The sequence below is a fragment of the Mercenaria mercenaria genome, chromosome 18, assembly GCF_021730395.1.
Source record: "Mercenaria mercenaria strain notata chromosome 18, MADL_Memer_1, whole genome shotgun sequence".
In the NCBI taxonomy this organism is placed as follows: domain Eukaryota; kingdom Metazoa; phylum Mollusca; class Bivalvia; order Venerida; family Veneridae; genus Mercenaria; species Mercenaria mercenaria.
Window position 1 is genome coordinate 13,465,241 of NC_069378.1, and position 144,179 is coordinate 13,609,419.

The 144,179-nt window shown below is 33.8% G+C and overlaps 2 protein-coding genes and 1 long non-coding RNA gene across 7 annotated transcripts in view; 1 reads left to right on the forward strand and 2 right to left on the reverse strand.

The window, feature by feature from the left end:
* Positions 1-3,890: 3,890 nt before the first annotated feature.
* On the reverse strand, positions 3,891-40,715 carry LOC123537969 (fibropellin-1-like). Of its 4 annotated transcripts, none has more exons than XM_053530588.1 (15): positions 40,639-40,714; positions 36,812-36,888; positions 32,796-32,834; positions 32,299-32,403; positions 31,849-31,980; positions 30,976-31,089; positions 28,265-28,381; positions 25,096-25,209; positions 24,526-24,642; positions 23,993-24,106; positions 21,852-21,965; positions 20,736-20,852; positions 20,281-20,450; positions 11,532-11,663; positions 3,891-4,059 (listed from the first exon to the last, which is right to left on the reverse strand). In XM_053530588.1, the coding sequence occupies exons 2-15, from the start codon at positions 36,882-36,884 to the stop codon at positions 3,955-3,957; spliced, it is 1,563 nt and encodes a 520-aa protein (XP_053386563.1). In that variant the 5' UTR covers positions 36,885-36,888; positions 40,639-40,714; the 3' UTR covers positions 3,891-3,954. The 4 variants fall into 4 exon arrangements, with proteins under 4 accessions (XP_053386563.1, XP_053386562.1, XP_053386565.1 ...); XM_053530587.1 differs by having other exon boundaries at positions 21,852-21,968; XM_053530590.1 differs by lacking the exon at positions 20,736-20,852 and having other exon boundaries at positions 40,639-40,715.
* Positions 40,716-45,648: 4,933 nt separating this feature from the next.
* LOC123539471 (delta-like protein C) lies at positions 45,649-65,285 on the reverse strand. Of its 2 annotated transcripts, none has more exons than XM_045324112.2 (12): positions 65,229-65,285; positions 64,032-64,112; positions 58,913-59,008; positions 56,616-56,660; positions 56,081-56,224; positions 55,029-55,154; positions 53,712-53,831; positions 53,122-53,238; positions 49,456-49,566; positions 47,288-47,401; positions 46,886-47,041; positions 45,649-45,848 (listed from the first exon to the last, which is right to left on the reverse strand). In XM_045324112.2, exons 2-12 carry the CDS (start codon positions 64,099-64,101, stop codon positions 45,835-45,837), a joined length of 1,113 nt encoding a protein of 370 aa, XP_045180047.1. In that variant the 5' UTR covers positions 64,102-64,112; positions 65,229-65,285; the 3' UTR covers positions 45,649-45,834. The 2 variants fall into 2 exon arrangements, with proteins under 2 accessions (XP_045180047.1, XP_045180046.1); XM_045324111.2 differs by having other exon boundaries at positions 53,712-53,834.
* Positions 65,286-141,218: 75,933 nt separating this feature from the next.
* LOC128550806 (uncharacterized) overlaps positions 141,219-144,179 on the forward strand; it is a 4,559-nt gene continuing 1,598 nt past the window's right edge. Inside the window, exons 1-3 of the long non-coding RNA XR_008368472.1 lie at positions 141,219-141,399; positions 142,756-142,788; positions 144,124-144,179. The exon at positions 144,124-144,179 is cut by the window's right edge and continues 1,598 nt beyond it. This is a non-coding gene — a long non-coding RNA (uncharacterized LOC128550806). The remainder of the gene's footprint in view (positions 141,400-142,755; positions 142,789-144,123) is intronic.

A 144,179-nucleotide genomic window follows, 5' to 3' on the forward strand; every position in this document is an offset into this window, starting at 1 on the left:
AAATTAGTGTTTATTATGCAGAATCTCGACTACATTCTATAGTAAATCTAAGGTCAGACAAGATAATGTTTACCCTTTATTTCACCAGCGCCCTCTGTGGAGATAACCAGAGGTAACTCTGTTCTTATTATCCCCATTCTATTTACTTTAAACGCTTCTTACTACTGTTTCAAGATCAAATTGCCCCTTCAACATTTTTTAAATCGATAGAGTTGCACGTTTACGTCACAAAAATGGTAAAGCTGAAGCTATTTTCCGAGTAATCCTGACGAGTTAATCCCGCCTCATCCGCAATAAATTATGTGAAACCTTTTTCTTTATCTTGACGTCACACATAGCGCGCACTCTGACACTATCTTTGAAGTATCGCCATACTTGCATACATTGTCGAGTGCAATAATATGATAATGTATATGTTGTTTTCAAAGTAGAATATAGAATATTTCAACTATGTTCAAATGAAAACAGCATTTATGTTTGTTATGACAATTATTATCTACGAAATTTTCAGCCACGCAAGATATACAAGGTTTAATAGAAAGGTATTATTGAACCTTCTAGCTACGCAACACTTGCAGATCTTATTGTCATATTCATAAATTAAAACTGATTCATTTGATATTCAAACTTCTTCAGAGTCCTCCATAGCTTTACTATCTACTATTTAGTTGAAGTCGTTTAAACACTATTTCAGTTGTTTACATACAGGCAGTCCATTAGCCTTTTCTTCGTTCACGGAAAGAACCAGTTATAAACTCCCATAAGTCAAAATAATTCGACAGGCGGTTTATTTTATATTTGTGAAGGACCAAAATAATTGAGAATAAATCACAGTAAACCGCCATATTATTGGTTTTATCGCTTGCACATATGTGTAATGTTAATCGTGTTAAGAGGCATTATGATAATTTTTACATACGTTCATGAGGAATTGAATTCCCCTTTTGATTAGCCTAAATAATGAGACCATGGATAACTGAATTTACCTTTTTATATTTTACCCTTAGAGGGGATATCGATCAGTCAAAGAATATAACGATATTCAACTCTTTGAGTTTAATTATTAGGACTAACTTTTGTTACAGGTAAGTTTTATTTACCACAATATCAGCATTTTATCCCAAACCTAGCAATGACAATTTCTTCCGAGTGGAGAAAATAACTTGTAACTGTTTTCTAGGATCGCAACAAGAAATTGCCGACATTTTTTCAATAAAAGTGGCATGGTCGCTTCCCTTCAATTAATGATGAGCGGATCCAATAACTCGACCACGGGTCAGTCGCGTTTTGTAATTATTGTGAAAACTCAACACGAGATACATTATTTAAAAGAGAAGTCTGCAGCAAAAGTTACTGAAATTTAGGGCAGAAAAAGGCCTGTAATATATAAAAGGATGTCCTTTTTCACATCTACGCTACCTAAATGCAGTGTTCATTGTGGCAAAATTCATTTACATTTTAAATGAAGAGTAGATCTAGTACATCAGTTACATTCCGGTTAAACGCCCATTCCAACAGTATTTAAATCAGCTTTTCTCGGTCATGCAGCCAATGTAAACAAGTTCACTCAGTGTATTTTTTACTCTTATCGGAGAGCAACCTGTATAGACGAGATGCAAAAATAGCTTCAGCATCGATGCTTTTCTGGCGTAAAGGTAAAAGTCTATCAATTAAAAAAATGCGAAAGGGCAATTTGATCTTTAAACAGTAGTATTTTGTATATGTGTTTACCGACAGTGTACGTCATGCAGAAAAAAGCTGTTATATATATAGAGAATGTATGCATATTTAAGATAATATATTAACAGGAAAACATTTTACAATCTATTTCAATGTGTCAATATTGCATGACACATGTAACCACGTTACGATAATATCTTTAACATTTTATCTTTTGACACTAAGATAACGAAGAATTTTGTTCTTTTCGTTTTTGAAGCGTATTTGAAGATCATCGAGAATGCACTTTGATACATATTGCATTTGCTTTTCAATTAAGAAGACACCAGACGTAAAGCCACACTGACTGCAAAGGCAGAATCAAGTGCTGCCAGCAGGCTAAAAGTTAAAGGCCGTCGAAATAGAATGCGCACTCTTTTGAACATGTTTAATTTATAAAATATGAAACGAAAATGAAAGACTAGATCATTACATCTTAATTTTCATGAAGCATTTTCGTTTACATACGGTATGTGCGCATGTTTATACAAAAAGTTATGACTTTCGTTTTGAATATATTATCTTAATATAAACGACGACTTTTTTCTACAAAAGATAAGATATTTCACAGTAAAAAACCGACATGATCAAAACATTAGGATTTACTTACGATACTTTTAACCATTCAAGTATATTGTCATTGTCTTCATATTTATCAAAGGTATTTGGAAAATCATGTCCGTTTAATGTGTTCGTATTCCAGAGAGTTCTTTCAGCTGAATGGTCATTCAAGTTAGGACCTACTTTCATATATGCCCCAGTATTCATTGGGATTCGATTAGTGTAATGCATAGAATGTTTACGTATCATGGAACAAATCCGACAATAGATACAATTTGAAAATTCCTCAGTTCGTAATTAGACACTGAAAAACATACCAAAATCTTCAGGAACGGCCATTAATGTCCTACCATTTTGATGAAATTGTCTTATTTACAGATAAAAATATAGAACAAAATGTTACACGATTTGAATTTAATTGGTCAAATTATAAACGAGTTCTTAAATGGACAATAGAATTTGAATTCTAAATACTAAAAGGGCACGGGCATCACTTAGTGAAAGCTTGTTTCATAAGATAACAGGTAAGGGTAGATTTCTCGGAAGCACTGAGCACCAAAAACACAGACCCAGAGCCACCCATTTGCCAACAACAAAAAGAAGCTGTAATGGAAAAATATTTTATACGGGTTGCTTCAAACATCCAACAAGTACATATTAATTCATGCTAAATATTGATGGAGGAGAAGGAAACAGTAAAGGGTGAAATTGGGTCGGGGGTGTAAGGAACCCGAAGGGGAAAGTTGAACAAGGACGAATATACAAGGGAATGCCATGTTCTTTAGAAACAGTCGCACTACAACGTAAACCGCAATAGCGCAGACACTCATGTACTAAAGATAAAAATACAACTACGATCAACTGAATAATATAGAAAAACGAACAAGCAACACATAAGAACAGTAGGGCACCGTTATAGACTCACAAGCATACAAACGCACCCACACAAGTAGGAAAAAACAATCAAGTAACGTCTTAGGATTCGGCTGCCAAAACAAAGGGGAGCCACGAAAACATACTAAAAGTAAAGGAGGAGTGGATGCAAAGTGTAGCGTAAATAGGGGGAGGAAAAACGATTACAACAAACAAGAAAACATACGCAACAGTTTACCCTTTTTTTCAACAAGTTAAACAGCACAATGTAGATAAAATCCCCACTGAGAAAGGCTGTAACATTAGTGCAAAAATAACATAGTGACTTTCCAGCTTAGATGGTGGAATAAGAGGCTAGGTGCCCCTGCGGGCAACATTTCATCATCGTCGGGCACTTGCTCCGTAAGAGTCTCAATCAATCTATGAGGGACCTGTGATTCAAAGTCAGCGACTTGAACAACATGGCCAAGGAGAACCCACTTGTTTACGGCAGGACTAATGCATTAAATGATATGGTATCTCGGATAGCGTCGTATTTGACAAAAACAAAACGCATACATTTTATGACAAATGATAACAGAAAAGGTGGAACACCACAGATTTGCCAACACGACATAAGTGAAACTGTTGCAGGCTCGGTAAGATCTAGCTTTTTTACATAAGCAGTAGTGGAAATGAAAGCTATTTCCACGCCCTCCAGCCCCGGGCTGAGCTAAATACAACAAATTTAATAGAAATTGTAAGTTTTATTGCTATGATATTTTATTGCTGTAAGAACACGTGTAGCAGAGTGAATTCGCACTACAGTATTACATGGTAATTGTCTGGATTGCTTTGTGTAAGACCTGTATTTGTTCCATTCACATGGAACATTTGCGGTGCGGACGAACAAGCTTGTCGGATGATCTGGAAAAAAATACTACAGATACTATTTTTTTTCTGAAATAATACAATGCAAAAAACTTTTAAATCAGTAGTTTGCTTTATATATACGAGAATGAATATTTGACGATATCAGAAGTTCTGACACAAACAATTAAATGATTAGTTAAACTACACATTTTTACGACGCTTTATACCTAACAAAAGGTTTGCACAAATGGTTTTCTCTATCCCTTAACACTTTACTGATAAACTCCTAATTCAGTTAATATCTTGGCAGCAATATGAAATCTAAACATTAAAAGGATCTGCTGAATTGCAGTGTGCAAAACCATTTAAAGGTCCACTACTTACACCCGAACGAATATCATATGAAAACCAGAGTTTGTAGCTGAAACTTCCTTTTTACTGAATATATGACCCACTGCATCGGATCTGACCGAGTAGCCATGAATATGATCAAGAATAACAGACAAATAAACAAAAAATGCCAATTTCAAACCTAAAGTATATTTTCCAACTGCTTACGAACCCGTCGCGCATCTTCGGATTTTTTTGGAAGAATTCTCCGGAACGAGAGTATAATTTATAAATACATGGAGCATATATCATATGCAAAAACGATAACGTAATTTTTACAAATTTAGCATAGAGAATTTAACATTTCTGTAACTCACAAAATCTTCATGAAAATCATTCTTATGATACAGGTAATATATAACTATACTACAAGCTTTCGGGAGGACAATTTAAGCCCTTCCCGAATAAAATAGTTTCAACCCTTCGTCTGCAGACTTTTACAGTTAATATCTTTTCAGCATAGTTTTAAGAATACAAATGAATAATTATCTTACACTGTAGAAATAAAATGTGACTGAAATCTACCTTAATACACTGATTACATATGGCTACATTAATTCAATAAAATGTTAGGCATTAGACATAGTCTTGGCCTAATACATATGTCATTGTCAATTTGAAACTAAAAATCTGTACATCTCATATTTTTCATGCAATTCGTGTATAACTACCATTATGGAAATACAGTTATTTTGTCGCTCGTCTTTAAACGAATATTCGTTTGAATTAATTCCAAAATCACGTGATCCCGAAGAATTTTCGACCGATTACGGAAAAGCGATAAAAACGAAAGTAGGACAAAATGACCACTCATGTCGATATCACTCCGGGAGAACTATGTTCCAGCGTAAGTCATGTCTCTACGATATCATGTGACATATCTCAACGATGTCTGGTTACGGTATCGCTCAATATCACGCGGTTTATACACTTTTCATATTTAATAATTACTTTGATTATATTTTCTTGTGTCTTGGCGTGAACATGTACTCACGTTTTAAAAGTAGTTGATTAAAACATTTAGATTTTAAAAACAGTCTTCTGTTACTTGAAAAATAGAAGTACTTTGCTATTTTCCAGAATAAAAGATATACTACACGTTTTCAAAAACAATATTTACAGACAGTCAATGATCGATAGAAGGCAATGTCAGTTTTAACCTTAAAAATATATTTTCTGCAACAGCTTTATCATAAACAGGCAATATTTATCTAATATCCTGTTCCTCACTCTAACCGATGATGTTACTAACTCTAAATGCGACATAGACATGCGTTACTGACACTCATCGAAGTCTTGTGGCTAAACACATTACTTATATTTGAGTAAAATATACCAGCAAGTCTAAATGTGACTGAAAGTCAGATTTTGTTCAAAGTGTGTAGTATTTTTTGTCCGGTTTTCCATTTATTTAGGAAGAATGAATGCACATTTCCCGATGCAAATCTAATAATCTTTTTATAATTGCTACACGTGTATTATTCATTATATCAACGATATAAATTTTGTTCTTTAGCTCGAGTTGAACTGAAAATGTCGTGGTTAAAGAACTTAAAAACAGGACGACATTCATGAATCTATGGAAGTGACGTCACAATTGACGACACGCACCCGATATGAAACTGGAACGTCAATATGGAAAAATATTTCTTGCACACAGGATTGGCGTTTCTGTTGATTTTACCCATGTCGGCAAAACCCGTGCCAGATGGCTCTCGTTCTGTTAATGACAACTAGCGCTTTATGTATTGATTATATATGGTATTGTTTATGTGAACTAAGAAATATCAGGTACATTGAGAGCTTTTCTCCGTCCCTTTTACATGAAGTATATTTCTCGATCCAAAAACTTTATTTTACGAAAAGAACATACCGTTACGCTAGAAACGATCAAACTAAAGTGGAACTTTGTTATTGTGCTTCACTGAAACGTCATGACGTCACTTCAGCTTATCATTATGGACGTAAATTTCGCGCGCTGTGCGTACATATCCTACTATAAGAAAGAGTGCTGCAAATAAAGTCTTTATGTTTGCTTTTTTTTCTTCTATCATTTGTAAAAAAGTAATCTGTCAGAATAAAACGCTTATTTGTATATGATATGCAAAAAAAAGTCAGTCATGTGTTTACGAATCGGGTAGAAATATCCGTCCTGGGGGCACCTGCGCCTTTGGCGGTTACGAGTTATGACGTCTCAGGTTCCTAATACATTCGCACGTACATTGTAATAATAATTATTATGTGCGGACAAAATAAGTGACACGCCTGCACAATGTCATGATGACGAAAACATTTGTTACAAAATAGCTAATTTCTGTACAAAGCCCTGGAAGTAATGCTTCACGATCCGGATAATTTATACAGTATTGATCAACGGCGTACACATGTATCAGTTATTACGTGAACACGGACTATTTAATAAGTGTGAACGTATAAGCTATTTTGAACCGATTTAGTAACATTAATGAAGCGTTTTACGTCACTCTGATAAAAGATACTAAGGTTTGTGGTGATGGAAGGCCCTAGGTGCACAACTGAACATTATTTCATATACGGACGGATGTCTTTGTAGAGCAAACGACCTACCTCAAGCGTACTGGATAGCTTTCTTACATGAAAATCCCACACCCAAAGCTTAATTTCAAACACATAGTTGAGAGGGCAAGTGATTCGAAGTCAGCGACCACTGGCCTCGGATGTCTTTCACGTTATAACTTACTATGGACGCACAGAATATACAATGCCAATTTAAATGATTTTTGTAAAATTCAAACACAATCCTATTATAGATCTTGCGGATCATACATTAACTCTATAAGAAGACCTTTTTTAAAGGAATCTTTTGCAACAAAACAAAGTCTTTTCACAAGAAATAGGGTGGGGGTATGTAAAACTATACGGGAATTTAGTAAAATCAAAATATCTCATTAATTGTGAATTTTAAAAAAACAACAGACCTAGTAAAATAGCGAAATGATCACGAATTAATACTTGAGTCACTGCGAACATGGATTGGAGGGAAGAAATAAATAATGATTTAATGAGATTGTTGAAAAGCAAGTTTATTTCGTTTTTTTTTTTTGTTTTTTGTTTTTTTTTTTAGAAAGGGACGCAGTAAAATGCAAATTCAAAGAAAGGAAAAGGCCGATTCAGTAAAACGACAAAGTAAAAGAGATTCGAGTAACTGCACGACTTTTATGAATTTAATCTGAAAAAGAAAATTAAAAAGGTAATGCAATAAACTGCATAAGTATGGCGTTTCGTAGTAAAACACAAGTTTCGTGAATTTAATAGATAAATTAGGAAAAAAATTCAAGAAATGCGCGTGTTCAAAAGGACGAGAAAGAAAGAAATGCAGTAATGTATAAAATAACAAAATTGTAATGTTCTTCCAAGTATTAAAACCTTGCATGTTCTCTACCCACTTTTAACGTAAAATGTAAACATTGAAATGCATAACATGTATACACTTTTTTAAAACTGAGTGTATGAGTAATGTTTCAGCTGAACACCACTATTGCGTAGGAGTCACCGACAATGCTTACAACATTCCATGGTATTTAAATTAAGTGGAAGTATTTCTATAGCGAACACCTGAAGATTCTGTTTCTATTGTAGAGCATTAACTTTACGCTTTAATTTTCATGCTGAAATTGTATATAATTATATGCATCCATTTCAAATACTTTAACACCAGCCTGCGTAAGACTATAATGTGTAAAATGATAACGACAACTGAGCCGCACAACGAGAAAACCAACATAGTAGGTTTGCGACAAGCATGGATCCAGACAGTCTGGGTCAGGATCCATGTTGTTCGCTAACAATTTCTCTAATTGCAGTAGGCTTCGACAGCGAACAGCATCGATCCTGACCAGACTGCACGGATGCGCAGACTGGTCTGAATCCATGCTGGTCGCAAACGCACTTTGTTGGTTTTCTCATTGCGCTGCTCAAATACATTTTTCATACTGATTGAATTGTTGTACCTTACTCACACGTCATCCAGTCATTTATGAAAGTGTCTAAGAAATGTTCTCAACGAAAAGATAAAATGTACATAGGAATTTTTACAAGTTCAGATATTAATTATGATGTTAAGACTTTGCAACACTGTATGTGAGACGTTGTCGCGTATTGTCCGTTATCGTTGCGGCCTTGCAACATTTATGTAGCTTACATAAGTTTATTTGTAGCTAGTTCGTTTTATCTTCCAAAATTCTGCAAATAGATAATAATAAATTTCGAGGGCTAAGCGCGAAACTATTGTATCTTGTTCTTTATTTATATACAGTTACAATAGTTTCGCGCTCAGCCCACGTAATATCGCTTACACACAATAAACTCATCTTTTCAGTTATGAAAACGTAGAATGAATGCTTTATTGCACATAATAAATGAATCAACAAGGTCATACGGAGCGACACCGTAACATTGTCGTTGAGATATGTCACATGTTATCGATAAGACTTGACTTATGTTGGAACGTAGTTCTCCTGGAGTGGATATAAAATAATACAGAAACAATCATTCTCTATGCATGTGTTGATTTCAATGGAATATTGCACGGTTATCGTAATGTTTGGTAGTATATTTCAAAATGTGTAGTCTTGTTTCAAGATTTATGTCTATTCATTTGTCTTTATTTTGAACCTATAAATATAAATATATTTTCTTTTTAAACATTTAACTAACCAGGTTTCTGTTTGATATAAATTTCCATAACAAGGCTTTATTGACTTTTTAGTATCAGACACTCGCAATTGTATTACATAAAGTGGTCAATTGTAGTAATAGAAAGGTTTAAAAATTTCATACTATCTCAATTAACTGTGAAAATAAAGTGTCAAAAGCGGCTAAGATAGAGTATTGATTATAAAAAATTGCTGTCATGCTACTTGAACAAGTTAGAATATATGGCATATTCGATTGTGTTTAGGAACATTCAGAATCTTGCAAACAATATACGTGTTACGATGTCAGGAATTGTATGGAAATAACCGAACATGTTATTTGTTTTGACATGAAAAGTGCTGTTTTCCTAATAACTTGAACTGACTCAAAACACCGTTAACTTTGATTTTTTTTCCGGAGTCCAGAAGGATGTCTTGTTTAATATATATCTAGATTCAGCAAAACAACCCTTAATTAACCAGTAAGTATTTAAAGTTGTGATGACCTTGTTCAGATTTGGACTTTTAAAGAAATTTTTACCGTTAATTTAAATGAACCCAATTAAATGTAACAATTTTCATCAAACATTTTAAATAAAATGAGGCGTATCTTTCTTAAACAAACGCAGCTGTTGATAAATAGGTACTCTTTTTAGCTCACCTGAGCAATGCTCAGGTGAGTTTTTCTGATCGCTCGATGTCCGGCGTCCGTCGTCCGTCGTCTGTCGTCTGTCGTCTGTCAACATTTAGCTTGTGTATGCGATAGAGGCTGTATTTTTCATTTAATCTTCATGAATATTGGTAAGAATGATAACTTTGATAAAATCTAGGCCGAGTTCGAAAATGGGTCATCTCGGGTCAAAAACTAGGTCACTAGGTCAAATCAAAGAAAAACCTTGTGTATGCGATAGAGGCGGTATTTTTCAATTAATCTTCATGAATATTGGTCAGAATGATAACCTTGATGATATCTAGGCCGAGTTCGAAAATGGGTCATTTTGGGTCAAAAACTAGGTCACTAGGTCAAATCAAATAAAAACCTTGTGTATGCGATAGAGGCGGTATTTTTCAATTCTTCTTCATGAATATTGGTCAGAATGATAACCTTGATGAAATCTAGGTCGAGTTCGAAAATGGGTCATCTCGGGTCAAAAACTAGGTCACTAGGTCAAATCAAAGAAAAACCTTGTGTATGCGATAGAGGCTGTATTTTTCAATTGATCTTCATGAATTTTGGTCAGAATGATTGCCTTGATGAAATCTAGGCCGAGTTCGAAAATGGGTCATCTCGGGTCAAAAACTAGGTCACTTGGTCAAATCAAAGAAAAATCTTGTGTATGCGATAGAGGCGGTATTTTTCAATTGATCTTCATGAGTTTTGGTCAGAATGATTGACTTGATGATATCTAGGCCGAGTTTGAAAATGAGTCATCTGGGGTCAAAAACTAGGTCACTAGGTCATATCAGGTAAAAACCTTGTGTATGCTATAGAGGCTGTATTTTTCAATTGATCTTCATGAATTTTGGTCAGAATGATTACCTTGATGAAATTTAGACCAAGTTTGAAAATGGGTCATCTGGGGTCAAAAACTAGGTCACTAGGTCAAATCAAAGAAAAAACCTTGTTTATGCAATAGAGGCGGTATTTTTCAACTGATCTTCATGAAATTTAGCCAGAATGATTACCTTGATGAAATCTAGGCCGAATTCGAAAATGGGTCATCTGGGATCAAAAACTAGGTCACTAGGTCAAATCGAAGAAAAACATTGTGTATGCAGTAGAGGATGTATTTTTCAATTGATCTTCATGAAATTTGGTCAGAGTGATTGCCTTGATAAAATCTAAGTCGATTTTGAATATGGGTAATCTGAGGTCAAAAACTAGGTCACTAGGTCAAATTAAAGAAACATCTTGTGTATGCGATAGAAACTGTTTTTTTCAATTGATTTTTATGAAATTTAGTCAGGTTAATTGCCTTAATAAAATCTTGGTCGAATTTGAATATGGGCCATCTGAGGTCAAAAACTAGGTCACTAGTAAGAAAAAACTTCTGTATGTGATAGAGGCTGTATCAGTTGATCTTCATGAATTTTGGTCAGAATGTTTGCCTTGATAAAATCTAGGTCGAGTTTGAACATGGGTCATCTAGGGTTAAAAACTAGGTCATATCTAAGAAAATGCTTGTTTTATCGCATGAGACCAATTTTTTTGTCCAATCCTAATGAAAATTGGTCAGAATATTTGTTTCCATGAAATCACTAGGTCAAACATGTTTTACACTGTTATGGAGTGTTTCTTAGGTGAGCGACCTAGGGCCATCTTGGCCCTCTTGTTTAGAAATAACATAGCCGAGGTAAAAGTGTCACTGTATGTCACTGTTTCTCTATTAGCTTACTTAAGTGTTGTTTAAAAAACTCTAATCACAAGAACAAAGATCTATTGGGAAGTAAGTAAACAAATACCACGAATCCTACGCCACCACTGAGGCATGCTGTAAGCACACCCGCTGTGTCTTCTTCAAGTGTGCCATCATTCTTATAAGCAGCGACGGGTGTGTAAGGCGTCATCGTACCACTTTGACATTGTGACATGACCTTTAATGAACATTGAAATGCTTATAATCGCATTTTAGATTAAGTACGGTTCTTTCATAAAAGCGGATAAACCAGTAGCAGTTTGCTTAGATGCCGACCATTTGAAATCATGTGTGTGTTGAAGGCGGGGTCGTGGCTGGTTAGGACTTTTTTTTAAATCCTGTCTTTTATTTTGCTTGAAAAATGTATTCTGGCATCAACATATTGAAAAATAAATATCTGACTGATATTTTCTGTCGATATAAAGTAACGCCTCGTAGAAAGTTGGCCTTATTTTCGTTACATAAATTAGGATTTTTGGGCAATGTTAGAACAAACCCAGCCAACCAAAACTCGTAGGATTTTATCCAGTTAGTAGTTGAATGGATGCACCTGTTCTTGATTTCGTCGCGCAGCCCTAGTGTGTCAGTCATATTATGTAGGCTTTGTTGAGTGAAATGTAGACAGTTACATGGGTTGGTCGACATACGACCATACTTACAGACAATCAATCAGGTTTTGATAATGCTGAGGCTAAATTTCGACGAGAGTTAAGTTTTGACCATTCTCGAACATAGAAGAACACAAAACAAGTCGTTAGATGCTTTAACGACTCTCGACTCTCGGCAATACTGCCTCTCTTTCAAAGTGTAAGAGACACCGGAACATCTCATTTGGGTAGACAGCGTGTAATGTCAGTACGGCAAAACAATTACACTCACGGCAAAATAAAACTCACGTGGATTTCTGTAGGCCGATATACATTGAAAAAAGCTTAGAGAATTGGAAACAATCTGCCACAGGCTCTATTTGTCTTGTTTGTACGCTACGTTACCGTCTACAGTATCTGATTATAGCCCACGTCCGTCGCAGTAAGCGTTGACTGAACGTTGTGTTTATGATTAGACGTTTCAACTTGCAAAACTCCGAGGGACGTATCCGTTTCTACCGATGACTTCGTAAACTCTGTACTTAAAATAACGTTCTCGACACAGGTATGGGCGGTTTAATGGTCTGGGCAGTCATCAGCTATAGGTTCAAGTCCGAACTCGTCCTGTGCGGAGGTTCTCTCACATCAAGTCGTGACATCAACCAGATATTACGCCTTTTTATTGTCTCTATAGTCCGTAAACGTCACAGCTTTATTGCCTTGGCCGGTGTGCTCATTTGACTGCAAGGAGACACGCCTAGGAATACCATGGACGGCGGGTACGTCAATGTCAACGACAGCCTTCCAATGTCCAGGAACTGATAGCAGCGCTCCACCAGGAGTGGGCTAGAATCCCATTGTAACTGTTGTACTATGTAACTGTTGCGTGCCCATGAAGCGACGTCATGCTTCTGTGGTTGCCAGTTGGCCAGTCCTCACGCGTAACAGATTGTGTCAGTCCAATTCCTCGGACCAATCTACGGAAATCCATTATTTGAAGCATAATGCAACCATAAAGTGCTATCGAATTAACAACCAGTTCTTTTAAATCACCAGATCATCGAATGTAATTGTTATTTTCTTATTTTATTTGAATCACGGTTAATAATTTACTGTACAATAAGTTTGAATCAAGCGTTTCTTTTCCTTGTAAATCATGACATAACACTTCTTCTTCATTATTAAAGTAGTAAATCCCACTTGAGCAACATTTTATAACATTTTCAGTTCTCATTATTCTATTAGAAAATTTAAGGAAATAAAAGACTATTTGAAATGTATATTTTATCACATTTTTGAAAAAATAAATTCTAGAATCTCCATTTAATGCAATTTATATCCAAAATGGTCTATTTCTTTTGAATTGTAGTTTAACCTTTTAACATTTGTTTTAAAAGGTATTGTAATATTTTAAATATCTGAAACAAGGCAAATTGTAACAGCGTGTAGCTTCGAAATTCATTTATTTGCGAAACCGAGATACACATATACATAATTATGGATGTTAAATGTCATACATAATTATCTTGATGAATAAATAAGTTTAAACCGAAGATGCTTATTCAACGCAATGATTCGAAAATCAAATTTGAAAAATGCTTCCAGTGATTATCTGATGTTTATTTAGAACTGAGTTGACACAAATAAGTGTAAATGATCAGTTTGTTAAGTTTTAAACAGATTCATTAGGTGGCCAAAACCTGATTAATCACATTAAGACAACATTTCCATCAAGATATTGATTATTGACGAAGATGAGTACCCGAATGATATTTGAAAGTATTAAAGTTGTGTAGTATATTTCAAAAAATAAGATGACTAATTAATTGAGAAAAACTCTCAATTATATAGACCAAAATACTTTTGAATATTAACTTTTCAGGTCTTTAGCTAGTTATACTTTTTGGAGAAGTCACTTCTCATTCAAAATGATCTAGGGAGAAGGAGAAGTGGGTGACTTCAGGGGGAAGTGGGAAAACTTCATCGAGTTTTTATTTCTACCCAATTGAAAGGGGGCTATAATTTTCTTGTAAATAGATAACAAAATAATTTTTTTTCGACCATTCATTTTCTTATTTACATCATTTCCCATGCAGTGATAATCGTTTTATTGAAACAATTCTGAAAAAAAGTTGTTTTCACAAATTCATGCCGATGCTGTAAATGTTACATGAGTAACCCGCCGATATTAAGTGTTATTATAGCTTGTATGAATACAGGATGAATCATATAGCGAGTTAGATATAGAACAAAAAATGGCAAGGATGTTCCCGTTTGTGAAGAAAACACCAAATTTTGCATGAAATTACTTTAAGGTATCTCAGATCCTACAAGAGGAGACACGCTATATCTGCCGTGGAACCTGCTTTTAAATTAATTTTAAAAAAGGGAGGTAAAATGACTTGAAAGAAATTATTTTTCCTTTAAATTGAAATTTATCTATAAAGTAATGTTTCATATGATCTAAACATGGATAACATATCACTAGCATAGACAAACAACCATTTGGTATTGACAAATATACGAAGTTTACTCTAAAATACTCTTATTTCTCAAGATACATACTAAAAAGGGAGGTAATCAGAATTTACTGTAATGTTTAATTTCAAAACTGCGTGTGAAAAGATGTTTCTTATGAAGAAAGCATGAAAGTTTGTGTTCAAATATTATAAGGAATACTGGATCAGAAATGGACTACATATACGATTTGTTTGCTTGAATAGACCAAAACATGAAGCCCCAAAGGGGAACTACCTTTTATTTACTTCAATTAAATATATCTAGAACAATTTCAAAAATGTTAATTCATTATCTTAACCAATTGTAATCCTTGACACAAAATTTATTCAATTACAATTATTTATACACATTCAATATACATGACTCAGGAAAAATAATATGAGGCCCTTAAAGGGGAAATTGTTAAAACTCACTTTTTAAGAGCAAGTTAATTTATTTCAATCGTTAACATATCATATTACTGAACTAAACATAAGAAAAGAAACAAAGTTCATGGATCTTATGTAGAAAATGTATATAAAAAAATAAAACAAATATTCACATGTTTAGGTCCATGAGATTAGCTATATATCTGTATTCATCAGGACAATAGATTTATATAAATAAAGGCCCTTCAGTGGATCATTTTTGTATGTTACATAACATTATATGACATAATCATGTTTTCAAATCAAATGACTCATCCAAAGACCCATAAAATAAAAGAAACTGATATTTGCACACTTTCAGTACATATCCAAGAATTGTAATAGGTTTCCCAGTACTTCTCTAATACATTTAGGCCAAATTTTGTAACCTAAGACAGAAAATACACTATTTCTTTATTTGTCAAAGGCTTAATACGCAAGATAACTGTAGCTCAGTATATTTTAAGGAGACATTGTTTATAAACTAGTCGATTTATCTTTACCTTCAAAAATTTACATCTAATTCTATTTGGCATGACTTTCTCTATTTCTGTATAATATTTTCTTCTTAAACAATTTTTTATAATTATGTAACTATTTTCGTTCTTGGGGTGTCTGCAGTAAATCACAGCACTTTAGCAATGTTTATAGTTATAAGTTCTGTTGAGGAGTTCAGTGAGAGCGACCGTCTAGTGGTAAAGGTGTTGTCAGATCAATAGGTAGGTCGTTGGTTCAAACCGTTAAAAGATTAATCTATCATACAATACCAGTGCTGTTTTCAAGAAAGCGGAATTTAGACTAATTCTGAATCTTGAAATCTTGAAATCTTAATCAAATTCAAATAAATTAGTATCAATGAATATAATACAAATTAGCAGTAACAAATACAATAATACATTTAGTTCACATTCCATCTTTTTGTTGTTGTAAAGAAAGCATTAGGATGATCTTATGCTTTAGCTTCTTGAAAAACATAAGTTATGTCTTTTATAATACGTTTTACATGAATTTAAATTAGATATTGAATTACAAGAAAAACACAAAATAACCCCTTCTTTAGCTGCTCTTTTCAATTAGTAATAATATTTATAGAAAATTTGAACTATCGGTACGCCATATACAGTATAAGTATTGTAAACCGATTATATGAATTACAGTATGTACGTTTATGTGAACTTATTTTTATAAAATACCCTTAATGAACCTCAAAAGGTAAAGAATGTTTAAATATTAATTTGATATAATTAAATACTAAAGTTAGTTTTGTTTACCTGAGTGGTATAATTTTCACACTTAAAAATAATGTCATCATGTAAATGAAATTTTTAAACAATTTTCCCCCTTTTAGGGCCTCACCTATGTCATTTGTCAGTGTCCTATATATTAAAGGTATATAAAATGTAACTAAATAAATATCATGTCTATAATATTTAGGTTATAAATTAAGCTTTTGGACATTGCTTCCAAAAATAAATGATTAAAATAAATAAAATATAGGTCCCTTTGTGGGGCCTCATTTTAAGCTAACTGAGGTTAGCAAACTGCGTGTCTCCTCCTTTTTTGTTGGATTCAGCATACTTCAAAACAATTACCTACGTAGTTTGGTGCTTTCTTCACAAAAAGAAACGTCTTTGTCCTATAAACTACTCACTCACTAAAGTGAATGAAGTATTGCCATGCAAATACAAAGTCCTCTACTGGAAGGCATCTAATTATCTCTACTGCAGTATAACATAATGAACTGATATCTGTCAATGATGTATAAACAAATGTATAAAATATAACAGAGCACTTGGATTAATATTTGCATATATAAAAACGTACACTTGTTTTCATTTGGAGTTTTTTGGCCGGTTATACAAAAGTTGTCATAAAATTTATTTATAGTAACAACAAAGGGACGTAATTCTAAAAAGCGTGTGCCTCATGGTGGAGAACATTTGTGCCAAGTAAGATCAAAATCCTCCCATGCATAAAGAAGAAATGCTCCGGACAAAGTCATTCTTGAATTTGACATTTGACCTCTATGTATGACCTTGACCTTAGACCCAGGGACCTGGTTCTGGCGCATGACAATTTGTCTCATGGCGGTGAACATTTGTGCCAAGTAACATTAAATCCCTCCATGCAGTATGACCTTGACCTTAGACCTAGGGCCGGGGCTTTGCGCACAACTTGTTGTCTCATCAAGGGGAATGTTTGTACCGACTGATATTTAAATTCTGTTTTGCATGACAAAGTTATAGACCGGACAGGAAAAAATCCTATTGACCTTTGATGTCAAAGTATGACCTTGATCTTAAATCTAGGGTTCTGAGTGTTGCGCTTGACACATCGTCTCATCATGGGGAACATTTAGGCCAAGCAATATTGTAATCCCTTCTGGACCGGACATGAAAAAAACCCTATTGACCTTTGGTCTCCAATTGTGAACTTGACCTTTCAGCTAGGGTCCTGGGTTTTGTGCATGACATGTTGTCTCATCATTGGGAACATTTGTGCCAAGTAATATCAAAATCCCTTCATGGATGGCGGAGTTATGGACCGGACAGGAAAAAAGCCTTATTGACATTTGACCCATAATGGTGACCTTGACCTTTAAACAAGGGCTCCGGGATTTGCGCATGACACGTTTTCTTATCATGGGGAACATCTGTGCCAAGTAATATTTAAATACCTTAATGAATGACAGAGTTCTGGACCGGACAAGAAACAGATCCTGTTTATGTCATGTTAACATTTGACTGCTAAGTGTGACCTTGACCTTTGAGCTAGGGGTCTGAAAGTTGTGCATGACACATCGTCTTATTATGAGGTACAATTGTTCCAGTTGATATTAAAATCCCTTCATGAATAGGAGAGTTATGGACCGGACAGGAAAAAAGTCTGTTAATCTTGGACCTCAATTGTGACCTTGACCTTTAAGCTAGGGATGCGGGCTTTACGCACGACAAGTTGTCTTATCATAGAAAACATTTGCGCTAAGTAATATTAAAATCCCTTCATAGTTGAAAGGAAAGAGTTATGAACCGGACACGAAACAGACCCTGTTCATGCCATGTAAACATGTGACCTTGACCTTTGAGCTAGGGTTCTGAAAGTTGTGCATGACACATTGTCTTATTATGAGGTACAATTGTGCCAAGTGATATTAAAATCCTTCCATGGATGGGAGCGTTATGGATCGGACTAGAAAAAAGCCCTGTTGACATTTGACCTCAAGTTGTGACATTGTGTCCGGGTTTTGCGCATGACACGTCGTCTCATCATGGGGAACATTATTGCCAAGTAATATTAAAATCCCTTCATGGATAAAAGAGGTATGGACCGGTCACAAAATTGCGGAGGGACGGAATGACAGAATGACGGAAAAGCGCCTTCTTATAGTCCCCGAAACTGGTTTTCAGCCAGTAGGGGACTAATATTTTATTATTAACACAGTGTCACCACTTTAGTAAAAAGTATGCCACTCGAATAAAACTGAAACTAACTCAATCTTTGTAATCAAAATTTCATTCTATAATATAGAATTTGTTGTTCAGTAAAGCACTAATCCTGTGAAACCTAAGCTCATTATTCTTTCTTACACTCAACAGAAAGCAGGCTTAAGTGTTTAAAATACCAATATTGCAGGATTGTGTTCTTCCTCGAGTAGTCTCCCACACCCTCTTACATCACAGGTATTGGATGCATGATCTGGTCCAAAAACATCCCCCTTATACCTACTCTTTATTTGTTTAGTATTAATTGATAGATATCATCCAAATTATCATGCTACAACATTGTCACAACTTTTCGATTTATTTCTAGTGACGTATATAATCATCTACATTTCAAAAAGTGGGGATCGTATATGTATATTATACATCGAAATGCATCAGACATGTTCTGCAATTCATTATCTTCAGTGCGAGACTGTACCACGAACGCAATTTATATATCCCAGTCAAGATGAAGTTTTGACTGGCTTTGCCCCTAGGTGCTCATTAATCTTTTATGTTTCATTTATGTAATGTTTGTTTACGAACATTGAATGTCATAATTGTTTTTTTTCCTACAATATTTACTATATTTTGCTTAGAGAAGTTTGTTAAATGAGAACCTCTGATTTAGGACAAAGTGCTTCTTACCAAAGTGCCTCCAGATTTGGCTAAAAACTAATCTTTCTTTTAAATTGTAGTTTTGATCATATTATGAACATTAGAATACGATTTTTTGTTTCTAAAATATTTTAAAAAATCCAAATCAAGAAGAAAAGTTGAACATGCAGGGAATCAAACTCCGGACCGCCGCGGCACTAAAAACATTTTCCCATCGTCGTAACCAATAGCGTTATAGCTGAAGTAGTGAATAATGACTTCAAAATATAGAAATTTGTAATCGAGACAGTTTACCTGGAGTAAAAGCGTGACAAACTAAGTAGTAAAAACAGCAAATTCTCATGTGTTTACGTAATATAATGTTTGTAGGTAATTGTAATTAACTTTTAAGCCTTCTTAAGAAATATAGCATTTATTTCAAGATCTCCCAAAATAACAAATTTTGTCGAACGATCTGGAGGCATGCCGCTTTAAGAAACTTGCATTTAGTTATTTCATGTGGAATTAGGCAACTTTCTCGACAGAATATATGTCGTATTGCTCTTATTAGTTTTAAATAACATAAGTATAACAAAAATATTTTGAGAGAGAAAAAAGAAATTATCTTTGGTTTACTCTGAAAAAAATATCAACAAGTATTCTGTTTTCAAGTTCCGAAACAATATTTTGACTTTCATAAAAGTTCAATCACTTGCCCCTCATCGATGCGGGTTCGAGCTTCACTCGGGGCTTTGAATTCTTCATCTGAGGAAGCCATCCAGCTGGCTTACTAAAGGTCGGTGGTTCTACCCAGGTGCCTGTTCATGATAAAATAATGCACGGAGGGGCACCTGGTGTCTTCCTCCACCAATTAAAAAAAATTGAAAGTTGCCATATGACCTATAATTGTGTCGGTGCGACGTTAAATCCGACAAAATAAATAAATAAATCCATAGAGGTCTATGGTCAGCCTCTTGCGTCTCAATGTGTAAGTATACTTACTTTGTCTGTTTACAATCTGTTCACCATTGCAAAATTCGCCAATGCAAAATGTATTAAGAAGTTGCGATGGAACTAATACCGGCAAATGCTAACAGTACATCAAAAGTAAAGAAAAAAATGCAAAGATACAAAAATTTATGCAAATATTAAGTTAGAAAGAATTAAAGCATTTCATTAAAAATAATCTACACAGCTTATACCTTAGAACCTTTGATCCAATGACTTGATTCATCAACATCGCAACACTGCATGAGTAGGGCTTCGTTAGAAGCAAAGGATGTACTACAAGCGGCAGCTTTTGCATTGTTAACAGATGAAGCTTTTACAACAGACTCCAGAGAACAAAGGTGACCGCACTGTTTCGGTATACCTTTCGAGTATAATTATAACAGACCTAAATTACCATTTTGGAAATAAATTTGAACAAATCAGTTTAATAATAATGTAAGTAAAGTTAACGCTTTCCCTCACTGAACCTTTCATAGATATGTCAATTTTCTGTAACGCAGCAGATTTCAATGTAAAAACAATGCAATTGACAATTTAGTAGTAAATTTATAAAAATACGATTACGGCTAAATTACTCTGTATTGCGTTCCTCATTCGTTCGAACTAAGGTAAACAGTTCGACAAAAAAAACCTGGTAATTTATTACCTATTTCGCAATGTAGACCCGACCATCCCGACAAACAGTTGCATGTGTACTGGCCATTTTGGACATTTGTACACATCGCGCCATTTTGACATGGGTTTCTTGTTGCACAAACATCCTCTGTGACGAAAATAGAATTAACTGTTTTGCAATGAAATACTTCACTTTTAACCTTTGCACAAATATCATTTTGACACATTCTCTGAAGAACTGAAATTTGCCACTTGATTTACATATATGTATATAGTTTGACATCTCTTATTATGATTATATATTATAAACAGCAGTGCAGTATATTAAAACGATACAAAAAAGAGATTGTTTAGATAGTACTTAAACACATATAAAAAAATCTAAGAGTAAAATTGGAAACATGAAAAAAATGTTTAGAACACTCGTTTTGAGTAACGAACAGTAACGGAAAGTGAAAGCCGGTCTACGCTAACAAGGGGTTCAATCGAACGAACGAAATTACAAATTCAAAGTAGAGAGGTGTAGACGATAAACTTATCATTGAGTAGTTTGTACAGCAGAACACAATATTACATTATGAATAGTAAGCGCATGGTTTGTTTTTAGACCAGTAGAGGTAATTTACCTCTGGTTTGTAGTTGAATATAATGAACAAAACGACAATTTGGATATATTATAAACAGCAACAACTAGTGCACTTCCCGGTAATGTTGTATCAAGTCGGCCAATACTGTATTAAAATCGCCGAGAAAATAGACAGAGTGAAAGGTCCAGAAAAGTGAAAGTTGAAATATGAAAATACAGCTAGCATTGAAAAAAAGGAAAAATCACAATTGGATATTTGTATACTTGGTCCGTTCATTATATAAACACATTATTTCTTGTATGCAGTCCCTGTTTAGGAAGTTGCTCCGACTCTCTGAGTGTGGGAAGTCCATAGTAGGCAGAACAATGAACACTCATTAATTTTGTACAACTTCATGTTTAAGTGAGCCAATTATATCAGTTATGAAATAATATTAAAATAAATTGATTACATTTATGAAAACCGTTCACTTGTCAATGAATAAAAAAAGATGTTTGAACTAAAAGTGCATGTATGCTTATCCACAAAGTTCAACCAGATATAAAAAAACAACAATTTACCTGTATCGCAGTGATGACCTGACCATCCCAACAAACAGTTGCATGTGTACTGGCCATTTTGATCAGTGGTACACGCTGCGCCATTTTGGCATGGGTTTTTGGTTCCACAAACATCTGCTGCGAAATAAAGCAAACTCGAATAGAACAAAGAAATGTTATTTAGCATCCGTTATGACCGCCAGTATAAGGTAAGAATTAAACTGGCCCGATTATCCCGAAGAACCAGAACAAAGTAACATTACTACGTCAAAGTTTGATTTCTGGTACAACCTGAAACTTCATGATTCCAATTTTTAAGATTTGAGAAATATGGATTATTTTCCACGGAGGGTACAAACCCATAACTTGAGCAATAAAATTACTCTGAGGTGCCTATTTCTAAGGCCAGCAAACACACTAGGTTGAAATATCTTTTGTCAAAAAAAGCAACAGAGATTGAAAAACGTTCTACAAACTTTATATAATCATCCTTACTCTGGCAACCCTGTTGAAATAATACTATATTTGAATGGTTTTCCAAGTAATCTATACTAAAGGTTAAACAGTATATTTTTGTTAGCATTTTAGCCTTCCAATACGCTTTGTAGCTGAATAATACGGATAATGAAAAGGTGAAATTTGAAAGAATACTTTAAATCCAATGATTTCTCCGAAATAGCATTATTTTCTTTAAAAAGAAGACCACGAAACAGTGTCAGATTGTAGAGCTCTGTAAATGGTACAGAAACAGAATATATTTGGTCTATATTGACACTCTATCCTTTGAAAAATAATCGCCGCAAAAAACCGTTTTGTATTATGTAAAGGTGACAAAATACTGCAAGGTTTTGCATATTTAATCGGCGGGTCTTTCCGATGACAGGACCAATAATTATATGACGTTATTCGAACAAAAATTCAAGATGGAAGCTCTGCGCGCAATAACAAAGAACTCCGAGCATTTCAATATAAATGGCTTGTCAAAAGAATACGAGAATAGATCCAAGCACAAAATTTTCCAAAAGAGCTGGAACACTGACGATATATCAGTGTTTATAATAAAAATACTCAGTCTAAAAGTCAACTGCCATGGTGGCTTAGAGAGCTAAGGCGCTGGTTCAGAAATATCTTTTTGTCAGACCATCGAGTTCGCTTCCTACTAAGGACGATCATTTTTCTTTTTTGTTTCTTTGAATGATATTTTATTTGTTCTTGAGATTATATCGTGGAAAGAATATGAAAATAATGTAAAATTAAAAATAAATAAGTTGAAAACAATGTCTACAACTGAGAGCAAATTCGCAGCCCTGATAAAAACAGAGTTTTCTAAACCAGCGCCTAAGCTCTTTAGACCACTGCCGCAGTTGACTTCTAGAATGGGTATTTTTATCATAACCACTAAATGATATCGTCTGTATACTTGTTTACAAGATTGGAACGAGCACAAAATATTTGCTCTGTCCGGTAAATCAAACGCTTATGCGGCATGTTGTTAACTTTCATGATGCAAGAATAGTAAATAGGCATTGAACAGTAATAACATCTTTAATACGATTAGTTGTTTCGTGAAAACACACCAAATTCGCAATAAACTTACTGAAAAAAATTTCCTTAGTTTACTAGTGTTTACTACGTCATCAATATTTGGTACGCACTTCTCATCTGCATTGATTAACGTTTCAATCGATTCATACTTATCGGATTAATTGCGAAATGAACTACAGAACTTGACCGACAAAATTACAAATTGCGCAAGTGATTTATTGTTGATATGCCAACCATATTCCGTTCTTGTAAATGAAATCAAGTAATCAAATTTTTAATGTTTATGATATATTTCTATTGTACATTTTACGTGTTTCCTGTATGTGGTATAACATCTGCCTGTCGGTCACTCCGTTTTCTCCTTCAGTACACGAGGCGTCTTCAACACTGCGGCATGTTATCACCAAACAATGTTAACATTGACTTTTTCACAGTTTTCGGCTCACAACAAAATCATATTCAACGTTTTATGGAGACTCTAAAAATTGTTGTCATAATTGTATCGGTTTAATAAGGATATCATCTGCAATAACTCAGAGACTACATAGTACAGTGTACCGGCCGCTCTATAGGCAATAATTTTGACCACATAGGAAATGCTTTAAAATCAATCTTACGTTTATCACAAACTGCTCCGGTGTACCCAGGTGTACAGTGACACGTGTACATGGTTTGATTGCCGTAACATGATGCCCCATTTTTGCATGGATAACTATCACACTGATTCATTACTGCAAAATAAATATTAATGCTTAAATATACTATCATAATAATTTCATATTTTTTTAATCATTCAACATGTGATAAAAACCAAAGGATATGTCCTTGACTTAGATGTAATATCCACACATATTCCAAAGTAAACGGCAAAAATACCAGTGGAGAGTGTAAATTGCACTGTTACCCAAACATGACCTTAAGTTGCATGACTACGTAAATAAAATCCCTGCCAGTTGAATCCCCAACACAAGCATTGACAACAGAAGGCATATTAGGTAAAATTTTAAGATGCTCTTGTAAATTTATGTTAAAAACCAAAGCCGCATGAAGATAAGCCTACGATGGAACACTCTTAAGGGCCCAGCAAAATAGGCCAGGATTTTAGAAAGCCCTTCACTTATTCGCTAAATTCCGGTAATAATATTATTACCTTGTCCACATTGTGTACCGGTCCATCCAGCCGGACATGTACAGTTGAAAAAACCAGGAAAATTTGTACATGTTGCCCCGTTTTGACAAAAGTGATATAACGCACATTCATCGATATCTGAATAAGATCAAAATTTGGATATGTATGCAATGTATGAAATTTATTTTCAATTTTGAAAACACAAACAAGAAAGGTGTTATGTATTTAATTTAAGTAACATGGTTTTATTTTAGCCAGGGACATTGAGTATTTTTCAAAGCAAACTAAAGACTTATCGAGTAAACATCGCTCTATAAATGGCGTGATATATCTGGTATAATGAACCGTCGAAATCTGCCAACATGATTGGATAAACAGTATGTTTAGAGTGATTCCTCTTTCTCTCATAATTCCATACTGAATTGTAACTTACATAGGAAAAATGTGAAACTTAGTCATATCAAGGGATATCCCGGTTGTATCATTTCTCACAAATCTGAAACACGAAATACTGTCAAAAGTGACTGATAACCTGTATAAATCAAATAAGGAATGCTTGTGAATAACAAATAATTAGATAACGATTCTAACCTATATCACACATGGATCCAGACCAACCAGATAAGCAGCTACAAGTGAACGATCCTGGGGTATTTGTACAGTGGGAACTATGTTTGCACGGGTTGTTAATGCATTCGTTAATATCTACAAATATATGATCAAAGGTATAATTACTCTACCGGTTTCGTTGCTTTTGCAGATCTTCAGGAGTGATAATAAGGTAATTATATATACTATTGAATTCGATCTCTCAAACCCGCTTTCCGGCCATCTCGAATGAGTTTCCAAGTCTCGTCTCGGAGGCACGTTCATGAAATATCAGTTTATGTAAAACTAAGGTTATCTTGAAGTTAAACGCTCGGAACGTGTTTGGACAGTATTTTGCATGAGACAATAGTGTTCTCTCTTCACAAAATCGCTTTTAATAGATCAATTATTTTGTAGTGGACAAATAAAATCTGAGAAGATTTAGATTAAAGGGATAACTTAGAGGTTAGAAACATGTCAACTTCAACATTCAGATGCATGTAGTAATCGGCAGATCTCGTTGTGTTTCAATATCTAATATAACAGCTTCTTTTATATAAGAGAATATAACTACAGATAGCGACTTTATTAATAATGTCTTTCGGATTTTTTATTAATAATTCAAATATATGTAATTGTATATTGTATATAAATTCTAGAGCAATATTTGTCATATTAGATGTCAGTCAATTTGACTTATAAAATGTCTAAATGTTCTGTTTTAGTTAAGAAATAAATCACACCAGTGCAAAATATAGGTCATTAAAAGCTTCTGTTCTAATTTTGTGGTAGTGGAAGACCTGTAGTGTTGTACTTCTGAGTATCATTTTAGGCCCCAAAAGGCACTTGGTTAGAACCATCGACTTTCCGTAAGTCATCTGGTTGACTTATTTACATGTAACATTACCAGCAGTACTTTTATCGAAGTCAATGGCCTTACCAATTTTGTGTGTTTTCCACTAGTTTCGGTATTACAATGAAACGGGTTTACATTGGCATGTACTTTAATTATTCAAATAATACATCTCGATAAAGAGGCCTCCGTGACCGAGTGGAGAAGGTCGCCCGTTTCAAATCACTTGCTTTTCACCGATGTGGGTTCGAGCCTCACTTGGGCGTAGAATTCTTCATGTGAGGAAACAATCCAGCTGGCTTACGGAAGGTCGGTTGTTACTATTATACCAGATTTATATAGCACCCTTTTCATGATAAACACATTGAAAGGCGCTTTACATATAGCAAACGCCGCCACACAGGGCGCGAAATTCACAGAGCACGGAGTACAGACACATAGCAATCTGACCAGAGGGACAGACTGCGATAAAGCCCCAAGAGCAGACAGAGAACAGAGAGAGATACGGGCTTGTGCGGCTAACTTCGCCTAGCTCTTTGCGAATAAACAGTCTGGTTCTTTAACGTCCCGGTTTATAGCACTGATACACGCAAAGCCTTTATTCCTTGGAAGAACCAGTACAGGCCACTAGTTAGGTGGGAGATGCTGAAGAGCATCTCAGAAATTTCCAGTGCCTGGACCGGGATTCGAACCCCTGACCTCTGGATTGACAGTCAAGCGTGTTACCACTAGACCACCGGCACACTTGTTATACCCAGGTGCCCGCCCGTAATCAAATACTGCATTGGGGCACATGGGGTCTTCTTTCACCATTAAAAGCTAGAAAGTTGCAATATGACCTTTAATTGTGTCGGTGCTACAAACCAAACAAGAACAAATAAACACAAATTTAATAGTACTTTTCTGACATCACATACCGTGAAAATTTGTTTATAACTTTGAACTTGAGAAAACATTTTCTTTTTCAAGTTTAAGTACGTTTCTGATAAATAAGGTAAATTTACAGGTTCGTTGCCACATTAAACCGCATTAAACCCAAGCAGGACATTTCTTATCATTTAAGTTAATGCAAAGACGGTTTAATCTAAGACAGGTTATATTCAAAGCAGAGCCATCAATACAAACTCTAATTCTACAATTTCCTTTGGAAGCATACAATGCAAGAAAGTAAAAATAAACTGCAGACTTTCTTTGAATAAGTTTATTGATAAGAGGTTAATAAATGAACAATAAGTTACGTCTCATAGCACCAGCTTAATACTTTATCATTATACAATTCCGTTACTTGACAAAAAAGGACAGAGATTATTTTTTGAATTTCCCGTTTTCGATAATTAGTTTTTCTTTCTATAAACAAGACTCTTTTGGATTTTAGTTGCACAATGACAGAGGTAATGGCAATAAATGTGATTTAACCTTGTGGTTCCCTGGTCATGCTCTTGACGATTAGGCTATAAAAAGTGAATGTTAAATTATAATCAGTCGTGGATAAGACTTCAAGGTAATATTTTAATTCAGTAATAGTGATTAAACCTTGCACTAGGGTATTTTATGTCTAGATGATTTATTCTGCTTCTATTCAATCAGAATAATTGATCTTAAGTATATATCAGCCTAAGTCGCAATTGGGTCCTGTCCAACCAGAGGAGCTATTGCAGATGTATGTTCCAGGAGTATTAGTACAATATGACACATGTTCGCATTGATTATTTACACACTCGTCAACATCTTTAAAGGAAGACCAGGGCGATCAAGAAGGTTTTTAGAGTAAACAGACATTGCTTCATGAAAATGTTCGATAGAGTTCCAGTTTTGCATATTTGTGGCTTTCAATAAATGTTAAATGCTACTCGCCACCGGTTTTGGTGATTTTAAAACATTTTAATTCCCATCAAGTTTGGCGTACGTTTTTATGTAGAATGTATTAATGATACTAAAATGGGTGAAACTAAACAAGTGCGATATTGATACAATTGCAAGAAAAATGTAAATTTTATTACCCTCTGCGAAACCCGTTTGATTATTATAAAATATTTACAAAATCCCATGTTAATAAATTTGTATAACTAATCAGTTTCAGATTACTTACTTTATGGATTTTTGAGCGAATTGTTTCCACCAAAATATGAGGGCTAGTCCCTTTGATATCTATTGTCTTCCAAATATTTATATATTAACGCGTGTTTACGTACTCAGTAATGATGATAATGATTGTATACGTTGCGTTTTATCTTGTAGTTTAACTAAATCTAAATGAGTTCATGCGAAGTCAGGTTTCATATAAACAAAAGCAATTGATTTCTTTTTTGAGAATGTTACCTAAATCACACTGGGGTCCCGTCCATCCAGATAAGCATTTACAAGAGTACGAACCTACAGTGTTTGTACAAGAGGACGCGTGTTTACATATCGAGCCCATTGTGCATTCGTCTATGTCTAGAATATACAAAAATTGTTTCACAGATAAAAGTCTGTGAATAACAATAAAGATAAAACACCAACATATTTTGTAATTGTTGTAAGTGAAAACATATGGTTTACCTGATAAAACTAATATATTTGGATATTTGGTGAGGTGCAGTATTTACTTCGTATATAGAATGATTATAAATGATTCACTCAAATATTCAACGTGTTTCATCGATCTGCTCAACAGTCAAGTTTCTTTCAATGATTAGTACATAAATAGCACAATTCGACTAGAACCAACTCGACTTTGGCAATCGACATATATACATCTATACAAAGCTATTGGTCATGAAAATATGAAACAAACGTGAAATATGTCCAGACAATATGAGCATATCAATACATTTTACAAGTCTAGCATTACCTCAAATAGCATGTAATACACTACACATATCTAGTTACATAAGAAACACGAGCATAGTCATAAGGATAAATAATATTTTCTTCAGAAAAATACAGCTCACATATGTTAAAGATTTTTTTCTTATGTTTTATGCCGCTCTTATGTACTTTGCATCTTTGTATTGCAAAACTCTATTTTATTTTGAACTTACAAAACAGTCAAACCTGTCTATAAAGACAACCCTTGGGAGAGACAATAATTGGTCTTTACTGGGAAGTGATCCTTATTTACAGGTTACAGTACACTGCAAATGTTTAAGTGAGAAACAAAACATGTGGTCTTTAGAGCCAGGTGGTCTCTGTTCAGAGGGGGTTTTTATCACAGGTTTGACCGTACGATTAAATATGCCAATATTAGGCCAAATATTAACAAGAAATATCTTTAAAAATGATAGTCTGCGAATTGTAATAAGGAAAGAAGTTTATGAATTTTTCATCTAACATCCATCTTTCATCTAACATTTTTCAAATTGCAAAACTAAACACCGCACTTTAACAATTTAAATGGTTCTCTTTTAATTTTTTCGCAAAGGTTTCGTAGGGTTGCAATTTTGTTTCGTTTATCCTTAGACGAATAATTACAACAGTAGTTTGTTGAAGATTCATGAAGCGGTTCATGAGAAGAGGTCATTAAACGTATTTATATTTTTAGCTAAATTGGTCCCTATCCTCATTTGTAACAAAATAGCAGGAGACCTTACAATATTGTTACACATCGAGTTTGATAAAAATCCATTACATTTTAGTGGTTAATGCGAAGAAAGGCATATCTACTTTTAGCTATAGTGGTCCCTAGTAGGGCCCAAGTTCCTATATAAATAAATTTGGAAGAGGACCTTATAATGATGCTCCAGACCAAGTATGACAAAGATCCACCAAGCTGTTTATGAGACGCTGTATAAAAGCATTTCTAGTTTTAGCTCTAGCAGCCCCTAAAAGGGGTGAAATGTCCCAGCTGAACAAAGTTGGCTGCGGGCCTAATAAAGATGCTACAAATCAAGTTTGATTAGAATACATGAGAATTGCGAACGACAAGAAGAAAGAATACATGAGAAAAAATCGATTAAAGGATTTTTTTATTTATTATTTTTATTTATTTCTAAAATAGGTTAACTGACCCCGCTTTAACAAATAGCATATTCGCTATTCATGCATCTTTGGACAATGACGTCACACCTATAAAAAAGTGAAGGTCAAGCAAAACATACAAGTAAAGTTTGACCGTAGTCATATCACATAGATAAACTGTATGCAGCGTACCTTCGTATCAGTGTGATGAGATTCAGTCATTATATAGCATATATATAATAAAACAGATTTCAACTGAGTTCAGTATTTGCATACCATACTAAAGAAAAATATTCATGTATAATAAATCAGTTAAATAATATATAACAAATATATCAAAGCAAACAAGTACTCATTTTAATATGCAATCTGAATAAGTCACAAAAGCAAGAAACATTTTCATATACAGACGACAATTGTAACAAGGAAAATCTTTAAATGTGCACTTCTCTACATAAAATACTCTTATCACACCCTTATTCATGTGATACGCAGACCGTACTCAGCTCTTTCTTTAATTTGATATATGTTGGTATTTAAACAGGTTTTTATCATATTTATTAAACTAACTTATCATTTTGAGATATATCAATATTCTTGCTAAATATACTGAGCCAAAGTTAGCTTTAAAACTGTGAACAGCGTCGTTTACGATAAACGCTTTGTCTACATTTCACTCAGCGTAGCACATTCAACCGAGTGAAAGAAATTGACACTCTCGTCCAATCAGGCAGAGTGTTACATAAATCTTCCACTTTGATAAATTATCTATAATGCGTTATCAAGTAGTTTGATTCGCAAACTGAAGTCACGTGGCATAGGTAACGAAAACGAATTTAGACGGCGTCGCCACAAAAAAACTTTTATTCGTATAATGCATGTAATCTGGAGCAGATACAAATGATAATCAGTCTCAACATGTCCATTATAAAAAAAATTGCAAATTCTATTATTCCTGTCAATACCATTAAACCGCACTGTAACAACGGCTACGTTATCCCCTGGAATACAGAATCTAGTACGCTATATCAAACATAACTAATTCATAACAAATTTGAAAACAAAAACAAAATCTGAATAAAGACATTGACCTGTCTCGCAGTTTGGTCCAGTCCATCCAGAGGAGCAGTTGTAGGTGAATGATCCGGGAGAATTGATACAAGAGGATAAATGTTGCCACGAGTTGCTAGCACATTCGTCAACATCTGCAAAATGACGTTTCAATCGAGAGGATTTAAGATCTTAATGTATATTGACAATTTTTCTCAATTAATGTTGAAATTCTATAAACTTAGATTAAAACAAATTGCTGATTTATATTGGAAAAGTAATTGGTTGGAGGAATATAGAGGTATAAGGTACCAAAATGTATATAAAGCTGTCGATTATAAGTTATAATTAATTATAATTTAGGTCATGGAGAGGTTTATATACACATATATTATGTATATAATTTTCCTTTTTCATGGACCTTTACATTATTATGGAAACAGATATATAATATGATCAATCGCACGAGTAAAAAGTCAGCAGAAGAAGTGCAATTACGTCTGGCATAGACAAAAAGAAGAAAAAAAGAGGTTATAGCTACATTTAATAAATACGGGTATGTTGTTTAACCGTTATCACACTGTGATCCAGTCCAACAACTTTTACACCGACAATCAAAACTTCCAACAGTGTTAATGCATGTCGCTCTGTTTTTACATTTTTACACATACAAGTTTGCACATCAGCACGAGACAAGAAAATGCTTTATTTAGTAAATAGCAATTTTTCGTTAGTGCCTGTATCAAAAATTTACTGAAATTCTGCATATTTCATTACCACTTTAGGCTCTATGCACTTCTTTCGAGTTCTATTTTGATATTCACCAAATATCTTTGTTGTCCATGCTTATTGAATTCATCTTTGTGTTGTTTTTTTTTTAAGTAAACATGTAAGCAATATGAAAACACATGTACCTGTGTCACAATTTGTTCCTGTCCATCCCGCTGGACATTCGCACGTATATCCACTATCGTAAAAAATGCTGTGATGGTTGTTTGTACACACCGCATTATGGTGACATGGATTACTTGCACAGTGATCAGCCACTGGTATAGTACAAACTCAAGGTAATGTATGTAATAGTTTTCACAAAGTACGTATACAGCATATATGTACATGAACTAAATCTAAATATAAAAATCGTCATCTCGTCATCGCAGTCGACAAGGAAACACAAAAGCAGCATTTTAAAATAAATTGTAGACAGGCAAGACATGAATGCCTTACACCTGACAGTAACTAAGGCGTGTTAAATGTGTCATTCAGTGTGTGTTCGCCATACACCTGGTGAATAGATAAAAATATGCAATTTTCAATAGAAAGGTTATATATGTTACATTATTAATAAGCTTTAACTTAGTTACCTTCACAGAACCTTCCTTTCCATTCACGAGGGCACGAACATGTGAAAAAAGGATAAGTTATTTCACAAGTTCCGCCATTTCTGCATGGATGGTGTGAACAGATGTCTGTAATATCAGTAATCCAGTTTAAGGTACAGTTTTCTGAAGTTTGATGACTGCAGTTATTGCTTACTGTGCGATTTAGTTGCGCACAATATATTGTGAGGAAATCCTTTAATTGGAAAACTTAAAGGCAATGATATACGGTAATAATATTTTTACTTTTATTTGTTTCATATTAATAATCGTACTTGTTTTTAGCGTCCTTTTAGTGACTCTTTATGTATCAATGTTGTTTGGTAAGACTTCGAAATAATTGCTTATGAGCTGATATGAGTCTTACTAATTTCAGTGCTAATGCATGATAACAAACTAGCAACAAAAAGTACAAAAAAAGGAAGGAAACCATTCAACATTTCATAAACGTTTAATATGCACCCAATAACCATAGGATTTACCTGGATAATGTTGTTGTATCAAGTACCGACTGAACTTACCTAAAATAATTTGAAACATTTATACATATTAAGAAATGCAGGAACAACTCTATGTTCATGTTTGCAACAGTACAACAAAAAGAAAAAAAATCATAACTGAACCATTTTTTGCTCGATTTAGAGAGAAATAAGTCAGTCCTACATTCAACTGCCCAGTATTCAGTTAAATATCTTCATAGAAAAACCAGACTTTGTAGAATTTAGAAAAGAAACTGAATTAAGTTTAGTTTATTTATAATTTATTTTAGGTCGATTGTGAAGGAGGTTCTGCAGTTATACCAATCACTCTTGACACCTCATTCCTGATGGGGTACATCGCCATTAGGGTATAAGAGAAGAGGCCAGTTTCCTTTTTAACGCTGAGCGCCAAGCAAGGGAGCTACTGGTACCATTTTTCACGTCTTTGGTACGACGCGGCCGGGGATCGAACCCGCGACGCTCTACCACTAGGCCATCGAGACGAATAACTGAATTTCGTTCGGCATGAACCGAAAATAATTTAAAATTTACATTTTGTATTATATATTCCTTATTATCACATCTAAATGGTTTACTATTTACTAAAATTCCAATAATACTCTTTTTAGGAGAAACATATACACACGTTCTTATATCTTAAGTGAACACCTAAATAGTTTATGGAAACAAATATAACTAAAAAATACACAACGCTTTGAAAGACTCGAGTATTAGAAGTATATAGAGTTTTGATTAAAGATTTAATTGCTGCATGCCAATACAATGTAATTATTCACTATTCTAATATGACTAACAATGCTTTAATCATCACAACGATATTATATTGACGTCACGTCAACGTGATATTTAGCGCCATGTACGCATCAAGAAATAATGCTTTCAATTTTTTAAAAATATTTTACATAATAACGTGTTTTAAACAAAACGTCACATTGCACAGTGCACAAATGTGTTGATTAATTTACACACATACTGAGTTAGTTATTCGTTTTGCTGAATAATTCGCAATAATTTTCACCCAAACTGAACTGTGCCGCAAGACGTATTACCATTTTCGGCCCAGGCGTGTATAAACAAAGACCTACCATTGGCGCCATGCTTGCGCGAAGAAACAGTTCCATCTTATATGATATAAATTTTACAATAAAGAACACATTAGAATCGAAATAATTTATTGCAAAACAGTGCTTTATCACAATTTATACACTCGGGCGGTTATACGCCGTCTAAAATGATTTCACTCGGGCTGCGCCCTCATGAAATTATTACGCCCGACGTATAACTACCCTTCGTGTATAAATAGTGATAAAGCACTGTTTTGCTATAGATTATTTCTTAATTAAATTGTGCCGTTTTGAGCAAAACAAATATTTCAACAATATATAATTTTGCATTTATGTATGCATGTTGATATGATTACTTTCTTGTAATATAAAACAATACTTATTTTGAAATGCAGCTGTTTATTTTACGGAGTTAACGTTTTCTCATTCTAAAGTTGTTATCATATATGCTTATAAAATCTTGGTAGAACATACACCTAAATGCTCTGTTGTGTACAGTAATGATAAATGATAAAAAATACCATCCTGAAACGTGGATTGATTATCACCTGAAAACGTTTCTGTACCCACACGCACAACACAAACATTATATAGTTCTATGTAATTCATTTCTGTAAATGCTCATGGTGTCACCTATAGCATATTTACACCATCGGAACTTAACGTTCCATAATCAGGACATTTTGATTTTACATATAACTTTATTTGTATTTACAAATCCATAAGTTGCTAATCAGTTTAGATTGAGAGAGGCGCACAGAAGTATCCATAAATTTTCATATTAATCGATCTATTTATATTTGAGAGCAAGTATTTAAATCTTAAATCTCTTTCATCTCTTACTGTCAATTCTTCAGTTTTAAGCTTATGCATATTTTCCCAACATTATTGCATTTTACTACTTCCAAAGGTTGAACAGTACAGGATTCTATATAAATAAAAAGTAATACATTAAAAGAACATACTTTCTAAGAAATTTGGCAATGTCAGAAACAAAGCCACGCTGTCCTTTATCTGGGCTGTAAACTTGTTAATATGACAACGGAGATTTTTAAACAATTTCAAATTAAATGAATTTTGCATAACTTCAAAAATTTACCTAATATTCTGAACTCTATTTCCGATATAATACATTCATGGCATAGCATAGCATTTCACTACAGTATATTTACATAACTTTGTAGGCTAATCATTGATGTCTAGTCTGATTTAAGTATTATAATAAAAAGTCATTAAAATTTTCCAAGTTTCACAACAAAACAAAAACAGGTATGTTTAAGATGAGCGAATATTATTGGATTATACTGATTTAACCGGACTTACCTTGAGGGACAGGTGCTTTAAGCTATTCCTTTCCTCATACATGATCTACAGTTTGATATATCATAAGCTCCCTACATGTTTAATTTAGCTCTGCCCACTTTTTCAGTGCGACTGTTCCAATCGGTACTTGAACATGTGTCACCTTTCTTTTACTACTAACAACTATTCTATGAGTTTATAGTGTGTTTCTACACATATTATACCGATGCGTCTTACTTAAGATTACATTATTAGCCGAGGGCTTCAAGAACTATCCGGAGACACTGCTAGCAAGAGCATTCGTCCAAAGGCCGGTATTTCTAATTCGTATTCTTAATCATCAATAAAAATTCTTTATTATATACCTATATAAATTCTGTAAAAAATACAGCTTGTTTTTCACGAGGAAATACGAACAGGCTGAAAACAAATCCCGGATTGTACCTCAAAACGCCGGATTATACCCCTCCGTATTGCATGTTGCCGGACTATTTTCATTAATATGCATAACCTGATCCAGATCTATAATTAGCGCACAAAAAAAACCCCACTCGGTTCTATTTTCAGATCGATAACAACGAATAACCTTGAAGAAAAACTGTTTCATCCATTTATGTTATTGTGCTGTTAAACAATTATTATGTGTAAGTTTGCCTTTTCTGTCATTTTTTTCATCAAAATAGCTGAAAAACGATAATGATTTCCAAAAGGTGGCAATCAATACTTTCACGACTTTAAACGAGTGACAATCAATGATTGCAATGTATAGTATATTCCTGCGCGAGCTGAACAAATAGTTATTTTTGCCGATGGGTATTTAGTCATCTTTTGAATAAAATAACAACAAGTAAAATGTAGGAGGTATATAATCTCGTTGATTTTGTTGGCGATCCGCCCACAAAATCAACTCGAGCCGAATACAACATCCCAGATCGCGCTACTGTTATAATAACCCTATTATATAACTAAATAGAACTTAAATTGCCCCTTCGCATTTCCTAGACCAGAAACAATCTGATTGCAGATCATTTGCATTTACGCAAATGGGCATTTGTTTAAAATATTGATATTCAGCGGTTTAACATTTTATAAATGTGTTTTTGGAGATAAGCCTTCGTCATTGGTAGAGCATAAGACAATACAGGATTTTAGGCAGCTTAATGTAAAACTTGATATATGGAAGAGTGTGGCAACAACACTGCAAATACAATGTACAACAAAATTTAAATGTTCTTTGGATACTATGCACCCTATATAGTAACAAATGTAACGGTATATACAACACTTGTTTTCACTAGTATATAAAAAATCTCGCAACCATACACTTGTGCGATCAATGCCTTAGTAGAATGCAGAACTCCGATAACATCCGATTGCACTAATAGATTTTATATGTTTTAATACGTTTATGGAGACATTGATGTTATTTTTTTTAAATATGCCTTTGTTCGTGTAACAAATAATTGTTACATCTATTAATGATAGATTGTTGGTATGTGAAAGTGCGTCAAGAGTTTTCAACAAGGCACTTTGACATATTCTAGTGAACTGCTGAATTAACTGCTTCTTACAATAGCGGTAATCAGAGCCCGGTTGTTTCTTGACATACATTGAATATGTAATCTGCCTTACCTCTAGAATCACCGATTGCTGTTGTAACACTTGCCACAGCTAAAGTGGCAAATAACAAGTATATATATCCCATTTCCCTGTAAAAGAATATATCAATTAAAAATATTGCTTTGTAAAGAAAGAATATATATACAAGATAAATACGTTACGTGAGTGTGCGAAAGTATTATCTAAGATAGTCACACCTTACATTGTAAGTTTTCCATCTGTCTGTAACCTAAATGTAACACGAGTAAGATAGCCTTTGCCTACCAAGACGTAACAGCGTTACAAATATGAAAAACTTGACAATGCATTATCAACCCTATAGATAGTAGGCAGCTCGATGTTTTTATAAAGCTATATATCATCATAATATAAGTCTATGAAAAATAATACATTTTCAAGTAATTATTTTATTAATAATTAAAATCACAACAGAAGATTACAGTGCCGCGTTGTGGCCCCGTACCTGAACCCTGAGTTAGATTTCCTTATACTTTTTGCACGATGGAGTCTATTAAGTTTTACTAAAAAAATAGAATTTCCTTTCAGCCGTCGCGTGGGAACGAGAGGAGAGATATACATTTCATTAACTATATGAACAAACTCAATCAAAGCGAGTCTATTATTTTTTGTTTGGTTGCGTAAAAGGAACCATTTTAGATTTAATTGCCAAAGTATCACGTATTGCTTTTTATTTCTGCATGCTATCTTTTTACCAAAAAAATAAAATAAAGAAAAATGAAAAGAAAAACATATATATATTTCAGAAAAGGTTTTACAACTTTATTATATGTAGACTTAAGAAACTTTAATTTTTGAAAGCGCTTTAAAAAGTAACAAAAACATTAGTTATCTAAAAGATGTAGGGTACATTTTTTCATATATTTAGTTTATCTTATTTGTTTAAGTTCGATTGTGATGAAAGCCTTAAGCTTATTTGAACATCTCTCAAGTCCGTTTCCTGGAAAACCCAGTACTAGTGTTATATGAGTAGTCACTTGCGTGACCCAAGTGGGGATCGGCCCTACGACCCCTGGATTGAGCGGCCGACACCTTGTCGACTAGATCAAAGATTCTCTCCCTTCATACATTTGTATATTGCAGTTCTAACTATCGAGTGTGTTCACAATTCTTTCATAGTGATTTTGGAGACGACACAATAAACAAAATATTCATTTTACCTAGGGTTTACATTCTGTGCAGTCAAACACTATTCTAGTTGCTTGTACATTTCAGTGCACTGCTTGCAGTATAAAGCCAGCATTCTTAATTTTTTGGATAACGGGAGCGCCGACCCTATTTTTTTTGACAAACCAAAGTTACTGTAATATTAAGTCATTTTCAGTAATTTTATTTTCATCTTACCCGCTGACCGTCCATAACTGCTGCTGCCAAAACTAAAAGTTTATCCGTAAGGTAGAGGTTTTGATCAAGATCAGCAAAAGCATGAAAAATGGCGGCCTACATGAATGTGTGAAATCAAATAGGAAATGTATACAAGTTAACAGGCAATAATTTTTGGAATACGTTGGCAGAGATAGCAAGTATTGTAAACAAATCGTATCTGAGTAGAAATTACAGCACCTAAAGCTCAACATTAGGAATACTAACGTTCGAAAATTGACCTTCACTATCAACGCTGTCCACATATTGAAAAATCTGGCGTACCACATGCACGAGATTTTTGTCTGTATATTATAATTGGACAACGATCAAAGAGAAAAATCAGAGAAAAATATCACAATTGATGAAAAGCAAAGAAACCAAAGAAATGGCAAAACGGAAGAGCAAAAGTGAGTATCAACTTGCTAAAAACATTTTCTTGTAACTTTGAAGTATTTCGGGTTAGAGAAGAAAAAATAACTAATACCATAATTTTCAGTAGTTCTGTTCAAAACAAAGTGCAATGTCAATGTAATATGACATATGTCCCTGCAAATGATTGACAATGATACATGTTATAAAAAAATTCAAACTAGTCAAAATAATTAGACAGAGTAATCATGGTAATCATGCTTAATATTGTTACGGCCAATCTAATCCGAGTGGAAACATTTGCCTACATGAAAAGATTATCTCAATATTTCCTAAGATCGCGTCAAATTAGTTTGACTAAAGTTCTAGGAAGGTACTGTAACTCGAAAGATAATCAAACATGAAACTTCCAGCAATATTCTCATTTTCGCTTGAAGTATACCGATAAAATCTGTAAGAAGACCCCTTGAAAGTATGTTTGGGACAGACATTCAGACATTATAATTATGCCACTTAGGAACACATAATGACAAATCCGGTAATAATTTTTTTTTCGGACTCATAACTTACTAAGTCCAAGTCCCATCCCATTGAGAGTCTTATAAATCTCCGATAGATATTGTTGTTTGAACATCAGCTGATAAGGTTGTTATTTTGTTCACAGTTTAGCTGAACAAAAATTCAGATTGTTTCGGCTTGTCGTACAATATCGGTGGCACTGACAGTCAGCAAAATATATAACAATATTCAAGTCACTGAAACTTAACCAAAGCCATTTAGTTTTAAAGCCAATGTGTATAATATTTATCAATTCGTAATGTTTTGTTTCTAATATGACAATGTCTCTCTTTTAAGACTTTGCATCGCTTGCCAACTAATATGCATGTATGCAGCATGCAGACCTAAAGTAGTCATTGCATATCCCCATTCTAATAGCAGTTTTTATTCATTTTTATGTAATAAACATCATGCAATGTTCTTATAATATGCCAACAGTTACTGTTGTATCTGTATATTTTATTATAAAAACTGATTCCACAAGTCTATTTTTACTACAAAATAGATACATACAAAAACATACAAAAACACAAATAATACGTATACGTGGTGACTTTGAAAATGGCATTGTTCATACAAGCTACACATAAAGTAAACAACAGTATACTGAGATGATGAGATATAAACCAGTTCAGAATTGTTTATTTGTGAGTGTGTATGCACTTTAAGCTTGCAAGCTTGTGTTTTCTGTGGTGTACAAAAAAAATGTATCCTTTGGGAGGTTTTGTTTGTACTTATTTGGTCGACTGCTCAAAATTGGGATTTTTATTTTCATTGGCTCCCCCCACATGCCCCCTCCCCCGCACTCCCCCGACCAATTTTTTTGACAAATCTTCCGTAAACAAGAAAAAAATGCTGGCTTTAGTTTAAAAAAAAACATTGTTTTAATGTATTATTTTAAACCTATAAGGGATATTAACAGTTGCAGAATATAATATTATTCAACTGTCATAGTAGCAGTAAAAATCTCTGGTTGTCCTGCATATGTTTATTTTGATTTTAATAGCGACCTTGACAAATCAAGATGTTCTCGCATGTACATTGTATCTAAAACCTTATCCAACGATATAGTATAGAATATAATGTGAAATAAGACAAAACCGAAATCGGGAATCGTTACAGCCAATCAACTTGCCAAAAATATGCCTTTTATATTCTATAAAGGCAGTTGTTTTTTTTAAAAATAAAAATCCTACTATCCATATTTGTACTGATGTGTAAGACGTTGCGGTTCAGACAAGTTATGTGGACGCTTGTTACGCACAAGGAAAAGGCGTATTCTTCCCAATAATCCAAAGTCATTAGACGCTCTATGCACGTGTCGGAAAACCACATTTTTTTAATTCGATAGTATATCTCATTTGGTATAATATCATATCGTATTTTACCGTGGAGGGAGTAATCCCAAGTTTTTGACGAAAAATAGGTTGGATGAGTTCTCCATAAAAGAAGCAAATGAAGACTATGAACGTCATTTATAATAAATTCTGCAGCTAAAATTTAGATTAAATATGAAACATAAAGCAAACCTCTTCAATGAATTGTCGGTGAATTAATTTTGGTTGTCTTATCAAATCTTTGATAAAAGGTTGTTCTACTGCCTTTTACTACAGGTCAAAACCGTGCTTTTCGAAACTAAAAATGATATTAATAATAGTCTAACTTCACATCTGACAAAAAAAAATCGCTTTCATCTATCAAAGTAAATGCATTTCTTTTCTACAGATACATTTTTTGCATCGCTTGTAAATATGTTGACATATATTTGAGTTTAAATGAAAACATTCTACGTAATGAAACTGCGCGCTTAATACTTAACTAATTCTACGTTATGAAACTGGACGCTTAATACATAACCAATTCTACGTAATGAAACTGGACGCTTAATACATAACCAATTCTACGTTATGAGACTGGACGCTTAATACATAACCAATTCTACGTAATGAGACTGGACGCTTAATACATAACCAATTCTACCTTATGGAACTGGACGCTTAGTACTAGGGATGGCAACGAATATTCGAATATTACACGAATATTCGAATACTGTTTCACTATTCGAATATTTTGATTAAATGTAAGACCATGAAAGTAAAAAAGAGCCAAATGTAAGAACAAAAGTGTTCGTTTATCTAATTTGCTTAAACCCGCTTTCATTATAAATTCGCGCGAAAATGGCTTCTGTCATTGTCAGACGTATCATTCCGTACATTAGCGTGCCGAGAGGCAAAGTTTTTATCAAAAGCCAAACGCGACCCACCTGGACCGTCATCGTAACATTCTAAAAGAACCTTCCTCAACTCAGTTAGAACAACAAGTTGACGAATAAGTTGAAAACCAGGGAGTACCGTTTTAGCCTTGACCGAGAAGAATTTATACAAAACATCATAGTCTAGAATGTAGTTGTCAGAGTCTGCAACCAATTGTGTCGCTTTAATTTGATTTGCAGGAACAATTCAATCTCGCACATACTCGATAATAGGACGCAAATCTGCCGACTGCCATTGGTAATATGAAATAACGTTGTGAGATTCTTTACCTTCCTGCGGTAATTTACCTGGCAACACGAAATCACAGTTGGCAATTTATCATTTATGAATGAGACATATGGCACATTACCTAAATATGTGTGTTCAAATTCAATTTCACACTAAATTTGCTTACCTGGAATGGAGTCTGTAGGTATGTCATAACTCTGATATTTGTCATGGCTTTCTTTAATGTCTGAGTAGAAGTAGAATGTAAAGCATGACAAGACTTACCCGTGGTACCTTCCTGTTTTCTTGGTTGTCATATCTATGTCTACCCAAAGCATCCGCTACGTGATTTGTAGATCCACTCTTGTAAACTATTTGAAAATTATATGGCGATAGTTTTATACTCAACCTGTGTAATCTACCATGCGGATCTTATACATTTTTTCTCAGCCCTCTGTGACCTGAAAATACCTTGGAATTACTTCCCGCAGCGCATGGGTTAAGTGATATTCTTTCACATTTTCAATTATTGCTAGAGGTTCTAGCTCTGTAACCGCCCCAAGTTTCTCGTGTTATTGTTAGCTTCTAATCCCTATAAAAATTAAATCTCTCCTTACCGTGGTCATTCGACTGTGACAGGTAAAACTCGAATCTAGTTTTGGAAGTAGTGATTTGGAAAGGCCTTGTCACATCAGGCAGCGCCAATCAGGAGCCGATGTTTATCTTTAAGTGTTGAAAATGCATGTAAAGCATGTAATGGAAGAACTTTTATACTTAATTGAAATATGAACTTCCTCACAAGCGTAGCCAATCCAAGAAATAACAAGCGTAGGCCTATGAGACGTTTTTATAGCATTAATTCAAAGTGCACAATATATTCAACTTTGTCTTTGCAAAATTGACATTTCTCGTCATTAAGTTTCAAATTTGCAAGACGCATACATAACGCAATAAAACATAGGCGCGTTCATAAGACCATATGGGATGCGCCTGAAATGATATTAAGAAAGCTGTTTCATGCGCCGTTTTCGGATCAAGAAGTATCTTCAAGAAAGACGATCTTAAGACTATGGCTCAGACAATACTTGCCTGGCTAAACACAATTTGTTACCTCTGTCAATGTCGGAATCGGAAGGACAGGGGCCTAGAGACTAGAAAGTAATCAATTCTCAGTGAAGTCAATAGTACATTTATGCTTCTTAAGAAAATCAAGCCTCAAAATACAGTCGTTGTGCAGTCTTTTAAAACTGTGAAATACTTGCGAGAACTGTGAACCACCTATGTGTATAGCGACATTCGCACAATCCAACACCTGTAGAATTTTGGCCACCTATGCCATACACCTATGAATATTCAGATTTCCCAATTTTGCTACAACATTTGAAAGATGATTTAATTTCGTTGTACACGTAAAGAGACAAAGATAGACAAAAATATGAGCACCCGAATCGATTAACGATAGTAAGTTGTATGGATCTATTGTCAAGTTTTGGGTTAACTATAATGGTGACAATATCTGAGGTATCTTCCAAGCAGTAAACACGATGAAGGTTTCCTAGATATACTTGACTTGCTGTACCCCTAGACTTGCTTCACGTCTTAGACTTGCTTGACTTCTTAGACGTGCTTCACTTTCTGGACTTGCTTCACGTCTTAGATTTGCTTCGCTTCTTAGACTTGCTTCGCTTCTTAGACTTGCTTCGCTTCTTAGACTTGCTCCTCTAATTTAAATTGCTCCTCTCACTGAACTTGCTGCGCAACCTGGACTTGCTGCACTTGGAAGACTTACTCTTCCAAATTGGACTTGCTCCTGTTACTGGACTTGCTGCGCAACCTGGACTTGCTGCACTTGGAAGACTTACTCTTCCGAATTGGACTTGCTCCTTTTACTGGACTTGCTGCGCAACCTGGACTTGCTGCACTTGGAAGACTTACTCTTCCAAATTGGACTTGCTCCTTTTACTGGACTTGCTGCGCAACCTGGACTTGCTGCACTTGGAAGACTTACTCTTTCCAAATTGGACTTGCTCCTTTTACTGGACTTGCTGCGCAACCTGGACTTGCTGCACTTGGAAGACTTACTCTCCGAATTGGACTTGCTCCTTTTACTGGACTTGCTGCGCAACCTGGACTTGCTGCACTTGGAAGACTTACTCTTCCAAATTGGACTTGCTCCTTTTACTGGACTTGCTGCACAACCTGGACTTGCTGCACTTGGAAGACTTACTCTTTTAACTGAAACTCTTAAGTTTCGTTAGTGACAATACTGGAGGTTTCTTTCTAAACCTTATTTTTTTCTCTCCTTTTTTATTTCTATTCCATTTCAAGTATAAATACAAAACGCGCGAACCGGATAGAGAGACGCCATTGTGACGTCACGCGAACAAAAATAGCATACACAAAATGGCGGCAAATTGTGTTTGTTTTATACAAATAAATTGATATTTTTGACATCTATGTAGACAGAAATTTTGTTTGATGTGGATTTTTCTGAAAGGTTAACAGAAGAAATTTGTTTGGGTGAATCTAGATTTAGGCCTTCTAAAGGATGTCCCTGTTTCCCTGAATTGCGACAAAATCCTATTCTTTGTTAATTCTGTTTCATAAATGTGACATTTTCACTGTTTGCCGTGTTCTCAATGCTTCCGAGGGCTCTACTTTCCAGACTTCATTTATTTTTTTTACAAAACAACAATAATACAAACTATACTATTAAACAATGAACAAGTATATGTAACACATGAATACTAAACGAAATATTTTTATTTGTCACAAATTACCTATGAACGTGAGACAAGCATGAAAATTACTGGATATATAACGAGCAAACAACAAGTTTGATGCTTATAATATATAAATATCGAAAACAACGATTCGTATAATATTTTCAGGAAACCATAACTGAAATCCTAATAAAACTAAACAAGATCTAGTTATATCCTCCGACTAATAATAAACAATTATTCTATCATTACAATATTCTTTCAAAATGATTAATAACAAATTCATTGTACTTCAACTATCTTTCTATTGCTCAGATTATCCCGATCTAATTTCATTTATAAATAAATGAATATTCAAAGCACAATGTCTGGAAAAAAGTATTGAATGTTTGTCAATAAGAATTCATAGTCATAAAATACATGATATACATAATAGCAAACACTATAAAATTAAAATCATTCAAATACCTACTAAGATTAAACCGCAATATACAAAATATTTAAGTAACTATATAAAATAGTAGTAATTTTCGTAAAGATATCACATAAAATCTTAACTGCACAATCCAAGGTAAAAGTCAGTCATGGAACTGAATAAATGTGACTTGTCCTTCAATTCTCGGATTCTGTTTAGCTAGGCAAGATGCAGACAGGCAGATATTCTTGTTTTTAATAGCATATTTCTGGGTGGTAATGGAAATCTAATCAGACAATGAAAGTTATTTCACTATTAGCTCAGTTTTGTGCAATACTACCATTAATACTCATAGTTTGATGGTTTCTGTTATCTATTTATAAGAGAAACTGTATAATTTTAATAAATGTCAGCAAGAACAATCAACAATATTAACTATTCTCGATAGTTAAGACATCCATTGTTATTAGAAGTGTTACTTGTCTAGGAAACATCTGCTTACTAAGGTTTATTAGTGTCCACATGCTGTCAAAAACTATTACTACAGCAATAATAGCCACCAATGATTTAGTTACAAAGCTGACACTGTCCATTTTCATACCATTCTGCTGAAAATTGTATATCTTCTTGCCTTTTGTTATAAATGTGAAATGGGCAAATATTTCTGTTCGCGTTGCCTGTCAAACTAGGGAAATGGTTTTAATAAAATCTGTAAAAAGATCCTTTTGAAGCATAGAATGCAACCAAAAAGGAATAATAACAGACTCGTTATAATTAAGTTTGTTCACGACAGGTAATGAAATATTCAACACCTCTCACGCCCCCTAGCACCGACTTAAGCGGAACTCTGTTACACCTCAGTTGAATGGACTCCATGATCCAAAATCACCAGAATATATATGAAAATATAACAACACTAAATAAACCTGTTTGTTTATAAGAAACGAACTAGATTGTATCAATGTTAAACTAATTGACATAACACATTCATTCAATCGTATACTTTGAAGCTTAATTTGTCTTAAAAACGAAAAAAAAAATAGTTTATCAAAACAAAATAGTTTTCCAGTCACGTCTCGTCTCTCTTTCGAAGTGTGCAGTGTCATTTTATTCCAAAGAACCTGCAATATAGAGATCTGTTACATGACTTCATGTATAAATCGCAGGTCTATGGTAAAACTGTATGACCACTTAAGGAAAATGGTTTTCTGTCATGTAGGAAAATATGTAGTGAATGATTTGGCGGTCAAGTTATTCAGTATATTACCAATATTTATTGACCTTTAGTCTTCTTATTATATGCAAAATAACAAAAGTCAGTACACTGATTAATGCTAAATGAATGAAAACAGGTGGAGTCCTATCATTTGCATAAATTATGAGAATAAATGAATGAACGGATAACTAGAGAAAATAATGTATTGAAGGTGACTTTGCAACTAAGGCTGGTTATTTATTATTTCAAATGTATCACACATGTTTAATCATAAATAAATGTAAAATTATATTAAATAATATTAAAGTATTAATGATAATTTACGTTTACAAATGATAAAGGCGCGGTGGTGCTTATACTTAGAAGGGCAGAGGAACATATCGTATTGGGGTGTACTTAAGCACGGTGGAACATATATATCCTGACAAGAGTAATCAAACATGATTTATCAATAAGTAGTGTAAGGATTAATGGTGCGTTTATTAGACGGCGGTTATTACTCAGACTTCTCCAACTGAGAGTGACGCATCTGTTGAATTTTCACTGACCCAGCCAGCGGTTGCTGAGGAATACCACTGACAAGGATAGCGTTAAAGTTTACTACAGTTGAATAATCAAAGGTCAATAACTCAATTAATCACCCAACCGGAACATTAGTTCCTCTTAGGAGTGATACTACCAGTGATTTTTCGATTGCTAGGGACAGGAATTGGTACTATATTGAAAAGCTATGCTAGATAACTAAAGGAAATAGGTCGGAGGAAATCATTAGTTCTAAGAAGCACATAAATCACCTTCATGTGTGCTTCAAAGGCAAGAAATTTAAACTTTGTGTGTGTTTATACAAGATCAGTTAACACATTTGACACATTTTTAAATTGGTCAACTTCCTCAATAATCAATGATAAGGAAAGGATAATAATTCTAAAGGAAAAGACTTACGTGCACATGACTTTTGGCTGCATGTAGTTCTTTCTATTGATAGGCCTGCACAATCTTCATCGTGTCCGGTGCTACATTTCCGTATACGCTCACGCGTGCCTGTCCCGCAGGTCACCGAACATGCGCCATAATACCAGTCTGACCAGGTAATTATCGCTAGAGAAAAGTATTCAAGACCATAATTATGTATGCTTACTTAGGCTGGCTAACAGTTTGTAATTTATATTGTATCTCATCTGCTGTGTAAAATATATCGCATTTTCCCTCAAAAGGTTGATGGAAGCATAAACATTTAATTTTATGTAAGTTATGCAGCCTTCGTAATTACTATGCAGTGCATTTGTAGTGTATAAATCAATCGTTCTAGCGTCAAATCAATTATTTTAAGTTGATTATAATTACATGAACATGTGTCGCCACTGTACCCATCAGGACATTCGCACCGGAAGTATGGACTTTTATCCAAAGAGATACAACTTCCTCCATTATGGCATGGTTTAATGGCACATGCTTTCACTGTGTGTGGTCAATTGAATAAAAAACATAGGCGTATTAGTCATACTAACTAACGTAAGCAGTCTTTACGGTATTGTAACCTTAATGACACTCAATTATTTCCGTGCGATTGGTGTTTCGGCAGTGTTCGGGCAATAAAGAAAGGAGCTTATGTTGGTACCTGACTTCTGTTCATTTATGAGAATGCCTACGTTGCAAACAAAGAATACGTCATCAAACTTTATGTCCTATGTCTCTACAATTTATAGCATATTTTGCTAGAAATGCAAGAAGTATCAGTGGAGCTTTACAGCATTGCTGATCACCATACTTACGTGAACATGGTCTGAATTGTATTTGCCAAGCCTTCTAGTTTTTCCTTAGTTACTTTTATGTAAGGTTTATTTTTTTTCTGAACTGTACCGCGGTAATAGCTTCAGCTTTTAACGCAGGGTTTAACACAGATACACACACCATACAAAAATAATAGTAGGGCACAGGCCGGCCAAGAATTGCCAGGGGCAAAAGATAGTGGACGGGGTAACTCAGTCAGTAAAAGAGATAGGTTGCAAATGTAAGAGACTGTTAATGAATGGTGAGGTTTGCGATTGGGAGGGGGTTGTTGAAGGCAGATGAAGGAAACGCCAATTACAAACAACATAGGCAAAAAGCAAAATACAAGACAGACAGATAACAAGCTGAAAATAGGGGCAACGCCTTGGATCGGTCAGCAAGCTTCATAAAGTAACTAGGAGTTTATACGTGTTTAGGACAGACAATCTCGCACTCACACTATTTTCATTAAGTTAGACACGATAGTGTAAATAAAATCACTCCTCACAGAGAAAGACTCTAACATTAGTGATAAAATGTCGATCATAGAATGTAAAGTAAAACATATAAATAAGGTCAATCTACAACAATGTACTCAAACGACAACAACGTCAAAGCATAGAGTTTATACATAAGACATAATCATTTCATTCAACTTCATATAATAAGCTGCAAAGAAATAAGTAAGTATTTTATGAAAAGACCACACAAGAGACCGGCAAAATGTGGTCTCTTAATGTGGTCTCTTACCAGAACGAAATATCAACAGATTTTGGAAAATTCCTGAGTTCAAAAATTGCTTGAATATGAGGAATACTTCTTCCAGTCCACTTGCCGTTGGAATTCCTGTTGCTCGACTATCACAAACGTTTCAGCCTATCTACTAATAATACAGGTGTAAATGTTTTTGTATATGTTCGTTTAATGGATATTTTTCCAGATAGTTTTAGCTGGTCTCATAATGATATATTCGTTTAATGGGGTATATTAATATAGTAGGATTTTATGCGGTCACTTAACAAAAAAGTCGCTTTAGACATATGGTCGTTGTACGATGTCGACTACATTTATTTTCTAGTCTGTTTTCATTGGTCGTTAATGCTGATTATCTTGTTGATGTTATTGCTATTTAAACTTCATTTCATTTTGTTTCCAGTACGAATTTAAGGGATTCACGGTGGGGGAATATTTATAATACTTACACTTTCCTGTAATTATAGCAAATGCTAGGGATTAAGACTGGGAGTTGAAATGTCCTTACTGTTTATTTGCTTTGAATTTTTATTTAGTATTCTTGTGTAAGATACACATACATTCAATTACTGTTGTAGGGTTTGTTTTAGGATGACTGTGTTCAAAGAATGTCTCGATATCTTCTTGTTTTTTAAGTAAATATCTGAATAGGATATGACGATACAAATGATTTAACATATAAACTAATTAGATAATTGTGCGACACTAACTCAGAATGATCAGATTTTACAGAGTAAGACGCTCAGATAAAGATTAAATGAACGCATCCATGAATATTTTTCTTACATTTTTTCAATACATTAATTACTGAAATGGCTACTGATGTCAAAATAAGAAATCTTTGGTTCAGTCAGATACATTTGTCAATGTTATAGGTATTTATATAGATAAGATACGTACTACACGTAATTTGACAACAAGTAATTTATCAGGTATAATTATTGTCAATGAATTATTAAACAACTTGAAATACTCCAGTAAGGCCTTACATTCACAATGACTGCCAAAATGGCCGTCTGTGCAGTTGCAGTGGTAAAACGGAAAGGTGTCCTGGTGAAGACAGTCTCCATGAGAACCACACTGTTTGATATGACAAGCATCTGAAATGTACGCTGCAGAGTAAGTCCACTATACGTCCCTGTTGTTCAAAGGATTCGAGATTATGTAAGTATATTATGTCTTTATCGTAATTTTAATGAAATTGTGATGTAACACTGAATCACTGACAAAACCCAACACATTAAATACATCAAATTATGTTTAAGCCTAATGCATATTCGTTTCTGCCGATGCCCAGAAGGACATATAAAATTGAAGCTCGCATATTTTGTTTAAATAAGGATATTTGCCTTATATCTGATAGAAACAGCAACCATTTATCCCAACATTATAACTGAGATGTTTTAAACACAGGCCTTTACAGTTCTAAGATCTAGCCTCTAAACACGAACTAATTAGTTAGGAAAGTTTTCATCTTAATAACACATAGCTTATTAGGCCGCTAAATAGTAAAACTGAACAAAAAAACAACGGAAATACCATAGTGGTATAATTTGGAGAAACAAGAGGGTCATGATGACCCTGGATCGCTTACCTGAGTAATATGAGCTACATGTTTCAAATGTCAAACTGATGATAAAATATTAAGAAAGTCAGTAGGTCACATTCATGATGAATGAAATTCAGTTTACGATTTGTGTGCAAAACTGTGTATGTCATCAAGATTTCTTATAAAACAAGAAAGTAGGTCGGTAGGTCAAGGTCACAGTCAAGTGACATAATATTACTTGGGGTCATCAGGTAATTATAATTAAACAGTCTTGGAAATAGTATCAGATGATTTTTAAGTATTTTCCTATATAACTCACATAATAACTAAGTGTCCCCAGGGCGGGCCCACTTTTAACCCCAGGGGCATAATTTGAACAATTTTGGTAGAGGACTACACTACTAGACAATGCATCATACCAAATATAAAAAGCCTAGGTCGTATGGTTTCAGACAATAATATTTTTAAAGCTTTTTCCTGTAGAAGTCAATATGAACTTGGGACCCCCAGGGCAGGGCCTCTTTTCACCCAAGGGTTACAATTTGAACAATTTTAAAACTTTTTTCCTATATAAGTCTATATAAAATTTGGGATCCCCAGAGCGGGGCCATATTTCACCCTAGCGTGATAATTTGAACAATCTTGGTAGAGAACTACTGGATGATGATACATACCAAATATCAAAGCCCTAGGCCATGTGGTTTTGTACAAGAAGATTTTCAAAATGTTCCCTATATAAGTCTATATAAACCATGTGACCCCCGATGCGGGACCATATTTGATCCTAGGGGAATAATTTGACCGATCTTGGTAGAAGATTACTAGATGATGCTACATACCAAATAAATAAGTCCTAGGCCATGTGGTTTTGTACCAGAAAATTTTCAAAATTTTCCCTATATAAGTCTATATAATCCATGTGACCCCCGGGGCAGGGCCATATTTAACCCTAGGGTGGATAATTTGAACAATTTCCGTAGAGAACTACTAGATGATGCTACACACCAGATATCAAAGCCATAGGCCCTGTGGTTTTGGACGAGAAGATTTTTAAAAAAGAATTCTGCATGGAATTCAATTCTTTGAATAATTTTGAAAGGGAGCCATCCAAGGATCATTCCTGTGAAGTTTGGTGTAATTCTGCCCAGTGGTTTTCAAGAAGAAGATTTGTTTAGAAATTGTTGACGAACGACGCACGACTGACGACGGACGACGCACATCAAGCGGTCACAATAGCTCACCTTGTAACTTCGTAACAGGTGAGCTAAAAAGTAAAAAGAGATACGAGGGGTGCTCCAATAATAATGTCATTTGCCTTTGTTTTGCTAAAGTACAAGTGTTTTCGTCATTTTAAATTTCTCTGGCCCTCAAAATACTCTCCACCTGCCTGAATACACCGTTTGAGTCGCTCATTCCAACTTTGAAAGCAGATTTCATACTCTTTAATGGGAACACCCATTAGGTACTGATAAACTGCAGACCCAAGGGCATGTCGCGACTTGTATCTCTTTCCAGACAGTTGGAATTTGAGTTTTGGAAACAAGAAAAAGTCACAAGGGGCCAGGTCTGGTGAAAATGGAGGATGCCGAAGGACAATAACTTTTTCTGATGCCAAAAACTCGGTCACAAGTCTAGCCTTATGAGTGGGAGCATTATCATGCAAAAGCCGGACGTACTTGAGTCCTGTTCTTGGGCGGCGGCGTTTGTAGCAGTACTTTAATTTTTCCAGAACAACATTTTTGTAGAACTTTGCTGTTACCGTTCTGCCTTTTGGTACCGGGATTTGCATTACTGGTCCCTTATTTTCAAAGAAAATCACATACAAAACTTTCTTTACCGTGCGCTGTCGCTTGGCAATACTTGGACGTTTTGCATTTTAAGTGGCCTAAATTCTGTTTGAAAATTTCCGCTTTGGCTCAAAATAGTATACCCATGTCTCGTCACCAGTAACGAGGTTGTCGAAAGATTTTTTGTTATATTCGGGATACATTTTGAGAAGCTTTTTAGCATTTGCAACACGGGTTCTCTTCTGTTCGTCTGTTAGCAAATGGGGTATCCATCTTGCAGATGTTTCTTTAAAATACCATGAACTCGTGCTAAAGAAATGTTCGTCAACCGTGCTAAATCCCTCACGGTATATCGGGCATCTTTTTTCAACATATTACCGATTTTTTGTATGTTGCTTTTCGTCGTTGTCGTTGCAGGACGACCTGGACGAGCAGCATTTTTGACTTGCTGCTTACCGGTTTTAAATTTGGCAACCCACCTACAAATAGACCTGTGAGACATTTGACCCTCCCCATAAATGTCGCACACATCACGATGAACATCCATAGGCTTTATGCCCAGTAACGACCGACCTTTTATATAGGCCCTAATTTCAAGCACATTTATAGCTCTTCTACCAGTCATTTCATGTATAGTGTAATGAATACGCTATAAAGCAATGTACACTGTATCAATGTTAGTGAAATTGTGAGCGAAATTTTCACCTGTGCAATACTTCTGTGATTATTCTATCGGCCCGTTGTGGTTTAGAGTACATAGCGCACGATATTCACGAAATAATGCACAAATGACATTATTATTGGAACACCCCTCGTATGTATAGAATATTGTATGTATAACGTTACAGTTCACTCATTTGACAATCTTATTTTAGATTAATATGAGTGATCGTTTCCATTTAGACTGATGTTCGGCACCTCAAGCTAATGTTTAGCCCCTGCTTCGAATCTCGATACACAACAAAGGCTTATTCACTAGCATTTTTTCAAATAGTATCATCATTCATAAGTATTCAATATAACCAGGTTATTTGAATGTTCTAATGATGTCGATATATATAAAAAATGCATCTTTTTCTATAACAGGCATAATTATGTAACAACTTTTATTGTGTATTTATTTAAGTTTTCTTGTATTGATGTTGAAATTAAAAGAAGTTTCTGTTAATTACATGGCTTAAAGACATAACACAAAATCTAGATTTGGTCTGACTTTCGTGCGTCAATATGCAGAAGAAAATGTGCACGTTGAAATGGATTAAAGGCAACAGTCTATAATAAAACACAAACAAAAGGTTAAATATAAAAGCAAATGCAACCTAAATCACAATTTTGTCCTGTCCATCCAAGCACACAACTGCACAAGTAGTGACCGGGAGTGTTCGTGCAAGTAGCTCCATTTTTACATGTTTGTCCGCTGGCACACTCGTCGACATCTTAAATTACAGGGAACGAATAAAACTCTCCCTCAATATTTTTTCCTTTGTAACTACATCAGTAATGATAATCAGGTTTACAAATTACATACGTCATATATTAAAGAAGTATTTATATCTTAAAATCGATTTTTATACATGTCTTTCAATTAATAACAACACGCTATTTTGTTGGATTTAACGTCGCACCGACACATGATAGGTCATATGGCGACTTTCCAGCTTTAAAGGTGGAGGAAGACCCCAGGTGCCCCTCCGTGCATTATTTCATCACGAGCGGGCACCCGGGTAGAACCACCGACCTTCCGTAAGCCAGCTGGATGGCTTCCTCACATGAAGAATTCAATGCCCCGAGTGAGGCTCGAACCCACATCGATGAGGGGCAAGTGATTTGAAGTCAGCGACCTTAACCACTCGGCCACGGAGGCCCCTACAACACGCTATTAAAAAGTGCATAAAAAAGGTAGCATAACCTGTTTCACAGTTTGTTCCTGTCCAACCGGCGACACACATACACATGTAATTATTAAGATAATTTGTACAGGTCCCGCCATTCTTACATGGACTGCTTGCACACAGATTAGTCGTGAGTTCTGCTATTATGATATAAGTGATATACTTAGATATAAGTTTCGAATTTATATCACATTTTATGGTAGTTATTAGAAACATTAAAAAACTAGAGGATACTTGAGGCTAAGATGTCATAACGCTAAGGAATAACGTGTATACGTCATTAAATAATTGAAACATCACATTAAATTTTGTGACGATAGAACTGCATTAATCTAACTATATACTGCAGTAATATTTCGGAATAAATTGGACACAATAGATTTTCTGGATTTGTACTTAAAAATAAATATATAATTAATATTCATTACTGGCGATAATTTACTGGTATGGTATCATCGAAGGAAAGAAACGACGTCGAATTCTTCGATTTGTTTCCCCACAAGGATAGTAAAGTGGTCGGGTTTCGAAAAAGGCAGCTCTTTGTTTTCTATTTTGCGTAAAGAAGAGAAAAATATGTATTTCTGAGTTTAAACAGCACTGAGATTTCTATGTTGGACACGATTTTAATTCTAACTAACGCTTTTACCTTTTATGTTCCTTAAAGTTTATAATATGGGGCGAGGTCTGCAAGTACCGTTTTGATCCTGTTTTACAGTTAAGTCTATGAACAGGTTTTATTGTTTTGTTCTTTTTGTTTTGGAAATGTTTTTGCAATGGGTACACGGGATATCGATGTGTTAAGGGTATTGATATTCCTTTAGATCATGGTTGCTTTCAGTACGAAATTGTTAAAGAGCTTCATGTAATCGTCTGCACTTCTTCAACCACTAAAAGCACAATCAGTAGCGTTATCCAGAGTATCGGTTCTAAGTAACAAATCATTTGGAAGAGATTAAAATCTTTTGGCCTAATTTAATATAATTATCACATCAAAGTTATCTTAATATTCCTGGGGATCTCCGTGGCCGAGTGGTTAGGGTCGCTGGCGTCAAATCGCTTGCCCCTCGAGCCTCACTCGGGGAGTTGAATTCTTCATAGAAGGAAGCCATCAAGCTGGCTAACGAAAGGTCAGTGGTTCTACCAAGGTGCCCGTTCGTGATGAAATAATGCATGGAGGGTCACCTGGGGTCTTCGTCCACCATCAAAGCTGGACAGTCGCCATATAGCCTATAATTGTGTCGGTACGACGTGCGACGTTAAACCCAACGAAATAAAGAAATAATATTCCTGGCCTCATAAAAGAAAAGGAAAAGGAATAGAGACACATACGATACCTTTATCACAGTTCTGTCCAGTCCATCCTGTTTGGCACTGACATATGTAGTCGTTTGGACCATTGTTGCAGGTGGCTCCGTTTGCACAAGGGTTACTTGAGCAGTGATCATTTCCACTTAGCACAGCTTAAATTTATACGGTTAAAATAAAATCTTATTGAAATCAATGCTATTCTGTCTGTTTTATAGTGCTGAAATTAGATTGTAGCTTAACAAACAAATAAATGTAATAAACCAATCATCTTTGGTTCTGCAGTTCTCTCTTCTGTACAAGGAGGTTCTCCCATGAATAATGACGATTTGCATAATAATAGAAATATAAACATTGATGACGTTTTCATTGTCACATTTAGTCAACATTAAACTCTGAAACTGCTGCTCTTATTTCAACTTTGTTAAACAAATTCTTATACCAGTCTAAAAATTGCCTAACCCTCAAATAAAGCAAGGTTATGATCATGGTGGAACTGAAAATACTTTGTCAAAGCAAACATATGTAATTATATTTACTTTGTATGATAATAAGCAGGCTTTATAGACAAAGGCTTTTTATGTGTCGCAAAACACTTGCATATATTGATATAAACATGAAACAGGAAATAAGGCACAACGAAGATAAAAAATGGAAATTAGAGTAGTCATTAAACAAGACACTAGAAACATGTCAGAGAAAACATTTCTTGAAACATCACACAAGCAGGAAGGAACAACATGTATTTTGTATTTGTGAAATTAAACTTCTACTGCATGTCGGTTAATATATACGACACTAGAATACTTTAATTTAATAATCAAATGGAAGGACAAGGATGTTTCAGGAAGCACAAACGAAACATGCAGAAAAATATCATTATTTGAATAAATACTTAAAAGTTTCTCGCGAGATTTCAGAATATAAAATTATCAATTTACAAAAGCAACAACATTGAAAAATAAAGTTAAATTAATTTTTACACATAATTTTATATTTCATGCGAAATGACAAAAGTTTAAATATATCAAGCCAAATATGTGTTGATGATCTTTTATCATAAAAGTCAAATAATACTCACATGCATTATTTCCACAACCATAGCCGCTGTATCCATGAGCGCAAGCGCAAGTAAATGTACCTCCTCCTGTATTTCGACATGTTTCTCCTTTCAAACATGGATTATGGTATGGATGACTGTCACAGCAAGTACATCGATTTATGTCTTGAATGAAAATAGTATGTCAGTCAGCATGATGATAGTTTTATCGCGGGCATTAATTGGCAAATATTCTCACAATTAACCAAATTTAATTATCATAATTGTCAATGGGATGAGTTACGCGTGTGCCTGTACTGCGTATGGGTCTGTAGAAAACAATATTCTACATAAATGCACTACTAAAACAAACATCAAATATCACAAGAGCTCCTTTTTGGAATAACGGTATTAGATTGATAAACAATCTGCCATTAAAAGGTATTTCATTAGAGTTATATCTTAAACCGTTTATCGAAATACACTATGGATCGCTTTTACTGCTCAAGCTTCTTCGAGATTATCCATGTCCGCTTAATTAGATTTACATAGAAGTACACTTTTAACTCTAGTTTACCTGAGCACCTGATGTGAGGGAAAGCAGCATCACAATTGCGAAGCTCTGAAAATACAAAGGGAAGGTACTAATGTAGTTTCATTAAAGGTTTAAAATAAAGAAGTCATTTTCACGTAATTTGATTTGTTCGATGGCCTCTCATAATGTGGATTGTTACATTTGATTTTTAAACTTCAAGACTTAAAAAGGTGAAAATGGTAGGATTTTCCACAGAGCTTATCATGATTCAAAATCTATTTTTGTGCTGCAAAATTATTAAACATTTTACTTCATTATGTTGATATTTATTGTATATATTTAATATTAGTCTCCAGGCAGACCTCGTGATGAAAATTCTACATACCACTGCAGATAAAAATGGCAAAATGTTCTAACAGAAAAAGAAAGAAGGCCACTCTACTAAAATGTTGGATATGTAGACTATTAGTAAGTAATAATAAATTTCATGACACGAAGGATGTTTCATGTGTAACCTAATGAGATCCCAAAAATACAAAAATATTGATAAAATTGTCATTGTTTTTATTTGATATTACACATTTGAAACTTTTTCTTAATTCTTTTACAAAATGTCGATTTTTCTAATGTCTTTCCCTTTGGCATCGCTATTTGCTATCAACCTTGAACATATACTAGTACGCTGAACGCAAACATTACTTTCTTCAAATTGATGGTTCTTCCTATGACAAACTTCTGCTGCCTTGTCTTTGTCAATGACTTTACAAGTTGACTAAAACAATAAACCCACCATTTATCCCTAATAACAAAGATTAGATTAGAATACCTTTTTTCATTTTTTTTTTCTCACAATCTATGATTCATTATTATTTACTGTATGGCCGACCGGACACTAGTGCCTCTTTTCTCGTCTTTCAATCGATAAAAAACCCATTTGCATTTGAGGTCATTTCTTACTCAGTCTCTCAAACACTTAAAGTTGTTCGTCTATATTGTCATAGTTACTGTCGTTTAGCCCATATACATCAACCAATTTGTGATATATCCCATTGTCATATACGCCAGGCACATTTGTTTGTAACGCTCAATTTCATTTGTTTTCAGCTTCTTTTATTACTATTCCTGCCTACGTATTAAATAGATTTGAGACATCTGTGATAATACAGATGTATCAATTATTGAAGTTAGTTTAAAGTAGATTATTATGTGCTTTATGTACAATACAGGACCTATCGCAGCCAATACTTCTACGTATAAAATATCCCTTGTACCAGTAAATGATTTTTGAAAAAAAAGAACTTTAATATTCTCTGTGAAATGAAAAATAAATCAGTCTTCATTTATAACAAAAACACGTTTAATTATAAAGAAATACAACTTGTTTTGAACAAATTCATGTTTAAACTTGTAAGAACTGTACAATTACGTAAAGAAAATTCGCTTAAGTGATGGTACCCTTTAAAGTCATTAAGCTTTAATTTATGAAGCAGGTATAAATTTATCAAGACGTAAGTGCCTTTGTTACTAGGCTGACCGAACGGATTTGCCGTTTTACAGAGAACAAAGAGATTTCATAGCTTAGTGAGGAATATCCTTTATATCTGTTTGTTCCATTGCCTCTCTCATTAATGTAAAAACAAAACCATATCTCATTTAATGAACGAATTATAAACGGATAAAGGTAGTACATTTGTAATGGCAGTTGGTGTTTCTTGTGCGTTTATGTATTCCGGTTGGGTATTTCCATTGACAATACTGTTGGTCAAATAAAAGACGGGTTTTCGACTCATTGCAGAGGAAATAAAAATCGCCTACAAAGAATATGTAATGATTTTCAGCACCGATCCAATACCTGTAGATATAGATAGAAAAATAATTGTATGGCCTCTTTACAGTCTGATCCAAAATAACTATACGAAAGGATAGGCCCCTTCTAATTAAATTACAATAGTGTGGTTACGATGTTTTTTATACGTATTGGCGAACCTGTAGTAAATATCTAAATATAATTATAGGTGTCCCATTAAACATTGATTAAATCGCAAGCTGCAGAATTTTGTGCGTCTACTTTTGTTTTACAAGCGTTGTTGAACGTGTACGAATGACTTACAATGTTGCTTAAGTTTTACAGCTCAGACGCTTATCGAAATAGAGAATGAATCCTCAGCATGCGTGTGCGTAGCCGTACACTTACGGAATCGCAACCTCAATAATATTAATCAACCACATGAAAAATAATTTATAGATTCGATATTACATGTATGTACACATGATATCTTAAGGAGACGGACGGTAAAATTGTGTAATGTGTGTAAAATATACAACAGTGATCTACTTACCATTAAGCTTTCGATAGTTACATTCATTATAACACTTGCACAATATACATTCTTCTCTCATATATCCACCATTCCATAAGAAGCGTTTGTGAACACCTGAAAAGCATGATAGAAAAAAAAAACAATAAAAAAATCATTCACATATTTTGTATAAATTAAATGATATGTTTCGAAACAGGACAAACCTATCCCAAGAAATATAATTTGATACATTCAGTTTCACGAATGATGTAACAATTGTCAAAAATACATATATGTATTATATTTTTTTGAATTACATAAACATGTGAACAATGGAATTTTGTCTGACTGGTAATGTTATAAATTGTACAGTTTCAATGTTTTAACAAAAATCATGCGAGAGTTCGGAAACAGTAATAAGTTAAAGTTTTGTATGCAAACATACTTCATAGAATAAAAGTTCCGTACACGTAATAATGATACATGATCCACTACAACATAAAAGTAATAACACTATTATTGCTCTTGCTCTTGTGCCTAGCATTGGTATTTATAAAGTGATCCATAAAATAATCTATGCTTGTTCGATTCGGAATATATATAATGATAATTACCTTTCTACATTCCGGTATAAGTTTTACCTTTTCTTCAATTCAAGTGACACCGGAATTCTCCTAAAACTTAGGTTTTCAAAGTAAATTTAGGTGTTTATCCAGAAAAAGTATAAAATTTAGCTTCTTTTTCTGTATTTTGCATTATCAAAAAAAAAAAAAGTTGGAGGCTTTAAAGAACCCGTCTACAATACTTTTTTCCGTTGCAGCATCTTATTGTAGTTGGCCTACGTTGCGATGCATAGCTCTATGGCTGTGTTTGGGATGCTCTGTGCTTCCGGGAAATCTACTCTTACCTTTTATCTTTTAAGAAACACATCAGGTCTAAAATAGTGATCGTCAGTAAAATATGTTATTAAATACGACACCAGCCTGTCATGCACTAAAGCAGATTCGATGAAGAAGGCTAAAGCCAAAAACTTACCTCTTGATAAAGCAGATAAAAAGGACAGTTACCACAATCTTATCTTTTGATAAAAACAAGGACGAATATCCGACAGGGAAACGCAGCCTCCCCAAACGCGCACATGATCAACACACACACACACACACACGCACGCACGCACGCACGCACGCACGCACGCACATGTACACCACAAGCACACACAAAAAAGCACAAGGACAAAACAAATAAAACAAGAGGGCCAAGATGGCCCTAGGTCGCTCACCTGAGAAACACATCATAACAGTGTAAACATGTTTCCTAGATGACCCATATTTGAACTTGGCCTAGATTTCATCCAGGCAATCATTCTGACTAAATTGTTTGAATATCCAGTATACAATGCAGCCCCTATTGCGTACACAAGGTTTTTCTTTAATTTGACGGGGTGACCTAGTTTTTTACCCTAGATGACCCCTATTCAAACTCGACCTTGATTTCATCCGAACAAACACTCTGATCAAATTTCATGAAGATCTGGTGTAAAATGCAGCCCCTATTGCACACACAGGGTTTTTCTTCGATTTGACCTTGTGTCCTAGTTTTTGACACCCGATGACCCATATTTGAACTTGACCTAGATTTTATCAAGGCAATTGTTCTGACCAAAATTCATCATAAATTGAAAAATACAGCCACAATTGCATACACAAGGTTTTTCTTTGATTTGACATAGTGACCTAGATTTTGACCCCAGATGATCCATTTTCAAACTTGGCCTAGACTTCATCAAGGTTATCATTCGACAACAAAATGTTATGAAGAATACAGCCTCTATCGCATACACAAAGTTGTCTCTTTGATTTAACCTAGTAACCTAGTTTTTGAACACAGATGACCCATATTCAAAATCCTCATGGATTTTTTCAAGGCTTTCATTCTGACTAAATTTTATGAATATCCAGTGTTAAATCGCCTATTGCGTACACAATGTTTGTCTTTAATTTGACCGGGTGATCTAGTTTTTGACCCCAGATGACCCACATTAAAAGTTGACCAAGATTTCATCCAGACAAACATTCTGATCAAATTTCATAAAGTTTTGGTGTAAAACGCAGTCCCTATTGCATACACAAGCTTTTTCTTTGATAAGACATAGTGACCTAGTTTTTGTCCAAGAATGACCCATATTCGACTAGACCTAGACTTCATCAAGGCAATCATTATGACCAAAATCCATTAAGATCAATTGAAAAATACAGCTTCTATCGCATACACAAGGTTTTTCTTTCATTTGACCTAGTGACCCAGTTTTTGACCCCAGATGACCTATTTTCAAATTTGACTTAGATTTTAGCAAGGTAATCCTTCCGTCAAAATTTCATGAAGATCAGTTGAAAAATACAGCCTCTATCGCATACACAAGGTTTTTCTTTGATTTGACCTAGTGACCTAGTTTTTGACCCCAGATGACCAATTTTCTAATTTGACCTAAATTTTATCAAGGTAATTATTCTGACAAAAATTCATGAAGATCAGATGAAAAATACAGACTCTATCGCATACAAAATGTTTTTATTTGATTTGACCTAGTGACCTAGCTTTTTACCCCAGATAACCCATTTTCAAACTCGGCCTACATTTTATCAAGATAAATATTCTGGCAAAATTTCATGAAGATCAGTTGAAAAATACAGCCTCTATTGCATACACAAGCTAAATGCTGACGGACAGACGACAGAGGACAGACGACAGACGGACGCCGGACATCAAGCGATCACAAAACCTCATTGCTCAGGTGAGCTAAAAAGGAACACAGTGGGACACCGACTTTGAACGATCGGTGGCAAAACACCACAGGGGAGCATAAACCAGTTTATGGTGTACCTAACCTCACTCTCACCTCCGACATGTTCCAAACAAAACAAGGAAGAATATTCAACAGGGAAGCCACTTTCCAAAAACGTAGCCTCCCCAAACGCAATCCCAGCACGCGGACGCGCACACGAACACACACACACGCTCACAATACACACACACGCAAGGACAAAACCAACAAATAAAGGAACACAGTGGAACACCGCCTTGGAACGATCAATGGCAAAATCACCACTGAGGACCTTTAACCGGTTTATGGTGCATCTAACTTCACTCTTACCCCAACCATGTTCCATAGAAAAAAAGAACAGTGTGAAAAACGTTATTCCCGCCACAAGACAAACAAAAAAGGATAGTAACTACAATCTCACCTCTCAATAAAGCGGATACAAAGACGGCTAAAACCATAAAACTGACCTCTCGATGAAGCAGATAACCACAATGACAGTATTCACAATCTTACCTCTCGATACAAAAGTGACAGTAACCACAAACCTTGATATAAGAAGGACAGTAACCGTAATCTTACATCTCGATGAAGCGGATATAAAAAGTAAAATAAAGGGTGCAAAAAGGACAGTAACAACTGTACACGTACCTCATAATAAAGCGGATACGAAAAGGATAGTAAATCAAAATGGTTATTCCATATAAAAGCGGATAAAATATTATTATAGGCACACATTTGCCTCTCAATTAAGCAAAAACAAAGTAGACAGTAGTAAGCACACACTTACTGCTCCATAAAGCGTTTACAAAGATGATTTGTAACACATAGTTACTTTACAAAAGCGGACAGAAAGAGGAAAGTAACAAATGATAAACATTGTAAAAGGTAAGGATAAATTTACCGGAAGCACAGAGCACCCAAAACACAGCCATAGAGCCATGCATCCAACGTAAGCCTACAACAAAAGAACGTGTAACGGAAAAATATTGTAGACGGGTTGCTTCAAAAATCAAACAACAAGTACATTATAAATATATGCAAAATACTGAACTTAGGAGTAGGACGGTTAGCGGTAGACAAAAGAGTTGGATGCTGGGGGAAGGTGGAGCAAGGATGAAAGAGAAAGCCACTGACACAGCGGATATAAAGACACAGCGGTTTCAAAAATCTTACCTTCTGATAAAGTGCACATAAAGAGAATTGAAGCCACAAATTTACCACTCATTAAATTACATATAAAGAAAAATGCAAAGACAAACTACATGTAACCACTCGGCGAAGTGGATCACAGCGAGAACGATAACCACAAATCTACCTATTCATAAAGCGGCTACAGACAGGATTTTAATTCAAAGTTACCTTTCGACAAAACGGGTACGACGAGTACAATAAGCAGAAACTTACAGCTGGATTAAGGAGACAAAAATGACTGTAATACCCTATCCACTTATATTTCAATACTAAGTCAATACTTTGAATAGTTGTGCTTCGGACACAAAACAGAAAGGAACCCAGTTAGTAAACTTGACCTTTGTCTTACCCGCCAAGTTTATGCGCTCAGTACATCGTCTTATCGCCAACTACCTTAAACTTGTGCCACGTTCGAACTCGGTACTTTGAATGGTTATAAGGTTGCTTCTGGACAAAAAATAAGACGGACAGATTTTAGATTGACCTTGACCTATAATCTAATGACCGAGTTTATACTTTTGGTATGTAGTCGTATAGCCATCTATCGACATTCCAAGACAGAAGTCAATACATTGAATGGTTATGACGTTGTGCTCTGGATTGGAAGAATAAAGAACAATGTGCCGCTTGAGCTTTAATTGTGTTCTTGACCTTTGACCTACCTACCAGGTTCACGATTCCTGCATATAATATTTTTGCAACCTGCTAGTATGCCGAGTTTACGGTCAACACATTGTATGGTAATTCACTTATGTTCCCGACACGAACTATGTCACAAAGATGGATGGACTTAAGAGGGGCGGATCGACAGACGCTTTTGCCATCACATGATAAGTCCATTTTCCCAGATCTGGCGTTTTAAAAGGGCTCTTGCAAAACATATCACACGATAAAGCAGCTACATTGAGGACAGAATCAACAACTATATCTCCCAAAAAAGCAAATACTATAAGCATAGTAACAAAACTGATTACTTAACGAGGAGAAAATACACAGGACAGCAATAGAACTTACCGCACAAATAGCGCAAAAGGTGAAGAGGATCATAGATAAATCTTACTACTCGATAATACAGATACATGTACCAAGAGGGGACTGACAGATTGAGCATATCGCTTGATGAAAAGAGAAACAGCCAAAACTTACCACTCGATAATGCAGATACAAAATGGAGAGTAACAGCAAAGCCAGTTAGAAACAGTGCGTGTGAATTCATTTTGACTTCATCTGGAATAGAATTGGTTACTCTTTAAACACATTTTTTATCAGTTTCGTCGGATACATTTTTTCTCTTTCGGATGGGAAAATTATGTTATATACACATACATAAGAAACTGACAATTTTGTAAACATATGACTTTTAAGTTACATAGAAATGAAATATTTTAACATGTTATAGTTTAGAAATAACAAGTTCCCAAACGTGGTTTATCGTAGAATAACCCGACTTTTGAGTTCTTATGCGTAAGAATATATCACGAAGGCCGTAGGCCTGAGTGAAATATCATTTCGCATTTGAACGAAAAACTAGGGTTATTCTACGATAAATCACACTTGAGAACTTATTATTTCGATTCTAACACGACATACTAGTATGAACAGTGTTAGAAAAAAGGTAACTACTTTGTACGACCGTGCTACGCACCTGAATCGGATGACGTCATTACACACGAGTGGTTTACTGCAGAGTAACCCGAGATAGATTTTTCTCTACTTGTATGTAGATTATTTGCTGGTCGTGTTAGAATTGTCGTTAGCCATCAAATATAATCACCAAGGCAGTGAACAGGATGTAGAAAAAACTTAACTTTTTAATTTCTTGTATTTGATTAATGGTTAATACTGAAGCTCGAAGTGAGCTAATCGTGCGTGACTTCCCAACAAGCAGATAGTCCTTACACGTCCACGTATGATTTTGTCATTGTTAAAGTATGATAATAAAACTATCATTTTTAAATCTCGTTTTTCTTGGGAATTTTAATAGGATACAAATAACCGTTATATCATCAAAATTATTAGTTAGTACCTGTGATGCATAAATAAGTCACAATAACATAATAATATAATGTTCGAAGACATAAGACATATTTCTCTGGTGTATTGTTAACTAAATACAAGGTAAGAAATTTCAATATTTTTTTCATTGAAAACATGAAATAAATCTAGTTCATTGTGCTAATTCATTGTGTAGAGTAGACCTATAAGAAAATCAAAATGATTTAGATGTAGATTTTAAACGATATATTTATTTTCGACTTTGCACTTTCCCAATACGTCGAAAACAAAATATTTTGCAGACTTTATCTACGATGGAGCACACAAACATAAACAAGTACTACTTACCTAGGTCGTCTGTCTTTTATGCTCATATATTCACCTCCTTATCTTAACATCATGACTCTTGTATAACGCCTGAACTATAAATATATATTTCATATCAGCACTTTAGCGGTTCCAATCTATACTTCAAGCTTGTATAAAATTTGCCGAAGGCGGATATATGTAACAAAGCTCCAACTGGTCATTTAAAATGAAAAGATTGCATGTGAATGTAAATGCACCCAGTCGTAAAAAGGGAGTGTACGTAAAGAAGAGTTTCTAGACGTATACGAAAATAAAATATAGGATATAAAAATTCTAACACGACCAGCGAATAACCTACAGTCATGTAGAGCAAAATCTATCTCGGGTAAATCTGCAATAAACCACTCGCGTGCAATGACGTCATCCGATCCAGGTGCTTTAATACTAGCCTGTCGTGTTAGAAACGAAATAACAAGTTCCTAAATGTAATTTATTATAGCATAACCCGAGTTTTTTGTTCTTATGCAAAACAATATATCACTCGTGATATATTTTTGCGCATAAGAACGAAAAACACGGGTTATTTTATGATAAACCACGTTTGGGAACTAATTATTTCTTAAATAAAATAATAGGACCTTAGGTAAATGTAGGCAGCCGTTTTCCAAGCCGGAAACGAGCAAGTAACTAGGACCACAGGTAAAAGTAGGCAGCAGTTTTCCCAGTCGAAAATAATATATATTTTGCTAACTTGGAATCCATGTATGGCTCTCTATACAAGCAATTTATGCCACATCATTGAAATATTTTGGGGTCAATACAGAGACAATACTTAAGGCTAATGTTTGAACGACGCCAAAAGTTTCTGTCAACAAAGTGGAACTAAAGCTCATACCATCATGGTTTCAGAAGAAAATAGTTATTTCTGTTTACATAGTATACATGTTACTTTAATTTACATCGAAGAAGTTTCCTAACTAAAGTTTTGCCAGATACTTGCGAGACCTGAATACATGGATCGATATAATTCTATTGTTATAGTATATTTGTGTTCGAAAGTTGCGTCTTTTTCAACATTAATTTAACCATGTAAACGACGTTGTCTACTTGTTGGACTATGCAAATTACCCAGCTTATAGCACTACCTAAGTATACAAGAGTGGCCCATGCATGTCAAAGTAATGGTCCGGACAAACTCGAATGGACGCACGCACGCACATACACCGAACTGCCAAAAGTGACGACTAATTTGAGCTCACCGCCAGAGAGCTCGACAATAAATCGCCAAAGACACGCGGCATTTTACCCACTCCAGTCATATCATATTGACATCGGATTGACCCATCCGTTCCAGAACTTTCCTCTGAATGCTACCGCCAAGCGAGGAAACTAAGAGTACCCATTTCACGTCATTGGTATGACGCGGACAATCAGCGAACTCGCGACTTCTCTCACACGAAACGAGCTAAGATAGCGAGGCGGTTAAATTATTTACACGAGAGGATACATTAGAACATGTGGTGCACAATCGCCGAAGCTGATAGGCCGAGACGGATTTGAGCAGAGACAACTTTAGCTTGACCTAAAGCTCAAGGATATCTCCGCAATATACTAGTAATGCAATATAACTGTTTAATAATCACAGGTTATCATTGCAGGTTATTGTCGTAGAGGCAGCCTTGCCTGAGTGGTTAATTCGCTTATTTCGAATTACTTGTCCGTCACCGATTTGGGTTCGAGCCTCACTTGTTGGTGTTGAAATCGTCATGCAAGGAAGCCATTCAGCTGGCCTACGGAAGGATGGTTGTACTAACAAGGTGTCGGTCTTGTTGAAATAATGCATGGAAAAGGTACCTGGGATCTTCCTCCACCATTAAAGCTGGAGAATTGCCACATGACCTATAATTGTGTCGGTGCGACGTTAACCTCCCCCACCCCCTCCCGCCCAAAAATATGTATATCTTACAAAAATAATTCTGTAGTTATTTGTGTGCCTCAGTTACCGAAACAATGAAACGAGCACTAAATTCATCCTCTGCTAGTACAAACATTTTCGTTTCTTATTTTTGAAGCCATTAAAAATGAAACGGGATGATAAAGTGTTGTCACAATAGATTTATTTGAAAATAGCAATTACCACAGGAAAGATAACTCTCACCGACCTCGATTCAGGATTTTAAACAAATAATGAAATGCCCATTTTCGTTTTCAATCCTAGCTTATCATGTTGCACAGTGGTTATTTGAAATCCTGAATGACGTTTCGACACTTTGCAAAGAGGAAGTATTGTGTAAGTTAATGGGGTTGAAATTGGTAATATCTTTTTTTTAATAAATGAATGTCATATGAAAATGAATCAAATTCATGTAACAGAAACAGAACAAAAAATGCGGTAAGTAGCGGATAAGAGTTACCATGTAACAAAATCTGTCACTAGATTTTATGTTCGAAAACACAGCTGCATTGGAATTCGTACACATGCAAGAGTCCACAAGCATGGTATTCATCTTGTAATTAAAACCAGCTTAAAGTGGTGGTTTCATTTTGTATTGATATTTATAACCAGAATCCTATTGCCTTTAGAGATACACTAAATATGAGCAGAGGAATGTATCGGAAAAGAAAGCCTTTTTTCTGTACTATTGTCTAATTGATGTAACTTTTAGCACCCCTACCCCGTCCAAGCAAATAACAATACTACTCTGAGCCTTTAGTCCCATACTCGTAATAAATGGCTAGGACAGCAGCCTGCGTTGACATAATTACAATTTGCTGGTTTTCCGCAGCTTCTTGTGTTCAGTTCGCTATATACAAAATGTACAAGTGATTTCTTCAACGTTCATGATGCTCTATGATTATATGTAATTTTTAACAGTGGTCCATTCTATCTTGATGTAAATCATTCAAATACAGAAAGCTTAACAGTAAAATAGTACAATTGTTATAAAAATCTCTTACTTTCCTTTATGAAATGATGTACATGGTGAAATAAGAGCCTATTTTGAGCATCGTTCAGGATAGCAATACCAAAAAGTAATTTATAAGTGTTAATTGGGTGGAACTGACGTGTATTTATAAAAAGATTTCTCCCTTGATTACAATATTTTGGACATTGAAATAGAAAGTGTTCGGCATCTTCTATTAAAGCACCACAGCCAAATGCAGGATTTGGGATAAGGTGATTGTTTTACAAATTGAATTCAGGTTGCTACAGTTGTCTCTAATTAATCACTCTTTAATTGATGTACTGATAGTGAGCGTTCGCAACTTGTAAATTGATAGTTTGTATATATCTGTGAGTTTTCTTTTGAAACTTGCTAATGAGTATTATTCTCTAATATTTAAAGGTAAGTCATTCCAGATTTGTATTGCTGAAGAGATGACTGACTTAGAATATATTTTTGTTCTTCCCGCCATTGATACATAATTGACATTATTTCTCAACCAGTATTGATTTTCGTATGCATTTTCGACTAAAGGAGGAAATAACTGTGATAAGTAAAATGGCAATAAATGATGTTTTTATTTGTATACTAATATTAATTTTTGAATTTGTCTTCTGTTCGCAAGAGATACCCATCCGATTTCTTTTAATAGTTTTTGAATAGATACTGATCTTTTTAAACCCGTTACAACTCTAGCAGCTTCGTGTTGTATTTTTTTTGTAATGTTTCTTTCTCATAATTGGCACAATTATCCAATAACAACGAGGCATATTCCAGACGTGGACGCACATAAGATATATATATATATATATATATATATATATATATATATATATATATATATATATATATATATATCTGATTAAGGGTATTTCGTTGAAATGGAAATTTTAACATTTTCATTGACCCTAAGGTTTTCGAGACAGATGAAACTATAGTGGCAATATGTTCATGCCATGACCCGTCCTGACTAAAAGTTACACCGAGATGTTTATGATGTTCAACAAATATTAGGTGTACATCATTAATATATAAGTTTGGGCGGTTTCCATTTTAATAGGAAAAGAACATAACTTCTATTATAGAAGGGTTAAAATTATAAAAACCACTGTTTGGACCATAACTTAATTTTGTGCCCCCAATAATGTTGTTATAACTTATGGCCCAACCCTTTTGTATATTTACATAAATAAATATGTATGCTTCTTGTATGTGTGTGTATTGAATATGTATATATATGTACAATGAAATATGATCAAACTCTATGGACACAAGTTTTCTCTGATCATATTTAAAATTATTATACAGTCTGGGTTGCAGCGTATAATAGTAATTTATATATAGGAACTCTGTACTGCAAGATTAATATTTTTGGTTGTTGTAATAACAGTCATATAAATAAAAACTAGATCTACATATCTAACTTAAGATAAAATCGCTTTAGTTTTTGATGCTTCTTTTTTGATTTCCTTCATTATTATCTTACAAAATAAATCTTTTCTTGGTCCCAAAGCGGGGAAAGACAATAGTGGCACAATATGACACATTATATTTAACGTTATTAACTTAATGCGGGTTTTCGCTATTAAATGCCCTTAGCATGCTAGGTAAAAATATTGGCGTAGTAATACTATATCGAAATCAGAAATTGAAAGAAGTGAAAATGATTAATTTCAGATGGGTGTAATAAAAAAGCCACAACTCGTTTTTATTTTATAATAATAATAATAACTTTATTTTTAGAAGGTGACATATTAAGAGTACATAGTATACATACAACTTATTCATAATATGGCCTTCTATTTAAATGTAAAAACACAGTAGCACAATTTATACAACAAACACACTTTAAAAACAAACTCGATTTGAAATGATTTTACGAGGAGAATAAATCAGTGTAATTCATTTGCATACATGTACATTCATCCATCATATCATAAAATTTAAAAGCTACTCTATGTCACAAAAATGCATGATTATTGATGAAGATTATAAATAAATAAATAAATAAATAAATAAATAAATAAATAAATAAATCTCAGTATTAGTAACGTTGTTCTTGTAATAAATAATTTTAAGTTTGTTTTTCTATCGTAGAGACTAATAAGTTTTTTGTGGAATATATGTCTTTGGAAATCAGACATTTTAGAAAACGTCGAAATAATGTCATAAATTAATTGGATTCTTTATAAAATAAACAAAAGTCTGATTAAATGCTTTTCAGCCTAAACATAGTTTTCATGTGCAGTTTATGACTTACAAAGTACCTGTAACGATCGGCAAACGCTGTGTTCCGTTGCTCCGGCAAGAGAAATTCCTGTCTTATTCAAATTTGGCAACATTTTAACCGGTTATGTGGCTTTCAGAAATAAAATATTGCTTTTCTGATGTTATGTAGTTAATTTGCAAATGCTTGTATAGCCTGAGAACTCGTTGATTTACAAATATTACGTACTATTACTGCATTAACAGTTTTTAACAGGTAAGCTTTAGGATAGATATCCCGGAAGCACAAAGCACTCCGAACTCGGGCTGGGAACCATGCATTGCAACGCAAGATAGCAACAAAAAAAGATATAAGCAGAAAAAAGTGTTCGATAAATGGAAGAAAAAACAAGGCTGAATATTCAGCAAGATTAGCCACTCTAAAAAAACGCAGTCTCCCTAAACTTGAAACCACAATAGTGTAAAGACGGACACACATAAACACACACATGCACAAAGCTAACGGATAGACTTACCGCCTAGGGACGACTCCTGGCATAGATATGGTTGACAGCTAACCTCACTCATAGTAAATGTGGAGGTGGATCAAAACCAAAGGGACGATGGAGGGTCGGAAGGAAAGAAAAATCCAACATCTAACAAGAAATTATACGTAACATAAAATACGAAAAGGACAAAAACTAGTTGAAAATAGAGGCATCGCCTTTGAATGGTAAGTATCCTATACAAAAATCCGCGGTTTGAACGTTTATATGGCATGTGGTGGACAGAGTTTCTAGTATCATCAATATTCCGAAAGAAAACAAAGTTAAATATTTACTGGATTCAAACATAAAAATGAATGAGTTTTTCGGAGTACTTAAACAGTAGCATATACTGCATGTAAAACCATGTTAACGTCTTTGTAAAAGCTCTGTGAAGTACACACACGGGTATGCCATCGACCAGTTACAAAAAAAGAAACATATTTGTTATCTTTATGTTTATATATTGCAATTGTTATCTTTATGTTTATCATAAATACAGATGACAAGTTTTCTTACCGATGGGTGTTAACAAATTATAACGTCTATTGTTTAATAAACGATAATTGTTTACGATATTCATGCTTTTGGAGTAGAAAATGTTTTCAGTAAATTAAAGTAAAAGTTTGAATACCAGAGAAGTTGTTTGCGTTGTCATAACAGTTTGTCATTCTTTTGTAAATTTTTACAATTACTGAAGGGTCCGAGAGATTGACCATATTTTGCAAATTATGAAGTTCATTAATTTTAAAAAGTCTATGTTTTCATTATATATAAACACTGTAGGCTTATGCAATAAAAGGTAGTAGTTCACTGCCCACGTCCATGACCATATGTTTCTTTCGTTTTGTCAACCAAGGTAAGCACTGTCATTATTCTTTATATATCAAAAGTAGGTGTACACGGTTTGTCTTTAAGCGCATATTAAAAATAAGCGCATATTTTTAGCTTAAGTATAAGCGCATATCAAAAATAGGCGCATAAAAGTGTCACTAAAATTATTATAAGCGTAGACGCTTATTTACCAGATTTTACAGTATTTAATCAGGTTTGCCTTAAAATGGCAAATCATAGAAAGTATCATTTATCGGCTAATTATTTTATCGGACATTAGATCTGAGATAAAATGATAACAAAATGCTTTCTAGATTGAAGGACTTGATAATTAAGTTAGTGTGCTATTGAGAAGAAAAAGGTTAATAGTATAATCCTCTCAAGTTTTGTCCTTGAGTAGACTAGATTAGTATAGTTTTCTTGAATGTCTAATATAAGCTAGAATTATGATTTGTATAAGAGATTTGAGAGCATACACAACAACGTTGGATGTTTAATTTATTTTAACTTCAGTGAATCTAAGGAAACAATCTTTTTGGATAAAGTATAGAGAGGAACTCCGTCCTACATTTTTGTCCAAATATTTAGTTGACAGGGCTATGATAAGAAGATATTATTAGAAAACATGCCTATTGAGTGCAAAAATATTCCAACTTGTAGGCCGCTCTACGTATAAGAACTGGTTAAAATTTACTCAAAGTTCTATAGCACTTGTGCTCAAATAGGCCATGTAAATTGGATTCTTTGCTAACAGGTATGAAACACAATGTAACTAAATCATGTCAAAATCAGTTTGCAGACTTGCCCTGAGCAATTTTGGTTATCGAATGGGACTAGACAGCACTAGTGGAAAAGGAGGCAAGCAGAACTTTAACAATGGCACAAACTGAACGATCTTCTTTATCTAGTTCTGAAAATGATGTGGCACTGAAATATGTCTTAAAAATAAAAACCTGTAAAACATAACGGACAATATGACCGAGTTCAGTGCCTGTCAATGTAGCATTTCGACCCTAAAAGCCTAATTATAAATTATATTTTGGTCTGCATTAGAATAAAAATGTGCCGTACACATTAAAATTTAGTGAATCAAATATTACATGCACTCTTGCGGTAGAGACCCTGAGGCTGAGTGGTTAAGATCGCTGACGTTGAATCTCTTGTTCCTCGCAGATGTGGGTTCAAGCCCCGATCGGGGCCTTGCGTTCTTCACGCGAGGAAGCTTTCCGATGTCAATGATTCTACCCAGGTGCGCGCCCGTAATGAAATAATGCACGGAGGGGCACTGGGGGTCTTCCACTGCCATGAAAACTTGGAAAGTCGCTTTATATCCTATAAAAGTGTCGGTGTAATGACCGCATGTTATCTGTTTTCGATTTTATTTCTTTATTTATTTATTTTTGGTGTGTGTGGGGGTTAACGTCGCACCGACACAATTATAGGCCAAATGGCGACCTCACATCTTTGATTGTGGAGGAAGGCCCCAGGTTCCACTCCGTACATTATTTCGCCACGACCTGGGTAGAACCACCGACCTTCCGTAAGCCAGTTGGATGGCTTCCTCACATGAAGAATTCAACGCTCCTAGTAAGGCTCCAACCAACATCGATCAGGGGCAATTAAGTGATTTGAAGTCAGTGACCTTAACCACTCAGCCACGGAGGCCCCTGTTTTCGATTTTGAGCAGATGCATTTCCTGATGTTTGTTAAAATCTGTATACATTTTTAAACTAATTATCCCAATAGACTGACATTATGTATTTCATTTATTAAATAATAGGATCGTGATTTTAACATTTCTGTAACTAGCCTAGTTGAAATCTGATTTTCTAATGTTTGTTCTTGTTTATCGCGTGAGCTGATAAAATCCCTGCTATGGTCGATCGACTCAGACATTCGTGATCTGATTTACTATAATTAATATTAAAAGAAGTATAAACTAACTGGAAAAATCGTAATGAGAAACCTCTTCGTCCCTGTTCTCTTAAATGTTTTTTTTTTTTAAAAAAGTCGTTTCCCATCTCAAACGACCTTTACGACGTTGTCAAGCGACTTTTACAACGTGTTAGTGTTTTTGTCTGATCTCAACCGTATGCAAAAGGCTTTCTCAAGGTCAATTCTATAATATATAAGGTTTCAAGCAGTTCTTACCTGACTCTCATTCCTTTTGATTTTGTCATTCAATTAACCGCTATAGTTGCGATAGGCGTGAAGTATTGCAAATCGGCGTTACCGCTTTAGCAGTGTTCACAGAAGTAGTTAAATGACGTGCATATATCATATAAACACAAATTAAGCTATATGGCAACTTTTCAGTCTCTATGTTGTACAAAATCCCTAGCTATGTCTTCCAACATTATTTCTCGAAGGTACGTGAACCTAGAAAGATTCATTGCCGGGCTTTTAGAAACATTTTTAGACATATGTCTACATGGGAACTGTAGACAATGTCCTGTCTCAAAACACGATATGGGTTATTTTGCAACACACATATTTCGCAGTGCCGCCCACTGAAGGGCAGATTAGAAATAATGAAATCATTTTCTAAATTTAGCAGAAGGCAATATCTTAATTAGGTAAAATAAACATGTTCTTCAATTTTTGCCCCGTTTCCAAAACAAATGATGACTAAATGGCCTAACATGGAGCTCTTTGGGTTACATCTGAAACAAATTTTTGTATTAAGCATTTATATTATTTATTGAATGCTAACTCTAAGAAACAGTTCTCTAGGAAGAGTAAAATCATCAGAAATACTGTATATATACAGTATATGATCAGAAAGTCTTAACAAGGTTTTGAATTACCTCTGATAATACTTAATAATACGGGAGTTTTATAAAATATAACTCAAATTGTTTTTCTACCGAGAATATTAAAATTCCATTAAATACACATAAAACATTTCTGCACTTTCTCCGGAATTTAAGTTATGCAAGTAAATTCTCTTTAATGATGCAGTGTGGCATTTCCTATTATTATGAAACAAGACTATTGCATATTAGACAGAAATCAGAACTCTATAACTCCACAAGTGGTGAACTTCCCAAATTTCAATTTTTTCTCAAATTATTAAATTCAAAGTCAGAGCATTCAATGATGAATTTTAGTACAGTATTTAATGTTATGTTTGAATCGAGCAAGCGTTTAAATGAAATGGTTCTTTGTCTATTCCTGTGTAAAGGCAAACCCAAGGAAAGTTGTGGTAAAAGGGTAACAACTCTACCTATTTATCTGCACAGAAAGATGCTGTTTCGTAGATTAAGGCAGTTCACAATAGTGACAGTCGCAAACTGTTCGTTTTCGTATTCTAATCTTTACTTAAAGTTTGACATTCCTTGGCCGTAAATATACCACATACGACAAAGGGTTTTCGTAACAACCGAACAAAGCCGAAATAATACAAAATGAAAACGTAATCGTTTTAAATTTAACGACTGTCGTTACAAGTCCACTATATGGTGGTGGAGTTCTACCTTTTTGTTTTGGCTTGTTGATGCGACTGATGAGCTAGAACAAGAACTAAACGCATCGATACAACAAAAAAAAAACGTGATGTTTTGATGTGTTGGCAGAATAATTTGTCTTTCTTATATGCGCCCTTCTAAATATTTTTTCAGGTTTATTCATCAAATAAAACTGAAAGTCACAAGAAAAGCTTCAGATGTGACCTCAAAATCATGTATGCATTTATCCGCAATTTTCTCTACACAATTTAGCTTTAGCGTCCTAGATTTGAAAAAATGGGTTGAACGCTATTGCTTGATACTGAAATGTGTGTTTGTTTTTATGTAATATTACTAAATAGAAAAAGTGGAAAACTACAGGTCGCCCACAAAACAAAAATTAAAATCTTGATTAAGCCTGTTCATGGACGGTAGTGGAAATGCAAGTTACCGTCCACGCCCTCCATCAACGCGATGAGCAGAACTCAACATTTATACAAGTTACAAGTACAAAATACAATTTCGAGAGATCCGCAGACGTATTTATACGGCTGTGTACATTGATGTAAGATTTAAAGGTTTTTTTGCCAAGGGAAAACTAGATATAGACTAATACAATATTTCCATGAGTGACGTTACTACAAATACACATTTAATGCCCGTGTTTTTCTATCTTATCAGACAAGTAAATCAAACAATATTTATTTGACTAAGGACTGCACTAAATTTTACACGTTTTGAAGACCAATACCAGTGACAAGTATAATGTTGTCAAGTTTATCTTGATTCTGTACATGTACATACCTGTTTTCCAAACATAAATTAGAGGTGGGTGACAAATGAGTTTAGACACAGTGTCTTATCAGTCGTTACGGAGAAAATACGCATCGTCCAGGGATCGAGCTCACAAGCCTGCAATCCGTAGATATCCGCTCTCTCTATTAGGCTAAGAGGACGGACTTGACTCCACAAGAATGCATGCTAACATGATACGAGCTTCCTCGGGCGATAAGTGTTTAAGGTATTCTTCATTTTCGAGTATGCAATATATCTACATCCCTTTCAGAATTACCCTTTTTACGTGTAGTTTCAATATACCCATGACAAAGATGTGTCCCGCCTATCATTTTAAGAAAAGAGTAACAATAGCATTCTCCCACATATGAAAAAATTAAGCAGAAATCCCTTTATGACCATCATTCGTTTTCTTTATAGGTGTAACAAGAAACATTTCATCTTAAAATATATTTCTTTCTCTTTTCAGCCATCAGGTGCAGGGGTGACCCCATTAATCTTACCCGGTCATTGGCGTGATAGAGACAAAGAGCATCCATCTACCAACATTACAATGATAACACGAGGAGAGTCATATGTTGTGATAATAAGCAATAAAGTATTGTAAGTGTCACAGAAGTGAAATTGTGTATGTACATATTGTATAACAATTTTATTAAAAGAACAGCATTATTTATATTTCTTGTTTGTGTTGTCTCTTGTAGGCATTTGAGTGCTTTTTTACAGTTCAGGCAAATTTTCCGGAGAATGTGAAAGAAAAACATATCCTAATCCAACGAAAATAATAAACTGATATAATCAATACGATACAAATAATTCTCTGTAAATCATACGTTAAAGAATGGAACATAACTGTATCTATATTGAAAACGTGTACTTGTTGAGTTGTGTCTCTTCATTAGTAAATCCATACAAATGGCATATAGAAAATGATTACAACATCCTTGTCCTTGTTTTTTTACATCCTAGATTTCATCTTTATAACGTTTTACAATTTTCTGAAAAGAAAGAGATACATGTATGCCATTGACTGCTGTATACCATTATATTTAGTTATTTAAAAATAGCCCATATCGCTACCGTTTAAATCAATGTCTGTATAGGCCAAACTGTACAGCAAATTCAAAATTAGGAGTAGTTCTATTTAACATGGTAGTGATATTATTTAGTTTTTGTTGTATGCATTTAATGATATTTATTGCAAAATTGCATTTCCGGAATAAGCGGTTTAAGGTTTCTCTGTGTAATTTACTTTTATAGAACACTCCCCGTGAGACGTATTCATAACATAAAGTTTGTGTAAGTCAAGACAACATTATGAGCAAATTTCTACTGAAACTAATTTGTTCTACATAATTAGAATGAGCTTTGAAATTGGACCTAAAGTTTCATTCATGGCAATGTTGGGCTAAAAAAGCACACAAAAATCACCAAGGATAAATATCCAACAGGAAATACCACGTTCCAAAAAACGCAGTCTACCCAAATTGCAACTCCTAGCACGTGGACGAGCAAACGAAGAACATACACACATATTCGCTCGCGCGCACGTAAAAGCAAACACACGAGGACAGAAAAGAACAAAGGAACACAGTGGGACGCCTCGGAACGGTCAGTGGTAACGACACCACTGGGTAACTTAAACCGGGTTAATGTTGCACACCTAACCTCACTCTTACCCTAACCATGTTCCAAAGTCACGGGGCAGTGTAAATAAAAGTAATCTCCGCCACACACAATGGCAACAGAAGGCATGTCAATGTAGAACACAAAAATGCTCTTGTACCAAACCTTAAGAACCAAAAACGCATGTACACAATGAACTAAACGTTAAGTTTGCCTATATTTTGATTCCACACTTGTGATATTTGAATTTGATGTTTTCGGATAAATAGGACATTACTTCGAATTATATTCCAGCTGTTTCAAGGCAACAATAAATAATTTTGGAATACTTGATTTGATAATTTGTCATTCTGCAATCCAGTTCCGCGTATCTGTTAATATAAGAATATTTGTACATAAAAAGTTATTACGATCAGAATCCCAAATATCTTATAACTTCCTTATAGATAAATACTTTTTGATGTGACTGAATATTGCGTTCTCGTTATGGCAAAACTTAAATACAGGGTAATTCTTTAAACTGATAACAATGTTACAGAAAAAGAACTTATATCAACTTTGAATTGAAACATTATCTGAATGGAAAACAATTTTCCGAACCGACTTTATTGAAATAGTTAATTATGTTAATTTAAAAGTTTTTTTTTTTAAATTCATTTCAGGGAAAGTCACGTTTAAAACATGTGTACCATAACTCGGTAAAAATTATTTCCCTATGGCTTTCCAGTTTCGAATATCAGAAGGTATGAATTTATGTAATATAATTTATATTTTAAATAGCCTAAATATTTGATATATTACACATTTTAAGATGTCTGCCAAACTGATGTACAAATGAATCGTATTTATTTTTCGTTTAATGTCCCAAGGAAATTCCTCCAAATTCTTTGAATTTGTAAAGCTTTCTAAACTAGGTGACGGTCTCAATGTTTTGTTGTTTCTTTTTATCCAGTTTCATTTGTATCTGTATTGTTGCCAAGACAAGAGTTTATACCAGGTTTTAAAATATTTCTGGAATCGATATTTCATTTTGACAACAAAATTGCATGTCGTCAACGAATTGGTTTAATTTGACTTTATGTTCTAGACCGCTATGCAATTGTTATTTAATTCCCTTTATAATACTTTTCTGTCTGATATCAATGCAGTTTATTCTGCTTATGAAATATGAAGAAAAAGCGCAATTACACATTCTTGTTTTATAAAACGGGAAATTTGGTATATTCTGAGGTGAATCCGTTGGTCTGAATTGCTTTTGTCGTGGAGCTCACCAGATACATTTGAATCCACTTCCTAAACTTATCAAAATACCAATGGTTTGTAAACATAATTCTAGCAATTCCCATTCCACTTTATCAAACGCCTTCATTTGATCTAGTAGAAATATTCCAAGAACTACATTTTTATTTACGAAATCTTTATAATCTATTTATCCTGCATCAGCTTATCTGCTACAGAGATTTAATTTGAATAAAGACATTTTGTTCATTTTGTCGTTTTTAAGATAAAAAAGAGTTTTAGTCTCTCTGCTATTTCTTTTTCTAAATAATTTTGAAGTAAACATGAAGAACTCTTTGCGGACACCAGTATTGTTACATCATATCTTTCCCTGTTTTTATACAATAGTTATAAAACTCTCTTACACCGGGTATTAAAAAAGTAAATAATTCGAAGTCATTCTGTATTTAATACTAGAATTTCTGATATCAGTCAGCGATAATAGTATTTTCACCAGGTGATTTTGTGAGTTTGACCCCAATAGAATCTTCTCTTATCTTGTAAACTAACACAAGTAGTTAGGTTAGAAGTGTTGTTGTTACCTTAGTTACCTTACTTCCCTATTTAATTCCCTATAAATTAGATTTGCTGTTATTTTTGCAATGTGTTTCATGGATGAGTGTAATATCAATGTATTTTTTTTTTATTGTTACCACTGAAATGTTAGCCACATATTTTTTGGACGTTTTGGACCATGGGGAACGTTCAATATCTGTATAATAGAATTCCACACAAGCCAATGCTAGGGGACGTGGGGGTGTCGTTATTTCTCATGAACGGACGCAATAAAAACTAGTCTGCTAGTATTTTGCTTGGTGGCGTCTTATGCTTCTAAGGGGTATTCTTATTTATTTTTTTATTATTTTATTAACAATTTTGATGCAACTAGACATGATTGTAGTAATCAATTAAAACGGTAAGTTTGAAAATAACGGTAGGTTTGATATAATTGTCAGTAATTGGTTAAATAACGGTAACTTGACGAGATGATGAAGATGAGATGTCTCGATACTAAGATTCAGATTCTGCTGATATTCAGCCTGACTAGGAATACGCTGTTTAATCGCTTCGCGATGATAAATTCTTCCGTGGCATGCTATTGGATTTCTCCATTCTGCATTTTTAGGTTTTGGCTGATAGCGTCTTCTGCATGTCATTGATTTCAAAACGACAAAACACAAATGTTTCATCTTAAACGAAATTATATCATATTGTACAATTATCTTAGACCTGTAATAAATTATTCCACGGTGCATTATCCTATACCATTATATTGCAACTTTCAGAAGATGATAAATGAACTTTACATGAAGAAACTCATTGATATCGCAGCTGAAAATCTAAGCTCTTGGATCAAATTGGTCACTTATTTAATTGCCGGTCAATTATAAAAACAATTGCCCCAAGTCCATAAGACAGAGAGTCAACAGTTTTGACTAATGAACGGCACGGCATTTAAATCAACAAGTTTCATACATTCAATGTGGAAAAGCTTACAGGTGGTATGACCTTTTATCACATGTAAGGTTGTCCTGTTGAAATATCAAACGTTTTTCTATCTGTATTTATGATAGAACAAGACAGTTCAAGCAAATTCCCCTTAAACCGACGTCAACGTAAAAGCTTTATTACACTAGTGTTATTCAGAAGTTATGTAATCGATTTATTTCACTCTCATGACACGAAACATGTGTTAAAATGGTCTTCAACACACCGACAAATCCGGCCATATATGCTATAGCAATACTGGAAATAAATAAAAGTCATATTATCCATAACTGTCTGAAAACGATCCTCAAAGAAAAACGTCGTTTTCAAAATGCCATGCGTAGAAGGTCATATTACAGTAAAAGTCAACGCAGTCAGTCTGCCAGTATGCATGAATGCTTCTTAATAAACGAAAATTATATCATACTTTAAACTGCTGTAATGTTGCATATATTGCAAGTTTAAATACTAAAGAATACGCTGGAATATTTCTTTAATAATAAAGATAATCTCAGTCTTATTATCTTTAAATATGGAGTGCTGTGTAATGTTACTATAAAATGTACCAATAATAGACATTTGCGAATTAAGTCTACGTGGACTGAAACCACCTAAGACGATTGAATTTTCAAGGGGACCGTCTCAACATGATAATTAAATTATGTTTAGGTAGGAAAACATTTCTATAATGATGGTAAGGTATAGCTTATTATATCACCGAACAGGATAAGATTTGGATTTGTCTTTCCGTCTGTTTGTTCACCAGAGAAATGTTTTGTTATACATATTGCAAAAAGTATTTGATCTAGCGTCATAACACTTTCCTAAAATGTTCTTAATTATTATAAGTTGCGCATCTGCGTCAAAATTGAAAAGATGAGCTAGTCTGATAGCAATTCCATCGTCGTCATCGTGCGACATGAAAAAATTTATACTGGGACAGCTGGGATCAAAATGTAGGTCAGTAAGTAAATCATTGCGAAAACCGTAGAAAACATAATAGCGTGCGTCTCCATTCCTTTTGTTGTTATTATACATATTTTGGGATACAACAGGTGTTCATCTAGCCGTCTGTCTGTCTGTCTGTCGGTCTGTATGTCCGTTAGCAATTTCGTGTCCACTCCGCTCTGTAACTCGTGAACCACTTAAATGATTTTAAACATACTTGACAAATGTTCTATACATCAAGACGACGTGCAGAGCGTCTTATCAGGTGGCTCGCTTTAAGGTCAAGGTCACACTTAGGTGTCAAGGTCATATGACTTTGTTTCGTGTCCGCACTGAGGGATTTTAAAGAAACATTGCACAATGTCCACCACATGGAGACGACGTGCAGAGCGCATGTTTTGGATGGCTAGCTATAAGGTCAATGTCACACTTAGGGGTCAAAGGTCAAAAACTTTGATTCGAGTGCGTCTCTTGTAACTCTTGAACTGCTTGAAGGATTGTAAAGAAACATGGCACAAATGTTCACCACATTATGACGTCGTACAGAGCGCATGACTAGCTTTATACTTTTAGCGATATGTGTAGCATAATTTCTCTCTGATGGACAGAAACACGGAACAAGAGCTGTCCGTAAGACAGCGCGCTCGACTTTTCTCAGTGCTTGACTCTGAATTAGAGCTTTGCCAGTAAAAAAAATCCAAGTTGAAAGGGACATAACTCTGTCAAAATTCAAACAGAATAATGGAAATTTATTCTCCGCGTGTAGACTTTGATAGTGATTGATAGTGATAGTAAAAAAGTATTTTCATTTTCAAGTCAAAAGCTTTAATGGTAATAGAAATATTTGACTTTATCAAAATTAAAAACATTCTCTAAGTAAAAAGGGGACATAATTCTGTCAAAATTCAAATCAGAATAACGGGGATTGTTTTTCCCTGTGTAGACTTCGATAGTAAATAACTATTTTAAGTTTCAAGTCTATAGCTTTGAAAGTAACAGAGATATTTGACTTTATCAAAAACTTAAAACAAAAATTCTAAGTTAAAAAGGGGCAAAATTATATCAAAATTCAAACCAGAGTTATGGGAATTGTTTCTCCTTGTGAAGCCTTTGATGGTAAATAAGTATTGTACGTTTCAAGTCAATAGCTTTCTGTTAGTTACAGAGATATTTGACCGTATCAAAAATTTTAACCGAAAATTCTAAGTTAAAAAAGGATATAATTCTGTCAAAATTCAAATCAGAGTAATGGGGATTATTTTTCCTGGTGTAGACTCCGATAGTAAATGACTTTTTAAGTTTCAAGTCTATAGCTTTGATAGTAACAGAGATAATTGACTTTATCAAAAACTTAAAACAAAAATTCTAAGTTAAAAAGGGGCCAAAATTCTGTCAAAATTCAAATCAGAGTAATGAAGATTGTTTTTCCTGGTGTAGACTTCGAAAGTAAATTACTATTTTAAGTTCAGTTCAATAGCTTTGATAGTAACATAGACATTTGACTTTATCCAAATTTTTAACCAGAATTTCTAAATTATTCTAAATTAAAAAAAAATAAAAAGGGACATAATTCTATCAAAATTCAAATCAGAGTTATGGGGATTATTTTTCCTGGTGTAGACTTTGATAGCAAATAATTATTGAAAGTTTCAAGTCAATAGCTTTGATAGTAACAGAGATATTTGACTTCATCAAAACTTTAACAAACGCCGACGCCGACGCCGGAGCGAGTGAAATAGCTCTACATTTTCTTCGAAATGTCGAGCTAAAAGCAGGCACATTTGAATTAATATCACCTACCGCATAGTGATGATATAGTAATCCAAACCCTTTTGCCGTTATAAACTCTTTTTCCTACCGCGCATAATATAATCAAACTATGTTGAAACGGTCCTCTTGAAAAATCTATCGTCTTAGGTGTCCACAGTCCACGTAGACTTAATTCACAAATGTCTATTAATAGTTGGTACTCAAAGGCTAAACAAATATAAATCATGTACAATTCTGGAATATTACTATGCAGTTATACGAAGGTTTGCTAAACGAAGAAAAGACATTATTATTGAAAAAATTCAAGGAAAATATTTATAAAGGCATGTTAAGCCCACTTCTACATTATGCCCTCAACTCGTAAGATATCCGATTGATAACCGGAACCTTACCAACATGAAAACGTCATTATTTTTAAACATTGTTTGTTCCCATGGCGAATAGTAAATTGAGTAATCTTTATAGAATATAATGTCATTGTTGAGCTTATATGTCGTGTCAGGTTTTAATCTTAGTAACATCACGTTGGAGAATCTGACATATATTTCAAGTTTGTAAAATATGGCTTTTGTTTTAGGATATAAGTAAAATTGTGCTCGAGTCAAGTTATGAAAAGGTCGCTAGATCTCTCCACATTAATGTCTTTTGTCAATGATATACTGTAGTAGGACAAAAGCTGCAAAAAGACCATAATTACCATGTTTATTGTTTTAAGTCATAGTACTTAATGTACAGAATCAACTAAATGTAAGAAAATTTAATGGCGTCCACATACATAATATGAACTGCGTATAGAAGCGCATGCTTTGAGTAATTTACAGCAGACATCTCTGAAATATTTATTTTATGTCTTCCGTCTATCAGTTGGATGTTCCTGCAGGATTCAATAAATGGCATTTACGGATAGTAATAGCAGATAATTGTCAGAAAACAGAAGACTAATTTCCTTCTGTCTCAGGCCAACTAAAAGATATGGCGATCTGTCATGACGTTTCGCACAAAAACATAATCAATAAATGACATTCGGTAATACTGTCTTTTCTTTAAGGTGAACTATTACGGTTACTTTACACAGTAACTGTAATATTGCTTTTTTCCAAAAATCTATTTGATAATATAATTTGCATTGAATAACCAGTTTTAAAATACAATATGTATTTATATTCTTTATCTTGAAATGTTGTGTTCCTTTCGGGAAAACATAAGATTGTCACACACAAAATATGAGTAAAACAATAACAGAAGACAAGAAGGACTTTAACAAGAGTTTCTATGCCAGTAAAGTAATCACTCTTTTGTCAAAGTTACGGAATCACGGATTATTTAAGTATTGTTTTTTACAATTTATAAAGACTATTTGACAAAGACTATATGTATGACTTTTCGTTACTATTTTGTGGAACTGAACTAGCCATTTTGTACACAAATGTTACAGCTGTGTGGTAATTTCGAATTGGAATTCATCATACGTTATCAAATTCTTTCAAACTTAATGTTTGTTCAAAATCATATAATTAAAAATGTTGGAGCAATTAGATATCTTCATGTTTGAGCAGAATAAAGTGCATCAATACAAAACACGAAAACATATGCTGTTGATAGAAAACATACGAGTGAACATATCTGGAAAACTAAAGACGACCATGCAATAATTAGGGTAATGAGAAATATAAAAAAAATAGGTTAAGAATAGTATTAAAACATTAATGGTCACTACGAAAATCATTTACAAATTCGTATGTTCTAAATATGTATCCAGGTAGTTCATTTTAATTGCGATGGGATTTGTATTCACCAGAATTCCTGAGGTCACAACACGCCATTTGGCCGTGATTCTTTACATTACTTCATTTTTCGAATTTGGGTGCAAGTTGTAGATGTCCTTACAAATGTTTCCCTGAACTGTTAATATGTAAACGTTAAGAAATATCACCACTCTCAGCTGAAAGTTGCATATTTATTAAATATTTATTGTCTCTGTAAGCAAGATGCGTTTCATAACACAACTGTCTAAACTGTAGTCGACAACTCCATTTTGCATAAAGATATTACATGTACTTCTAAAGAACACTCTTTAGAATTAGAATAACTGGCTAGGTAAATAAAAGTAAAACTATGGGGTTATGAATCATTTACCAAAGGAAAAGAAAGAAAGTTAAAAGTATAATAATGTCATGGAACTTCGTTTTCAATTCATACTAATAAACTGGATATATTTTCCTCGAGTTATATGACAATTTCTTACTTTTGTTTGACTTACAATTATGATAGCAGTTAGATAAAACGCATGAGTCACATTTATCAAACAGTATCGCAAAACAAATAGAGGACATTTGTTATTGAACTATCGTTCACCAAGAGCACGCACTCAAGATATACTATTGCCACGAGTGGTGTAACTACGTGCGACAATGTAAGACGTGGTGCTGAAGAATGAAAGAATTTTAATATTACATTTTACACGAGACATAAACCAAGTTTACTTTATGTCATTTTTGATTTGTTTTGACTGGTTTTCAGCAATACTGTATGTTTACTACTAGAAATTATCGCATACATTTCAATGACATATTTCAATAATTTACTGAAAAACATACATTTACAGTAATGAATATGTTACTTTATAAGATTGAACATATATGACGAAATGCATGTGAATTTAACAGACCGAATGCAAACAATATATTTTTGTCTTATATAATATTATAAACAAATATATCTTACAAGCATGTACTTCACTTTAATCTAATTATTAGTCTCTACAGGCCACAGAAACAAGCTATGTTTGTATGTAGTGTCTGATCCAGTGCAGCGTTTAACAAGCCTTGCAAAAGTAACCCTAACAGAAATCAACTTCAAAGATAAAAACTCTTTTGTATAAAACAGTTTTATCTTTTGTGTGGTTCTGCTAATTTTCAGAATACAAACACACGGTAAGAAAGAGAATGTATTTGTTATAATAAAATCTCTAAAATGATTCTTTGGAAGCAAAGAATGTAACCAAGTAGAATAATAGCAGACTCGGTTTGATTGAGTCTGTTCATGACAGGCAATGAAACACCTCTCACGCCCACTAGCACCGGATTAAGCGGAACTCTATTTATCATCAACTGAATGAACTCCATGATCCCATGATCAGTCAAAAACTGACCATGATATAAAACCGCCAATATATATCGCAAGTTTTCTTGAAAGTATTCACAATGGCCATATTAATTACATTAAGATCGCGACTTATATTTTTTTCGAACAGTTACTCTACGGAATTCTGATTACATTCAAATTATGTTTCAATTACCACGAAATTCACATTAAGGTTTTCTCGGAATTAACGCTTAGCATAATAAATAAGTTTTAATGATGCAAATGTGACATTTGCTATTTTCATGAAAATTTCAGACAACATTTGATAATTACACTGGTAGCTGATTTATGCAAAGGCTGGCAAATTTCAATTATGTTTTCTAATATGATAAATGCAAAATGAGTGTCTTCAATGTTGACAATCCCTGAATTGGGCGTAATAGTTAAGGTACAGCACATGTCTTAGATATTCCACGGAACACAACTGTTCTGAATTTGTGTTGAGAACCACGTAACATCGTATTAGAGGATGTTTGAAGAACTTGATTATTGTTCCGTTTCCTTTCTTTATCCATCTTGCAATTTTTCCGACGATATTTTGTGTACTCATTTTTTTCAAATATTAATTTATTCAACTAGTTACTAACAGTGTCATCTTTATTTACCGTGTATCTTAAGCATGCGCTAACAGGAGAAAAAAAAATATTTATTTGGAGGTTGTACCCTTTGCCTTGGCCAATCAGAGCAGAACACAAAATATTGTTATAAAATATGAATGTGCATAGCAAATTTGTTTGATTCAATGTAAATTCGAAAGCTCTTTCATCGAGTAAACACCAGATGCAGTTAACTATGCGCGACGTAGCTAAGAGCAATATCAGGTGGATCACATCAAGTGAAATCTGATCTGATATGTAGCACAACACAATTTACTTCTGAATCAGTTATTTTCCTATGGATTTAAACACATACTGCCAGTTATATAGATCCTTACCAACATTTCGTATTTAACACGGTGTTTACAACATAAGATTGATTGTAATATTTAAGTAGTTCATTAGAAATGGGGAAAAACAGAAGCATCATTCATTCCCAGAAATGCGACTTTCAAAATTAACAGTTACATGTTTTTAAGTTCCAATATCACCACGACGAAATGTCACTCCGTCTTTTTGTTGTATCGTTCATAAAAGACTTGACTGTGAACGCTATTTTATTATATCATTTTTCAGCATAACTCTATAATAAATTATAAGATATCCTTGTAAGATGATATTTTGTTTCCTTCACGGGAGGAATAAATAAAGCTTCTCTCCATTTAAACTACGAATTTAATGTCAAACTTTCAGTTAACAGTTGACTCTTTTGTCCTGAAGCAAGAATGGTTTACATTTATAGAATTTAACGCTTGCTAAGCATTTGGTTCCGCACTGTAGTGGGTGTTAGTAAATGAGGTTTATAGTTTCAAAAACGAATTACACATAACTGTATTCGATTACATAAATCAAGCTACATGTAATCGTTTACTCTTGCTTAGAACGCGAACATAGCAGGAATACTGTGAAGACGATTCAACAATGAAATATGAAGTAATGTATTACTTAAAATCAATGCATCATGACGATCTATCGCATTTTATATTAAGCTATGTACATGTGCATATATGTGTTAATGTTAACAATGACACGTTTGATGCAGAGTCTTTGCTTTAATGAAAACGGTAAAACATAATATTGAAAACAGTGTCGCCTTTGAGATCTGGCAATCTTTCCCGTAGAACTGATACCAATTGGTGAGAAGGCTGATATAATATAATTCGTTACTAGTAGCAACTTTCCTCCCAAATATATGTCAACCATTAAAGTTTCTACAATTAGCAATACATGGAATGATTGTGCTGGATGACGTTAAGAAGAATTTGATCTACATGCATACTTTACTCTATTGCTGCAGAGGCGTTAACAGTCATTCAGGATTGGTGATTAGAGAAGCCGTATAGATAATTGCAGTTTAACACTTGTGAAAACAAGATTTTATATCAAATTGATAGGAATGTAACGCGCGATCCGATGTCTCAGTGCGCACGTCATGCCAGATGCTAATCCGGTTGTGTGGGCTAAACCGTATCATGTACAAACATCAAAACAACATTACAGTCACTTATCAATAGAATTCAAATTACATTGTACTCCTGTTTATACAAGAAACATTAACATTCCCCTTTAAATGTTATTTTCGCGTTGTTGTCAAGGTCTCGAAGTCTCAAATCAATTGTCAGAGATGCTTGCATTATCTTCGTAGTTTGCTTTAACCGCCCACAATTGTAAATCGTTTCTTCATTTTTTTTCAATAAACATTTTAGGCAGATCAGTCAAAGAACAACATACAGCAAACATTTGTTATAAGAATTTATTTTAATTATTGGTTATGTTTAAGCCATTACGATAAAAGTTCGATATTATGGCATCCTTGCATATTTAGATTAATATTAAGTTTTAACGCAAACCAAAGATGTACCTTAAATCGTAGGGCTTTGCTCCAGTGTAGAATCCTATACCATAACAACGATGCTGTCTAGCTTACTGAAATGCTAATAGTCTAAGTCAAGAGCATATTCGATATATTCAGTGAAGCTATAAATGTCCCGATAAAAAATGAAATACATAAAATAAAAAAAAAAGATACATGTGACGAACCATGACATTTTGGGTCCAAATTCGGCGCTATGTCATTTGAGAAAAACTCGATTAAAATTAGGTCACGAAACAGGGTGGAGTTCAGCACATTTTCGCAGCAATTAATGCGTTTTCGTGTTCAAAAATACTATAACTTGGCACGAGAAATAAATGAAGAGACAACAGTATTTATCAAGTATGTATTTTAACATTTCCATGTTTTGCAATTTCGTTTTTTCAATCAAATGTTTGATAATTTATCGCCCTTTGAATCAACCCGCCATTTGTAAACTTTAAAACATCGAATGTCGCTACCAAAGAAAACATATATTTGAATATTTACTAAATGGTATAAGAATGACAGTTAGCGAATTTTCAGGTTAGAAAATTTTTAGTGATAAATAGAGTTTAAAAATATTATTCATCTCGACTGTTTTTACGATATCTTTTCCAAAATAGCCCGGAAATTGAACGGTCTTTTTTACAAAAATGACAGATTGGAGGTAGTGCTATTCATATTTGTGTCCCTATGCCGTAGACTATAATAAACTAAATTTATCATGAAATAAACATTGTTCTTAAACAGTGTTGATTCTTATTAGTAGAATCAGTATGCAAGACGACCGGTATGCAAGAAGACTTTGTGACTCTGTTGCCAGACAAAATCACAACAGTCAGTAACAGTGTTTAGTTACATAATTGAAAACACTGTCCATATTTATATAGTCATTATAGTGACTGATGAGAACAGTTAGAATACATCTATTGTCAGCTTCAACCACCTATTATTTCTTATTTATAATGTCAAATCCGTCGACATAATTATTATAAAGTACAAGGCATATAAGTTCGTATGGGACAGCTTTTCATGTCAAATTTGCATTCAGATTACTTGATCCTGATTTTTGGATTCCTCAACATTATTTACTGTTCTTGGCAAGTTACTGACAACTTCCAATTAAAAATGAATAAACATTTGATACATTTTGACAGGGATTCAGACCTATTACCCATTTGATAGAAGTCTTTGTGCTCTGTGTACTGAACTAACTGGCCGGGCCATATTTATCATGTAATCAGTCTTTTTAAAGTAAAGCTATTTTAAACATAAAAGTTTTTTTTTTCATTTACGAATCAACCACTGATCATTCACTGAGAAACTTTTCGCTTGATGCAATGACTTTAAACAGAAAAGGAATTTTCCAGGCATGTCTATATACCACAAGCGGGGAAATTATTTTTGTTTGTAACTTTCTTCATTTTTACAGTTACTGTACTGCTAATCTAAGAAAGATAAAGACATCTTAAAAAAAATAAACATAACATTTTTTCATACCATTTTAAAAGAAATGATTTTAATTATATACCAACAAGCATGAGATAGAATATTAGGAAGTGAATAAGTAATGGTACATAATAATTAAATGTATGTAGCATGCATTTTTAGAAGGACTTCATTTTACAGTATTTGTGTTAATATTAAGTTTGATTGCATGATTGTGTGTCTTCTATGTGAGAACCTTAGCTAGCTTCTGCATTCTTAAAAGGCTACATTCTCTTCTTGAAAACTGTAAGATTTTCGAATGAATTGATACTTATCAATCCTGCTTTCATTCAGCTTAAAAAAAGAAGAAGAATAAAACACTTTAAATGATGCTTTATAGTCTTAATTTCTGTAGCCTTATACTTTTCTTAATAACACATTTCTAATATTGCATTTTATTAGCTACAGATCAGCTCACGCGGAAAACCCACTTTCCGTTTTTCCTCGAAGAAAAAGTCTTGCATAGCGAGTAATTCCTCCAAATACTGCCTTATTCTGACTCGGAGTACCGATTGTTATAGATTTATTACTTTAGCGGAATTCCGTCAAGTCACTCCGAGAAATTACTTGACGGAACTCTCAGTCAAAATTATACAGGTAACACTATATGTAGGTATTTTATGGCCACTCCGCGCGACTCCGAGAGTGTTGAGTGACCTGTGGAGTTTCCACTTTTTCTATCTGTAATAAACAACTAATCGGTCATTTCCAGTGACGCGAGATGATCTCGCGAAACTCCGAGGCTGGATTTCCTTACCTTGATGGACTTTTTTGTATAATTAGCTTGTTCTTTTTACTGTTTAAATTTTGTGAATATTGATAATGAAACAGTTTCTGACCATTCGAAATAGATTAAATAGCATATTAATGTAAAATGGATTAAATTATTAATCATATAAAATTGAATAAGCTTTTAAATGACCGCTGTTAAAGAAAAGCGATTTTTTTTTTAATTTTGACATTAAAATACTTTCTGACTTTGTGAATTAAATTTAGAAATAAAATTATGTAAAATGCTCTAAATTAAGCATAATTTGTAAATAGATAAACTTTAAAATAAAACCCGCTAAAAGTTATTTGTTAAATATGATATTAAAAGACTTTCTGACAAGAATTTTTTATGTAAAATAGACTAAATTTAAGAATTACATAAAGCTAAACAAACTTTCAAATAACTAGCGTTATAGAATAGTGATTTGTTAAATATCATATTGAAATAGTTTCTGACAGACGATTAAATTCAGAAACAGAACTACATTAAAAACTGTATAAAACAAGATAAACTTTAAGATCACGGCCGTTAAAATAGTGATTATAGGTGAAATGATTAATTTTCATTATGAAAATGGTCTTTCATTTATACATTTGGAAGGAATTATATAAAGGGAAAAAAACTGCTGCCGTATCCACTCAAAAAGTCATAAAATGTTATAAGTAAACAGAAAAATCTGGTTTATTTTAATGTACAATAGAAGGATACTATTATAATTATTCATAGATTACTTTCTTCGCGTATTACTAAGTAAAGTATAGTTATCTTGCTCCATGTTATCTGAAATCTGCCCCCGAAGGTACTCGAAGACCAAATCAAATTTGTATAGGTAATGATATATTCGTCTCGGAGTCACTCGAAGGAATTTCGTCACGTGACTCGGGAACAAAAGAAATTTATGCAGGTGTGTATTCCGCTAAATGGATTTCTTCTCGAGTCACTCCGAGGATTTCTTTCGAGTGACTTCGCATAAGTCCTCGGAGTGAGACAGAGAAATTACTTGACCGAAACTGGTTGACTCGATGAAACTTCGAATCGGAGCCTTGGTACACGTTTTGGTCATCCTCCGAGGATCGAGTAGAATGGGTTTTCCGCGTGAGCTGATCTGTATATCGGCTCTGATTTTTTAGTTTTAGAACAGTGTAACCGTAGTTAACATTAGTTTTAGATTATTATAAAGTTAGTCAAAGTTGTTTTCTATCTTTAAGTTTACACTTTATACACAAAAGAAAAAAGGCCATTTCCTCCAGCGACCACGTTTGTAATGAATCGGACTACCTTGAACTGTCTTTTTAGATCGTTCCGTATACTTGATCCTTGATCTGACGTATTAGCTGAATGCCGCAAACATTTCTCAGATTTATTACAGTTATTCAGATGAAAGCGACACCTATGTTTCTTCAATTTAATTAATTTATGTAACTGCATCCAGGTTAGACACGTGATTAAGTTAGAGTGGTGTCCATATTTGCTCCAGTGACAATCGTTCATTATTTATCGCCCGGAACTTTGATATTGTTCAGATAAAGTTAGTTAAAATTAATTTATTTGATTCTGAAGCAAGTTCTAGAACGTATATTAATCACTCTCCATATCTTATTCCCGATGGAATTCATCGCCAGCAAGGTAAGAGAGAATAAAAGCCAGTGTCCCTTCTAAGGATGAGCACTATTCAAGGGAGATACTAGTACCATTATTCACATCGTTGTATGAAGCGGCCTGAGCTCCCGCACACGAAGCGGACACTCTGCCACTAGGCTGTTAAGAATGTTTAAACAGACTGAATGAAGTAGGGTTTAAGTAAAATATGGAAAGATGATTCAGATAACCTGAGAAAGCATTACATGTACCCAATAAAGTATTGGCTCGCTGTCGATTAAAAGTTAGAAAACGCTAGACAAGAACTAATGTTATCAAAATGTCAAGGCATTTTACAAGAATACTTTCTACTTAAAGCCCTGCTCCACTGCTATTCAAATTCTTTTGTGTGTATGCAACCCATGATAACAATAGGTAACAGTTAACGACCACGTGCCACACTGTAGCACGCAAAACCACAGGTATTTCATACAGAATAACATATAAAATAGACTCTATTTTGACAGGCGTTACTGTTCATAGTCAGGATTTTCATGCTTTTTCAGTTACAATTCAAGGTTAAAAGGTAGGACGGGAGCAGGGCTTTAAATACGGAATTTCATAGCTATCCAGGTACAGACACGTGTCTACATGTGTTAATTCTCGCCATGCTGTTTATCATGTATTCAGTACTGACGTAATCAATTTATTCTTCTATATATTCACACTGACGTACTTTGCAATCATGTCATGTCACTTTTCCAAAATTAGACATGATCGCAAATTAGATGCAGGCCGTTTGAACAATATGTGCTTTGTTCTAAACAATTCTGAACAACTTGGAACGTACCTTCACGTTTCCCAACACATTGTCCAGTGTTGATATACGTGCAAAGTAAACTAATAAAAGAATACATCTAATGAAATAAATGAAGTTGGCTTATTTTTGTATGCTGATTTAATAAAGATATATACTAAATAATTCACCGATGTAGTAACAATCCTTGGTGTATTTTCTTTCAATTCTGATTCATTCTGCATCCTGACATTTTTGAAAGCAATCGACTGTCACAATAAATAGCACATAACATGAAGTTATTTCGAATAGTATCCTATGCCTTTTTGCGTTATCTTACACTACTTCAATACAATAATAACGGGCATACGATTACTTGTTCTGCGGTTTAACCATTCTGCCGTTTCGTGAACGAAAATTCAAAGTTACGCCAAACGTTTACTCCTAAACTTGAACTTAAGGCAAAATTAAGGTCAAACGAGTTTTTACCTCAAAAGCTTACTTCTGCATGTCCTAAATTGTGGTTATCCACGACAGAAATTAAAACTTGCCTTAACACAAGTAAGAGAAACATATTTATTTTTAAGGTAAGTTAATACAAAAGTCAAAGGAGATCCCAAATACAAATGTAATCGACATTCTGATTTTCTTTCAAACAAATTGTGAATTCATGGAATTACACGCCACAACACGTGTATCATTGAAGGTTCCATGTGCACCGCCGTATGAATACATCTGCGGATGTCTCTAAATTGCTTTTTGTACTTTTAGCATGTGTAAATGTTGAGTTCTGCTCAACCCGGGGCTAGAGGGCGTGGACGGTAGCATGCATTTTCACTACCGTCCATGAACAGGCTCAATCAAACCGAGCCTGCAATATTTTCGTTTTTGTCGTGTTGAACGATCTGTAGAGTTTCCACTTTTTCTATTTTGTTATATTTTATGTTCTTTTTTCCGATCAAGGAGTCCATTCAGATTAACTATAACAGAAATCCGTCTTAGCAGGTGCTAGGGCTCAGGACGAAGGTATTCATGTCATTATCTCTCGTATGTAGACTCAGTCAAACCGATTCTGTTATTTTGCTAGGTCGCATTCTTTGCTTCAAAGAATGTTCTTACAGGTTTCTTTCATATTACAATGACTGCAATAAACATCAATACTGAAGATACCTGTTCTATGTAACCTTATTGAAATAAGAATGTCGAAGACAATAAATATAACATATTTAATCCTTGCTGATATTCAAAGAAATAGCCTGTTTTTGTTTTTTTTTATGATAAACTCTGTCGTGACAAATAATCGGATTTCTCCGGTCTATATTTCCATTTTTGGCTGATAAACAAGTACTGCATGATTTTAGTACAAGCCAAACAAATCAATTGTATCTCAAAGGAAATTATACGTTATGCAATCAAGTTACTTCTTTGATAAATTGTTCCAACGGCAATATCATCTAGCAGGTGATAGGCAACAACTAGCAGGAACTGATAAAAGAAGATTACATGATATGAATCTTAATGGTATCGCAGCTGATATTCTAAACACTTTGGTGAATTATAAGTTAACAAGATCAGCTATCAGGTAAATTAAAAAGCGTAATTGAAGTAATCAAAACAAACATGACTGAAACCAAAGATGGGCGTGAACATGTCAATTGGAGTTATGAGCATAACATGAAGAGACAGTACGAAGGTAATGAATTATTAGCCATGACTTGAAGTGGCGTCTGTCTAGTAGACTAATATAGTAAACTGGGCTGGTGGTCTAGTGGTAACATGCACAACTGTCAATCCAGAGGTCCCGGATATTTTCGAATAGTTTAAGTACAGATGGCATTCATTTTCAAAGGGAGACAACTTTTTCCGAATATTTTAGGTATCCGTCGAGAAAAAGTCTTCCTTTGAAAATGAATGCCATTTGTAATGAAATAAAGATAAACAATTGCTGTGTTCCACCATGTTATGCGAAATTCACCACTCGCACGCTATTGCAAATGCATCAAAACAAACATGTGTAACAGTTCTTTGAAAATGGTGAGTTTTTAAAAGCGTTTGACTGTCCGGAAGTGGGGTCCCTTTAGGCAGTCTTTTCCGGAATTCAATGTTTATCAACATACTGACACTTGTTTTGTAAGGTAGTATACATGTTTTACATGCTGTTCAATATTCATGTTAAACAACTCTTTCTTTCTATGACTTGGTGTTGTTTGATTTTTGTTTCTCAAAGCGTAATTCTAAGCCTTAATAACATAATAAAAGTGTACCTGTTAAATAGAATATCAACATTAGCAAACCAGAGTTAATGAGAAATACATGAGTTATACATACATATTTGGTTAAACCTGAAATACATCTGGTAATCTTGGCCTAGACCTAAAAGCTAGTTAAAAGCAAATAGAGGTTTAAACACTGAACTTAAAAAAGAACACTAATGCGTTTTTAGAAAATGGTTTAAGACATCTACCACATCAAATCCGTTTTAATATGGACTGATTAACAGTTGTATTTCAGAAGTCAATAAAAGAATATTGAACTACTTAAGAGTAGACAAATCATGCTACAAACTAAAATATAAAGCAAATCAATAAGCAACTAAAACAAGCATAATACAAGCAATCAGCACATGCATAATACTAAGCACACTAAAATACAATGGTTGACAGAGGGCGGAAAAAGTAAGAACTGAACGTAGCAAAATAATTTAATCAGAGCCACTAGAGCATCTACAATTCTGTCCTTCCCACGAGCTAATCAGGCTCCGGAACTGATTCTGCCGCGTTACATCTCTGACATGCTGGGGTAATGAGTTCTAAAGTCTAGGAGCTGCAGAACGGAAAGATTTGAGACCGTATCTTGTGCTTCTTACCTATGAGATTTCAGCCGTGTTGGTGTCTAAAAGAATAAGAATTATTTTTTTATTTTAACTAAGTCGTGGAGATAAGATGGTGACTGCTTGTTAATGATCTTGAAAGTTTCTCTATAATATTTACTATTATTATCCCATAGAAATGCCATGTTAACGGACAGAAATTGAAGTTTGATAGAATGAAAGAATAATATATTTAGTTTTCCTAGTTTACACAGATGCCTAACAATACGTTTTAATACATTTAATTGTCTGGAGCCTTTCTTACAAATATTTGAAATATGAGTCTCAAAGTTTAACCTAAAGTCTATTGTAACAGATTTATTTCATCATCACAGTTTATTTTATTACCAGACGAATCAAAAGTAATATTACATTTTGTAGTTATAGGTCCTATAGCGACTGCCTGAAACTTGTCTGGAAAGGCTTGCATTTTATTATCTGAAAACCATTTTATCAAAGATATGCTATCACGTTCTAAGGTGGACTTAACTAGGTCTAGATCATGATTTGCCAAAGAAAAGGTATTATCATCAGCATAGTTGTATGAACAAAATGAAATATGTCATTAAGGAACATGTTAAAAAGCACAGGACCTAATATTGAGCTTTGAGGAACCCCTTTATATTCGAAATCTCTTTTGACCTGGCCTAATTAGATACACTGTTTTCGTTTACTTAGATAACTGACATTCAACTTTAAAGATTTTTCAGATACACCATTACTTTTTAATTTGAGAGTTAGTAAGTCGTGTGGCAAACAATCAAACGCTTTAGAAATGTCCATTAAAACTGATGCTATATATTTATTTTCGTCTAATGCCTGTTTCAAGTCCTCAACTAGTCTGAGTAGAGTTGTCTGACGGTCGTAACCTGATCTAAAGTCTAACAGATATGTACTGAAATGTTGGTAAAAAACCCGGGTTAATTGTGTATTTATTGCTCTTTCAAAAATTATAGATACAGCAGGTAGTATACTGACAAGGCGGTAATTTCCCTTATCTAATGTACTCTTTTTCTTTTGTAAAGGTGTTACATAATCATATGATGGAGACAATTCAAACTCACTAAAGGGCCTTATTAAATTATGACAAATCAGCATTATATCGGGGAAAGGCTTCAGATATTCTCCTCAGAATATTCAGCTACATGTATCTGTACATACGCATGCGTGAATGCTCACGACAATATTGTTTTAATAAGTTCTAACGTTAATAATATGTAAACACTGTTTTGAAAGACCTTGTCGTCATACATATTTATTAAAACAAAGTCCCTGAATTAATTTGAGATGAAGTTGAATAAAAAGTAAATAATTGTCACAGTAAAGAGAATACCTCGCTGAATGGTCCTTTTAATTGAATCATTGAAGACTAATTGTCACGTTATTGTGTTCTCATTGCTTTTGATTGTAAACAGACTCATAAATACAGAAAATTTCTTTCCCTAGGAAATACCGCGATTATAATCAAGTAATAAATGTCAGAGATGGAATGCAACTAATAAATGAAATTGTACTTTCTTTCCTGAAAGTACAAATGTCTGCAAACATGAAAATAAACTGCAGTTTGATACAATAAGACGTTCTTGTGTTTAGGCTGAACTGATTATTGTATCAGTTAATTATCTGCGTATATATTAGTTGAAAATGTATTTGCCACAATTTAAACCAACTTCAGACTAGGATTTCATTGCATTGCTGTCTATACCTACATTTGCCTTGAAAGCGCAAATAAGAATATTTTTACCACAAAGAGGAAAAAAGGCGATTTTAAGAATGAATCCTACCATATTTTATTATTTTATGTATCTATAAAATGTTATAGAATATGGTGGGATTCATTCTTAAAACCGTTGAATTTACAATAAAAAATTAGACTTCTTGTGTACTTCTTCTTCCTTTTATTATGGCCAGTGAATGCAATTTATAGAACCCTGACGGAACATTCTGTCGACAAACTGAATACATGAAAGAAATATATCATATATATAAGTCATATATACTGTATAATTATCACACTGAAAATGCGCATTAATTGCACGCTACATTACGCTTGCACAACATCGATATTCCAGAAATATTCCTTTTGACCAACAAAGTAGACAACATTCTATAAATTCATTCTACAAACAGTTCATTTAGCCGCTAAATTTATTTATGGCGTTTTCATGTCTTCCATATCCCCTGGGAAATTCTGAAATTTCTAGGTGAGTAAATCGCAAATACATGATGATAAACAAAAAATGATTCGTTTTTAAGATCTAGGATATCCTTTACTATTCCTTAACGCAAGAACCATTGGGATTTTGGTCTTCGCATTCCTGAAACTAAAGTACAAGTACATCGTTAACAAATGACATCTGTCAAAGCTGTCGTAAATACATTTTCTTAATATAAAGAAACCGGAACGCTATGGCTGACATTTGAACGCATAACTATCATTATATTCCATTAAGATAATGCTTTTATGTAGCCGCATCTCACAATACTCCACCAGAACAAATAGCGTTCGTATATAATGATGTTGTTCATATGTTAGCCCACTCATTTTGTATTTTCCGTCGAGAAATGACTGTTAATGGAACATCAATAATCTGTTTTATATCAAAGTTTACTCTAGGATCCATTCAGCCGTTTGTATATTATCACCGTAGGGCTATTACTTTGAACTTTAATGCCTCGACAAAGTAAAAACAGAACTAGATATGTCAACTTTTTGATATTTTGATAAACAGTTCTTAACTTGTAGGACCTTATTAGATCCACATACTATAACAGCAACAATGTCCTTCCGTCGTTTAGCTTAGGTTTGCATAAATGTACAGAAATATTCCAGCAATATATATCATGATAGATATGCGTTTAGCTTTCAATGGAGTAAGACTCAGTATTGAAATCGCATCATGTTATTATTTATACAACATGTATCAACATACCATTTTCATAGTTCATAGCAATATAAGAAATATCTTTATGTACGTGACAACTTGTGGTGCAAAGAGTATTCAAACTAACTTTATTAACTAACACAAGTTACCATTTGTTTGGCAAGATATGCCGAATTCAACGAAACATGAATAGAAGATCTTGCTCACATGCCATGATTGCCTACCTAACGGGGAAAACAGCGCATTCCATCCATAGGTAACTACCAATACAGATCTTGAGCATTATTCCGGCTTTTATGATTCGATAGACAGATTGTCAATGAGGCAAGATTACGTCATGTATTAAAGAATTTACAACATATTGAAATCTATCGGAAAAACTTAAAAACAGTCACGCTTGATGAAAGGAACATTTTCATTTCCAGAGAAATGACGATTTCGTATGAAAAGAAATTAGCTGCTTGTAAGTCTTGTCACTAAATCGAATTATGGCGTTTTCGTGTCTGTGCAGACCCCGGGGAATCACTAAAAATGCTGTACAAGTGAGACACAAATACAAGCTGATAAATGAATAATGATTAGTTTCTAAGACCACGGAACTAAAGGAATACCTCAATGGAATAAAGATATTGACGTAAAACTAGTATTAAGTGCTCTTAGGAAAAATCTACGAGTTCAAATGTAGCTCTCGTATTTGATGAATGTCTTCGAAACATATTGTGTCGTAACCCGTAATTCGAACTAGGCTGTGTTTATGATGGATAGGGAAGATAGACCTTGAGCTCTCAATAAACCCTTCTCCCATATGCTATGTTTGAAAAAAATGTAGCTACAGGTTTAATTTCTGGAATTCTGCCATCTGGTGGTTGGGTTCTTTGTCCGTTAAGGTCAATTTTACGTTACCATTTATATGTCTACGGAAAATACTGGCTGGCACTATTGTTCGTCATAAATGGTTTTAAACTTACACAATATTATCTTATATATAGGGAAATATACAGATGTATATTTAGTCACAACAGTTACCAAAATATTGTTATTTATTATCATAAAATTTGAATACATATTTCGTTTGGATTTTTTCTACATAATGATTTTCAAAATGTATGTAATTGGAGGTATCATTCAAGGAAATATGTTATCTGGTGGTCAGGTTCTTTTTGTTACAGCTGTTTTAATATTTTACCATTAACATGTTCATGCAAACTACACACAGGCACTATTGTTCATAATAATTTGTTTGAAAAAACACAATATGTCATGTATATAACCAAAATATACAGATGTATATGTTATGACCCACAATACCTAAGGGGTGTGTTATTTTGGACTACAAAGTGAACGTTACCACAAATGTTATTTGGCAGTTGAATTGTTATTTTAAATTCCTCATGTATATTTCGTTAAGTGTTTTATACCAAAACTGTGTTATATTAGAAGTGAGTCTATTTGAGTCTAAGTGAGTTATTTTTAGAATATTTCAATTATTATAAAAATAAAGAAAAAATAATGATGTATAATTAAAGAGATAACTTATGGTTTGCTTATAATCAGTTTTTCAAAATTTATTCATTTGTATTTCGACGAAACGAAATAGTTGCAGTGAAATGCTTTGTTTAGACAGGTAAGTAAACTTATGTACAGATAGATATAAATGAAACAATACATAGTCATAGGCGTAACAGAAACTATATTTACAGGCACTTACAGTCCCAAGTTGTTTCTTTTACATGGACACCAAATACTTGTATCTGGCCCAGTTTTTTTTACTAAGCTGATCAATCTCATTTGTGGACAAAGGGAATCAAATTCATCAATCGCAGCTATACCTATCGTAGAGTTACTGTTGAATACTTTTTGACAAATGCAAAACTTTTATGCAAAGTAGGTATTTATGGAAAATTACATAATGTAGAAAATGTCGAATGTATTTGTCACACATCTTCCATGTACAACTCGCAAAATCAAAATTAACATCTTTCAAAATATTCATGGAATGTTCACGGAGGGTACAGTCACATCTTACAAAATTTTCTTTTTGTTCGACCTAAGAAGTTACAGAAATAAACTCGTTTATATACATCTGAAAATATTATGTACATGTCAAATAAATGAGTCAAGCTATTTCATTTTAATGATTTAATCAGCGTAACATTGAAAAGATTCTAATCACCTACAATAAACTCACAAATATTTAGGATTTCCACAGTGTTCTATACCTAACACAGGAAAATATGTCCAACTACTTTACACTCCAAATTTCCTTCATGGACATTCCGAGAAACACTCTAGAATTTTTCCCAGCTGGTATGATTGTTTGTTTTTCAAAACAAGATCTCGTTGAACAAGTAGTCCCTAGGGTTTTATAATTTACACGAAAATGGTGTAATAGTGACGAAGTGTTTCATGCAAGAACATGGCGGTTAAAAGAGAAGACAGTGTTTGTAGTTTCAGTCTAAGACTGGCTAAAATAATCATTCACCTTACTGAACAATTGCTGATTTGAAATAAATGAATCCATAACAGGTTCCTTTAGAAGAATATAATACAACCAAACAGAACTATTTTCTCGAAGTCTCCACCTGAAAGGTGACTAAATAAACAAAGAAACACTCTTTAGTATTAGAATAACTGGCTAGGTAAATAAAAGTAACACTATGGGGTTATGAATCATATACTAAAGGAAAAGAAAGTTAAACGTATAATAATGTCATGGAACTTCGTTTTTAATTCATACTAATAAACTGGATAAAGCATTTACATAATTATTTATACGTGTGACGTATAAAACTTTTTCTTTTTAAATTACTTGCTTTTCTTATTTTTACACAGTTGTATACAATAAGGTAAAATGTAAAATAAAGCAGGGTTTTCTGTTATTGATAAGATTGTCTGAACATATCTACTTTACATGTTAGTATGACACCTTAAACTGTTTCATAATTTAATTTGGTACAATATTTGGTTTTAGGACAAAATGTTTTTGTTTCTTTAACTTTCAAAACACACTAAAGAAATATAATATTGAAATTCTCCTTGTGGCAAGTTTCTGTTCCTTGCAAAGGGACCATGACAAACTTTGAACTATTTTTCTCAGATTATATGACAATTTCTTACTTTTGTTTGACTTACAATTATGATAGCAGTTGGATAAAACGCATAAGTCGCATTTATCAAACAGTATCGCAAAACAAATAGAGGACATTTGTTATTGAACTATCGTTTACCAAGAGAACTCAAGATATAATATTGCTACGAGTGGTGTAACTACGTGAGAAAATGTAAGACCTGGTGTTGTAGAATGGAAGATTTTTAATATTACATGAGACAGAAACCAAGTTTACTTTCATGTCATGTTTTAATTTGTTTTGACTGGTTTTCAGCAATACTGTATGTTTACTACTAGAAATTATCGCATACATTTCAATGACATATTTCAATAATTTACTGAAAAACGTACACAGTAATGAATATGTTACTTTATAAGAATATATATGACGAAATGCGTGTAAGTTTAACAGACCGAATGCAAACAATATATTCTTGTCTAATATAATATTATAAACAAATATATCTTACAAGCATGTACTTCACTTTTAATTAATCTCTATGGGCCACAGAAACAAGCTATGTGGGTATGCAATGTCTAATCCAGTGCAGCGTTTAACAAGCCTTGCAAAATCAACCCTAACAGAAATCAACTTCAAAGATAAAAACTCTTTTGTATAAAACAGTTTTATATTTTGTGTGGTTCTGCTAATTTTCAGAATACGAACACAAGATAAGAAACGAGAATACATTTGATATAATAAAATCTGGGAAGCAAAGAATGCAACCAAGCAGAATAATAGCAGACTCGGTTTGATTGAGTCTGTTCATGAGAGGCAATGAAATATGTAACACCTCTCACGCCCCCTAGCACCGGCTTAAGCGGAACACTACTACACATCAACTGAATGAACTCCATGATCCCATGATCAGTCAAAAACTGACCATGATATAAAACTGCCAATATATATCGCAAGTTTTCTTGAAGTATTCACAATGACCATATTAATTACAATAAGATCGCGACTTATATATTTTTCGAACAGTTATTCTACGGAATTGTAATTATATTCAAATTATGTTTCAGTTACCAAGAAATTCACATTAAGGTTTCCTCGGAATTAACGCTTTGCATAATAAATAAGTTTTAATGATGCAAATGTGACATTTGCTAGTTCCATGAAAATTTCAGACAACATTTGATAATTACACTGGTAGCTGATTTTATGCAAAGGCTGGCAAATTTCAATTATGTTTTCTAATATGATAAATGCAAAATGAGTGTCTTCAATGTTCACAATCCCTCAATTGGGCGTAATAGTTAAGGTACAACACATGTCTTAAATATTCCACGGAACACAACTGTTCTGAATTTGTGTTGAGAACTACGTAACATCGTATTAGAGGATGTTTGAAGAACTTGATTATTGTTCCGTTTCCTTTCTTTATCCATCTTGCAATTTTTCCGACGATATTTTGTGTACTCATTTTTTTCAAATATTAATTTATTCAACTAGTTACTAACAGTGTCATCTTTATTTAACGTGTATGCTTAACCGTGTGCTAACAGGAGAAAAAGAGAATATTTTTTGAAAGTTGTACCCTTTGCCTTGGCCAATCAGAGCAAAACACAAAATATTGTTATGAAATATGAATTTGCATAGCATTTGTTTATTCAATGTAAATTCGAAAGCTCTTTCACCGAGTAAACACCAGACGCACTTAACAATGCGCGACGTAGCTAAGAGCAACATCAGGTGGATCACATCAAGTGAAATCTGATCTGACATGTAGCACAACACAATTTACTTCTGAATCAGTTCTTTTCCTATGGAGTTAAACACACACTGCCAGTTACATAGATCCTTACCAATATTTTGTATTTAACACGGTGTTTACAACATAAGGTTGATTCTAATATTTAAGTAGTTCATTAAAAATAGGGAAAAACAGAAGAATCATTCATTCCCAGATATTCGACATTCAAAATTAACAGTTACATGTTTTTAAGTTCCAATATCACCACGAAGAAAAATCACTCCATCTTTTTGTTGTATTGTTCATGAAAGACTTGACTGTGAACGCTATTTTATTATATCATTTTTCAGCATAACTCTATAATAAACTATTAGATATTCTTATAAGATAATATTTTGTTTTCTTCACGGGAGGAATAAATAAAGCTTCTCTCCATTTAAACTACGAATTTAATGTCAAACTTTCAGTTAACAGTTGACTCAAGAATGGTTTGCATTTAAAGAATTTAACGCTTGCTACGCATTTGATTCCGCACTGCAGCGGGTGTTAGTAAATGAGATTTACAGTTTAAAAAACGAATTACACATAAATGTATTCTTACATGTAATCGTTTACTCTTGCTCAGAACGAGAACATATCAGGAATACTGTGAAGACGGTTTAACAATGAAATATGAAGTACATGTATTACTTAAAATCTTCGCAAATGCATCATGATGATCTATCACATTTTATAGTATAGGCTATGTACATGTGCATATATGTGATGATGTAAACAATGACACGTATGATGCAGAGTCTTTGCTTTAATGAAAACGGTAAAACATAATATTGAAAACAGTGTCGCCTTTGAGATCTGGCAATCTTTCCCATAGAACTGATACCAATTGGTGAGAAGGCTGATATAATATAATTCGTTACTAGTAGCAACTTTCCTCCCAAATATATGTCACCCATTAACGTTTCTACAATTAGCAATACGTGGAATGATTATGCTTGGTGACATAAAGAAGAACCTGAACTACATACAGACTTTACTCTATTGCTGCAGAGGCGTTAAAAGTCACTCAGGGTTGATGATTAGAGAAGTGCCGTATAGATCTAAACATAATTGCTGTTTAACACTTGTGAAAACAAGATTTTATATCACATTGTCAGGAATGCAACGTGCGATCCGATGTCTCAGCCCGTACGCCATGTCAGTAAATAATCCGATTGTGTGGGCTAAACCGTATCACGTATAAACCTCAAAACAACATTACAGTCACTTATCAATAGAAATCAAATTACTCCTGTTTATACAATGAACATTAACATTCCCCTTTAATTGTTATTTTCGCTTTGTTGTCAAGGTCTCGAAGTCTCAGATCAATTTTCAGAGATGCTTGCAGTAGTTTGCTTTAACCGCCCACAATTGTAAATCGTTTCTTCGTTTTTTTTAAATAAACATTTTAGGCAGATCAGTCAAAGAACAACATACAGCAGACATTTTTTTCTAAGAATTCGTTTTAATTATTGGTAATGTTTAAGCCATAACGATAAAATTTCGATGTTATGATATTATGACAACCCTACATATTTAGATTAATATAAAGTTTTAATCCAAACCAAAGATGTACCTTCAAACGTAGGGCTTTGCTCCTATTTAGAATCCTAGACCTTAACAATGATGCTGTCTAGCTTACTGAAATGCTAATAGTCTAAGTCAAGAGCATATTCGACATATTCAGCGAAGCTATAAAATCCCCGATAAAAATAGAAATACATAAACTTAAAAAAGATAAATGTGACGAACCATGACATTTTGGGTCCAAATTCGGCGCTATGTCATTTGAGAAAAACCCGACTAAATTTAGGTCACAAAACAGGGTGGAGTTCAGCACATTTTCGCAGCAATTAATGCGTTTTCGTGTTCAGAAATACTGTAACTTGGCACGAGAAATAAATGAAGAGACAAACAGTATTTATCAAGTATGTATTTTAACATTTCCATGTTTTGCAATTTCGTTTCTTTTGATCAAATGGTTGGTAATTTATCGCCCTTTGAATCAACCCGCCATTTGTAAACTTTTAAACATCGAATGTCGCTGCCAAAGAGAACAGATACTTGATAATTTACTAAATGGTATAAGAAATGACAATTAGCGAATTTTCAGGTTAGTAAATTTTAGTGGTACGAGGGGTGTTCCAATAATAATGTCATTTGTGTTTTATTTCGCGGAAATCGTGTCATGTGTACACAAAACCACCTCGTGTCGATAGAATGATCACTGAATCGTAACATAGGTAAATATCGCGCTCACACGTTCACTGACTTTGGTACAGTGTACATTGCTTTATAGCGTATTCATTACACTTTACACAAAATGACTGGGAAAAGAGCTGAAAATGTGCTTGAAATTAGGGCCTACATAAAAGGTAGGTCGCTACTCGGCATGAAGCTTGTAGATATTCACCGTAAGGTGTGCGACATTTATGGGGAGGGTCAAATGTCTTATAGGACTATTTGTAGGTGGGTAGCTAAACTTAGGACCGGACAGCAGCAACTCAAAGATGCTGCTCGCACAGATCGTCCTGCAACAACTACGTCGAAAGGTAACATCGAAAAAATCCTCAATTTGCAAAAAAAGGATGCCCGATTCACCGTAAGGCAACTGGCCCGACTGACAAACTTGTCGTTAGCACGAGTTCATGGAATTTTGAAGAAACACCTAAAACTCAGAAAAATAAATGCAAGATGGATACCCCATTTGTTAACAGATGAACAAAAGAGGACCCATGTAACAATGGCAAAAAAACACTGGACATGTACCTAAAATACAGCAAAAAGGTTTTTTGATGATATAGTTACTGGTAATGAAACCTGGGTTTATTATTTTGAACCAACGCGGAAGTATTCCAACCGAATTTGGGTCACCGAAAATGCGAGACGCCCAAGTATTGCCAAACGAATACGAACGGTGAAGAAGGTTTTGTATGTATTTTTTTACTCATAAGGGTCCAATCATTTAAATTCCGGTACCAAAAGGCAGTACGGTCATAGGAAAATTCTATAAAAAATGTTGTTCTAAGAAAATTGAAGAACTACAACAAAAGTCGCCACCCCAAAACAGGACTTAAGTACCTCCGACTTTTGCATGATAATGCACCCGCTCACAAGGCACGCATTGTGACCGAGTTTTTGGAGTCAGAGGTTACCGTCCTTCCACACCCTCCGTTTTCGCCAGACCTGGCCCCCTGCGACTATTTTCTGTTTCCCAAACTTAAATATCATCTGTCTGGAAAGAGATACAAATCGAGAAATGTCCTTGGATCTGCTGTTTATCAGTATCTGATGGGTGTTCCCATAGAAAATTATGAACAATGCTTCCAAAAGAGGACTGACCGGCTCAAAAGGTGTATTCAGGCTGACGGAGAGTATCTTAAAGGGCAGAGCAAGTTAAAATGATCAAAACATTTGCAGTATAGGAGAACCGATGCAAGTGACATTACTTTTGGAACACCCCTCGTATAGAGTTTAAAAATATTATTCATCTCGACTATTTTGTACGATATCTTTTCCAAAATAGCCCGGAAATTGAACGATCTTTTTACAAAAATGACAGTTTGGAGGTAGGGCAATTCATATGTGTGTCCCTATGCCGTAGACTATATTAAACTAAATTTATCTTGAAGTAAAGATTATTCTTAAACAGTGTTGACTGTTATTTGTAGAATCAGTATGCAAGACGACCGGTATGCAAGGAGACTTTGTGTCTCTGTTGCCAGACAAAATCACAACAGTCAGTCACAATGCTTTTAGTTACATAATTGAAAACACTGTCCATTTTTATAGTGACTGATGAGAACAATTGAAACACATCTATTGTCAGCTTCGACCACCTATTATTTCTTATTTATAACGTCAAATCTGTCGACATAATTATTATAAAGTACAAGGCATATAAGTTCTTATGGGACAGCTTTTCATGTTAAATTTGCATTCAGATTACTTGACCCTGATTTTTGGATTCCTCAACATTATTTACTGTACTTGGCAGGTCACTGATAACTTCCAATTGAAAACTGAATATACATTCGATACATTTTGACAGGGATTCAGACCTATTACCATTTTGATAGAAGTATTCGTGCTCTGTGTACTGAACTAACTGGCCGGGCCATATTTATCATGTAATTCATTTTTTTAAAGTATAGTTATTTTTAACATAAAGTTGTTGTTTTTTTCATTTTACAAACAACCACTGATCATTCACGGAGAAACTTTTGGCTTGATGCAATGACTTTAAACAGAAAAGGAGTTTTCCAGGCATGTCTGTATACCACAAGCGGGAAAGTTGTTATGGTTGGTAATTTTCTTCGTTTTTACAGTTACTGTACTGCTATTCTAAGAAAGATAAAGACATCTTAAAATAATATAAACATAACATTTTTTCATACCATTTTAAAACAAATGATTTTAATTATAGACCAACACACATGAGTATAGAATATTAAGAAGTGAATAAATGATGGTACTTAATAATTATATATATATAGCATGTATTTTCAGAAGGACTTCATTTTACAGTATTTTAGTTAACATTAAGTTTGATTGCACGAGTGTGTGTCTTCTATGTGAGAATCTTAGCTATCTTCTGTATTCTTAAAAGGCTACATTTTCTTCTTGAAATCTAAGATTTTCGAATGAATTGATACTTACCAATCCTGCTTTCATTCAGCTAAAAAAATAAGAAAACAAAAACACTTTTATTCTTTATAGTCTTAATTTCTGTAACCTTATACTTCTCTTAATAACAAATTTCTAATGTTGCAATTTATTAGCTATATCGGCTCTGAATTTTTTTTAATGTGGATAATGTACACAGTTTTAGTACAGTGTAGCCGAAGCAAACATTAATTTTAGATTATTATAAAATTACTCAAAGTTGTTTTTCTATGTTAATGTTTACACTTTATGCACAAAAGGAAAAAAGGCCATTTCCTCCAGCGACCACGTTTGTAATGAATCGGACTACCTTGACCTGTCTTTTTAGATGGTTCGGTATACTTGATCTTTGATCTGACGCATTAGCTGAATGCCGCAAACATTTCTCAGATCTATTACAGTTATTCATATGAAGGTGACACCTATGTTTCTTCACATTTAATTAATTTAAGTAACTGCATCCAGGTTAGACATTTGATTAAGGTAGAGTGGTGTCCATATTTGCTCCAGAGACATTTTTATTTATTTATTTATATTTATATTTATCGCCCGGAACTTTGATATTGTTCAGATAAAGTTAGTTAAAATTAATTTATTCGATTGTGACGCAAGTTCTAAAACGTATATTAATCACTCTTCATATCTTATTCCCGATGGAATTCATCGCCAGCAGGGTGAGAGAGAATAGAAGCCAGTTTTCCTTCTAAGGATGAACACTATGCAAGGGAGCTACTAGTACCATTTTTCACATCGTTGTATGAAGCGGCCTGAGATCGAAACCACGACCTCCCGCACACGAAGCGTACACTCTGCCACTAGGCTGTTAAGAATGTTTAAACAGACCGAATGAAGTAGGGTTTAAGTAAAATATGGAAAGATGACTCAGATAACTTGACAAAGCATTACATGTACCCAATAAACTATTGTCTCGCTGTCGATTATAAGTTAGTAAAACGCTAGACAAGAACTAATGTTTTCAAAATGTCACGGCATTGCACCAGAATACTTTCTACTTAAATACGGAATTGCATATCTTTCCTGGTACAGACACGTGTCTACATGTGTTAATTCTCGTCATGCTGTTTATCATGTATTCAGTACTGACGTAATCAATTTAGGAAAATGTGTCTCTATATATTCACATTGACGTACTTTGCAATCATGTCTTGTCACTTTTCCAAAATTAGACACGATCGCAAAATAGATGCAGGCCGTTTGAACAATACGTGCTTTGTTCTTAACAATTCTGAAAAATTTGGAACGTACCTGCACGTTTTCCAACACATTGTCCAGTGTTGATATACGTGAAAAGAAAACTTATCAAAGAATAAATGAAAATTAGCTGGCGTATTTTTGTATGCTGATTTAATAAAGCTATATACTAAATAATTCACCGATGTAGTAACTATCCTTGGTGTTTTTTCTTTCAATTTTGATTCATTCTGCATCCTGACACTTTTGAAAGCAATCGACTGTCACAATAAACAGCACATAACATGATGCTATTTCGAATAGTATCCTATGCACTACTTCAATACAATAATAACGGGCATACGATTACTTGTTCTGCGGTTTAACAATTCTGCCGTTTCGTGAACGAAAATTCAAAGTTACGCCAAACGTTTACTCCTGAATTTGAACTAAAGGCGAAATTCAGAGAGTTTTTACCTCAAAAGCTTACTTCTGCATGTCCTAAATTGTGGTTATTCACGACAGAAATTAAAACTTGTCTTAACACAAGTAAGATAAACATATTTATTTTTAAGGTAAGTGAATGCAAATGTCAAAGGAGATCCCAAATACAAATGTAATCGACATTCTGATTTTCTTTCAAACAAATTGTAAGGTAAACCTATCCTAGAGGGGAGAGCGGTGGGTGTGAGCGGTTTTGCACATTTTGCGTTCTTTACTTCCAAAGGGTCTCCATATAGATTTAACAATTGCACTGGACATGATTGTCAGTAATCGATTAAAAACGGTTATGTTGTCAGTAACATAGTTTATTACCTTTTACAACAGCAGTCTTTAAGTGCCATGTGGCGGCACCGTACTTAGATTCAGTGTTGTTATATTTTATGTTCTTTTTTCCGATCAAGGAGTCCATTCAAATTAACTATAACAGAAATCCATCTTAGCAGGTGCTAGAGCTCGTGAGTAAGGTTCCTGTTATTTTGCTTGGTTGCATTCGTTGCTTCAAAGGATGTTCTTACAGATTTCTTTCATATTAGAATGACTGCAATAAACATCAATACTGAAGATACCTGTTCTATGTAATCTTATTGAAATAAGAATGTCGAAGACAATGAATGCGATAGGTATTTCAACAACAATACGTATTATGTATAGTTTTTTTTTATCTCATCAACGTTTCGGCTAACGGCTTCATCAGGATAATACACATACAAATATAAACAACGGACGTGACGTAAAACTGATAACGTAACGTCAAATGGCGGGAAAACGTTAATCAAAATATCAAAATGCAAATACATATAATTATATACATATAATTAGTACACGGTACTATCCCGGATATGAAAATACCAAAAATTTCCTATAGTAAGATTACATAAAAAGCGGCGATAGGAAAAAACGGAATAGTACCCAGAGTATATGTGTAAATGCACAACTGCACATGCATAATATTCATTAATTTAATCTATTGTAAATAGCAGTTTTGAATTTAATCCTTCCGACATTTTGTTTTTAGTTTATGGATCCAGAAAGTTTCTTTACAGAGACGGTCAATATTATTTTTCACAATATCAATCGCCATAAATGAGAAGTCATTCATACAACGATTATTTGCATAAGAGTGTGTAGCAACATTGGAAGAGAATGCAGAGTCAATGAAATTACATATATCAAATTTGTGGCTGTTCATACGTTTGGAAACAGGTTGCATAGTTTGTCCAACATACTGCATGTTGCACTTTTTGCATGTTATTAAGTACACTACGTTTTTAGTTTGACAGTTCATGTTGTGACGTAAATTGAATGTCTCCTTTGTAACGTGACTCGTAAATGATGTCCCAGTATTAATACGCGGGCAATGTGAACAACGGTTTCTTTTACAACTTTCAGATGCGCAAATGTTCGTACTGTTAGTCGTAAACTCTGAGCTTATCAAAAAGTCTTGCAGATTCTTAGGCCGATTATACGCTACAGTAGGTTTGTTCGTATTATGCACAAAATTAACACCTTTATTATTTGATAACTTCAAAAGATCCCAGTATTTATTAATTGAACGACCAATATTTGGTAACGACGGATTATATACCACTGTGAATGGGAGTACATTTTTCTTGTCTCTGGTTGAAGAATTTAGTGCGTCACTTTGTGTCATATGTGATACTTTTTCAAAAGCTGCATCTATCACAGATTTAGGATAATTTCTGTCTAAAAAGAAGTCACGTAATTCATGAAGTGACGAATTAAATGAATCGTCGTCCGATATAATTCTCCTATAACGTTTTTTTTTGAAGACAATGAATATAAGATATTTAATCCTTGCTGATATTCAAAGAAATAATCTGTTTCGTCTTTTGATGATAAATTCTATCGTGACAAATAATCGGATTTCTCCGGCCTGTATTTCCATTTTTGGCTGATAAACAAGTATTGCATGATTTTAGTACAAGCCAAAAAATATCAATTTCATCTCAAAGGAAATTATACGTTATGCAATCAAGTTACTTCTTTGATAAATTGTTCCAACGGCAATATCATCTAGCAGGCGATAGGCAACAACTAGCAGGAACTGATAAAAGAAGATTACATGATGAATCGTAATGGTATCGCAGCTGATATTCTAAACGCTTTGGTGAATATTGTATGCATTTAAAAGTTAACAAGATCAGCAATCATGTAATTTAAAAAGCGTAATTGAAGAAATCAAAACAAACATGACTGAAACCAAAGATGAGCGTGAACGTGTCAATTTGAGATATTAGCATAACATGAAGAGACAGTATAAAGGTAATGAATTATTAGCCATGACTTGAAGTGGCGTCTGTCTAGTAGACTAATATAGTAAACTGTACCGGTGGGTCGGTGGTCTAGTGGTAACACGCTTGACTGTCAATCCAGAGGTCCCGGATTCGAATCCCGGTCCAGGCACTGGAAATTTCTGAGATGCTCTTGAGTGTCCCCCACCTAACTTTGAGGTCTGTATTGGTTCTTGCCAGGAAAGACGGCTTCACGTGTATCGTTGCTATACACCGGGTACGTTAAAGAACAAGACTATCAATTCGCAAAGAGCTAGGCTAAGTTAGCCGGACAAGTATGTATCTAAAAAGGATTTCTCTCTATCTGTTCTGGGGACTTTATCTCCTTCTGTTCCTCTGGTCAGATCGCTCTGTGTCTGTACTAGTAGGGGATGAATTTCGCGTGCTGCGGTTGCTTTATGTAAAGCGCCTTTGAACGTGTTTATCATGAAAAGTGCGCTATATAAATCTGGTATAATAATAATAATAAAAATAATAATATCTACACAAACCAGATGAACAAAGAACAAGAGCAGCTGTTGTATTAGGGGGAGGTTGAAGCATTTCTTTATTATGATGATCATTATGCAAGCTGTTATTGGCAATTATCTCAGGCGATAGTGCAGCTATCTGCAATTAAAGAAATGTCGGATATGCAACACGAAAAATGATAAATGTTTGACAGTACTGTTGATAGTTTCTTGACAATATATCAGGTAAAAAAATGGAAAATGCTAGCTCCATTCTAGCTCCATTAAAAAGAAGCAATTTTTCTGTTGAATTTTCTAATACAGCAATAGAATTTTGTAACACTTTTTGTACTGTTTTACGCATTTGCTTTATCTCCAAAGAATAAAAATGTGAATTCGAACAAAAATTGCAATAAAATATTATAAAATCGTAAAAAGTAAGAATCTACATGATAACAGGAATACATAATATTTACCCAGAAATGCAGAAAATAAACTAATCTTAAATCTTACGATCGATTTTCTTATAATATTGAAAATTGTACTATATATTGCAATGCACGTTCCACTCAGGCGAAGTACTGTCTAAGGTATATTTGAAGGTGTGTGGCTGTACAGTCGTTTCAACCGCTACAAAAAATGCAGCTGAGAAAGTTTTGACATTGATTTAGTGTTGATAGTCAATATGCTTGGTTTATAGAATGCTTTGGTGGTGTTAAAATTGATTCAAACAGGAAAAGTAGGTGTAACAAAATCAGAGACAAGTGACTAAGTGTACGTCACTGTCCTGCCGGTGTCACTTTGAAACTAAATCCTTTTTAGTTGATTTAAAAGTATGTTAATACAAGTAGCATCTATACCCTACGATATTTTACATTCATTTTTTTAATGCGAGACTAACTCGGGGTATTGTTCACTCACAGAATCAGTAATGCTCTATTTTTTATCTAAATTGACAATTAAACTAAGGTACTATTTTAAATTTTGAAAAGAAACATTTCTGTTTCTCAATTGATGACTTTGGTCAGTTATCTCCCTTTCATACTCTTTTAAAGTAAGTAGGTCCTTTCATCTGGATTACTCTGTTGTTATCGTTATCTATTTGTAACAATATGATATAAATGAAGCTAAGATATTGATCATCATGACTATTAATTTAATAATACCTACAGCTACATATTCTATAAATACCCAAGTGTCTTAATTTTGACATTCCAGACATTTAATTTAACAAACATGCAAGATATCTCACACTTTAGAACTGAGATATCTCATAGACAAAACAGCGATAAAATCAGATGATTCCAACTGATGGGACCAACTTACAATTTTATTATCTTGGACATAATACAAGATACAAATTTTATTTAAAGTCGGTGCTACATAATATAGACAACATTAGCTATGTATAGCTATTGACCGACATAAATATTTAAGGCTTAGAATTACGCTTTGAGAAACAAAAATCAAACAACACCAAATCATAGAAAGAAAGAGTTGTTTAACATGAAAATCGAACAGCATGTAGAACGTGAATATTACTTTACAAAACACGTGTCAGTATACTGATATAAACATGAATGTCATTTGTAATGAAATAAAGATAAACAATTGCTGAAAACTGTGTTCCACCTTGTTAGGCGAAATGTCACCACTCGCACGCTATTGCAAATGCATCAAAACGAACATGTGTAACAGTTCTTTGAAAATGATGAGTTTTTAAAAGCGTTTGACTGTCCGGAAGTGGGGCCCCTTTAGGCAGTCTTTTCCGGAATTCAATGTTTATATCAGCATACTGACACTTGTTTCGTAAGGCAATATACATGTTTTTACGAAAGACCCGTGGTGACATTTCAACTTCATTATTTCACGATTTCTGCTTCCTGATTTCACGATTTCATCTTCATGAATTCACGAATACACGATTTTTGCTTCCTGATTTCACGATTTCCACTTCATGAATTCACGATTTCACGATTTCCACTTCATGAATTCACGATTTCACGAATTCACGATTTCACGAAAAAACTTAACGATTTCTTGATTTCATGATTTCACGATTTCTTGAATTCACGATTTCACGATTTCTACTTCCTGAATTCACTATTTCCACTTCATGAATTCACGATTTCACAATTTCCACTTCATGAATTCACGATTTCCACTTCACAAATTTTCGATTTCACAATTTCCACTTCATGAATTCACGATTTCACGATTTCCACTTCACGAATTCACGATTTCACAATGATGAAATCGTGAACTCATCAAGTTGAAATTGTGAAATCGTGAATTCGTGAAGTGGAAATCGTGAATTCGTGAAGTGGAAATCGTGAATTTAGGAAGCAGAAATCGTGAAATCATGAAGTGGAAATCGTGAAATCAAGAAATCGTGAAGTTTTTTCGTGAAATCGTGAATTCATGAAGTGGAAATCGTGAAATCGTGAATTCAAGAAGTGGAAATCGTGAATTCAGGAAGCAGAAATCGTGAATTCAGGAAGCAGAAATCGTGAAATCGTGAATTCATGAAGTGGAAATATTGAAATCAAGAAATCGTGAAAATTTAATCATCAAATCGTGAAGTTTTTTCGTGAAATCGTGAATTCGTGAATTCGTGAAGTGGAAATCGTGAATTCATGAAGTGGAAATCGTGAATTCAAGAAGTGGAAATCGTGAATTCAGGAAGCGGAAATCGTGAAATCGTGAATTCATGAAGTGGAAGTCGTGAAATCGAGAAATCGTGAAATCATGAAATCGTGAAATCAAGAAATCGTGAAGTTTTTTCGTGAAATCATGAATTCGTGAAATCGTGAATTCATGAAGTGGAAATCGTGAAATCGTGAATTCATGAAGTGGAAATCGTGAAATCAGGAAGCAGAAATCGTGAATTCGTGAATTCATGAAGTGGAAATCGTAAAATCAGGAAGCAGAAATCGTGAAATAATGAAGTTGAAATGTCACCACGGGTCTTTCGTATGTTTTACATGTTGTTCAATTTTCATGTTTAACAACTCTTTCTTTCTATCATTTGGTGTTGTTTGATTTTTGTTTTTCAAAGCGTAATTCTAAGCCTTAATAACATAATTAAAGTGTACCTATTAAATAGAGTATCAACATTAGCAAATCAGAGTTAATGAGAAATACATGAGTTATACATACACATTTGTTTAAACCTGAAATACATCTGGTAATCGTGGCCTAGACCTAAAAGCTAGTTAAAAGCAAATAGAGGTTTAACACTGAACTTAAAAAAGAACACTAATGCGTTTTCAGAAAATGGTTTTAGACATCTGCCACATCAAATCATTTCTGTTACGGACTGATTAACAGCTGTATATCAGAAGTCAATAAAAGAATATTTAACTACTTAAGAGCAGACAAATCATGCTGCAAACTAAAATATAATGCAAATCAATGAGCAACTAAAACATGCATAATACAAGCTATCAGCACATGCATAATACTAAGCACACTAAAAATACAACGGTTGATAGAGGGCGGAAAAAGCAAGAACTGAACATAGCAAAAATAATTTAATCAGAGCAACAAGAGCATCTACAATTCTGTCCGTCCCACGAGATAATCAGACTCCGGAACTGATTTCAGCCGTGTTGGTATATCTAAAAGAATAAGATTTTTTTTATTTTAACCAAGTCGTGGAGATAAGATGGTGACTGCTTGTTAGTTATCTTGAAAGTTTCTCTATAATATTTACTTTCCCACAGAATTGCCATGTTAACGGACAAAAATTGAAATTTGATAGAATGAAAGAATAATATATAAATAGTTTTCATAGATGTCTACCAATACATTTTAAAACATTTAATTGTCTGGAGCCTTTCGTACAAATATTTGAAATATGAGTCTCAAAGTATAACCTAAAATCGATTGTAACACCTAGCAGATTTATTTCATCATCACAGTTTATTTTATTACCAGACAAATCAAAAGTAATATTACATTTTTAGTTATAGGTCCTATAGCGACTGCCTGAAACTTGCCTGGATTGGCTTGCATTTTATTATCTGAAAACCATCTTATCAAAGATATGCTGTCACGTTCTAAGGTGGACTTAACTAGGTCTAGATCATGATTTGCAAAGGAAAAGGTATTATCATCAGCATAGTTGTATTGTTGACTATCTTGAACGAAATAAAATATTTCATTAAGGAAAATGTAAAAAAACACAGGACCTAATATTGAGCCTTGAGGAACCCCTTTATGTATTTCTTCGAAATCACTTTTGACCTGACCTAATTTTATACACTGTTTTCGTTTACTTAAATAACTGACAATCAACTTTAAAGATTTTTCAGATACACCATTACTTTTTAATTTGAGAGTGAGTAAGTCGTGTGGCAAACAATCAAACACTTTAGAAAGGTCCATTAAAACTGATGCTATATATTTATTTTCGTCTAATGCCTGTTTCCAGTCCTCAGTTAGTCTGAGTAGAGTTGTCTGACAGCCGTAACCTGATCTAAATGCTGACAGATATGTATTGAAATGTTGGTAAAAAAGCTGGGTTAATTGTGTATGTATTGCTGTTTCAAAAATTATAGATACAGCAGGTAGTATACTGACAGGGCGGAAATTTCCCTTATGTAATGTACTCTTTTTCTTATGTAAAGGTGTTACATTATCATTTGATGGAGACAGTTCAAACTCACTAAAGTGCCTTATTAAATTATGATAAAGCCCATGTGGTTCTGGGGCCATCTCTGTATGAAAAGAATTGGAACCACTTCCTAACCTTTGCATGATCGTAAGAGGCGACTAATAGGGTCTTAACACTTGTTTTGCTGTAACTCTGTGATTCCAGCAGGTATACAAATTTTGATTCAGTACCTCATGTTTTTATTTCGACGTAAATGAGATGTGAAACCAAAATTTGTAGTCCTGTTTGGCGCTTTATAACCTATACTGTGTTGGTGCGCCGTAAAACCCAAATAAAAAAAATTGACAAATCAACATTATACCGGGGAAAGGCTTCATATATTCTCCTTAGAATACTCAGCTACATGTATCTGCATATTCGCATGTGTGAATGCTCACGACAATATTGTTTTAATCAATTTTAACGTTAATAATATGTAAACACTGTTTTGAGAGACCTTGTCGTCATACATATTTATTAAAACAAAGTCCTTGAAGCAATTTGAGATGAAGTTGAATAAAAAGCAAATAATTGTCACAGTAAAGAAAATACTTAGCTGAATGGCCATTTTAATTAAATCCTTGAAGAATGATTGTCACGTTATTGGGTTCTTATTGCTTTTGATTGTAAACAGACTCATAAATACAGAAAATTTCTCCTTTCCCTAGGAAATACCGCGATTATTATCAAGTAATAAATGTCAGTGATAGAAGGCAACTAATAAATAAAATTGTACTTTCCTTTCTGAAAGTACAAATGTCTGCAAACATGAAAATAAACTTCAGTTTGATACAATAGGACATTCTTGTGTTTAGGCTGAACTGATTATTGTATCAATTAATTATCTGTGTATATATTTGTTGAAAATGTATTTGCCACAATTTAAACCAACTTCAGACTAGGATTTCATTGCATTGCTGTCTATTGAAAGCGCAAATAAGAATATCTTTACCACAAAGAGAAAAAAAAGACGATTTTAAGAATGAATCCTACCATATTTTATTACTTTATGTATATATAAAATAATATAGAATATGGTGGGATTCATTCTTAAAACCGTTGAATTTACAATAGAAAATTAGACTTCTTATGTACTTCTTCCTTTTATTATTGTCAGTGAATGCAATTTATAGCACCCTTTCTGTCGACAAACTGAATAAACTTTAATGTCTCGACAAAGTAAAAACATAACTAGTTAAGTCAACTTTTTGATATTTTGATAAGCAATTCTTAACTTGTAGGGCCTTATTAGATCCACATACTATAACAGCAACAATGTCATTCCGTCGTTTAGCTTAGGTCTGCATAACTGTACAGAAATATTCCAGCAATATATATGATAGATACGCGTTTAGCTTTCAATGGAGTAAGACTCAGTATTGAAATCGCATCATGTTATTATTTATACAACATGTATCAACACACCATTTTCATAGTTCATAGCAATATAAGAAATATCTTTATGTACGTAACAACTTGTGGTGCCAAGAGTATTCAAACACGAAATATGTTTAAATTTTCAACCGTAGAATAAAGATCATGTTCAGTTCGGGTTTTATTAACTAACACAAGTTACCATTTGTTTGGCAAGATATGCCGAATTCAACGAAACATGACTAGAAGATCTTACTCACATGCCATGATTGCCTACCTAACGGGGAAAACAGCGCATTCCATCCATAGGTAACTACCAATACAGATCTTAAGCATTATTCCGGCTTTTATGATTCGATAGACAGGTTGTCAATGAGGCAGGATCATGTCATGTATTAAAGAACTTGCAACATATTAAAATCTATCGGAAAAACTTAAAGACAGTCACGCTTGATGAAAGGAACATTTTCATTTCCAGAGAAATGGCGATTTCGTATGAAAAGAAATTAGCTGCTTATAAGTCTTGTCACTAAATCGAATTATGGCGTTTTCGTGTCTGTGCAGATCCCGGGGAACCACTGAAAATGCTCTACAAGTGAGACACAAATACAAGCTGATAAATGAATAACGATTAGTTTCTAAGACCACGGAACTAAAGGAATACCTCAATGGAATAAAGATATTGACGTAAAGCTAGTATTTAGTGCTCTTAGGAAAAATCTACGAGTTCAAAGGTAGCTCTCGTATTTGATGAATGTCTTCGAAACATATTGTGTCGTAACCCGTAAATTGAAACTAGGCTATGTTTATGATGGATAGGGATGATAGACCTTGAACTCTCAATTAACCCTTATCCCACATTCTATGTTTGAAAAAATGTAGCTAGATGTTTAATTTCTGGAATTCTACCATCTGGTGGTTGGGTTCTTTGTCCGTTACAGTCAATTTATACGTTACCATTTATATGTCTACGGAAAATACTGGCTGGCACTATTGTTCGTCATAAATGGTTTTAAACTTACACAATATATCATAAATATGGGGAAATATACAGATGTATATTTAGTCACAAGAGTTACCAAAATATTGTTATTTATTATCATAAAATTTGAATACATATTTCATTTGGATTTTTTCTACATAATGATTTTCAAAATGTTTATAGTTTGAGGTATCATTCAAGGAAGTCTGTCATCTGGTGGTCAGGTTCTTTTTGTTTCAGTTGTTTTAATATTTTAACATTAACATGTTCATGCAAACTACACACAGGCACTATTGTTCAACACTAGTGGTGAAGTGGTAGAAGCTGTTCTTATATTAAAAGGGAAATTAACAGAGTCATTTTAGAATATTTCAGTTATTATAAAAATGAAGAAACCATTAATGATGTACAATTTAAGAGATAACTTATGGTTTGCTTATAATCAGTTTTTCGAAATTTATTCATTTGTATTTCAACGAAACGAAATAGTTATAGTGAAATGCTTTGTTACGACAGATAGGTAAACTTACGTACAGATATATATAAGTGAGACAATATACAAAATACATAGCCAATGGCATAATAGAAACGATATTTTAACTCACTGTCAAAGGCAACTCGTCGTGCCTTCCTTATAGACACTTACAGTCCCACCAAATACTTTAATCTGGCCCAGCTTTTTTACTGAGCTGATCAATCTTGTTTGTGGACAAAGGGAATCAAATTCATCAATCCCAGCTATCGTTGAGTTACTTTTGAATACTTTTTGACAAATGCAAAATTTCATGCAAAGTAGGCATTTAATGAAACTTACAAATTACAGAAAATGTCGAATGTATTTGTCACACATCTTCCATGGACAACTCACAAAATCAGAATAAACACTTTTCAAAATGTTCATTAAATGTTCACGGATGGTACAGTCTTTTTCTTTTTGCTCAACCTTAGAAAGCACAGAAATTAACTCTTTTATATACAAAAACAGTCATATGAAAATATTATGTACGTATCAAATAAATGAGTCAAGCTATTTTATTTCAATGATTTAATCAGCGTAACCTTGAAAAGATTCTAATCACCTACAATACACTCGCAAATATTCATTTTGTAGCAAATATTTCCCAAATGTATACATGTACGGAATGAGTCTTTTTCGATATGAACTTGTAAGCTAATATCATATTATTTGTAAGAGTGATTGCTCATTAAATATTAAACTGTAAGCAGCATTTCATGGACAACTGTCACAAGTTATTTACGTGGAAGACAAATGAAAATGTTTCCTGAGTCTTCGAAAAATGTCCAAAGTCATGTTCAAAATGTTCTTGGAATTCATCGAGTGTTTATTGAAAAAAGCCTATGGAAGGATTTCCACAGTGTTCTATACCTAACACAGGAAAATCTGTCCAAATACTTTAGACCCCAAATTTCCTTCATGGACTTTCCAAAAAAACACTCTAGATTTTTTTCCAGCCTTGTATGAATGTTTGTTTTTTTAAAATAAGATCCCGTTGAACAAGTAGTCACTAGGGTCTTATAATTTACAAGAAATCTGTTTAATAATGACGTAGTGTTTCAAGCAAGGAACCGGAGGTTTAAAGGGAAGTCAGTGTTTGTTTTTTCAGTCTAAGACTGGCTGAAATAACCATTCACCTTACTGAACAATGAACAATTGCGGATTTAAAATAATGGAATCCATAGGAGGTTCATTTAGAAGAATATAACACAACCAAACAAAACTATTATAACAGACTCCGTCTCTCGAAGGCATATCCTAAGAGGTAGTAAAATGAGCAAACCTGCATACCACCTTTCACCGGCTTAGGCAGGATTCTGTTATCTAAGATGCATTGAATGGAACCTAAGATCTCAAAGTAACAGGCAACAGAACAGCACAGAATCAATGTATTAGGAAACATTGTACGACTGCCACACGGCGCTTAAAACTCTTGTGGCAATAGTTGATTAATTCTTAAAAATATCCCTTTAATCATAGAAAAGAAAAACAAGCAAACAATTAGTAGAATCAGTTAATTGTTCTTGGGAGGTAATAGAAAACAAAACCCCTTTCCCTCCCGACCCCTAGCAATGGCTTTCACTGAATTCTTTTATTAAGATGTATTGGATGGAATCTATGATTTCATATGACCTGTGACCCCATAACAAGACGAAATAATATAACATGGATAGCCTCTGAAATAAACATAAATATTGTCATTCTAATTTTAAAAACCAAAGTACTTCAGTCTTATGATTTAAACCTGTTACCATTTTCGACGTTTTCCGTATGTTTTACCATGACTGTCGCAATCTGTGTTGCTTTTTAAATCAGGTCAGATGTACTCTGTTGATAATGCCAAATATTAAGCATTTATGACTTCATTGCAAGATTTAAAAGAAAAGAGAACCAGTCAGTTTAATAACATGTACAATGAACATTGCACAGCTCTTGACATTGCCGCATGACTCAGGGCACAATTCTTCTTTATATGCAATTGGCAAGAATGACGCAGTATTAAATTGAGCGTCCTGAAAACTCAGCAGGATTTTATCAATATTTAATCCCTAAGATGTCTTTATCCGCAAATTAAGACGGTTTCATGATGTCGGAACTTCAGACAATATTTCAAGAAGTAATTGAAGAAAAAGGAACATTAAAAGACTAATATATCTTACAACGAGCAAACGGGTAATCAACCACAGCAAGGATTCTACATAGTGATTTGCATTTAGTTTTGTATATTTAGTAAACATTTATAACTTAATATACCGATTCTAAATATGATCCATCAATCTTGAAAACATAAGAGAATCCTGATAAATTGCGAAGGTCTAACGTCAGGAACTTCCTGAACATTGTTAAGTGCAGACGAGTGACAATCTGTGACCGTTATAACAGGAGACGTCCAGCAAAATAAGTATCTTGGGTTCAAAGATAAAGTATCTAAATCACTGTAGATTCAAAACATATAAAAATATGCAAGATTAAGAGAAGAACTATACTTTCAGACTGAAATATTATTGTGATGTTAAACGGTAACAGAATCACAAAACGATTGTTAAAGCTACTTTCCACAGAATAGTTATCTTTTTTAAAAATGTTCTACTTCTACATGGTCTCAATATTGAAGCAGTAAAAATTGTTCAAATCGGCATACGTTTAAAGATTTCGAAATCTTGGAACTACCTTCTTTGCTGTATTGGAAACTCGTCAAAATACTATACTTTCAACTTCACGTTCTAAAATTGTTTCGGTTCTCCATAAAATGTCAGCGCTTACAAATAACAAAATGTAACAAATAACAATTGCTATATTCGTAGTCTTAAACCGTAAATAAAATATAAATATGCTTACAATTCAATGTAAGTAATCTTTAAACTGTAATAACCAAATTTCAAATTTGAATTAATATAAATTTTAATGCAAAAAGATTGGATTAACTAAAAGTAAAAGTGCTTCACTGTAAGATTGAAAAAAAAAAATATTCAATTTACGTATTTAGAAGTACGTTTACAAAAATGGAATTTCCATGTAAGCACAGTCTAGATACCATTTTTAATAGAAACATGGATATACATGAGATTGGGAGGACGGGGAGATAATATACAACTAGTAATTCATCCTATATAATTTTATTCTTTTTTTTTAGAAATTGTATGGAAGTTGTAACTTAAAGGTATGTATGGTTTCTCCTAATATTTGTATTTACATGTAAAGTCTACATTTGAAATTCATTCATACAGAATATATTATCGTAATTAATTTAAATACATACTTACATCAATCATAGTAATTACGCACCGAAAAAAACCTCGAACTCTGTTTATACTTTGTTTGAATCAAAAGGTTCAATACAGAATTTCTGTATGTCAATTCCGTAATCAATTACAAGCAAAAAAACCCCCCACTTTTCTAAGTATAAAATTAATAATGTTTCTTTTTTTCAATTTTTATAAGATAATTTTAATTTTGCATATTAATGCTATAGTACTTTATCAAGATATTGTCATGGTTTTGAATATTGTTTTCTTACCAAGCATCCACGTCAGTTGATCAATTTACAATGTGTGTCACTTCTAACGAGAGAGAATTAATGCAATTGTGTCAAGAGCTTGCCTTGCATGGGAAAATAGAAATAAAGTGACAACATTAAGCTATGTTGTGCCGAGAGAGAAATATTTCCATATAAATGATGTCGCAACGTGAGACCAATACGGAATATAAACAAAAAGTATATTTTAGGGAGCAAATAATGCAACCAAACGATATGACTACATACTCAATCTGTCTGATCTGGTCTTGAGCGATTATGTAACTTGCATTACACTTCATGTCCACAAGCACCGGCTTAAACTAAATTATTTCATACATAAATATCTTATTTATTTAATGTCCCATAAAATGAACATATCACTTTTAAACTTGGACTAAACATTGACGAAGAACATGTCAGAAATGTTGCCGCTCGTATTCTACACAAGTTTTGTTGAAACATTACACAGAGACAATTAAGAGACGAGGCCTATGTTTTTAATGTTAGCAGACAGATTTGTAGGTAACACTTATTTGTCACAAAACACACCAACCATCTTTTGACTTTTTCAGCTAGCAGTAATTGAAATGACATGTTGAGGAAGTGGAAACAATTGCCCACATAAGTTACACGGGTTTTGAATTGCTAGAATTGCAAAACCTAAGAGCATCTATCTCGAGTCTTGAAATATTTATATTTTTTCTTGCGAGTTCATTTGTATCCAATGGATTTGAAATGGAACATTCGTCAATATTTTCAATACTATCATGTAAATTTCATGATAGCAGATTCGTGAGGTCGCTAATGACACCACATTAATCGATGACGTAGCGAGTATACTTTTTATAGAAATAGTTTAAAAATTAATCCTTTTTTACACAGGAGTATTGCATTGGCAATAAAGTGAGGTATAATATATTTTATGCCCCGTTGGAAGTGTTTTATATCTAGACTGAAAATGTCGTTTATCCAAGTCATTCCATCAAAAAAGCCATACATTTAAATTCATACCATTAACTATGCCGATAAAAAGTGTCATATATTCCGATTTATGGTGTTACAGGTGTTGATATTGCTACAAAGAATTATATATTTACTCGATCAAAAACCACCCAAGAAAAGAAGATGGTATCTGTCTTCAGTGTATCCGAGAACAGATAATTAACTACATTTTTGTCTGGAATTACATCATAAGGTAATAAATTTAACATTTGTTTGCAAGGAAAGGTCAGTCGATACGTGGAGTTCTTATGAATATGCAATGTGGTTCAATAAACAACGCAATAGTACAACAACACATCGGACATGACCTTGTACCTTTATAATGTTATTAACTCTAAAATGTCACGGAAAAGAGCTAAAATTGTATGGCACAATTGATACACCCTTGTCATAACAAAAAGCATTTTGAATGTATACTAGAGTTGATCAATAAATTCGTCGTGGACACCTTCCGCTAATAGTTTGTTTCGGGTTACAAAAACCTGAGAGTGTAGGAGACAATCTCTGATCTTTCTAGAGTATGGTTAGGATATACATAGTTTTCAGCGGTTTTAAAAATCGTTTGTATTTCTTGACAAATGTAATTCGTTACTATTTGAGACAAATGTAAGTACAGAGCAGTACGAGGCACTACGGTTTCTAACGGCTAACATTTAGATCGTTAGTAAAGATGTTGCTCGTTTACTAACAATTGTGAGAAGTTTATTTTAAGATTCATATTCTATATTTACGGAACAACCTTATCGAATTCATGCAAGAGATTATGCTTATTTGTTTGCGATAGCGGTTTCCTTTAGCTTTAATTGTAAATGGCATTCTGTCAAAATGAAGTAATAGAAAAAAATTAAATCGACGAAAAGCATACTTTTTTATTTTTAAGACTCGGACATACTTGAAAATACATAAAGGCTTTCTCGTTTTCCAGTTCTAACACTATCATATTTAAAAAAACTTGAATAATCGGGAAGTGAGACTCTATAATATACTTATGCCTTAATACTGTCTGTAAATGTGGTATATCCAGATAACAAGTGACATAGATATGTTTTGTTTGACTTACCCAAAGCACTCAATATGAACCAAACACGTTTCTATCACAGCTTAGCTTTCATGGAATGCATTCAGACAAAATTAAGGTTTCTGTCTTTTAATTTCTGTAAAAGCTTATAATTAACTGCATCTAGGTCTGTAATTAAAGTAAACCACATCTACTAGGACATAAAATTGTCAGACGAAGGTTTTTAACGTGTCTTGTAATACTTGATATGGTATACTTTATACCACAAGCAAGATTTTAATGGGATTACTTTTCTTGTTTTGTTAACTTTGTGGGTATGTTAGTAAGTCAATATTAACTTTAATTGGATGTGTTTATAAGTATTCTACAAAATCCCAGTGGAGTTTAAAATGATATCAAGAATTAGTGCAGCACAGAAATAAATCATTTACAAGTATATGACTAACGATATAGAAGATGAAGTTACTGATGCTTCAGCCTCCCTTTCTAACTCGCCACTGAGCTTGAAATTCCCTCCAGATCTTATTACCAAAATTGCGTGATCTCGCCCTCTGTGATATACCTTGATTATACCCAGGTTGATATTTTGCCCTCGGCGGCTTCTAACAATAGCAAAAAATACAATCTATAAGGAGATCCTTTGGAAGCATATCATGCAACCAAGCAAATAGCAAACTCGGTTTGTTTGAGTCTGTTCTTGAGGGGCAATGAAATGCGCAAAACCCTTCACGCCCCTAGCACCGGCTCCAGCGGATTTCTATTAAACAATTAATATTGAATGGTCTCTATGATCCCGAAGGACCAAAAACTGTAACAACAGTTAATCCAAGCACGGGGGTGATTTTATGACCGCCACACGCCTTTAATGATTACTGTTGTGATAGTTAAAAATCTATATGAAGATCCTTTGGAAGAATAGAATACAGTGAAGATTAGCCACATAGCCGCATAAATAAGTTTTTAATTCCACAAGAATACGACAACATCACTAAAAGATAAAAGGTAAGAGCAGATATCCCGATTTACTGTATAAGTCTAGAGTCTAGACACACGGACAACTGACTGAGTGGAGTATTACTGGAATACATACCATATAAAGCTAAATTGTTGCCATGTTTCAACGGAACTCTACATGGTTTTTAGGAAACCACTTTTTCACTTTCATTTTTTATAATAAGAACGAAAAAAGTATTAAGAGACCAGTTGAGTTAAGAAAGTATTTGTTGCCATTCCCTTACGTGGTTTCTTAGTACATGGTGTCATTAGAGGTATTACTCATCTCGGCTGACGTATCGTACAAAAAGTGTCTTTATCACATAAATTAATTTGAGATTTACACATAAAACATGGATGTGATTCATTCAGTGATTAAAATGAATTAAATTGTGCAAAAATCGAAAGCGTGTGAAACATAATAACAACTAAATGATAATTTATAATGATGATCAAATGATACATTTTTAAAGGCCTGCTTTGCAATTACTTGTGTTGTTGAATTTATCAACACAACCCCATCATCTAGGGCAGCAGACTTTAGAAAAAAATCCAATTTTGATAACATCTTTTGTCGGATCCTTGCAAACTATTTATCACAGTGCAGAAAATACGAGGCGTATACTCTTGATTTAGTATGAATGAATTCTTATCTCTTTAAAAAAAAATTAAAAAAAAAAAATGGAAATGAAGGAGTGTCAGTTAAGACGGTTTCATGATGACGGAACATCAGCAAATATTTCAAGAAGTAATTGAAGGAAAAGCAACATTGAAAAACTGATATGTCTGCAACTCCGTTAAATCACAACGAGTGTCACTTTTCTGGCTTAATGAAATTACATGTACCTATTAAGGAAGTGTAACAGCATTAAGGAGCAACTGATTGTCTCTTTCAGTACTATAACTTTACGATGGGTACTGCGAGCACTTGATTTACAGCTTGCATTTTTTTGAGAAAAAAATCTGCCTTTTGATTTGCTTGAAAAAAAAAATTCTGGCTTCAACATCATTACACAAATTTCAAAATTTTCTGGGGTAGGCCCAAACACCCCCTCATAAAGCAAGGTTGCAACACTTTTTAAAATTTAGATGCCCGTTTTATTAATAATATTTATAGTTTTTTACTCTTTATAAAAAAGAACAATATCTGTGAAAGTACAAACTATTCTTCTGGTGAAATAACGTAAAACATTTGATGACAGAAATTTCTTTCTTTTAAAACTCAGCTGAATGCAGGATTTAGGGTTTAAGATACCAAGATTTTGCAGGATGGGTTCCCTCTCCCGCAATCTCCCCCACCATGGCCCCGGAACTTTGATAAAACTACAGACCTGGTATAGTGTTTATACACTATCTGATTCTGGGTGCATCCCTATCACCAACCTATAGCTAAAACACGGCAAGCATATGATTTGGAAAGCCTACAATTCAGACCTCAGAGCATTTTAAAGTCTGCTTGCAATGCTCGCTGGTATTAGTGGTTTTATATTGAGCTGAAGTCCAGGAGACCCACTATCTCTTAGTTATACAAGAAATTCTTCTTCTTCTCCCTTCCTCTACCCACCAGACTACTCGAACCTTGCATAGTAAATAGTAATGACCTGTTTTATCTAAAAGCAATCATTAAAGTAGGCGATCTGTAACATCGATGGAAGCTCTTCGAAATTAGTGTAGCATAAGGGGCTTTTCAGTCACGGAGGTTTTGTTAAGGAGAAATGAACCTGTGAGGTAGGAATATAACAAATGAAGAACATGTATTTCATTTGAAAACGAATTATATATTGCAGAATTAAGCAGTAGACTTGATACTTGAAGTTCGGTGGCAAGAAGCTGTGAGTAACGTAATATATAAATGTCTGAAAGTAGCATAACAGTATTCTTGTCAGACTTTGATTAGGGCCACAAAATGAATTTAAAGCAAACATATGTATTATCAAGAAAGTAATGTTCGAGTTGCCCCGTACATGGTTTTTACAAAGGGAGATAATTCAAAAATGAGACCACCTAGAGTTATGGTCCTTTGTCACAGCACTCCTTCACACTGACCTCTATCAATAAGTAAAGTATGAAGTTAATATCTTACATAGTATTCAAGGTATGCCACGAACAAGGTTTTCAAAAAAGGGAAATAATTAAAAAATGGAACCACCTAGAGTTATGGATTCTTATCACTGCACTCCCTCTCATTGACCTCTATCAATGTGTAAAGTATTAAGTCAATACCTTATACAGTATTTAAGTTATGCCCCAGACAAGGTTTTCAAAGAAAGGAAGATACACGTAATATACAAAATGTTACCTTGTCACTGCTCTCTCTCTCTCAATGAGCTCTATCATTGCATAAAGTTACAACTTGATATCTTCAATACTTTTTGAGTCATCCTCCGGACGGGTGACGGACAGACAGACAGACGGACCGATGGACAAAATGGCGACTATATGCTCCTTCTTCGGGAAGCATAAATATATAGGTGACTTTTATCAGACGACACACAGTTGTGTATAGTGTAGCCATTGACATACTTTAAGTTGAAAAGGCCTGGGCCTGCACATGATTTTCATAGGTAAAATTCATGAAATTAATAATTTAAAAAATAATAATAATAATTTTAAAAGGAAAGATTAATCTCCAAATATACATAAAAATACACCAGAGATACTGGTACAATTCATTTTTTTTTAGTGGAGCATTCCCTCTAACCCCTCCCCCACCCCACCCTGAGTTGTCCCTGAACATCCATTTTTGTCTGGCTATGCCTCTTATAGCTCATTTATCTTTTAGGTATTAGTCATATAGTTTATATATATATCGACATAAATTACAGATTGTTTTAACCATTTTGCATACAGAAGTATGATTGTGCTCAAAATTATGAGCTATAATTTTAGTCAAACTTCTTATTTAAAGAAAATGATTAAAGAGACTTGCATTTAGCTACTTATTAAAGCAAATTACTCAATATAGAACGTATTTCCTTATCTTGCTTTTTAGTTTTTGAACAATAAAATATATTTTGAAACAAAAACATCTTTGTTTTACTCTAAAAATATTGACTCCAAGTAAAAATTAGGAGAACCCCTCCACCACACAAACTTCGAATGATCGGCCCCTAACTTGCATTATATAGTTTTCTAATCGCTGTGTGCTTTCAAGTACTGAAAATGATGTCTTTGACATGTGATCGTTTACAGGAAATAAAGAAAGAAATGTATTTGATTTAGTATCATGCAACCTACTTCCCGCCTCGATCTGAAACCCTACTGTTCGTTCCACCAAATCTGTAACAGAGGTTTCAGTGAATATTCCGACCATACTGATCGAGAAAGTATCCAAGTTGTATTGAAACTTCTTCAAGTATATATCTGATGCTCATGTAGTTCTATAGCTTGTAGTATAATAGAAACCAAGATAAATCTTCTTACAGAAATGATAGATGTGCTGGAATAGTAGTTTTAGACTTGCATCAGTCGTTAGATTCATCTCTGCCATAGAATCCTCTTGAAAATAGCACTTTCAGAAAACAAATTTACACTTTCTCTTATCTCTGACTCTAAGAGTCTAGAGAGAAAAGAGTTTTCTGAGAAAATATCAGTCAGTATGAAGAAAGAATAAACTTTATTGCAGATTACGTGATCTGAACAAGTCTATAGTAGTTCAAGTCTTGAAACAAACGCTTTTTATTACTGTGATCATTAAATACACGATCGGCTTATTTTTACATAATTTGAAAACAAAATTTGTAAGTGTCTAATTGCATTGGTTGCATTGTATTTACATATTGCGTGTTTAGAAATAAAAATCATCATGGACAAAATCCAAGAGCTTATGAAATATAGTAGCCTAGTTTCGGTCTGCACATATCAAAGTAACTAGTGATATTATCTCACAAATGATAACATTTACCTTAGAAATAATACTCTTTTTGCTAGTTCATGAAAATAACTCAAGATGTTACCAAAACTCAAACTGTTCCATTTCCTATTGCGAACAATGTATATCTTGAAAGAAAGATATGAGCCGTGCCATGGGAAAACCAACATAATGGGTTTGCGACCAGCAAGGATCCAGACCAGCCTGCGCATCCGCGCAGTCTGGTCAGGATCCATGCTGTTCGCTAACAGTTTCTCCAATTCCAATAGGCTTTAAAAGTGAACAGCATGGAGCCTGACCAGACTGCGCGGATGCGCAGGCTGGTCTGGATCCATGCTGGTCGCAAACCCACTATGTTGGTTTTCTCATGGCACGGCTCATATAGCCACAAGAGGGGCATCTGAAATGAAATTACAAACAAACAAAAATGTAGGATGTCTCCAGGATATCAGATTTTCAAGTATCAGTAGGATTGTTCATTTAATTTTATTTGATTATACCAAGAATGTTTGTCACTGTTTTGTATTCATAATCGGGCATACTTGAAAAATTCTTCACGTCGCTCTAGCGTGATCAGTGTTCAAAATTTATACATATTTAATTTACCCAGATTAAGCATTTGGAAAAACCAAATATTGTGAATGGATGTTACAACATGATATTCTTAACTACTATTGGTGAAATCATATTATATCATTAATTTGAAACAATTCCTAGTAGAATTACGGCCATTTTGCCATTTTGTGATGGAATACATTCTAACAAATATAATACTAGAATTGAGAACTGAATTGTTTCATTGAAAAAATTCTGTTCACCCTTTATAAATCTTAGCACTTTTTAAATTCTCGATGGAATAATTTTACTATTGAAAATTATTGATGTAAAAATTGTCTGAAACATGCATCTTGAAAATGCTTAATCTCAGAATAACAATATGCGCATGTCCAATTCATTTCTAAGATTTATTTGAATTGGTTGGAACTAAAGTAGAAGTTGATTTCTCAACATACATGTACAAATGCAGTTGTCGTGTGACTGAGTACATAAAAACTGAGCATAACTCAAAAATGATAGTCGAGCACATTTCATCATGTCCACTTCATGTTTACGACGTACATCAAGATCCATTTAAAATGGTTGAAAACTGTAAGAGGAATTGCTTAAACAAGGAAGTGTGACGGAGGGAGAGAATGACGGACGGACAGTTCAAAGGCCATATGCCTTGTAGGTCTCTTACAGTGGCCGCATAAGAACCTTTTACAATAACAGTATCTTATGTTCTCCAATAAACTATAAGGTTTAACTTTCTAGATCACTCTCCTAGATGCAGCTATGTGACTGTGTAACTGCAAAGAGAGGCGTCAGACTGACATTTTAGTCATTGTACAGTCTTTCCTTTAAAACGAATTAATCAAGACGAGATCACAGAAGGTAAATTGCCTAACGCATAAACAGTAAACTAGTTATTCATGTGTTTACTGTAATTTGGTACGGACAAGAGATCAAGAAACTCTCATCTCGTCCTGTCGCTGCTAAAATATGGTTTAATAACGTACTTACCGAGATACTCGATGGTAAAAACGGACATTTTTATATATATTACCCTTCTAAACGTTATCAATCCGTATACAAAAATATTTTTTGCAGGCATAATTTTTCTTTGCTTTGATTACGTATTACAGTAAGAACGTTTAATTTTTCACTTTTCTGTTTTAAGTTTTGCCCAGTTTTACATTTTTGCAATCGAGATATATATAATGATAATGTTACACTTTTGGATCAGTTACAACATATTATGTACCAATACTTAATTAATAACTGCTAGCACTAGAAAAACATCACTTCGAAATGAGTCTAAAATCTTTTTGAGTTAAATGTTTTTAATATTACTGAACACTGAAATCAACCGTAATCGGAAAAAAAGACGACATTTTTATCGTAAGCTTAAGACAGCCTTTAAATCTTATGATTTAATTATCAGTAACACTTAAATGGTATATCATGATTTGTAACATATATTCGCGACTTCATATTTTGTTATATAGCCACGATTATTATCAGAATTCGTTCAAAAATTGTTTCATTACTTTGAGGACCTTATTGCACAATCATATATATTTGTATCTTGAATAAAATTTATATTGAATATATTGGTGCTCCGGTAGTCTTACTGCATAGACTATAGAATAAAATTGTCTTAAAACGAAAGTCAGATAAAACTCATATATTGGCATATTCCTGAATCATCTCACTCACAGGAGAAAAAAATATCTACTAGATACAGACATTTGATAGTAAAAATAATCACATAATTTCTTGGAAATCGAGACATGTTGGTTCAACAAAAATCCATAGGGATCTTTCGGTGCGTCGATTCGTAACAATAATATTAATAGAAAACATGAATCATATTTACATATTCTATACGCAGGGAGGGAATGGTTAATATACGACGTTGACATTTCAATAAAAGATACCGAAAGCTTCCTTGACGAGAAAATGTCTTATTTCCAGAAAGAGAAAGTAACTTAATAGGAAAATCATTAAACATGTAACGATTTTAACGGATAGTTACTATTCCCATATGAGAAAAGATCAATTCCAAGTCGCTTCCTAGAACAATGCATTGGAATTACAATCTTGTTAGTTGAACTACGAGTAATATATTAACGACAAATAATTTGGCTTATAAAAATAGGTTTTCAACACAATTTAGAGAGAATAAAACATTTAATCAGATACCAATCGCATGGTAAGCCTTGTAAATTATCACACAAACAATATTTTGTTTATTGTCTGAAGTATCACAGTAAAGATTTAATGTGAATGGCCATATATACTTACCGAAAACAGTTTCTATAAGTCAAGATAAACTACTAGTCTAATGACTATAACTATGACCAATACTAAGGCATCATAAATGAATGCTTTGAGTTGTGTCAGCATGTTTTGATGATAGATTGAATGATCCAGCTATATAAATAAATCAACTGTCTTTACTAGTTTAATTCAAACCCCATTAAAAACTACCTAAAGTCTGTGCTTTGAAAACAAAACGGCATTTATAATGAACTATAACTGCTAAATAATGTCATGTAATATTAACACTCTATGTCATATCACCTAATGTACACAGTTGTAAAAAATTACAACTCTATAAACCGCTCTTGCTACAAACATTAAAACAAACGGTTTCCGGCGAACATTCACGCTAATTCTTTTCTTTTTTCATTCACTACGGTGTCTTTACTTAAGCACTCCTTCTGTAATGTGAACACTATATGTACATAATATATACATAGTACGATGTATGTATAGTTTTTACAAGGAATGCGTAAGACTAAGTACAGAAACCCTTCTAATCCAGATTTTTTCTTTCTGTTTGGACAAGTTGGAATTAGAGCTGTTCCTCTGAATTATTGAATACTGGCTGTGTGGCATGTCTAAAATTGTCACTGTTTTTAAACGGTTTCAACTAATTTAAACATAAAACTATCAAATTGAAATAAATCAATACGAAAAATGCCAGAACGTGATTTATACTCATTAATGTGGTGTACCATATTTCTCCTATTATTATGGTAAAATTACAGTTTAAACAAAATGTTTGTCGTGGCTAATTTTCTCCTGAAAAGCAAGACCAGAAACTACTAGTGTATACTGATAGATTCCGTCTGTTTAGTCACGATCGCCTGCAGCAATTCCGATATTATTTCCTCATACACATGAAAACAACGGACGAGAATTGTTAGAAGTATACTAATTATTCTTCGGCTGTCTGCTAATTTCCTCCGAACTTGTAATGTGATATTCTTCGTGCTAAGTGTCACATTTATCAACTACAAACAAGTAACGGAATGAAATTACAATATACGCTTACACTTGTCTGTGTTTTAGTTCGTATTTATCAATCAATCTATACAGTCACTCAGTTTCAGACTATTCTTTGTGTTCAAATTATACGTTGCACATCTACATTTACATCTACGGTGTACTGCCCAACAATCAATTCTGATTATGACTGGGAGGCGCTTGTCAGGGGCAGACTGTTAAAAGATGAGCAAGCTCATTATGTGCAAAGTTAAAAAGAACTGCAATTTCTAAGATTAAAAACATAGATATAGATTAGATGGTTACAGTTGCCAGTCGCCCAGTGAATAGAATCAAACTGGGGCTGGACTGTATGTATAGGGGGAGACCATTCCAGGAAAGAATTGTTCTTGGAAAAAAGGAGTTAGAATGGTATTGCGTATCAAGTAATTCAGGTTCCTTGTAGGTGTGTGAGATGGATATGGTCAACTGCAATAAGACTGTACTTTGTTGTTGTTTTTTTTTTTTGTTTTTTTTTGTTTTTTTTTTTTTAAATATGCCTACATATTCCATTCAAAGATCGTAATTAGCCATTATGAGATTCAGTATACAGACTGAAGCTTGTAAGGACAATGCCAAAACCTGCAACATGAAGTGAGCATTTGTTTAAGGCAAAACCATACAAAATAAAGCTTAAAAAGTCATAAGTTAGTACTTGTAAAGGAAAGACAATACCATATATGTCATAGGTCATAAAATAAGAATTGTCTAAGGTCTATAGCATAAGTGTAAATTATATATGATATTCCAATATTTTAATATGCATTCTCCTCTACGACCTATACATTCCAATACAATACTTTACTGATGGATGCCGTATCATAGTAAATCAGATAACCCTTCCCGTGAACCCCTTTGTTATTGTTGTCCGCCATTATCTTGTAGATAGATAGATAATCATTGTATTGTAAAAATATATTATATATATATTTCCAGGTACGTTCCATATAATACTTAATACACACTATATATGTAATGTCTTAGTTAAGTCATACATTGTTTTATACTGCAATTGTATTATGCTTTTAATGAGAAATCGTATGTTATGTTTTACGTGGACTTTTGTTACTGTCCGCCATTATCTTGGAGATATATAGATAATCATTGTATTGTAATAAATATATTATATATATATTTCCAGACTTCCTCATACAGAACCCATATATTAACATAAAATTCCCCGTGAGATATAAAAGAATAACATTCAATCCTTGTTCCAACATATGCGTATACCATCCGGACGATGGATTAGACAAAAAACAAATGTAATGATTGCATATGTATACGTCCAAAATATAAACGAATAGAGTAAAATCCATGCGAAATAGCCCCATAACAGAAAGAGACTGTGATGGCAAAATATATAGCAGAGAGATTGTTACAAGATACGTTATAATTTTATGAAAAGATATAAAAATAGCTGGATTTGGATTAAATTAAAATGGGGATCTTAAAACAAGGTGTAAAAATCTTTGAAACTTATAAATTGATTTTCTTAACTCTTCACACAATCAGAGAGAAACAATACGGAAAAACCGGTGTACAGGAATCATAACTCTACCTTGGTTACTCTTTAAGTTATCTCCTTTTGTTAAATGAAATGTAAGAGTAACAGCTTGTGTGTAGAGAATTTTTAGAGAGAATGTATTGTACTTGCATAAGATAATTATGATATAAGACAGTAAGAATATCAGCGCAGTGAACAAGAGCGATAAATCTCCATTGATGTTTTTGATTATCACCGTTTATCAAATTTCTTTATTAAACATCTGACCGGAGATGAACTCAAAACCTAACGGAGGGACTTTCCAAAAAAAAAATAAAGAAAAAGCATTGTATTGAACATGAACTATAATTCTACCTTGCACACTTGCATACGACAAAAAAAAGCTAGTGACAAAACAAGACTTTCTGTAGCAGACTTTCTGTATTCTTTTCGAATACTCTTAATCCTAAGGCTTAAGTAGATCACTAACGTCAAAAGTCCTAGGACAGAGATAGTAATCAGGCAATAAGTAGTATTTGATGCGGATAAGGGTTGCAGAAGTCCTGAACACTCATAATCCTTAAGTAGTAGTGACTTGCATTTCATTCTTCTCCTTTGTTGCCTTGATGTGTGTTAGGAATACCCCTGTCTGAGTGGCTTTCATTTATCCTATCCTACGACTTTTGAACACGGTAAGGTTAAAAGAAGGTTTGAAGTGCAATGTTCACCGTTTTAAGCTTACAAATGTTGTGTTTTGTTTTATTCTGAGTTCATGTTGATGCCTAATGTGATCCGTTATTGTTTTCTTTGTTGCTGAATTGATTTACTTTTTCATTGTTTCGATATGTAAAAGTCAATATCACAAACATACATTGCTGTAGGTGTTTCATTTTTGTGATTCTTTTTTGGAACATAGCTTTTAATATTAGATCTTTGACATTGATAGTGTTTATGACCCGAAGCATAACTGTGGCTTCCTGTAAACTTACTTAGTTTACAACGTAATTCCACTTTCAAGTGGATAGTACCCCTGAAAGCGATTATATTCTTTAGGACGATAATGCTTCAATAGCGAGAAGCAACCACGTATTATTGTCTTCAATATGTATGTGATCATTTATCATTGGGCGACGGGTTGCCTCAAAAAACCAACAACAAGTACATTTTAATTGTATGCAAGATACAAAAATGGGTAAGGGGTAGATAAAAGGGTGAGGGGTGTTTGAAAAGTTGAAAAAGTAAGGATAAATATTCAACACGGATGGCCAGACTCCAAAACCGCAGTGTCCCCCTACATACATATATGAATTATCTATATATCTATAACTGTCACGCGACACCTGCCGTAAATACATTTTGCACCAAATGATAGTTTATCTATGTTATCCATCGTTTAAATTAATACCAAGAATATAATTGAGGTAGTCTTACACTTAATGTAGATGTCTGGCTTAATACAGCCTAAAATATACTTTCCTTTAACTATTTCATCTTCTACAGTTTTGTAGCTTACGGTCCCTCGCCAATCGACTTAAACATACCCTGTTAAAAAAGTATTGATTTGGATAAACGAAACAAAATGTTGTAAATTGATATATTAAATACGAAAATTAATACAATCATGTACCTCCATAAGTATTCTTAGAAAGTGAAAACGAAAATTATATTGCAAGATAATTTTTATAATTTATATCTTACATGATAGACACAATTGATGCACTATCTACTCTTTGACAATCGTGTACATCAAATTAATAAATATATTAACGTTTTGAAGGAACTAATATTATAAATTTTCTTTAGGAACATGTAATGAAAAGACATATATTTCAGTTATCTTTGAAGTGGTGTATATTTTCCCTTCATGAAATAATGTTCTATATGCAAACTTTCTTGCTCACTATTTGCCAAATTCATCAATTATCCAATAGGAGATATGGACTTTCACACAGTATGTTAAAATATTGTTCAATCTAAAAATAGCTAATTTAGTCGGTGCGATGCTATTCCATGGCAATAACAAACCTAAAATAATTGGTATGCTTAGTGGCAAACAGATTTAAAGCACTATTATATACTTCTTAGAAGAAGATCGAAATAATGATCGCATGTACAATAGGATATGCAGTCATGAAGTGCCATGTTTCCACTGGAAAAACGTCGTCCCGTATTTGAACTCCTTTGTACTGAATATTGCTGGTAATCTTATTTCATGGTTTTTGTGTAAATCAGTTCAGTTTAATTTTATGCTAGATGTAATGGGTGTTGTTTTAGAATTCATTTCAGCCTTTATCTTATATACTGTTTTCTACGCTACCAGAGATCTTTATAAAATTATGCATGTCTTTTACAATAGGAGATTCAGTGCCATGTGGGAGCTATTAAAAGTTGCCTTTACCTGGTGTGCTGTAGGTATTTTAGTCCTTAGGAACATGGAGTCCATTCAATATATTTGCATGATATTGGTCCGCTAAAGCGTATGATAGACGCATGGGATCAAATCGCTTCTGATACTAATTTGGTTAATAGCGTTCTATGCATCAGAAACGTCTTAATATCAAAGATTTGTCAAAAGAAAATTAAAACAATGAGCACATTATGACAAGTAAAAAGAACATAAGAATTCTTATTACGACTGCACGACAATAACAATGGAACAAAACACTTACATTTGATATGCCAGCGATGGAAGTCACCATATCACTGAAAATTACAAGCTTTCTATTTAGATCTTCTTACCCTATTCTGACACTGAAAATGGTAACATAAAATTTCCTTCTCTGCATTTAATATACTATATCATACTATTAGTTATAACAAAATGACATTACCTAATTGTTCTATCTTCATTTTATTTCAAATACGAAATCTAAGAAAATACATGTAGCAAAAGTTTAAAATTCTATACGATATGATGATTTCATGTAAAGAAAAAGGATAAATTTCCAACAGAGAAAGCCACGTGCCAAAAACGCAGCCTCCCAAAACGTTAACCCTGCACGCGGACGTGCACACGACCAACACAATCTCACACAAAGTAAACAAACCTAAAACGCATGTGCTCAATGCTTTAGCAGAAGACAGAGGAACATAGGAAAAACCCTTAAGGTCTCTAAAAAACAGACCAGAAGACATACATCAAAATAGCTCAGTCCCGGTGGGATTTAGGAACTACCTATCATAGAATCTTCCACCTGATCCGTCAGACACAATCAAAGAGGAAACCCTTATAATGCCACTAACATTATCTCTAATGGATAGAGATGCTCCTTCAAGATCTTGGGACGCTTCAAGTAACACATAATTTCTAAAACTAACGCAGTTATGAAATTCATCATGCAAACTAATAATACAATGCTCTTTCAACTTTTTAACTGTTACATTTACATCATCATACTGTGGTAAATTTACTCACCATGTTCGTCTTCCTCTTAGGTGATTTCAATGCACTGTTCTTAATCGAATATAAAATATCAAAACCCAACACATATTATATCAATCTAATGCCATGGAAAATGTGCAAACTGTAACCATTTGCATACCGTCGCCTAAAGAAATTAAATACAAATTGCGGCATTATAATTTATTACCAAAAACAAATGTAAAACTGCATAATTATGTACGACGTTGAGCATTGTTTTCATGGTTGTGTATGGTATTTAAGTCTATGTTTCGAAACATATATCTATACTTTTATCGAGTCTAACGAGACAAATATTATATCTAATTTTGTCAAGTGCTTACATTGACTAGGCAATTGGAATAAAATGACAACAATAATTTGTATTATACGGTGTCAATATGCAAGAAGTCTTATTATGATGCTAATGGGGATAAAACCCGCCCTTAAGCTTATTTGAAACATTCATTAAAATATGTTTTTTTTGGTAGCAAAAATAAACTATGGTTCAACCAGTTTAAAGACCTAAATGTAAACTAAAAGATTGTTTTTGGAGACAATATCTAATCAATTCAGTCACAAGAGAGAGCTGCGTTTTACCTATAATTACACTTACATAGGATGAACACACGGGTTGAATATTCTGATGTGGTCAGCTTATTCATAAAGTATATTTACAGTATTTGAGCAGTATTGTATAGGAATTGTCAATTATCTGCTGTCTACATTAATGAGATCTTTTCAAAATGTAGCTTATGGGAACTGCATATTCAAAGCGTAGACAGATAATCAAATCTGCAATTCTTGTATAAGTGAGAATACATGTACAGTAGATGTTTCAAAAGATATTCTAAATACAGACATATATAGCTTGTCATACTTACAACATAGCTCATCTCGCGTTAAGATAAACATTCGTTTCATCTAAGGATATAAAAACATTTAATTTTGACTTGCATCAATGCGTTTAAATTACAATTTCAGCTGATTGTTGCAAAAAGATACATTATATCGTTATATTGTACCACTTTTGTAGAAATACTATTTTCGTAACATTAGTTATATCTTAATCAGAGGGTACCGCTCTTAGAAATGTGAATGGTGTGTAATTTATTTCAAATTATTACAAAGGTGTATTAAAATTTAACGTAATAATATATTTCAAATCAACAACTGACAACTAAACTTACCTTTTTATTACTGATTTGAAATTATATTGGTATAATGAAAATCAACGACTTTTAGCTTATATTCCCCACTTGAATTACGCATTATTATGGGAAATCAAGTAGAGTGCATTTTGATGGAAATATGCTTTATTCCACAGATGCAGCGTATTAGCAGATGAATGACTTTAGTCTTAAAATAAACAAACAAAGCCTTTGAATTTAATCTGGCATATATGCGGCAAAGTATACGGTATATTTATGTTACTAACCATGTTAAGTCAACATATAATGTCAAAGATATGCATGGTCCTGTTTTCGTTTATTTTTTATATAGATTACCTTAACAGCAATGAAGTGTATACCTCAAAAGACGTGACTACAGCAATAAACATCAATATGTGGATAAACTGACGCAGAACGCAAACTCACTAGACATGTCTCCGAATAAAAATTTCAACAACGAAACTGTCAGTCATGACAATAGTAACGACCATGTGCCTACAAATGTTTATGATAGATGTAAGTATGCATAATGTCACGGATTTGCGTACATGTACGAACATACGATCACTAAATACTTTGGTCGAAATACGGCGGCAGTAATCGGATAGTCATTTAATATCAGCATATCTATTCTAGTTTAGAAGTTATTTCGCATATGTTCATTGAATAATGATTTTTAACATCATCGTTTCTCGTGCTAAATCTGAAGAAATATGGATCAAGTAATTCTGTATTGACTCACAGATCACGCGAGATTGACGTGAAGCTTGTTCAAGTTTCTTTGATTATGAATACATATTAGGAAACAGGAAGGAAAACAGCAGCGAGCGCAATCTGCATTTGACAGGCGTTCTCAGTACAATCAAATTTAATGCTGTCATTTTATAGAAATCATGCACTGTTATGTTAATTCCTTCTAAATGCACCCCTTTAAGCTAAAATGATATATGTCGTTGACCACCTGTCAGTCAAAATGTTTCGTAATAGTGTAAAATGTCTTTTGCAGTCAAATTACGTCTGGCATCAAGTCAGTGAAAATTTCGCACTACTGCTGAATCATATATAATATCAATATCTTTATTCAATTTATTCATCAAGACAGCTTTCTGTATCTTCTAGAAATATTCATTATACACAAGTGGTAACGAGAGCAATTTTATTTCAGCATTTCAATCACATAGCCAAAAAAATCTTTATTCTTTAAAGATATAAAACAACAATTGTTTCACATCGAAGTATAGCGATCATTTCAACTGATATATGATGACAAATATGTAAGGGTCTAACCACAAGTGGTGTAGCAACTGCATGTTTCGTAAGTAAGCTGTCCAATTTTTGTTGATTAATTTAAAACTTTTCCAAACTGTTTGTAATTACGATGCATGTAGTAGTATGAGAACTTAAATTAAGATCCATGACTGTAGTATTACTCTACAATGCTTAGACTAAGAATTTTTGTTGGTAGTTATTTGATCTAGTCCCATGTAGCTGTCCTACGTATCCTACGAATCAAATGAAGTCATTAAGAGTCTTTGAAATTCGTTTCTGCTGTCGTCTTCTATCTCTATCTTTACAATATCGTCCATTTGTCTGTGTTGACTTTCGATTCTATTCCTCGGGAGTTATGACATGAAATTTAATGGTAATTTAGACTGTACCTTAGTTTTGTTTACATTTCAAATTTCGGACCTGAAACTATACCAGACACCAACCCCACAGCATAAATCATGCAGGAATTATAAGAATTAAAACCGAAAACAAAATTACTAAAATGTGTATAATATTATCCTTTTCTGCATTGGTGGCATGTTTCTAACTAAAACCTTAAATTTGTAAGGTGCAAATATACTCATACATTGCTTACTATTGCAGAAAGATGAAAACTGGCAACGGAAATCCTCTAAGGTATTTACACGCTTATCCTTATTAGTAATTTGAGCCGCGCCATGAGAAAACCAACATAGTGGGTTTGCGACAAGCATGGATCCAGATCCATGCTGTTCGCTTTCAAAGCCTATTGGAATTAGAGAAACTGTTAGCGAACAGCATGGATCCTGACTGCGCGGATGCGCAGGCTGGTCTGGATCCATGCTGGTCGCAAACCCACTATGTTGGTTTTCTCATGGCACGGCTCATTTATAAGGTAGATTTGCACGTTTGGATAAAAATAATTTCTACATTTTGGAATTTGATTTAACTTTGATTTTGCAAATACATGTATTCAGAAATAAAAATCTGAAAATAAAAACGATAGGGTCGTGTGCTTAATTTTTGCTAGACTGATTTGAAACTTAGGACCTCGCACAAATTTTAATAATGAGAGTACGGGAAAATCACAATTTTGATAACATTTTGGCGAATAAATTTTTTGTACAAGAAGATTTTGAAGAAACTTTCAAAGGCTTTCAGTAAACATATTGTATAATATAGCGAAATAAAATGTATAGGTCCGGGTGCTTGTTTTGCAATATTTAAAGAGACACGCACATTTCAAGCCTTTTTTAAGACCTAATTTAGAATGATCTGACATGTAAAACGTTTTAATATCATTTTATATCTTTGTAAAAATATAAAAATTGCCATGCAAATAAATTTACTCAGGGATTGCCATTAATAAAAAAAAAAACGATTTTCATTTCTGTATGCCGAGTCCAGGGTTTCATCTATATTATCAAGTTAAGGTGTCTGCCCGGTATCATTTCTCCTCCTTTGCTGTATAGTAGAACTGTTTTTTTTTTAGAAATAACATTCAATTGAAGGAAATAATTAATCTTTTAATTAATTAAAGTTAAATTATCGTTTTTATAATTCTGTCACTTGACATCATCTTCATCCGATCCGTGAATATTTCTTCACATATATCACACATAATTATCATGTTTTAATGATTGATATTTTCGTCCAATTGAAAATATGATTTAAGGTACGGGATCCTTAATGGCGTTCTGGAACTTCCGTGCGATTACGCAATCTTCGTATCCTACTTCGATGATCTTCGTTCGTTAATGTAGCTCAAACAAGCTAGCCGAGAATTTCCGAAATCGAATACGGAAACTACCTAATCAAACGGAAATTGTCGATTTCGTTATGAATCCATCTCTGTAAATACTATGATGTGGGATTGTAAGTGGTTATAACGTAAATAATCATATCTTCTAATGACCGCATATGGCAATTATTTCCTTCAATTGAATGTTATTTGTAAACTATATAATTATGTTTGATCCATTTGTTTTTCAGTTCTGTTAATTTGGCATATAGATGAAGGTATCTACCAGAAGTCTGGAAATAGTATT

Excerpts from the sequence above, each read along its gene's own strand:
- LOC123539471 (XM_045324111.2), bottom strand. The coding sequence starts at position 64,101 with ATGAATTCACACGCACTGTTTCTAACTGGCTTTGCTGTTACTCTCCAT. Across the intron at positions 59,009-64,031 it reads TGTATCTGCATTATCGAGTG|GTGTTCACAAACGCTTCTTA; the intron begins GTAAGTTTTGGC and ends CATGCTTTTCAG. Across the intron at positions 47,402-49,455 it reads TTTTGGCAGTCATTGTGAAT|TGAAAGCATGTGCCATTAAA; the intron begins GTAAGGCCTTAC and ends GACCACACACAG.
- LOC123537969 (XM_053530587.1), bottom strand. The coding sequence starts at position 36,884 with ATGGGATATATATACTTGTTATTTGCCACTTTAGCTGTGGCAAGTGTT. Across the intron at positions 28,382-30,975 it reads TGGACCAAACTGCGAGACAG|ACATAGACGAATGCACAATG; the intron begins GTCAATGTCTTT and ends TGTATATTCTAG. Across the intron at positions 4,060-11,531 it reads GTGGTGGCGTAGGATTCGTG|ATCATCCGACAAGCTTGTTC; the intron begins GTATTTGTTTAC and ends ATTTTTTTCCAG.